Source organism: Natrix helvetica, assembly GCF_964273705.1.
Source record: "Natrix helvetica genome assembly, chromosome: 1".
NCBI lineage: Eukaryota > Metazoa > Chordata > Lepidosauria > Squamata > Natricidae > Natrix > Natrix helvetica.
In genome coordinates this window covers 297,965,282-298,109,460 of record NC_138548.1, presented here as the reverse complement: position 1 = coordinate 298,109,460, position 144,179 = coordinate 297,965,282, and the positions used below count along the sequence as shown (strand labels likewise).

Here is a 144,179-nt window from a genome sequence, read left to right as displayed (position 1 = left end):
ACTTCACCATGTTGATTGTTACTATTAGGGATAATTTTGCTTTGTTCTTTTATGTTTTTTTAAAATTTATCAATGACCAAAATAAAGTTTGGTCTGTCTATGGAGAGCTATTTATTGTTATACATGAAAAAAGCTGTCCGTATGTTTAGTATTCAACTTCACCAGTTTGCATTTGAATCGCTTGGTGACATTACTTCAGACTCTGCATTTGTTCCACTTGGCTCTAAGAGGCACAAATAAAATTGTGGTAGGACCATGGTAGCTTTGTTTTGCTATGATTACAACTTTAAAAAAAAATCATTGCACTTTTAATGGTTGGGATTGTGCAGGAACAAGGATTTCTGTTACATGGCATGTAATTAGCCTCATGCAACACATTTCTGCTATCTGATAGATTTATTTATTATTTATTTATTTATTTATTTATTTATTATTTATTTATTTATTTATTTATTTATTTATTTATTTATTTATTTATTTATTTATTTATTTATTTATTTATTTATTTATTTATTTATTTATTTATTTATTTATTTATTTATTTATTTATTTATTTATTTATTTATTTATTTATTTATTTATTTATTTATTTATTTATTTATTTTGATTTATCAGTCGCCCCCTCTCCGCTAAGGGACTTGGGGCGATGTACAGTTAAATCAAAATACAGGTGTGGCATGGAGGAGGTGACATCAATATTTAACAGTCAAATACAAATGGAAGTCACTAGGTTCAAATAAATAACAATAAATTAAAACAGTTAAAACCCCCAAAATTTACGTATAAAATATTAAAATATTAAAATTGCCAGGGAGGTTAGAAAGTTCTAGTTAAGCCAGGCCGGCTAGCTGGAACAGGTGGGTACCTGTAACTATCCTGCAATTATAAAACCATGTAATTATAAAGTCAAAACATAAATTATATAGAATTATAGAACTGGAAGGGGTCATTTAGGCCATTGAATCCAACATCCCTCCTCAATGAAGCATCCCAAAAGCACAGCTCTACAATGAACACATCCACTAAAAGGCAACTCCCCTAGTAATAAATTCCACTATATGATGCTCTTACTCTGAGGACATTTTCCTTAACATTAAACTTTTTAAAACCTTTACATAACTTGAGACCACTTTTTGTATCCTTAATTTTGGGAATAATCTCTGTAGTATTACTCCAGGTACTAGTGAAAAGTGCCATCATATCCCTCTTCATTTGTCTTTCCACAAGGTAAATATATCTAAGGGAGTCCATGGTAAACTGAGACGTCATTAAAATGATGAAAAGTGTATTGTCCTGCAAGATTGTAGGCAATCTTGCAGTCTAAATATAAGAGGAAGATCTTGTGTCATGACACCACAGTGTATGTTTTGAATGTCCCTTGCGTGAGCACCCATGATCCATGTAGAAATAGTTCATAATTTGCTACATTTCTTGTGGTTTTCTCAGAAACTGAAACACCCACGTATAATTAGGTATTTATATAGTACCCAGAATCTCTAGAACAGGAACAGCACATAAACAGATGAAAATGCATATATACATGAATGACACATTCTTCCGTAACGTAGTACATTTACATGAATGTTAGGAAAGGAAGGAGCCTGATTATGGCATGCAATTACATAAGTGGGGGCATTTGTATCATGACATCCGTCCATGTACATCTGTCATCATTCTGCTACTGTTGTTTCTGTAAGTCTCACAGCTTGGGTGAATTCACCATGAGGTTCCAGTTTATAGGAAGATATGTGAATAAATATGGCATTTTTATAATTTTATACAGTTTCTTGAACACAGCTCTTCCTAGCAATATCCTTGACCTTCTTTTACAATTCAGCATTTTTTATTTTCACAACTTCATTGAGAATATGAGCCGATTTATAAAGGTCAAAGTAGCAAAAAAAAATGAAATTTAATAAAAGATGGAAACACCATTTTGATGAATACAAGATAATTTTTCACTGAGAGCCTAATTTAGGCTACAAATGCATCATGGGTAATATTGTAATTATAATTTTTTTTCCATGGGTTTACCAATAATATGACATTTACCGGTATAGAGGACTGTGCTGTTAGTAGAAACTACATTTTTATGGAAAAGTTTTCAATTTCAACCGTTAGCATGTATAGGCTGTGGGAAACTGTCTACTGCCACTTTATATTTTTTTTAAAAATCCAACTTAGTGCCTTACAATTGTGTTAAGTCTGTGTCTCCAAGAATGCTTATCTATTAACCATGTTAATTCGGAATTTTAATTGCATCTATACTTCCCTAACTAACTGGAGGAGGCTAGCATAGAACATACCAAGCATAGGTAGGATACCTTAGTTAGTACATGTAATCCTCATTTTGTAACCACAACTGGGACCACCAGTGCACTAATATTACCTAGAGTAGGTGGATAATGAAATGTCTGCAAGCAAACAACCAAATTCAGAGAGCACCAAGGACTCCCTGTTTTTCCTCTAGCATCTCAAGGCAGCCCACATACTCCTTCCTCCTTCCTTTTTCTTCAGAAAACAAACAGCCCTGTAAGGAAGCTTTGGATGCAAAGATGACTTCAAAATATCCAGGGTGTTTTTATAGATGAAGGTGGATTTGAACCCGAGTTAGGATCTTAAGCCAAGCAACAATATTATACCTCAGGTTAAGAACTGCTTTAGACTTGGATGAGGTACGCACGTGAATGGGAGTTGGTTCTTACCTGATACGCTCATTTTCTGGTAGAGTAGAGACAGCAGCCAGACTGGGTATGCTCTGTCCATTAACCAATCGGACTGAGTCTACACTTATGATGTCATTGGGCCCTTGTTGCTCCTCCCCAGTTTCAGATAAAGGAAAACTGTAGACTCAAGTGAGAATTGTGAGCAAAAAGTGAAAGTCCATAGTCATTGTATCTCTCTCCTCCGCACAAGGAATTCCCTCGTGTGACCCATATCAGGGCGGGGATGGCTGCTGTCTCTACTCTATCAGAAAATGAGTGTATCAGGTAAGAACCAGCACCCATTTTCCTGTTATCATAGAGACAGCAGCCAGACTGGGACATACCAAAGAGTGGGCTGTCCACTAAGCTGGGAAATTGTAAAAAAGGTCCGTTAGAGCACAAGCACTTGTTGTAGCACCCTGTGCCCAAAAGCCGCCCAAAAGCCGCATCAGCCGACGCATACTTGTCCAACTTGTAATGATGTATGAATACTGTGGGAGATGCCCAGGTGGCCGCCCAGCAGACTTCTTCCAAGGTGGCTTGAGTGGACCAAGCCGCAGATGTCGCAGCGCTCCATGTAGAGTGCGCTGTAATGTTTGCAGGGACCTGCATGGATTGAAGTTCATAAGACAGTTTAATACAGGCTCTTATCCAGCGCCCCAGACTGGACATGAAGCCTTGGTACCCAAGGAGGCCTGGCGAAAGGAGAGCACCTTCCTGACATGTTCCGTCAGACTGAGAATGCGGTCGTTGGATAGGAACACCCTCTCCGCCATGGTGTCTGTCAAGACCCCGAGGTGGAGAAGACGAGTGCTGGGAATGAGGTGACTCTTTTTGAGACTCACCCTGAACCTGGGATTCCGCAAGGTGTGAATGGTGGGGGCGAGATCTCTTTCTGCCTGAACTGGAGACCTGGACAACAAGAGGATGTCATCCAGGTAACAGAGAATCCGAACTAGGGATGACCTGATGTGGGCGGCTAGTGCTGCCAGTACCTTTGTGGATACCCTGGGGGCAGAGGATAGACCGAACGGAAGAGCTCAGTACTGGAAGTGCCACCCCCATAGGAGAAGCGGAGATATTTTCGGTGGTCTATGAAGATGGGGATATGAAGGTAAGCTTCGGTCAAGTCTACCGACGTGAGGAAGTTGCCTTTCCTGACTGCCTGGAGGATGGTGTGCAGACAATGCATTTTGAACTGCCGACAGACAATGTAGCGGTACAATGTTTTTAGATCTAAAATTGCTCTCCATCCCCCGGAATTCTTTGGTACCACAAACAGGCGGGAATAAAAATCCTGCCCTTCCTGAGGGGAAGGAACCAGTTGGATGGCCCGGATCTCCAACAGGTGCTGAATGGCCTGTTCCATCAGTGCCCTCTTGCGAGGACACCGAGAGACCGGGCATGGCACGAAGTGTTCCTGGGGGATGGAGAGGAATTCTAGCATGAGACCAAATTTGACAGTTTTGAGTACCCAATTGTCTGTTGTGGTCTCCTCCCAGCAGTGGGCAAAGAACACCAGGCGGCCTCCGATAGGAAGAGAGTCCAGATAGTCATTTCCTACGTGAAAAATGGTGTTTGCCTCCTCCACGGTAAGATTTATTGGAGGGGAAACGCTGTGTGTTTCTACTGGACCTGTCCTGGTGAGATCCCTGTCTGGGAGTGTAGGATTGGTGTTGTGGACAGGGGAAGGAAGGTCCCCCGTCTGCCAGTCGAAAGGGCAACCTCCTATAGAAGGGAGCGGGCCGACTGTCCTGTTTCTTGTAGATGGATGAAAGGACCTGGCGCTTGTCTTTAGATTCCGTGAGGTATGGATCTAAGGGATTACGAAATAATTGGGTGCTACTGAATGTGGAGGCTGCTAGGCGCCACTTGGTATGGACATCAGCCTGCCATGGCTTGAGCCAAGGCAGACGCCTGGCCGTGACCGAAGAGGCCATGGCTTTATAAGCGAATCTAGCAGCATTAAGGGAAGAATCAGCCACAAATTCAACCGCTGCCCTGATTTTGTTGAGATCCCTATGTGATCTAGTGTCAGTAGGAGCGATGCGCTCCTGAAGCTGTTCAATCCAAACCAAGGCCGCCCTGGAGAAAAAGGAAGTGGCCGTATTTATTCTTCGCATTTCTAATTCTTCGCATTTAGAGGCCCTAACAGCCCAAGCCCCAGCCTGATAGTTTTTGACTAAGGTTTGATCTGACCTTTTCTCCTCAGGCTTGAGAACCTCCTCAGGGGCTCCAGAGACCACAGAAGGTGAAGACAGGGCTGCAACCGGTGCATCCACTGGGGGAGTCTCGAAGAACTTGGTGAGGTCTGGTGCAATGTTGTAGATACGTTTGTCAAGGTTGGTCGGCTGTGGAGACTCCCACTGCTTTTGGATGACGTTCAGGAATATCTTGGGAACAGGGATCACTTCTTTTTCTACCGTGGGTTCGGTGAATGGGGTACTGGGACCCTCAGTTGAAGCCGGCTCTGCCGGTTTATCCTGTGAAGTAGAAGCTGAAGCAGAAGATGGTAAGTTAGCAGCTTTAATGGCCTTAATTTATTTATTTATTTATTTATTTATTATTTATTTGGACTTGTTAGTCGCCCCCTCTCCCCACAGGGACTCGGGGCGACGTACAAAAGCAACAATCAAAACAGTATCATATAGAGGAGGTAAAAATAAATAAATAAATTACAGTGCTTAGAAAAAGTTAAAACCCCAATAACAGTAAAAATTTAAAAAACTAAAATTAACAGTTAAAAATGCCCAAGAGGTGGAGAAGCTGTAGATTTATGCCAGGCCGGCTAGTCGGAACAGGTGGGTCTTCAGTTTCATACGGAAGGAGCGGAGGTCAGTTGTTATCCTAATGTCTGGGGGGAGGTCATTCCAAAGGGTAGGGCCCACCACAGAGAAGGCCCTACTCCTGGGCACTGCCCTCTGACACTCTCTGGAGGACGGCACCCGGAGGAGTCCCTCTCTGTGTGAGCGAATGGGTCGCAGGGATGTATGGGGCAGGACACGATCCCGCAGATAACTAGGCCCTGTGCCATGGAGCGCTTTGAAGATGGTAACTAACACCTTGAAGCGCACCCGGTAGGCCACAGGAAGCCAGTGCAGCTCGCGCAGGAGAGGTGTTATATGGGAGAACCTCGATCTCCCCATAATTACCCGCGCGGCTGCATTCTGGACCAACTGCAGTCTCCGGGTGCACCTCAAGGGGAGCCCCATGTAGAGAGCATTACAGTAGTCCAGGCGAGACGTCACCAGCGCGTGAGTGACTGTGCGCAAGGCCTCCCGGTCCAAAAGGGGTCGCAATTGGCGCACCAGGCGAACCTGGTGGAACGCCCCCCTCGCCACGGCTGCCACATGATCTTCCATAGCCAGCCGGGCATCTAGGAGGACGCCCAAATTGCGCGCCCGTTCCACCGGGGCTAATTGCTCATCCCCGATGGCCAGCGATGGAATATACTGGTTGAACCGGGCAGCCGGAAGCCACAGCCACTCTGTCTTGGAGGGGTTGAGCTTGAGCCTGTTGTCCCCCATCCAGACCCGTACGGCTTCCAGACACCGGGACATCACTTCGACGGCCTCGTTGGGGTGGTTTGGGGTGGAAATATACAGCTGAGTGTCATCAGCGTACAGATGGTATCCCACCCCGAAACCACGGATGATCTCGCCCAGCGGCTTCATATATGTGTTGAACAGGAGAGGCGAGAGGATCGACCCGTGGGACCCCACAAGTAAGGGGCCTCGGGGTCGACCTCTGCTCTCCTGCCCACACACATTGCGTCCAGCCAGAGAGGTAGGAGCGGAACCACCGTAATACGGTGCCTCCGACCCCCAACCCCTCCAGACGGCGCAATAGGATACCATGGTCGATGGTATCGAAAGCCGCCGAGAGGTCTAATAGGACAAGGATGGAGGAGCAACCCCCATCCTTTGCCCTCCAGAGATCATCCACCAACGCGACCAAGGCCGTCTCCGTGCTGTGACCGGGTCGGAAGCCGGACTGGCGTGGGTCTAGATAATCAGCTTCCTCCAGGTGACGTGGGAACTGCTGAGCCACCACACTCTCAACAACCTTCGCTAAAAAAGGAAGGTTGGAGACAGGACGATAATTTGCTATCTCCTTTGGGTCCAGAGAAGGCTTCTTGAGCAGGGGTCTCACCACCGCCTCTTTCAAGGCGGCTGGTAAAAGGCCCTCACTCAGCGAAGCGTTCACCAGTCCCAGGAGCCAGCCTCGTGAACCCTCCCAGGAAACCAGTACCAACCAGGAGGGACACGGGTCCAATAAACATGTGGTGGCTCGCAGTCTCCCACGCAACCTGTCCAAATCTTCGGTGACAACAGGGTCAAACTCCTCCCAGCGTGGTCTCTCAAGACTAGCCTCGGACGCCCCCCCTGGAGCACTGGAGTGGGTCCATCCCCTCCGGATCTGATCAATTTTATCCTGCAGGTATTCCCCAAATTCCTCTGCCCTGCCCTGCAATGGGGGATCCTGCTGCCCCTGTGACAGAAGGGAGCGGGTCACCCGAAACAGGGCGGCAGGGCGGTTCTCTGCGGACGCTATAAGGGTGGCACAATACCGACGTTTGGCCACCCTTATTGCCACAAGGTAGGTCCTTAAGTAGGCTCTTACCTGTGTTCGGTCGGATTCGGAGCGGGAGGATCTCCACTTGCTCTCTAGGCATCTCCTATGGCGTTTCATCGCCCTTAGCTCCCCGTTAAACCAGGGGGCCCGGGTCGATCGTTGCCATCGGAGAGGCCGCAAAGGCGCAACCCGGTCCAGGGCACCGGCGGCCGCATTGTTCCACGCGGCTACCAGGTCCTCTGCCCGGGAGCAGGACAGGTCTGCAGGAGGTGGCCCAAGCTCCGCCTGGAACCTATCTGGTTCCATCAGACACCTGGGGCAGAACCATCTGGGACAATCTGGTTCCGCCTCCCCGCGGCGGGGAGTAGCGCCAGGGAAGTCCAGCTGGAGAAGTGAGTGATCTGACCATGACAGGGGCGTGATGACTAAATCCCCTCTTCCCAGATCACTCGTCCACTGGTCGGAGACAAGCACAAGATCCAGTGTGTGGCCTCTCTCGTGTGTGGGGTCCCGAACTACTTGAGTCAGATCCATGGCTGTCATGGAAGCCATGAATTCCCGGGCTACCTCGGATGCTTCTCCCGTCGACGGCAGATTGAAATCCCCCATCACTAATAGCTTGGGGGTTTCAACCGCCATCTCCGCGATCCGCTCGAGGAGTCCGGGCAGGGCCGTTGATGTATGGCGGGGAGCCAGGTATACTATCAACAGGCCCAACTGTCTCCCTGGGCCCCATTTCACGCCTAGAGACTCACACCCAGATATCTGCGACACAGTGAATTCTCTTGGTGCCAGATCTTCCCGGATAATTATCGCTACCCCACCGCCCCTACCCTGGGCCCGTGGCTGGTGGAATACACGGTAACCTGGAGGGCACATTTCCCCAAGGGGCAACCCCCCCTCCGGGCCCAACCAGGTTTCCGTTATTCCTGCGAGGTCTGGCTCCCCCTCTGTGATCAAGTCACTGATGAGGGGGGCCTTGTTAACCATGGACCTTGCATTATACAACATCAGCCTAAGGCCCAGGCTCTGCCGATCCTGTCCACCTAGACTGCGGGGGTTGGTACAAGCGACCGGGCGTGTCCAGCGGCCCCGGTCTCCCAACTGACTATACGTTCTTCTAGTGTCCTCGCGCCCGCCCCTCCCTACGACCGTCGCTATTGGAGTTCCCCTTGTAGGAATGCTGTTTTCTCCCACCTCCCCCACTCCGCTCCCCTCCATCCTGACCCCACCTGTTGACCTGGCTGTATCCACACCCCAAGGATGAATAACCCTCCCCCCCACCCTGGAACCCCTTAAAACCTTTAAAAAACATTTTGCTAAAAAAAACCCTAATCCCCCGCTTCCTCCACCTCTCTGGGTTAATAAACCCTTCATCAAGGTGGGCCCTCACCAGGGCGGGGGGGCATGCCTGCGAGAGAGGGGACCCTCGCAGTCGTAGAATGTCAGACCTTGAATAAATTAAGATGTTGATCAGTCCATGACTATGGCTATGGCAGGGTTTTCTTTGTAGCAGGTCCAAGATGTAAATAGATGTAAATAGAAAGTAGAGTACTTAAAAGGCAAGTGAGAGGAGAGAGGAAGCAAACATCGCCAATCCACAATAGTCTACAATCCACCATTGAGGCCCAGGGCAGTTCTTAAGGTATACAGAAATCGCAACTTAGCGGGGGTGGGGGGGGCGGGGGGGGTAGACAAAGTGCCAAGGCCAGTTTCCCGGCCTGTTGATCTTCTGGAGGTCACCCCTAGCCTCCGGCGACCCCCCCGGCTTCCTTCTTCGGTCCCACGGCTCCTCTCCGACCCCACCGGCCTCCTAACCAGGCAGCTCACCACGGCCAGAGAAATAGAAGAAAAATATGGCGCCCGATGATCCAGCGCCATCTCCGCCGCCGCCACCACCACCGCCGGTCGGGCCCGAACGCTGCCCCCGAACATCAAGATGTAGATCCTACCGTTCTCCTCCCACATCGTTCTTCTCACTGACTCTCCTCACGGAATCGCTCCTCCACTCCTCCGCTGTCCCGCCGCCCTGGCAGCCACTCAGACCTCCTCCACCCTTCTTACTGTTATTCCGCTGCCGCGGCCCAGCCTCTGGGTGCGTTCTCGCCTCTTAGCCACCGTCCTCCATCTCCCGTCCTCCTGGCTGCCTGGTCCCCCCAGGACCAAGCTGGTCTCAACGAAAGCCAGGGTTGCCACTTAACAATTCTAGACCCCCAGAGTGACAGGCGGGGGCCGAAAACGCCCGCTATCTCTGCCAGGGAGCCCCATCGTTCATGGAGCTCTGGGAAGGTCCGCCATTGCCCCCGGAAGCTCCTCCTCCTCCTTAAGAAGAAGGGACTTGAAACGATCAGTTTTGATTAATCCGGTAAAGGCAGGGGTATCTGGGGTGACTACCTCGTCATCAGACAGGTCTGAGTTATCTTGCTCCCCGCCAATTGAGGCCTGAGAAGTAGAGGCAGAGGGAACTTCCTGCTGCTCTTTGCCCCTGATGGCCCTGCCTCCTCTAATCCTGCATTTGTATCCATAGCTGGATGAGCCATTTTCCCAAACATAAATCAACACCCCAATAAGATAGGCAACGGTCTCACCTGTTTGCTGGCCAGGCGCTCCTGATCCAGTCTACCTGGTGTGATGCTGCGTTGCTGGGCACTCCAAACGGCTGCTGTAGAGTTTGCGCCTTTTTTAAAGCATCCAAGATGGCCGACTTTTTTTCTCTGAGGCTTTTCTAAGCCTCAAAATGGCCGCTGCTATCTTCGCGGGCTTTTCCGACGTGCAAAATGGCCACCAATACTAAGTGTGGCCAGGCGATCTGCAGAATGGCCACCGGACTCGCCTGGAACCGCTGCGCGCAAAACGGCTGGTCGCACGTCCCTCCAAGTGCCCAGAATTAAGGAGCGCCGCCGGGAAACAGCCGTGGAGCCGTAGCTTGTGAGCTGGCCGATCTGATTGCAAGGCAGGCTTCCTGAGCGAACTTGTGGCTGCAGGCAATCAGACGGCTGAAGAGAGGCAGCCAGAGATCAGTTTTGAATTTCCCTCCAATTTGTAGAATAAAGGATTATTTAAGGAACCAATTTACAGGAAAAACAATTTTTTTTTGGAAAAATTCACCAATTAAAGATATAATTAAATAATTTGGAGGAGAGATCAATTCTCACAGCCAGTCCAGGTTGGACTGAGTCTGAAACTGGGGAGGAGCCACAAGGGCCCGATGACATCATAAGTGTAGACTCAGTCTGATTGGTTAATGGACGGAGCATACCCAGTCTGGCTGCTGTCTCTACGATAAGAGGAAAATGGCTGCTTTCTCCTTCTGCCATTTAAAAATCCTTTGTTTTGTTCCCACATTCCCACTTTTACTACAGGTAGTCCTCAACTTATGACCACAATGGAGCCCAAAATTTCTGTTGCTAAATGAAATATTTGTTAAGTGAGTTTTGTTCCATTTTACAACCTTCTTTGCCGCAGTGGTTCAGTGAATCACTGCAGTTGTTAAGTTAGTGATGCAGTTGTTAAGTGAATCTGGCTTCCCCATTGCTTGTCACAAAAGGGACACTGCAGCCGTCATAAACATGAACCAGCGGCCAAGCGTCTGAACTTTGATCTTGAGACCACTGGGATGCTGCAACGGTCATAAGTGTGATAAAATGATCATAAGCTGCTTTTTTCAGTGCCGTTGTAACTTTGAACGGTCACTAAATGAATGGCTTTAAGATGTGGACTATCTGTAAATGAGTTTTTAAAAGTGAAATAAATGAGAACCGGTGAAATAGGGTGGAGGAAGTCAATGCATTTTCTTGAAATATACAGTGTTAATATTTGTTGTAAGTCGAGGACTATCTGTATTTAGTCTACTTTAAATTGTGTGAAAGGGCGAGGGCGGGGGGAGCTAAAGATACAACGCACACACAACATACACAACATAAATTGGCGCGGCCTTTTCGTTGAGCTCTTAGGGGCAGCGTCCTGCATTTGCGCGAGGGCTCGAAAAGATGAATGCCGCTCTTGGCCGAACAGAGCCCGCCATCCGAGTTCACCTCTACTGGCGCTTGACAGCCGAGCGGCGTCATCCATTAACCTGACAGATATCTCCTTTCCAAGTCCCGTGGCAGTTAACTCCTCCTCCTCCTCCTCCCCGCAAGTTTCCCACACTTTCCCAGCGGAATGAATCATCTGTACGCCGGGCCCGACAACCAAATACGACTTCCTCGCCTCTCCCCCCTCCCTCTCCTCCCCCCCCCCAGCGGGAGAGGCGGCCCCTCCTCACGCTACCGGCGTCCTCGTCTTCAGACGCTCTAAGTAAGGTCACGGCGCGAGAGCGCTTGCCTGTTGCATTCCACAGAAGGAGCCAGAGGATTCCCAGAAGTGCCGCTCCAAGCCCAAGCAGCCACGCTTCCAAGAACTGGACTCGACAGCTGCTGACTCCACAGCCCTTTTCCTAGAAAAGCAGGGCCTGTAATTGCCTCGGGGAGGGCGGGCAGGGAGAAAGAGGGAGAAGAGAAAAATCCCCGTCCTGAGCAAACGAGAGTTCACGGGCAGGGCTTCTTAATTAGAGAAAGAGGAGGAAGGACTTAAAAAGAAAAACAGTCAGAATTGCCTCTACGGTATACACTGTATGTGTTTCTTCCTTTTGCACTTAATTCAGGTCCAAGTAAAACATAATTTCTTCCCTTTTCCTATTCAGGTCTGGATTCCTTAGAAGCCTGAGCAAGTACAATTAGTCAGTGACTCAGTCCCATCGCGGATTTTGCAAGCTATTCTGCTAATAGTTTTTTTTATAATTCTTTTTACTGGAGAGGAGTTTTCAGAAAGGGGAACCAACGACAATACAGTAGACAGTGATGCAACTAAGTATTTTTAGAGCCTGAATTTAACAGTATTATGGTTCTACACTCCCTCCAATTGTGAAGAAGAGTATCATTGTACTTTTAAAATCTCTTTCCAATGAAGCTGCTGTTTTCCGCTTCTGAACATGAATAGTTTCTCAAACTTACTTGAACTGCAGGTTCTAGGTCAAGAAATCAGAATTTGTCCCAGCACTGAAGAAAAAATAATAATAGCCATCCTTTATGCATTAAGAGAATCCTTTTCTCTTTTCCACTTCTAAACTTTGTTTCTGGGAAAAGTAAAACAGGTTTCAGTGAAACATATTAATGTAATTGGCTTTAAATCAAAAGGATTTTAGACATAATGCCAACATGGATGCTTAATGTTTGTCAGTAATGCAAATTTGACACAAGCTGTGACAATGTTGAACAATATCTGGGTATTTCTCCTTGGTGCTTGGTAGACCTCCCCAATTTGGCTTTAGTTTTTTTTTTTAAAGCCCTGGGTTCATTCAAGTTGCATGCGCCTATAAACCATGGATCAGCATGTTAGGTGAGCCCAGCCTACTTATTAAGAATTTAGGTGTCTTAAGCGGTTTTAGGGTGAGCAGATAATGAAAAAAGGTTTGGGGATTATTTCATCTGGGGAAGGAAAACATTAAAAATAATTCACCACCTTTTCCTTCATTTTGTTTATCTGAAAATATCAGTGAGTTGAAATGTAATTGGTGAAATGAACGATCTGGGACTGTACTGTAACTCCATCTTGTTCCCTATGTTGTAGTACTGTACTAGGTGATTGATGATGCATGACATCATCAATCGCTTAGTACAGCAAGAAGCAATATTGTAGGCTGCTTCGCTCAGATGAAATTATTAATTAGGAGGTAGTGTGGGTGAAAATGAGATGATGCATCATTTGTATTAGTTACGGTTCTCTTGTAAAACGCTCACCTGAAATAAACATGCTGCGTAAAAGTCCTCCAGTTCAGCTTATGTCCTTGTACTGATGCTATTGCTGATGCTTGCCCTGGAAACCTAAAATTTATTTGCTTACTTTTCTTCTAGCTTCCCTTTCTTTTTTTCTTATAGGGTATTAAAGGTAGCCCTTTAATTATCACAGGATAATTTTTTTATTGATAACAGATGAAATATTCTTATGTTTTGAAGAGAAATTATGGTAGTCTGCATTATCTCTCAAGATTCAAGTTAGATGTCCCCAAGGTGCTTTTACAGGAGGTAACTGGACTTTGTTTTTTCTTTTGAAGATGTTTTGCTTCTCATCCAAGAAGCTTCTAACAGGATAGTGGCGAATGGAAAGATTTATATTCCTTGCACATAGCTGGCCTTTTAGAGGGTCATTGAAGCACTTGGAGGTTTATCTGTGTCCTCGGGGTCACCTAAGAAGTGCTCCTGGTTCCTGTAGTCTGCAATTTCCCCTCTGCAAATCGATTCCTACTCCCACACCATTCAAAGGGTGTTCATCCCAAATTGTAAAGCTAAAAGTCTGTAGAGATTCGTAGTCATCCACTTCATGGTTGTCCCAAAGGTGCTTTTTCAGCTTCTTGGATGAGAAGTGAAACGTCTTCAAAAGAAAAAACAAGAAAGCCCAGTTGCCTCCTGAAAAAGCACCTTTAGGGCACCCATGACCTGGATGACAGAGAATCTCTACAGACATTCAAGCTAGATGCAAATCCTATGCCTTAAATACAGTATTAGATACTGCTGGCAGTTCACTTTTAAGTTCACTCTTGATTATGCATATTTGCTTTGCCAACACAGAAGTAGCACTTACTGACCCATCAAATAACTGGAAATATTTTTTCTGAAGGTTGAACTTATTTTTCAGCAAAGTAACCAATTTCCCAATTCAGAGTTTTCCCCCTTTTGCCCCAGTATGCCTTTGAACCAGTTATTGATGAAGTGAATCTAATAGGCCACAAATAGCCTGAGTTATGACGGGTTTCTAAAAATTATGTAATAATGTTAGCAAAAGGGTCTCTTAGAAGAAACAAATCTTGGAACAGTATTTCACCATGCTGCCAAATTCAACTGAAAGCCTGTGAGAACATTTGGGCAAATTTTAAGGTCAAAATGCCATAGAACATATTACATAGTGGTCATAATGGTCTTTTGACCACATACACACACATACACACACACACACACACACACAATACATGTGATACAGCAAATTGGGTGAAAATAGTGACTTTTGTGGATCCTATGAAGATGGTTGAAAATGTAGATAACTGAATTCATTGATTGTTGTAACAGTTTCAAAACCCAAGGTATACTTTTTAATTTTTCTCTGAACTTTGTAGGATTTTTAAAAGGGTATTTGTAGTTTTCTATCATTCAATAAAATCACTTCTCTGAATTTGATTTTTAGAATGCATTACTATGCATGTTAGACTATACGAATATAAAACATAAATCTATATAAATAAAAATGTAATGTTTGTTTGTTCAAAATCTCAAATCTCCAAACGTTCTTCACCGATTGCTTTGAAATTTTGACACAACGTTGCATTCGACTACGTGCATGTTTTTATATACATATATTATATAGATGTCACACCTGTGACAGGTAAAAGCATGTGTTTTTTGTAAACACATACTTTTTTGAAAACCAGCTTCATCTGCTAGACGTAAAAGCAACACACGCTATATCATAGTGTTCATTTCTTGAGTATAGTATATTCGGCCTCTCTCCAGCTTTGTCCCGACGGTCCCTTTATATGTGTGGCTGGGCTGCTGCTGCACCCTTTCCCCTTTCCGCCCCTCCCCGATGAGCTTTGCCATTTTCACCAAGGGGAGCCGAAGTCTTTTGGCTTGCCCCTCCCCTCCTGCCAGGCCTTTGCTGTCTGCAGTGGGGCGGCGCCTGCCCCATCCCTCGGCCGCCGCCTCCCACCCTTAAGCCGGCCTCCCCCCACCCAGCCCAGTGGAGCTCCAGAGGAGGTGGAAGCGGAGCGTCTCCTCAGCCTGGCCAGCTGTGTGCACTCTCCACCCCCCTCACAGGGAGCCAGCTACGGCCTCGCCAAGGTGGCTCTGTCGGGGCGGCGACAGTGTCAGCCTGAGGCGCAGCGGGGCTGGGGCAGCCACTGGGTGTCCCGTGAGGCAGCGACTGCAGCAGCGACGGTGTCTCTGGATGGGGTCACGGCCAGCAGGGGCTGCCTTGCATCCGCGTCGCCAGGGGCTGCTCCTTCCTCCTCCTCCCACCACTGTGGGAAGCTGGGTTGCGGGTGGCAGCCTCCTCCTCCTCTCCTCCTCAGCTCGACCAGGCCGGGGCCTGTGGGAGTGTCCTCTGTGGCAGCACTTGCAGGGACCACCGTGCCTCACTGCCATGCAGGGGCCGCCTCTACCGGAGGACTTGCGTTTCTCTTTTCTTTCTTTTCCATTTAACCAGACTGGGCCACAGCAACGCGTGGCTGGGTACAACTAGTATTTGAATTTTAAAAAATCTTGATGCACTGCTGTTCACAATTGTTCTGGAACCTTGAAAAGAGCTGAAAAAACACAGTCGCCTTATTTATTTATTTATGTAGAGGGGAAGATGACCTTCATGGGAGTATTCAGAAAGTATTACTTAGACAAAAGGCAGTGGAATATTTTTTTAAGCCAAGAACAATGCAATAACATTTGGAAGTGGCTTAGGCAGATCCCTCCCTAAATCCCTGGAGTTTAAGGAGGAAGAAATACAGATCAATCAGACTTACCAGATTTTGTTACTATAGCTCATTGCAGTTAGAGTAGTTTTAACCTTTGTATGGATTTGATTTTATGATCTGATCTATCTGTTGGGGCTAATAGCTGCAACAAACACACAGAATCCACCGCTCTCTCCTAGCCTTGAGGAAGGGGCCAGGTTTTCAAGGTCATTTAAAATATTGCTAGGGATGTGACCAAATATATCTTGAGGGGATGCTGTTCCAGGCGGCTTCCTTGGTCCCACCAAGTGGCACTGTTTAATGGATGGTGCATGGAGTATGCTTACTCTGCCCAATTGTACAGGCTGAACAGAAGCCCTAAAAGGCATGGCTGTAGATAACTAGACCTATGCCATAGCCAGCGGTAGAGAATCAGGGAGTTGATCTTGAGGGAAATAGGGAAGAGCTGTTATACGTATAACCCAAGAAGACTGAAACATTCCTTGAATCCTGGGAAACAAGATAGTAATTACTGTAGAAGAGATTCAGGCAGGCTCCTCCCTGATTCACTGGAGTATGGGGCTGGGGCCCAATCAGATTGCAAGATTCCATTCTTATAGCCCACTCAATAAAGTATAATTCTAGTCTTCCTTAGAATCTGTTTCACGATCTGATCTATCCCAAATGGCTGTCACTGACATCTTGAATTGTATCAAAAGCCTAATGGCAACCAATGCAGCTCTCATAGATCAAAGGTGTTAAGTGAACTGTTGAGATATGTCTGCAAATTGTTGTGCTGCTGAATTCTGTACTAGCAACTTCAAAGTGGTTTTCGTGGATAACCAAGCTGCAGTTACAGTATCATTTGTGAAAAGACCCAAGTGTGAGTCTAAAGACCTCCTGATTCACGTCAGAATGCAATTAGTGCACAATAAGGATTTGTACAATGGCCTTCTTAGCCAAAGCTTTCCAAATTTCTTGCAATATTCACAACTTTTTATGACCTGTTAGGAAAATTATCTCCATGTTTTTTTTTACAATACCTTCTTGATCAGATCATTTCATCAGATGTAGAGTATGGGTCTGAGAAAGCTGTGCTGTATTATTTATTCCACAGTAGCTGGTGTGGATAACAAAAAGGAAGAGAAAGATGATAGGAAGTCATGCCTACTTGCATTAACATATGCAAAATGTTTAGTTCATTAGAACCAGTGTTCCTGACTTCGAACATTGAAAATGTAATGAAAAACAATATTAGTTAATTAAACCATATATTAAGACATACTGCCAAGAATAACATAGAATTCACAATAGATGTACAGAATAAAATCAACTTGACACACTTTTAAGCAGTAACAATACTGTAAAAGCAGCAATAAAAATCATAGCAGCATGAATACAATGTTAAAAGATTGGAAGAAAAAATACCTTTGCTTAACATAAAAAAAGACAATAAAGACAAGTTCTGGGGCAGGCCTACACTTCTGGGGCAGGCCTAAAAAATAGGAAGTTGTCAGAGCATGGATTGCTGTGGTAATGCTTATTCCATCTCCGGACCACGACTTTCACAAGCCTGATCTAGTGAAAGATACTTAATGCCACAGAGATGGCTTATACTTTTGTGTCAAAAATGGATCCAGAATCATCCCCAAGCTACAAAATCTGATCCTTTAGTGGGACTGCAACCCATCTAGAACAGGTTGAACTCCACTCACATATAAATTATCTGCCTATTTGGATTGAACTTTAATTTACATGGCCCTTGTTCAATGCATAGTACAACCAAGCTATTTCAGCAATTCTATTGCTTCACCTGGATGAAAAGGAGAGATACAATACAATACAATACAATACAATACAATACAATAGTAGAGTTGGAAGGGACCTTGGAGGCCTTCTAGTCCAACCCCCTGCCTAGGCAGGAAACCCTATACCGTTTCAGACAGATGGCTATCCAACATCTTCTTAAAGACTTCCAGTGTTGGGGCATGGAGCTGTTATTATCAATATACTGATGATACTTGACTAGATCTCTGAATGATTTCCCTCCATAGATTCATGTAGATGTAAGCATGATGGAAAAGGTGGAAACTTCTAGAACCCCACAGGATAAATGCCATAAGGCACGCCACTATGTAATGAAGATAGCCTTCCAGATATGTAAAGCATTTTAAGTTTCTTCCACCCACAGCTAATTTGAAATCTTTACAGAAAGCTACCATCATCAGAATAGAATGGCTCCAACCCTGTTAGCACTTAAAGTTTAAAGCTCTAAAACCTGGGGTGCTGAATATGTCAAGGTCCCCAATTTCCTGGCTGTATTCCTAACTGGCCAAGTATCTCAGCTGCTATACATATTTATTTTAGTTTTTTATTGTTTTAAAATGTTTTAATTGTAGTATATATGCTTTGAATTGTAAGAAACTCAGAGTCATTGATTGAGATAGAAAGCTATAGAAATTGAATAAATTCTCCTGATAGATCCAAGGGGATCAACAGGGTTGCACTCCTTCCTATCCCTTCCCAACAAATATCAACAGGGTGATCTAAGTAGTTTCAATGTCAAAAGTAAGTCTAAACTCCTGTGAAATGGGTTAAGAAAGTCAGTTTCATCCACACAGTAGGATCTTTTCTCCAGAAAGATAATTTTAGTTAACAGCCTATAATTTAGATTATCTAGATCCAATTAGGGTTTCTTCCAATGACAAATCTTTCCTCAGACTCCTTTAAGAGTGAGGAATTTATAAACTTCTGGATCCAACTGTATACTCCCTTCCTACCAGATGTAAATAAACCCTGAGGGACCAGGGTCAAGTAAACATGTGGTTGGCTTCAGCCAAGAACCTTCTTTGCCTCATTAAGACTTAAAACTGAAACCTATTTTAAAAAATCTGACTGGTTCATACTCTGGACATTTGCTGAAACACTAAGTGGTTATGAATGAATCAATTCTATCCTTAAATCGTCTAGCCAATATGTGACAGTGAGCTATCAAGGATTGTATATAATCTTGTCAACCTTCCCAGATAAATCAATCAAGAAACACAACCAGATGAGCTAATTCTACTTTATTGAAGGATATTGTAGGTCTGTAAATACAAATGTCCCGTCATCATTTTTAAAAACCTGATCCATTAGTATAGATCTTTCCTAAGTTTCTTTCCTTGACTATTCAACAACTGAAGACTCTCCCCTCTTTTTATTTCCTAGGCAGCATCTTTTCCCTTTATCTCTCAAGGTCATCTCTGAAGGACATTCCACTACAAATCGTTATACGTCTGCTCAGTTTTCTCAGAAGTAGATGCCAATAATTAAACAGTTGGAGGATCCTATTAATCCTTGCAGTGCAGGTTCTTTTCCATGTTTTTAGAGGTGGAGGTGGCAGGTGAGCTAGCCCACTTAAATAAAACAATGGGTCCCCATGATATTCATCACAGTGTTTTGAGGAAACTTCTGGATCTACCCATCCACAAGAAGGGGGGATAAGGAAGAAGCTCACTATACGTCAGTGAGAGTAACATCTATAGTAGTGAACTCACTCCTGGGAAAAAAAAGGATGAATAGCACAGCAATAGCACTTAGACTTTATACTGCTTCACAGTGCTTTACAGCCCTCTCTAAGAGGTTTACAGAGTCAGCACATTGCCCCCAACAATCTGGGTCCTCATTTTACTGACCTCGGAAGGATGGAAGGTTGAATCAAACTTGAGCCGGTGATAATCGAACTGCCAAATTGCAGGCAGCCGACAGTCAGCAGAAGTAGCCTGCAGTACTGCGGTCCCGCAGCTCATTTAAATGGTACCACCATTTAAAAACGCACAACTTGATGGACCTAATGCAGCATGGCTTTACTGAGGACAGATCATGTCAAACTAATCTGGTTTGTCACAAATATATTGGACAAAGTAGTGCTGTGGACATAGTCTATGTTGATTTTAGCAAAGCATTTGATATTGTTCCACATAATGAGCTTATTAAAAAGTTGTACAGGCTAGTTGTACACATTAAAAAGTTGTACTGGGTGAGCCAATGGATAGGAAGTTGATTCAGAGATAGATCCTAGTGTATGTGTGTTAATGGGACACCGTCCAAACAGAGACCAGTCACAAGTGGTGTGCCACAAGATGCAACAGGGTTGGTGTTCCTGAAGGTATTCATAATATGGAAAATGATTTGGCATTGCTGGAAAATTGGTCAAAAACGTGGAAACTGCAGTTCAGTATTTCTAAATTTAAGGTCATACACTTGGGGAAAAAGAATCCCCTGCCAGAGTGCAGTACTGGAGCTAGAGTGTTAAAATAGCAGAAGAAAACTATTTAGGTCTGCTCATAGCAGATGACTGCAAAATGATTGAACAATGTGGCCAGGCACATTGTAAAGGCAAACAAAATTCTAGGATGCATCACCAGAGGGATTACCGGCCGAAAAATGAGGTCGTAATATAGGGCTTTAATCAGAGCCCATTTAGAACACAGTTCAGTGTCCAGTTCTGGAGACTCACTTAAAAAAAAGATTTTGATAACATTGTGTGAGACCAGAGATGGGCAACAAAAATAGTGCAAGGTCTGAGGGACAAAATATATTAGGAGATTTGAGAAATGGAATATAGCATAGAATGACAGAGTTAGAAGGGACTTTGGAGGTCTTTTAGTCCAGCCCTGTGCTCAGACAGGAAACCGTATACCATTTCAAACAAATGGTTGTCTAATCTCTTCTTAAAAACTTCCAGTGTTGGAGCATTCACAACTTCTGGTGGCAAGTTGTTCCACTGATAAATTGCTCTGTAACTTCTCTCCTTGATTACTTTCCATTCTTTTTCATTCATTGCTTCTTGTCTTGCCGTCATGTGCTTTGGAGAATAGCTTGACTCCCTCTTCTTTGAAGGGAAAGGGGTAGATGATTGAAACCTTTACATATATTAAAGGTATGAATAAGTTCTAGAAGATAGTATTTTCAATATGAAACAAAAATAAAGAACACAGGGGCATAACCTCAAATACACAAATATAAAATAAATAATATAAATTATATTCTTTGTTTTCAATCACTGTATATTTGCAACGGGTAAACATCTTTTCTTCTAGTAGTTCTGCAGCTCCTGGCACTGGTTGCTCAGCCAACAGTCTTGAATCCTGTGCCCCATTTTTCACCAGATATACAGGAACCCCAACATCTAATGCAGACCTTGTTAACCCAGGCGACATCTGAGTTGGTGTGGCTTTCTGAAATTTATGTCTCACTGTATTTTTTTTTTAAATGGGAGATAAATTCTTTGTCTGACTCCTCTGGTAAGATCTATTCAGTATGGCTGAACTCCTGGCATAACTCTAATCTTCCTCAGAGTACGGAAGCCCCACAACCACATCAAGGGATTCAAATAGACAGGAAACTGCCACATAACACCCCATACTTAACAATTATTGAAGAAAGACAAAAAAAAGTCTGAATAGTGGATATGGCACTACCTGGAGACAGCAGAATAGAAGAGAAAGAACTGGAGAAGATAACAAAATACAAAGAGAAATAGAACGGCTGTGGCAAATACAAGCAAGAGTAGTACCAATAGTAATAGGTGCCTTGGGTGCCAAAACGACTGGAGCACCACTTGAACACCATTGGCATTGACAAATTCGCCATCAGTCAATTGCAAAAGGAGGTTTTACTCGGAACAGTTTCCATCCTCTGACAATATCAGTAACACCATCAAACATTCAGATCTGCCTATCCCAGATTCTTGGTAAGGACTTGATAGGTAGACAAAAATGCCAAACCCAGTCTGAACAACTGGCTACTGTATGATGAACAACAACAACAACAAAGTAATAATTTAAAAAAGACCTTCGAGAGCAAGACACTACAACCAGAGTATAAGCTGTCAAAATGTTAAGGCAGAGCCATGGTTATCATAGCAGCAGTGAAATGCCAAGCAATTTCAGTATAAATATTCAAAATAACTTTTAGGACTTCTTAATCCCATATTCAAGACCACCTCTACTAGGCGAGGAATGGAAACTGTTGGGTAGGCAATGTATCACCAGAATCTTTAATTTGTCTTGAGTGCCTGATCAAAATTTCAATCTGTTGTGTTGAATGGACAGGAATCCTGAGGAGAGAAATAAAAAAACCTGAATTTATTAGTCTTAAAATCACCACCTTGCAAATGGGGGAGGATTGATAAGAAAGAGGTAGCGACGAATGCCTTAGTGGAACTGGATTACTAGTTCTTTTTTGTACTGGGATTCCAATCCAAGCATAAGATGGATGGTCCAGCTCACTCCAATGGATGACCTTTGTCATGACCCAGTTGAGGGAAGGGGATGTGTTGCTTCTAATTTTAGTTTTCTCAGCAGCATTCACTACTGACTATGGTATCCTTCAGAATTTCTGTGGAATGAGCCTGGAGTTGCCATGGAAACGTTGATCCAGTGCCTAGAGGCTGTTAAATTCGAAATGAGAAAAAGCAATCTTAGTCTGAATCCTCTCAAATTGCTGTTTATTTAGAAGGGCTCTGGCAATAATTATAGAAGGGGTGGGGCTACACAGAAAAAAATTCTTAGGTGCTTGGGCTCTTCTTAGATTCATAGCTACTGTTTCACAGGTAAGTGGAGGCCATGCCCAGGAAGGCCTTTGCTTAATCTCAGCTGGTTGTGCCAGTTTCAGCTCTACTAGGAGCAGGAGGCCCTGGCAATAATGTTCCATGCTTGTATCAGAACACACGTGGACTATTCTCTGGCACTTTACAGTGGACTGCTTTTGAAGACCATTTTGAAGCAGAAACTGGCTTGCTGGCAAACAAGAATAGCCATATAGCTCCTGGTTGCTAATAGGTTTTCAAGTGCAATTCAAAGTGTTATTGAATTATAAAGCCTAATATGCATTGACTCTTAGGCTTCAGAAGTACTTCAGGATGGACTTCTTTAGTTCTTGGTGTGCAATCCCCAGCAAAAATTGTTAATAGTCTCCCAGAGAATAAGGGGGGATTGGAGTAACAGGCAATGTTTTTCTATAGCACTCCATCAATTATGAAGCAGCTTATCTCTCTCTAGAAGACCACTGTAATGGATTCTAAATACTAGTAAAAATGAAGCTTTCCCAGAGAGCATTTGGAGAATGATGAATGTGCACGATTTGTATTGCTATAATATATTATTATGATTATGATTATACTTTGGTCTTCATTTTAATATGTTTTTGTTGTTGTAAACCGATGGAAGTGTGCACAAATTACAACAAGGTCCATAAATGGCACAAATAAATAAAACATACATAATGTACAAGGAACACATATAAAACAAGATCATGTTAACTTGGTAAAGCAAAACAAAAGGAAACAAAATTGGACAAATATTCAGCAGCAGGAAAGGCAAAGAAAAGTGGAGCAGTAATTTATCTGAAATCTTCTTGGGAGGTACTGGAACAATGAAAAGACAAGAAAGAATCTTAATTCTGAAATTAAGAAAAGAAGATAGAACTTTAACACGGCCTTCAATCTATGTCCCACATAAAGTCCAGAAATAATTTTAGGAAAGTTTTTGCAATAACACAAATCATGAAAGTAGAAATAGCCATTGTTGGAGATATTAACAGAGTGATAGATTTGAATGCAGACAAATCATTTCGAGGGGAAAAAGGAGGAAAACATCTGAGAAATGTTTTCAGTATATGAATACAATCTTTGATAAATGCTTGGACATAAAAAAAAAATCCAGAAGAGACAACCCATTCTCAGCAAGACATCAAATGTATGCAAGAAGTGTTTATTGAGTCTCCAAGGCACATTCCACAGGAAAATGGAGAGACTTTCAGTGATGTATGTAATTTTATTATCATGGTTCCAAGGGGAATAAATGGCATGTAATGACACATAAAATGGCACATATAAAGGAACAAATGGCACATAGTTACTCCAATGAAGTATATTAGAAAAGTGTTAAGAAAGCAGCCATCTTCATTAGGAGCTCAGCCTTCTCTGTGGAAAATGATTAGCTGTCCTGCTGTTTTCTTCCTTCCGATCTTAAAAAATAAATATCCATGCTAGGCCAGCCTAAGCAAGGACAGAGCCACCCCATGGATTAGTGGTAATGACTTAGCCCTTTTCACCCCAGATCTGCAGGGGAACTAAATAAAACTAAACAAATCAGAGAAGGACTGCCTCAATGGCTACTCTTTTCACCAAACTGTTCTGTGTGGTACTCCTGTTTCTGAAAGAAGTATCACATTCAGAACAGTATTCTGGAAGAAGGGTTAACACTATGTTAATTAGCTTTCCATGTCTCTGAAAATTGATCCGCAGAAGGTCTGTGTAATCTAATATTAAACAGAGCCTGGCATGGGTTAAAACTGAGTCCTAACCCATGGATGATTGGGTTTGCTCTATGCAGGGCATATCACCCCTCCACCCACCCCCACATTCAGCATTTCTTATCACTGTTTCTTTTTTATTAGTTTATAGTATAAAGTACAAAACTACAAAAATGAATAGTAGGGAAAATAGGGGAGGGAAAAGGGAAGGGAAAAGTGCAGAAAAGAAGGGAAAAAGAAAGAAAAGGTAATGACATCTGACTCCCTTTGGTGCAGTAAAATAAGATAGTAACATCAATCAAGCCTCAACGTTTTACATTTACATAGTACTATAAACTAGCCATTTCTATATCAATAAATCTATCTATTCATTCAGCATTTCTTATGAATGAGTTCATCATGTTTGATCCCCCCTCCCCCATGCTGAACTTTACTTACTATGCTCTTTGCCTGTTGAATTCCTACCCTTGTTTTCTCTATCAAAGCAGCTTACAGTAATAAAAGCATCACAAAGTCCAAAGTAAACATTGATACAGAACTAAAATTAAATGCTGGAATAATTTAAAGACAACATTGGAATAAGATTGGCATGTTGATTTTGATATGGCATTTGGGAGTGTTAAATTACAGGAGCAATGATTTTAAAAGACTATGGAGAATCAGCCTCTCAAATGTTTTGGGATGAATGTCCTGACAGCAGCTGTCTGCAAAGGCTGTACAAGAATATAAGCTCCGAGAAGTTCCTCTTCTCAGCCAAAGTTTCTGCCATCAGCTTGCTGCAAAACAGGGCATCCATCCCCCCTCCCTTTCACTTGTGCTTCAAAGCTTCCAAGAAACTAGACAAGGTGAGAGCCAAGCCACTCCTTGAGCAGCTGTCCAATAAAGCCAAAAAGAGCATGATTCTAAGTAGCATCAGATTCTCTGCAAAGAAACAGTTGCATGATGATACTTAAGGCTCTAACTTCTTGTGTGGTGGGAACAAATACGCAAGGTAAGAGTTTTTTAAAATCCAGAAGGGTACAAGGAAGGCACGTTCTGAGAGAAGTTTCCAGCACAGTTAATTGTGAAGTGGGCATTCATAAAATGCTTTCCTCAGAATGTCTAAATATATGCAGAGATAGTCCTTCCTACTTCTGGACTCACCTAACCCTCGACACCTAAATCTGACTTGTTTTGAAGCTCGTAGGCAAATTAATGTTTAATGCAAACACACACAATAAAAGTCTGTCAGATAACTTTTTTTTAAATTAAAGAAAAAGGAAAACTGTTTCAATAAATAAACCTTTGTGTGGAAGTGGCAACAGGAGAACTTACATAACTCTTTAACTGGTGAATGTTTTGCCATACCCAGTCCTTATAGATTTTTTTCCCTATTTCTACATGAGATTGTAAATAATTACTTTACAAAAACAAATGTATAGTTGAAACCACACAGGCATATTTGAAACAGAGGGGTGCAATTTGGCCATTAGAAAAGGCTTTACTTCTTTCTTCCACTCAAAACAGTCCTTAAGCATTTATCTTTCTCTTTTTTTTAAAAAAAGGCATTATTTTAAAGAAATAGTTTTTTTACTGAATTATTTCCTCCAATTTTTTTATAAGTAATTTTTATTCAACTTTTTTACAATACAAAACATAAAAAACCAAATTCAACATTCATTCTTCCCATTCCTAAGACATCAGTACATCCCATTTTGTTTATCATCTTACATACTTTCCATTTTACATTTACGATTTCCTCTTTACATTTATAATTCCTATAACCTAATATTTACATATATAAATATTCTACTTCCATTCATTATTCCTATTATCTAACCACTGATACCATTTATTCCATACTATATAATATTCCTTGTCTTCTTTATCTTGCAGTTTAAAAATTAATTTGACCATTTCTGCGCAATCCATTATTTTTTAAATTATTATGTTTTTGGAGGGTATGCTGTCTAATTTCCAATTTGTTATTCTTGCTGTCAGTATGTGAATTATGATATAATTGATTTCCTTTGCAAACGTTTCCCTAATTTTTCCTAGCAAAAATATATCCGGTTTAAATTGGATTTGAAGGCCTGTTATTTCTTGTAACCAAATTATGCTGGAACACATACACACACACACACACACACACACACACACACACAGCCAGATAGATATATAGATAGATAGAAAGAAGAAAGAAAGAAAGAAAAAGAAAGAAAGAAAGAAAGAAAGAAAGAAAGAAAGAAAGAAAGAAAGAAAGAAAGAAAGAAAATGATTAAATGTATGACTGGTTTCACTCAACATCCTAAGCAAAACACAAGCAAACATTGACCATAAAGTGTGAATCCAAATGCACTATCAAAGCTACTCATCAAGAGAAAAGTGTGGGATAGCATTTCACATCCTTCCTCCTTGTGGTTTCTGAAAGCATATACGCAGAGCCACACTATCTATATAAACATCCTAAAGAACATTCAGTTTTCATCATTAAAGAAACATTAAGTTGGAGAAATCTTTCGTTGGGAGTGTTGAAGTTTGGATGCCAAGTAAACAGTGCTACTTGCTAATTGAATTTCAAAGAATTTGTGGCCTTTTAATGTGGCCTTGCCAGTTCTGAGTATTAATTAATGAGATGGCAGGAAAGGAGATAACTGCATATTGGATGGCAACGTATTTGTCAAGATTGCTACTTAGCTACTTTCTTATCTGTTGATTGCTTAACCATACTGGTGGGAGGATTCGTGGGATTGAAAGATTGTGGTACAGTGACAAAATTGCTTGGGTACATTTCCTAGATTGAATATGACTGCCTCAACATCTTTGCACTTCATCAAATTTTAATTGAAGGATAACCACTAGGCTATCAAAATATCTCCAAACAAGTATTTCTCCATCACAGTCAGAACTTAAAATTGGAGGAGTACATTCAGAAATGGTTTAGAAAACAAACAAGGAGGTGGCTATTTTAATATTAAGCTTTATTGCAGGCCTGTCGAGCTGGTGGCCTGTGGGCTGGAGGCGTCAAATGCAGGCCATGCCTACCCTGGCTCCGCAAAGGCCAAAAATGTCACGATACATCACGTGACACAATCGAGCTTGACACCCATGATTTATTGGAATAACAACATATAACAGTGATGGCGAACCTTTTTTGGCTCACGTGCCACAAGTGGGGGGAGCGCAGGGGGGTCGAGTGCGGGCGTGCCGCACCCATAATGCAACGCATGACCCCCCCTATTTTTACATGTTTTTTTCGCCCTCCCCAGGCTCCAGAGGCTTTATAGGAGCCTGGGGAGGGCGAAAAGAGCCTCCCCCGACCCCCCGGAGGCTTCAGGGACTGTCCGGAGGCTTCCCTGAAGCCTTCCAAGCACTTAAAACCACCCTCCGAGCAAACCGGAAGTGACTTCTGGGTTGCTTGGAGGGTCGTTTTAAGCGCTCCGAAGGCATCAGGGACGGTCCCTGAAGCCTCCGGGGGCGGGGCAGGGGAGGCTCTTTTCTCCCTCCCCAGGCTCCTATAAAGCCTCTGGAGCCTGGGGAAGGCGAAAAATAGCTTTTAAAAAGGTGAATTCAGCTGGCCAGTGCGCGCATGCGCGCTGGCCAGCTGACAGGGCAGCACCTTGCGTGCCCTGACAAATGGCTCCGCGTGCCACAAGTGGCACGCGTGCCATAGGTTCACCATCATGGACATATAAGAACACTCCAGATAAATATGTTTAAGATATTTACATTGTATATTTCAAGAAAATGCTTTCACTTCCTCCACCTTATTTCACTGGTTCTCATCTTAAAACCATTAATTTAATGACCGTTCAAAGTTACAACGGCCCTGAAAAAAGTGGCTTATGATAATTTTTCACACTTAACAACAGTTGCAGCATCCCCATGGTCATGGGATCAAAATTCAGATGCTTGGCAACTGGTTCATATTTATGACGGTTTCAGTCCTGTGATCGATCGCGTCTAGCAACCTTCTGACAAGCAAAGTCAATGGGGAAGCCAGAGTCATGTAACATCTATGCTATTAACCTAACAACTGTAATGATTCACTTAACAACGGTGGCTAGGAAAGTCACAAAATGGGGCAAAACTCACTTAACGAATGCCAACAGAAATTTTGGGCTCAATTGTGGTTGTAAGTCGAGAACTACCATAGTTAGTTGAAAGGTCCTTGATTCAGTAAAAGCCCCCAGAGATGAGACGCCTCTAAAGTCTGGCACTGACTGACAACCCCCCAAATTGAAAATACCCAAATTTGGATTTTGGCCTGCAGCTTTTTCTGCCAGCTACAGAGTGCAGAGGAGTGCTCTCATCTCAGGAGCTGGCAGAAAAAGCTCCATGCTGAAATCCAAGCAATGCAAAACCAGCTCCATATTACCCAGAAATGTGGTGCACAGAGGAGTTTTGGTGTGTTGGTGGCCCCTATAAGCTACTTTTGCATTTCCTTTTTCTTTTTCACTGGGCACATCCAGCCCCATAAGTCCAGCAGCCAGGTCTGCGCAAATCTTGTCAGCAGTGGGGGCAAGAAGGCAGTGGCAAAGGTCACCCTGGGTGGCGGAGTGTAGAGTGGCACAGGGGAGGGTTAAAAGGAAACAAATAGGAGGAGCTAAGTGGGCAGGGGAAGTTGCATCGTCCCTGCAATTGTACGTGAGGGTGGATTGCCAGCTGCCTAGAGTTTGACCATGTGACCACGGGGGCAGAGGTGGGTTGCTCCCAGTTCGGCCCGGATCAGCGGAACCGGTAGTGGCAGCAGCGGGAGACTCTGCCCACCTGCCTGGATTCTCCTGCTCATGTGCAGAAGCATCGCACGAGCACGAGCGAACCAGTAGCGCTGGGATTTGAAACCCACCTCTGCATGGGGGCACTGCAACATCTGTAACTTTGGGCACAGGCCACAAGTCCCTTTGTGTAAGTGTAATTTCGTGTAACTTTGAACCATTGCTGAACAAATAAGTTGAGGACTACCTGTATAAATGTAGGCTGAAGTAATTGTATTAGTTTAGAGTCACGATTGATGGTTCATTCCTGGGTCAAGTAACAATTGCTGCCTATATCTGTTGTGCTGGTTCAAATTTTAAACTCTATGAATCTGCTCACCTTTTAGAATAAGCAGATTTGATGTCATTAACACTTTCTGTTTCACCCGAGGAAGATCTCCAAATTCACATGGAAGAGAGCTTTAGTGTCCTCCTGTAGCAAAGCCACTGACTTAAACCATACAGTTATCTGCTTTCCTTGCTCATTTTAATATTGGAGCAGCAGCTGGCCTGCCACAAAGTGGGCCGATCTATCATTTTAAATTGAGAGATGCGTGGCATGATTTGGGAACCAGAACTAACTTGCAAACTTCGAGAGTCCAACCTGCCTTTTCTGTTCTTGCTAACCTATAATGAAACAACTCTAGGAGGAAGTGAGTCAGATAACTCCACACTGCTTTAAGGGGGAGTATGAGTCACTGTAGCATTGGCCTACTTACTCCAAGAGCTTTGCAGGAGATGATAAAAAATTGTGTAATTCACCAAGACAGCTCACTGTACATCCTAAACGTGGTGCTCTTCCCATGGTAGGAGACTCCTACTCAGTACTGTATGTGAGCAGATTTCTTGGAAGAACACATTTAATCTGAGTGAGCTCATTCAGTTGAAGGTTTTGGTGCTGGCTGCCTGCCCGTACTGATATCTGAACTAGAAACCACAGAAGTATCAGATGAATGACAAGCTCAGCAATGATTTGGCAGAGGCCTTGTGGCTAATCTCCCCTTGTGTCCTGCATACAGATTGGAAAAGCTAAAGAGATTCATTTGTATTGACTGAAAAGATGAAATAACAACAAAGTTATGTTACCTTGGAGACATGTAAAGAATAAAGGAGAAAGAAACAAAGGAGCAAAGTCAATAGATCCTTTAAAGATTTCGCTGGTTAATGGGGTTGTGTTTTAATTTGGAAGAAAATAAAAATAAGGAAAGAGCGCCATTCCCCAAACAGTGAGAACTGTGACAACATCCTATGGTGGTTTAATGTAAATGCGACTGACAAGATGGATCCTAGTGGGATCCTAGTCAGAACCTAGATGTTGAAAAGCAATCACCCAGCATGCTGGTCAGTCTATATGTAACAGAATAAGCTACCATTACTTAGATTTAATCGAATCAGTGTATTCAAGATAAACAAACAGAGGTAAATAAAGGCATGAAATAACTAGAATTGGTACCAGCTATCATGACATTAAATAATTCTCCATATACCTGCTGGCTGAAAGATAGAAATACATCATCTCAGTAAAGGATTGAATTACTTCAAGATCTTAAAGGAGTCTACTAGGTATTAAGAAGAAATATTGAATATGGCAGCCACTAACTAGGTCTCACCCTGTTGGCCATAAAACAATAAAATGACAACAACAACAAAAACGATACCCATTGTCATTGGTGCACTTGGTACCATGTCCAAGAATTTTATAAAACACATCCAGAAATTGAAGCTTCCTTCAATAACACCAGCGGAACTGCAAAAAACTGCGCTACTCAGAGCATCGTACATCTTAAGAAGGTACTTGGTTGATACCTAGGACGCTGGCAGCAACCTGTATCAACCATCAGTACCAGTCAATGCTATTTGTGATGCATTTTTGAATGTTCAGTTGACTGAGTTTCATGTTTAATGAACAAAGTATATAATAACCACCACCACCACCACCACCACCACCGATTGACCGATTATATCTACCAAGAGCAAAGGGTGGTCAAGGACTCCTACAAGTAAAGCAGATTGTGGAAGAAGAAAGACACAGCTTGAATGACTATATCCAGAAAAGTGAAGAACCAATGATTAAGGAAGTCAATAAAGGAGGTCTTTTGAAGACAATCAAGTCGAAAGCTGAATACAAGAAAGAAGTAATTGAGAAGCGAGCTGAAAATTGGAAAAGCAAAGCTATGCATGGCCAATACTTGAAATGTATTGAAGGCAAAGCTGACTAAAAGCTCTTAGAACTGGTTAAGATCAGGAGTATTAAAAAAAGAAATAGAAGGTTTTATTTTGGCAGCTCAAGAATAAGCCTTAGCCACAAATTGCATGAAGGCAAAAATTCAGCATGTTACCACAACAGCAAATGCCACCTTTGTAATGAGAAAGATGATATCGTTGACCATTTGATCAGTGGGTGCAGCAAAATTTCACAAACTGACTACTTACAACGCCATGAGCAAGTTGCTAAAATCATTCACTGAAAACTGTGCCAGAAGTTTGGATTTGAGTACAGCAAAAACCACTGGGAATATCAGGTTGAGAAGGTTCTAGAGAATGAAAAGTCAAGATCTTGTGGGATTTCAGAATTCAGACTGACAGACACTTGTCCCACAACACACCTGATATAACAATAGTTGAAAAGAAAAAAAGTTTGGTTCATTGACATTGCAATACCTGGTGATGCACGAATTGAAGATAAGCAGGAAGAAAAAAATCACAAAGTACCGGGACTTGCAAATTGAAGTTGAGCAACTGTGGAAAAAGAAATCATGTGTCGTCCCAATTGTAATTGGAGCCCTTGGAACAACACCTAAAGGGCTACCTCGCTATTTGGAAATTCTAAATTTACAGGAGTTGAACATTCTGATTCTACAAAAAACAACCCTACTTGGAACAGCTTATATCCTCAAATCCAAACTTCTGGCACAGTTTTCAGTGAATGATTTTAGCAACTTGCTCATGGCGTTGTAGATAGTCAGTTTGTGAAATTTTGCTGCACCCACTGATCAAATGGTCAACGATGTTACCTTAACAGTTCCTAGGTCCTTGGTTAGGACTCGAGCAATAATAATAATAATAATAATAATAATAATAATAATAATAATAATAATAATAATAATAATAATAATAATAATAATAATAACAACAACAACAACAACAACAACAACTCTGCCATTGCCGGTCCCAAGCCCGGATGAGAAAGGAGGAGGGTTGGGGTCAGGTTGGCAACCTGACCCCATAAAAAAACTCGCCAACCCATACAACATGGTGAAAGAAACGAATAAAAATTCTATACCGCATCGGTCGTCGCGCTGGTTAACAAGGGCCGCGGCGGATGTTGAGGTCCCTGGGCATCCGTCGACAAGTGGGCTACAAGTGGACCAGCCAACAAAACGACAGAAATATAGTGCAGATGAAAATCGTGCCATAATGGCCTGTTATTACAACTCAGAGCCAAAAAAAAGAGGCTATTTAAAGCGAATGTATGATTTATGGAAACAACAATATCCAGATTCAAATGTTAGTGGACAACGACTAGCAGATCAAAGGCGATTTATTATACGGAATAAAGTGTTTAGCGAAGTTGAACTTGAGGAAATTCAGGCAAATTGCAAAACAACAACAACAACATCACAAGAGGAAATAACTGATACTCATGACACAATTAAAGAAATCATAGGAGAACTCCCAGAGGAAGCTGCCGGAGAGGAAATAACAACACTACCACCAGAACTAGTTACCATTGAACCAACTGATGAACCAACTCAAAAACAAAATGAACTGAAGGACAAGATCATGGAGCATTTTCTGGCTAGGGAGGAAAGGCAACGTTTACCTTCATTAAAAACTGTCCCTAAGAAAATTTTGGGTCCTATCATGAAAATGGTTAATGCAGTGCTTTCAACAATAGAATCGGGATCCATCTTGGAAACGAATCAGTTAATGTACAGTGCAGCTGTAATAGTCACTAAAGAACTAGGCATTAAAATCAAAGTACCTAATCACACAATGGAAAAAGCATCAAAGCCAAAGTGGAAAATTCGATTAGAACAAAAAGTAAAAAAATTAAGGGCAGATGCTAGCAACTTGAAGAACATGCGTGAGCAACGGCTTAAAAACAACAAAATTATAGATCAGCTAATCAGAAGGTATAGATTGGATACAAGAAACATCAATGAAGCTGTAGAGATTGTAAAACAGCAGATAACAGCAACAGCTAGGAAAATTGAAAGATATGAGGCACGAATCATCCAATATAAACAAAATCAGCAATTTCGATCAGACCAACGGCGTTTTTATCAAAGTCTTAATGTGAATGGTGGCACCAAAAGTCAAAAACCAGAAAAGCAGGCCACAGTTGAATTCTGGAAAGAATTGTGGGAAAATGCAAAAGACTACAATAAGGAAGCAAAGTGGATACATGACTTTGAGGAAAGCATTGGTAATAAACAAATGCAAGTATTAGAAATAACAACTGAGATGGTCAAAAATCGAGTAAAAAAAGTAAAGAATTGGACATCACCTGGAAAGGACCAATTACATGGTTTCTGGCTCAAATATCTGACCAGTTTACATGCAATGTTGGCCAGGCAACTGAATGAAATTTTACAAAATGGTCAAATTGATGAATGGTTGACAACTGGAAAAACATACTTGATTCAGAAAGATGCAACTAAAGGAACAATACCTGAAAACTACAGACCAATAACATGCTTGCCAACAACCTTTAAATTACTCACAGGCATTATTGCAGATAACATTATGGATTATTTGGAAACAAACAACATCTTGCCAGTAGAGCAAAAAGGCAACAAAAGAAGGAGTAGGGGTACAAAAGATCAGCTCCTAATTGATAAAATGATATTAGAAAATTGTAAGAAAAGAAAAACGAACTTGAATATGGTCTGGATTGATTATAAAAAAGCATTCGACTCATTGCCACATAGTTGGATCATAAAATGCTTAGAAACAACTGGCATTAGTAAAAATATTACATCCTTCACTGAAAAGGCGATGAAACAATGGAGAACTGAGTTGGCAGTAGGGAATGAGAACTACAGAATGGTCAATATCAAGTGAGGAATTTTCCAGGGTGATTCACTTTCACCTCTTCTCTTCATCATCGCAATGATCCCACTATCAGTAATCTTAAAAAAAATGAAATTAGGCTACCAAACAGCCAAAGAAGCTGAAAAAATTTCACATTTATTATATATGGATGATTTGAAACTCTATGGAAAGTCAGAAATAGAAATCCAATCACTGACAAACACAGTCCGAGTATTCAGCACCGATATTTCAATGCAGTTTGGCATGGAAAAATGCGCCACTGTATCCATAAAAAGGGGCAAAATCACTACATGTGAGGGAATTGAAATGCCCAATGGCCAACTAATTAAATGCAATGAAAATGAAGCCTACAAATACTTAGGCATTTTGCAGTTGGATAACATCAAACATGGAGAAGTAAAAACTATTGTCAGGAGAGAGTACACCAACAGAGTTAGGAAAATTTTGAAATCCAAATTAAATGGTGGAAATACAATCAAGGCCATAAATACCTGGGCAATACCAGTTATAAGATACACAGCTGGTATAGTTAACTGGACACAAACTGATTTGGACATTTTGGACCGAAAAACCAGAAAACTAATGACAATGCACTACAGTTTACATCCACGTGGTGACACTGATAGACTATACCTGCCCCGAAAATCAGGTGGCAGAGGATTATTACAAGTGAAGCAAATAGTTGAAGAAGAAAAACATGCACTGGCTGATTATTTAAAAGAAAGTCAAGAACATCTATTAATCGAAGTAAAGAACAAAAATCTATTGAAGGCCCAACAGACGAAACAAGAATACAGAAAAGATGTGATAAAATCAAGAATGGAGAGTTGGCAGAACAAAGCATTACATGGTCAATTTCTGGAAAAAATAAAAGATAAAGTGGACAGTAAAAAAATTTGGTTATGGTTAACAACAGGTACATTAAAGAAAGAAACAGAGTCACTAATCCTGGCTGCGCAAGAACAAGCTATCCGAACAAATGCCATTAAGGCCAAAATCGAAAAATCCTCTGATGATGCCAAATGCAGACTCTGCAAAGAAGTTGATGAAACTGTTGACCACATACTCAGCTGCTGTAAAAAAATCACGCAGACTGACTATAAAATGCGGCACAATTCAGTGGCACAAATGATCCACTGGAATTTGTGCAAAAATTATAATATTAAAACAGCAACAAACTGGTGGGAACATAAGCCTGAAAAAGTCATCGAGAGTCAGATGGTCAAGATCTTGTGGGATTTTCGCATACAAACGGATAAAATACTGGAGCATAATACACCAGACATCACACTGGTTGAGAAAAATAAGGTTACAATCATAGACATCGCAATACCAGGTGATAGCAGGGTCGCCGAGAAGGAATATGAAAAAATCACAAAATACCAGAACTTAAAAATCGAAATCCAACGATTATGGCACAAACCAGCAGTGGTAATTCCAGTGGTAATCGGCACACTGGGTGCTATTCCAAAAGCACTGGAATTACATTTAAAACAGTTAAAAATTGACAAAATCACCATCAGTCAAATGCAAAAGGCTGCACTGCTTGGATCTGCACGTATATTACGAAAATACGTTACGACGTCCTAGGCCCCTGGGTGGGGCCCGCCTAGTAATTAAATTAATGCCAAATCCGGTGAAACAACTGGCCGCTGTGATACACTTCTGATAATAATAATAATAATAATAATAATAATAATAATAATAATAATAATAATAATAATAATAATAATAATAATAATAATAATAATAATAATAATACATGGATGACTTAAAAATGTATGCGAAAAGCCCCACTGAACTTAAATCAATACTCAACACAATTCAACTGTTCAGCAGTGACATCAAAATGAACTTTGGCTTGAAAAATGTGCTATATTATCCATGCGGTGAGGAAAAATGGAAAAAACAGAAGGAATAGAACTGGGAAATGGAAATATAGTGAAAGCATTAGCAAAGGATGATGGTTACAAGTACCTAGGCATATTGGAAGCAGATAACATCTTGAATGGAAAAGTCAAAGAGTCAACGCAAAAGGAATACATCCGGAGGGTCCGCAAAATATTAAAATCAAAGCTGAATGCTGGGAACATAATTAAAGCCATTAATACATGGGCAGTTCCAGTGATACGCTACTCAGCTGGAATCATCAACTGGACTCTGGCTGAACTGGAAAACTTGGACTGGAAAACACGCAAACTTTTGAATATGTACCATGCTTTACATCCACAAAGTGACATCGACAGGTTGTACCTGCCAAGAAAAATAGGGGGCAGGGGGCAAATCCATCAAACTATACAAGAAGAAAAACAAAGTTTAAATGATTATGTGAACCAAAGTACAGAAAAATTGCTGCAGGCTGTGAAAACGGGGAACAGCATAAAAACAACAGAAACAAATGCAGAATATAAGGAAAAACAGCTGGATGACAGATTAAATAGATGGAAAACCAAAGCTTTGCACAGACCGCACTTGAAAAACATTGAAGGAAAATGTGATGACAACTTGACATGGACATGGCTTAAGATGGGAACTATCAAGAAAGAAACGGAAGGTTTAATACTCGCTGCTCAAGAACAAGCACTACAAACTAATGCCATGAAAGCGAAGATACAAAAATCCACTGACAACCCAAACTGCCGACTTTGCAATAACAAAGTTGAAACTGTTTCACATTTAATATGTGAATGCAGCAAAATCACACAAGCTGATTACAAAGCTAGACATGACCGAATTGCTAAATTAATCCACTGGTCATTATGTAAAAAATATGATTTACATAAAGCGGAAAAAGTTATCGAAAATGAGAAGGTGAAGATCTTGTGGGACTTTCGAATACAAATGGATCGTCATTTGGAGCACAACATGCCAGATATTTCGGTTGTAGAGGGCCGAAGTGTACAGTTTATTGATATCGCTGTTCCTGGAGATGCCAGAGTCGAAGAAAAAGGACTAGAAAAAATCATGAAATATCGCAACCTGGCCATACACGGCTATGGATGCAGCATGTAACAGTATTCTCGCTGAACACTGAACTGTATTAGGTCACATGTGTCTAGAATATAGTATAGCCCAGGGGATCATTCAGATATCTGAACGTATCATAAACCGCACCAGTCTAGGGGAGTTCTTTATACTCTCCCCAGCTATTCTTCTAAACAGAGAAATATCCATAGCTTATATTTGGATTCATGGATGATTCCCATGTTGTTTTTCCTACCCCAGAACCATACTGGAGCATTAAGCTGCATTAGATGTAAGAATTATCTACCCTGTAAGAATTATTCAACCCCATTTGTATATATTCCAATTATATAAAGAGAAGCCAAGCACGACAAATTCCCAGCCATTGCTGTGGCTGTCATTTCCCCTGTTTCACCTTCCTCTTACCCCACTCTAGCTAGTCATAAGGGATGAAAAGTAAAATGAGCAGTAAAGCATTATTCCTAGATATCCTGCTTTTGTGTGTATCCTAGGACTTAACCTTTCTGCTAGCAGCATTTTAATTCTTGTTTCAACAACATGGCTAATCAGGTGACATTAAGGCTCAAGTATTGCAACACATTGTACATGGGGCTATCTTGAAAAACAATTGGAAGCTTCAGCTGGTTTAGAATATAGTGGCATGGGCAGTAACGCTTTGTGTTTTGTGAACTGCATTGGTTGCCATTCTGCCTATGGGTGCAATTCAAGATTACTTATCTGCCATAGTTTCTGCTTGATTGGTATGTGTCAATAGAGCTGGAGCACTTCGGTTCCCTTCAGTTAAACAATGCCAAAAAAAGTGTGCTTTCTTTGTCAAGGCACTGACCTTTGAAATAAGATCTCTCCTGAAACCCATGTTCCGCCCACTCTATTGGCATTTTAGTCTTCAAGACCTGATTGAAGTGGGGAGGGCCTCCATAGGTGTGTTTCTTATATTCGGTTTCTGTCTGTATATTTCATCTAGATCCTATATTGTTTTGATTTTTTGTGGGTTTTAGTTATTATTCCAAATTAGAGTCCAGCAATATGCAGATAAAATATATAAGCGAAAAGAATCCTAAAGCTGTTTGGCTGTAACTGACTCTCTCTGTAATAACTTTACACAGTTATAAATAACTGTATAAAGCAAGTATTGAAATAAAGAGGCTTTCATGGTAGAAAGAAGAAATAGAGAACAAGGCAAGGGAAACATGTAATAGCAAAATATATGCTAAAAGCTGAAATTCCAGGGCCAACTAAAAGATATGAGAGTTGTGGGCAGCTTAAGATATGAGGCCATAAGCAGCTCCTATGTTCCATTTTAAAACAAGACCCAAAGTGTGTTTCCTGCCATTTTGAAGTGAGAAGCACCCAAAAGCAGTCCAAAATTTCTTCAAAATCTAAAATAATAACCCAATGTTCACCACACGCCTTGCTATGCCATTTTCTATTGAACTGTGGATCTCAAACAACCTCAAAAAAGCAGGAATAGCTTCAGCAATAAAACGTAATGATAAAAGAAAAGTCCCAAGAAAGAATCAATCAATTCAACTAGCAGGCTTGCAAGTTAACAACTAGAATATAATTCTGACTATAGAATATCCTATGCAGGTTGTTGGATCTGGGCCACGAGAGAACAGACTGCGGACACGAAGTGACTTAACAGCTCTTTATTAATAGTAGTAGTGATCCAGCTTGCTCTGTGGCCGGAGGGTTCCCCTTTTATAGTACTCGGGTACGCCTCTCGACCAATCAGAGCGATACCTGTTTCCCGCTGTAGCAGCGGACCAGAGAGGAGACTTCCTCCGATATATGTTAATATCTAACACCCCTCCCCTCCTAGATGGAACGTTGCGGTTAGTGACATAGTCTTTTAGGTATGTTGGAGTTTGCCTTACTCGGGAGGAGCGTCGCAGTTCGGGTTGGTTAGAAGTGGTTGCAGGATCGGATGCTTTTTCTGTTTCTCGTTCGGGTGGTTTCGTGCCTTCGTTGCTAGGGCGTTCCGGAGTCTGCTCGGTTACGTTGCTTGGGGGTTGCTCTGCTTCGTGCTCGATCTCTTGTTCAGACCTGGGCTCGCAGGTGTCGTAGTTCTCTGTATTGGGGCTCTCGAGTGGCTGACTTTGCGTTGGTAGGTAGCTCTCGTCCTCGGTTCGAAGGTCTGAGTGTGCTAGGCGACCTCGAAGTTGATCGATGTGCCTTTTCCAGTTCCGCCCATCTTCCAGTTCCAACAGATACGATCGTGGACCCGTGATGCCAATGACCTTTGCCGGCATCCACAATGTTCCCCCTGCATAGTTGTGGGCGTATACTGAATCCCCTATGCTAAAGGTCCGAATTTTGCTTGTGGAGTCTGGGGGTGCTGTGGCAGAGTAATTTGGGTGAAGACGGTCCAGGTGAGACCGTAGACGGCGGCCCATGAGTAGTTCAGCGGGGCTCCTACCCGTCGTTGCGCTTGGGGTAATATGCTGAATTAGGAGGTAATGGTCAATGCGTGTTTGCCAATCACCTGGACCCATCCTAGCGAGGGCCTCTTTTGCGAATCGCACCATTCTCTCCGCCTGTCCATTTGACGCCGGATGGAATGGCGCGACGAGGGCGTGCCAAATTCCCTGACCTGCTAGATATGTCTCAAATTGCATGGCCGTGAACTGGGGCCCGTTATCGGAGACCAGGAGGTCGGGCAGGCCATGAGTGGCGAAAAGTCGCCGTAGAACCTTAATGACTGCCTCTGCCGTGGTTGAAGTCATTAGGACTACTTCTAGCCATTTCGAGTATGCATCCACAACTATAAGGAAAGTCTGACCTTGGAATGGCCCTGCGAAGTCGATGTGTATTCGCGACCAGGGTGCTTTAGGCTTCTCCCATTCTGTGGCGGGCGCTTCCGGGGGTGCTGGTCTCGATTCCTGGCATGGGTCGCAAGTGGCCACCCATTCCTCTATTTCTTTATCCATGTTTGGCCACCAAATGTAACTTCTTGCTAACGCCTTCATCCTAACAATCCCCGGATGACCCACATGTAAAGCATCTAATACATTCCTACGTAAAGCATACGGAATAACAACTCGATCCCCCCACAATAAGCAACCTTGTAACACTGAGAGTTCGTCCCGTTTTGACCAAAACACTTTGAATTCCGGGCCCACGTTTCCCTTCGGTCACCCCCTCCAAACCCAAGTTTGAACTTGCTTTATTAACATGTCTTTAGAAGAAAACCTTGCAACATCGTAGGAAGAAACCGGTCCTAAGTCCAAACAATCAATGAGCAGCACCGGTACTTCGGGAGTGGGGTCTGGCAAAAGGTCCGGTAGTGGGCAACGGCTGAGTGCGTCTGCGTGTCCTAGAGTGGAACCCGGTCGATGAATTAATTTGTATGAGTACGCAGCCAGGAAAACAGTCCACCTGGTCATGCGTGGAGAAAGGGAGACTGGAGTGGGGCGGTTTCCCGCCAAAAGTCCCAACAGCGGTTTGTGATCTGTAATCAGTTCAAAATCGCGGCCTTAGAGGTATTCATGGAAACGTTTTACTCCAGCTACAGCAGCCAGCGCTTCCCTGTCCATCTGGCTATAATTCCTCTCGGCCGATGAAAGAGTCCTGGAGTAGAAGGCGATGGGTGCTTCTTTTCCGTCGGGCATCCGGTGGCTGAGGACTGCGCCGACTCCAAAAGGTGATGCGTCGCAGGTCAATACCAGCGGTAGTGTCTGGCTGTATTGGACTAACAGTGAGTCAGTGGTGAGCAGGCGCTTTACTCCGGCAAAAGCTGCTGCTTCGGATCGTCCCCATTTCCATGGTGTGTTCCTCTGGAGTAGACGGTGTAGTGGCTCAGCAATGGTCGCCTTCTGTCTCAGAAAAACGCTGTAGAAGTTAAGTAGTCCAAGGAAGGCCTGCAACTCGGTCTGATTTCGTGGTGTGGGGGCGTCCTGGATCGCCTTAATTTTCTTTGAAGTGGGGTGTATTCCCTGACCATCGATTCTATAACCCAGGAATTCTACGCTAGGCACGTTAATTTGGCATTTTTCCTTTTTGAGGCGGAGACCCTTTTCTCTGATTCTGGCCAAAACAGTTCTGATTCTTTTATTTAATTGCTCCTCGTTTGCAGCGGACACCAAGATGTTGTCAAAATAGGGGACGACTCCCGGTATCCCTTGCAAAAGTCGTTCCATGACGCTCTGGAACAATCCTGGAGCAATACTCACGCCGAATTGTAGCCGGTTGCATTTGAATGCTCCTCTATGCGTCACTATAGTTTGGGCCTCCGCTGTGGCGCTATCAACGGGCAGCTGCTGGTAAGCTTGTGCCATGTCTAATTTTGCAAATACCTTTCCTGGCCCCAACGAGTGCAATAAGTGCTGTACTACAGGCACAGGATATGCGCTTTGTTGTAGCGTGACATTAATTGTGCATTTATAGTCCGCGCAGATGCGGACTGATCCATCTGGTTTGACTGGGGTCACGATGGGCGTTTCCCAGCGCGCGTGATCCACCGGCTCAAGGATTCCTTGCTCCACTAACTTATCTATTTCCTTATCTATTTTTGGGCGGAGTGCAAAAGGCACTCGTCTCGGTTTAAGTCGGATTGGCGCCACTTTGGGGTCTAAATTGAATGAAATCGGTTTACCCACATACTTACCAAGACCGGGGCTGAACACATCCTTGAACTCCTTAAAAATCTGCTCAGCGCTGCTGTTTTCCACGGCGTTGATTCCGGTGACTTCTAGCCCCAAGGATTCAAACCAATCCAGTCCTAGGAGGTTTTGTAATGGTGTGCTGGCGATGGTCACGGGCAGCTGGGCTACGATGTCCTTGAAACGGATCTGGAACGTGCCTTGGCCTACGATGGGGACTCGGTTCCCTTGGTAGTCTCGTAGCAGGATGTCTGGAACGCGTAGTTGGCTCTTTTTGAGGCTAGGGATAGCCTGTTTCATGGATGCCCATGAAATGATCGTCAGGGACGATCCTGTGTCAACTTCCAGCTCGCAAGGTGAGCCCTCCAAGAGGACTGTGACTTTCAGCTTTTTAGGCCGCTTGGTGCGGACCTGGCTTATTGTTGTGAGATACGTTCGCAATTCCTCTCTCTGGGTCAACTCTATCTCATCATCTGTATCCTGAAAATACTCTCATTGAGCGTCTTGATAGAACGCTCTCTCAGCTCTTTGTGTGTAGTCTCTCTGGGAATACGCTCGCTCAGCTCCTTGTGTGTAATCTCTCTGGGGATACGCTCGCTCAGCTCTTTGGGAATTTTCTCTCTGGGTAAACACTTGTGGATTTCTCTCTGGGCGCCCTTTTTGATTTCGCCAAGCCCCTGGGTTGGGCTTCTGTTGGCAGTAAATGGGTGGCTGCCGTGAGGCAGGGACTTCGCTCCGGCACACTCGTGCGATGTGCCCAAGTTTGTTGCAGTGCGAACAAACAACGTTCCTGAACCTACAGGTAGACCTGGGGTGATTCCCTCCGCAACTTGCGCAGGGCGGCAAATGGAATCCGGGTCTCCCTCCAGGCCTCATGTGACTGCTCCGCATCAGGTGACTGTCCTCGAACTCAGGATCCTCGTAGTCGGGGCTTGTGTCCTCGTAGTGAACTCTGGTTTGCCTTGGTACTGGCTGGTTTACGCTGAAACCTCGTTGTATGGTTACCGATGATTTGTCTGCTGACTCTGACGCTCTTGCTTCGTTTAGAGCTATCTGTAGGGTTAAATTCGGGTTTGCCAACAGCTTCTTTTGTAGTGAAATGTCTCTTAACCCACAGATAAGCTGTGCTAAGATATGCTCGTCCAGATCCCTGAACTCGCAGTGAGTTGCTGCTTTACGCAGGGCTGCAACATATTGATTGATTGATTCTCCCGCTTTCTGGTTCCGCGTGTTGAATTCCTTGCGGCAAACATGGCGGGAAGGTTTTGGCGCGTAATGGGTCTGTAGAGCCTGTTGCAACGCCGTCCATGATACTGCCTGTATTCTATCTTGACTCAAAGGACAGACAAACCATTATGTTGAAGGAAAAGGCAACTGATTCATTTTCTTGAGGCTGGTGAGCTAAAGCTATTCACTCAAAGCATTTCTTTAAAAAAAACAGCAGCTGAAGGGGGTATGTATGTATGTATGTATGTATGCATGCATGCATGTATGTATGTAAGGTTCTGTTAATTTAAACTCTAGGGGGAAGCTCATGCATTTGAATGCTTTCTGTACCAAAAATCCACTTCCTTGCCTATAGAAACCAGAAGAAAAAGGACTCTGTAATAAAGCTTTCTCCCTGATATTGCGATTGTAGCATCCTGTAGATCTCAATTCTTAACAATATAAAAATGGCATTATGTATGCCCATCATTTAAGAATGGCCAAAAGAACTGAGCGCTTCATTGAAAAATATGAAGGACATGTTTTTTTTTTAAAAAACCAATAGAACCTCCATAAGGTTCTATTTGCTGTATGAGCTTTAGGAGGGAGCTTTGAGGGATTTTAAAAAAACCAAACCACTGCTTCATGATAAATATGTCAAAGAGACTCTTGTTCCATCAACAACATAGCAGTTAACAAACAATTTCCATGCTTTTTAGATCCAGGGCAGACAGATAAACATCAGAAAAACTGGGGAAAGGACAGTAGAGGAGAGAAGACTGAAAGACTAATCTTTTCCATTCAGCAGCTTCTAGCTACTGAGAATGTCTGTTTCCTGATATAATAAGCCTCACTGACTTCCAGGAACAGAGAGTTAAACTCCTCTGTTTTTCCCAGCAGCATCTGAGGGAGTGGCTAGAGACTGCACAATTATGTTCTTGGAAAATTCAGAAAAATAAATCCTTGCCAAGGCTACAACATTTCCCCTTCCCACTCTCTCTCTCTCTGTCTGTGAGCTTGGCAACTCCCTAGGCAACAACAAGCTTTGCTTAATTTTATCAAATAAACACACAAAATGTGAACAGTTAATTGCTTAAACGAACAAAGACTAAAATATGAAGCGTATTATAGCAATTCTCCTAAAATCAACAATTACATCTTAAGTAGTTCCTCCTTTGGAAATGTACGGTCATGCTAGCTTTCATTCTTATTATAAGATCAGAGTTTTTAATAACATCAAAAACAAAAGCAAAAACAGAATTGTTTATGTAAACTGAAACAGGCACAAAAGATCAAATGCAAGCAACTTGCTAGGAACATTAAACAGTGGATGGCTGGGCCTGAATGGAAATCTAGGTGTTTTTATTAGAAAATAGCTTCAAACGCAGTGGCCCTTGCTTTTGAGTAGAACAGGGCTTTCAATTGGCTATAAATTGTAAATATTATTATTGCCGTGACATTTTAAAACCTTTTTTTTTTAAAAAAAATTGGGAATTCAAAGACTGGCAGTCGAGAACCACAGCATTTTATATAACCTCAAATAGCTTATATAAAAGTCCCTGAGTCCCTTAGGAATCCTACATAAAGTAGTTTTATGCAAATCTGTTCAGATATAAGTAAGCATATACGGAATTCAATCTAAATATAAAAGTTTGTTTCAAAAGTCTCACTGAAAACTATCTTTGAAATATAATCATGCTTATGAAATCACTATGTAAATTAAACATTTTTTCAGTAATGAGATCTCTGCTAGTCCATGTTGAAGCTGCTTTATGACCAATATACCATTCCAGTTCCCGTTTTCAGAGTAGATCCCTTCTGCAGAATTATATCAATTACTTATTAATCTCCCATGGAAAAGAGAGAAAGCATTGGCCTCGTCTTATTAGAAAGTAAAACTGAACTGTTTAATTAGAAAAAAACAAGAGGCTTCTATGTTATTCTTGCTTAAGAACTTGAGTGGGAGATAAAATGAGTGTGTATGCTTCATCTTGAATTTGAAGTTTTCTGAAAACTAAGGTGAAAAAAAGAGCCTAATTGTGGAATATTAGTAGACCAAGCAATCCTCTCCATTATTTCTAAGTAGCTGCAAATCTAAGGCTAGAATTTAAATATGCATTTGCTATACTTGGTGGAGTTCTGAATGAAAGGCACAATATGTACCCACAAGTAAACATGGACTGCTCCCTTGAGGTGATGATCAGCAAGAGCAAATTTCATATATTTGGGCAGGACAGTCTAGACAAAATGACTGCTTGGCAAGTTGAGAAACATCAAAGAGAAAGAAAATGGAAAAGGTGGATTGGTAGAATAAATTACACTGTCCTTGGAAAAATTACAGGTTATTAGAGACACTCAGATGGTATGCATTTGTCTATAAAGTCACCATTACCCAGCATGGACACAGCATAAGCACATTGATTTTTATTAGCCTTACCAAGAAATGGGTATTGCATAACATTACAAACTTGCATAATCTGTCAGTTTCTGTATCTGTAATCTGTACTGTAATCATATCTTGAAAATAAATACCATGAATGCTTTGAAAATGGTTCCAACATCCAAGGAACAGAAATTGAAAAAGGCTTTTCAGAACGTTGTGAAATGATAGCTCTAGATGCAATGTTTGTTCTCTTTTTTTGCAGACTGCAAGAGGTTGTTAAACCATTCTTTCTTTAAAATGTTCCAATGCTTCTCTGTTGGTAAATGCTAATAATAAATGGGGGGGGGGAGTTCAGAATGGCCAGAAGTGCTTTTCTTTCGTAGCACCTTGCCCTGTGGAACATGGTACACACACACACACCCCGGGCAAAACCCTGTTGGCCCTTCATAAAGCATAGAAGACCAGGGTCTTTGTCAATTGTTTCATTTTAGATTTTTCTATGGTAACCATTGTAGGTTTTTTATTGTTTGTTAATAGCAGTTATTCTATCGAGCCGCATAGAGTCACATTCACAAGATGGGCAGCCATATAAATAGATTAAACAAATAAATGGAAAAGCATCTCCTATACGTTTATAGGATTTCAGAACATTGAGAGGCCAAACCAGTAATTTGGAAGAATATGATTATATCTCTTACCTTTTAAGATGATAACAATTTTTTCTTAGATCTGAAATACTAATAGTGAAATTACTAGTTTTTATAGTCATGTAGCAGAATATTGTTTTCCTCAAATAAATATGATCCAAATATTAAATATTGCTAGGTCTTTGCATTGGTTCTATAATAGTACTGTGTTTCCCTGAAAATAAGACAGGGTATTATTTTCTTTTGACCACTGAAATAAGCACTTGGCTTTATTTTTGGGGAGGTCTTATTATTTTTGAGGTGCAGGAGGTGGCGAGCATAGTCACCTCATGGTTGCTGCTGTGTTGCAATATTTTTGGGGAGAGCTTATTTTTGGGGAGGGGTTATTTTAGCGCATGCGCTCAAAAGCCCGATTGGGCTTATTATCCGGGGAGGTCTTATTTTGGGGAAAACAGGGTAATACTTTATTGATTAGCCATATTTGGCTATATCAGTACAAAATGTATATTAGAGAAGAGCAGTAGAGTCATGTTAAAAACAGACTAAAAATAATTAAAAGAAAATGCAGATCATATTTCTGTGTCACTCCTAAAATTTACCCCAATCATATATACACACACAGTTTTCAACTCTACTGTTTGGTTCAGAAAAATGCTGCTTATGTGTAATTCTGACTGCACAAATATGTGTTTTGATATAATGATCCTAGTATGCTGTTCATCTAATGTATAATGCAAAGATAGAATTGTATCTTTCTTGTACAATTGACATTCGAATATATATGTGTTGTGTCTTCTGTCTCTGGGGCTCCACAAATATAACTACATTCATTATAAGGGACTTGGTTAAAATTTCCTTATTTACTCATTGTTTCCAGATGTTAAAATCTTGCTCAATACTTAACTCTTTGTTAGGGCACTTTTGTGTTTAAATTTGAAGGTATATTTATAGGACTTCATCCATTTCAATGTGCCAGCCTTACTAAGGATGGCTGTACAGTATATGCAGCATTTTTGTGGTCTGGAGGTAAGAAACAGAGAGACCACAGCTCCTGCACCATCCAAGAAGTCTATAGCTGAGATTTTTTTCTGTTCCAACAGCCACACTTTTTGGAATCTGCTGGTTTTCATTATATTGATTTTTCACCAATTATTGCATGCCCTGACTTTACATAAATAACAAATTGTATAAATTCTCAATCTGGCTTTAACTGCTGCAGCTGAGAACTTTTTATACATACCTAGATTACTCCTCAGATGCTACACAACCCAACTTGCAAATACAATAGTAAAATCATATTGTTAGCATGCAACAACATGTTGCAATCTCTGTTAAATGCCTTAGGCATGTGTAATTCAGGATCCTTCATTAGTATTTGTAGGTTGTTAATGTGTAGACTGAATAGTAGTTGTGCAAGTATGTACTCTTGACTTGTCCCTTTGTATCGCTCACACTTTTCATAACTCCATTAATCCCAAACTGTACTCTCAAGCAAGTATGTGTGTAAAGGGCTTTGATCACTGCTAACAGTCTGGGTTCCATATTGAGGGCAATCAATTTCCTCCATAATGTTTCTTTATTTACTATGCCAAATGTTGCATTAAGATTTATAAAGATATCAAAAAGAACCCATTTAATGATAAATTATATAATAAGATGTTTCAAGGCAAAGCAATTGTTGATAGTGGATCAACTCTGTCCAAAGCCAGCTTGTTATTTGGCACGAATGTACTTTCCAGCTACCCAACTCATAATTCTAGTCAAAAGGAATCTGGTCTACATTTTAGACACTATAATTACTAGAGTCCTTTTTATCTTCCCACCCTTTTGTATATAGAAACTAGTATTGCTACCGTGTTTCCCCCAAAATAAGACAGGATCTTATTTTCTTTTGACACCCGAAATAAGCACTTGGCCTTATTTTTGGGGAGGTCTTATTATTTTTGAGATGCAGGAGGCGGTGAGCATGGTCACCTCATGGCTGCTGTGTTGCAATATTTTCAGGGAGGGCTTATTTTCAGGGGGAGGGCTTATTTTAGCACATGCGCTTAAAAGCCCGATTGGGCTTATTATCCGGGGAGGTCTTATTTTCAGGGAAACAGGGTATTTTGCAGTCAACTGGGATATATCAAGTATTAGTTATATGTTTGAATAAATCCATCGAACGAAGGGCCCACCAGTTGGGGTATTTTTTGAATACCTTGGCTGGTAGAAAACACCAGGGATTTTATTGCTCTTCAAATCCTTTATGAAAAAGATTTGATCTTGATTTCTAATACTGATGGCCAGAGGGGTGAGTCTTCAGTAGATAGTAAATCACTACTTAAGAACTGTTCCCAAGCTGGTTCTGAAAAAGCAAATAAGGTATGAGAATTATCACCCAAATCCTCAGCAGAGACAGGTGTGCTGAATGCAAATCACTTTTCTTTCAGGAATCAGTGCCAAAAATACCACCTTTTTATCACCTTTTTCTGACAGCTCAAATTGCTGATAGCTGACCAAATTGAAGCAGCCCAGCATTTTCTTTGATTTAATGAGTTTCCTATATTCCTTTCTTAGAGATAGTATTTTAACTTGAAAATATACGGAGGAATGCCTCTGAGCAAGTCTCATAGCTGCCTTTAATTTATTTTTCATCAAACTTTCATTGTCAAACCATGGAAGCCTACCCTTAGGCAAACTTTTGAAGTTATTAGTTTAGTTATTAGGTAAAATTTTATTAATGCATTTGAGAATGACTGCCAGTCAGCTGTGGGTGGATTGTTAGGGCTAAATTTTGATTTGGGGCTATTCAGTATTCTCATGATCTACTTTGGAGTATAATAATCTTCTATTTTGATCCACCTCTGAATTTATTCAGAATTTTATTCTAACCCACCTATTAGCAAAGTTATATGCTCTTTAGTGTGAATAGTCTAGGAATTTCACACTCACTAGCTAATCATCATTTTCTCCTGTTGGCTAGACAATGACCTCTAAGAAGAGAGTGGTATTACTTTTCAATACACAAATAAGATCTAACACACTGCTCACACAGCCTCAGTGGAAGCTGTCTGGGTACATACACTTATTATCCTTGCCTTCCAGAATATGAAGCTTACATTTAAAAATCAGTGACACCAAGTATACACCAGCAATATTATTTTTTTGTTATCGCTTGAAACATTATTAAAGTATTCATTTAGGAGACTACTATATTGAGTGAAAACATGAAAAGATTGGCCAAGTGTATCATTTAAAATTACCAATAATTATTGCTTGTATATGCCAAATAATTATTTCTTCCAGTATTATTTCTAAATGTATCCAGTAGTCAGAACTGTAATAAGCAAATGTATTTATGAGAATATAAACATTTACTACTATAAGCTCAAAAATCTTATAGCCGGATTTCACTTCCAGTATTATGCAGATTATCCTTATTGCATTATTTCTCACCTGCCATTGCAATTCTTCCATAATAAGAATTGAGAAATGAGGCTCATCCTTTTTTCTTTAATTTTTGCATAGGAGTATACAAACATTGAAGAACAGGGAGTTGCCTCCTGTTAGTCGAGTTTCTTGTAAAGCAATTATCTCAGTTTCAGAAAGGAATCTCACCAAATCAGCAAATTCTTCCCAGCCACCTTACATTCTAAGCTACAATTTATATGGGTCTCTGCAAAACAAAATATTCTGGATTGGGATGGTGAGTAGAAGATGAAAGTTCAGACAGTTGATTTCTTTCTGAGCAAGGGTAGGATCCTACCAGTTTAACAACTGGTTTGCTGAGTGCTCTCTCTCTCTCATTTCTCTCCCACTTTTCCTCTCCCTCTCTTCCCCTCTACCTCTCTCATTTGTTTCTCTCTTTTTCCTCTCTCTCATTCTCTCCCTTCATCATTTTCTCATTTCTCTCTGTCTTTGTCTCTTTTTTCTCTCCTCTTTTCTCTCCCCCTCTCCTCTCCCTCTGTGTCTCTTTTCTCTCTCTTGGAAAGCTGAGGCAGGGCCAACCTGGCGAGCTGTCCTTGGGGCTCTTCGCTACTCCTTTTCTTTCTCTTGGCAACTTAGGAAACTTTTTGGAAATCCAAGCGAGCACAAGCCACCGCGGCTCCTCAGCTACTGACCTGTTCCCCTTTCCGTCATACCCTCCTCCCAGATCCCATTCCCACCCCACCAGCCCTCATATTAGTGAGGTTGGTGTCGGTAATGGCTAGGTTGGGCCAGTGTCTTGGGGCAAAGAGCAGGCCATGTGACCGGGTTGGCAGGGATCCGCAGGAGAGGGGTCAAAGAGCTGCATGCAGCTCGGGAGCCATGGGTTGCCTGCACCCAGTTTAGACTGAAGGTTGGAAGCCAGTTGTAATGGGTCATCAACTAAAGACTTATCTTCCAAATAATTATGTGACTCATTGACCTACTGGATGTTCTTTTCTTTTATATAGTTTTATTTTGGAACGAAATGCCTTTATTTATTAGGAATTGTCTACTTTTAGAGACTGGACTTAGCAGCATTTCCACAGCAAAGCAACTAGAAAAAAATAAGGTAGAAAGAGACTCAAGTTGAAGCATTGGCTGATTACAACATAAGTCAAACCTTTTCAAGCTTGCTTAAGAGCCACTGTCATTCCTAAGGGGAAAGATGGCAAATCGTTGAGTTAAATCTCTCTCATCTTCCAAAAAGTCATTTGAAACAGCTATCTTTCCTTTAATTAAATCTGAGGCATTTCTTTCTCTTTATCTTCTTCTAATCCTGATGTTAAAGCAATTCTCCATTTTACAGATTGTGGATAGTTGTGATTAGAAGCTCTAGAACTTATGTTGCTCTCCCTGACTTGGCTCTCTTCCCGGAATTTAGCAAGGGCTGCATACAGCTGCTATAACAAGACATATATAGGCAGAATGCAAACCTCCTTAAAAAAGTTATTGTTTGAAAAACACCCATGGGAAAAGAAAACGTCTAAAAGTGAGCATTATCTTTTTAGATCTACACTTGCTAAGAAGCCAGAATATTTTGTAAGCTCATTAGAGTATATTTTACAACAAAAAAGTTGTGAAATGGAACATACATTGCCTGTCTGTTGTGTTATCTACCTTCATGCAAAGGCATATCAGCAACTTAAAGCAACATCCTGTGTCTCTGCAAAGTTAGTTCCTCCTCAGTGGCTCCTTTAACTGGAAACTTTTGCACATTGAGGTCACTTTTGAAAGAGTTTCTGAGCCAACATTTTGGTTGCTAAGCAAGAGCGTTGTTAAGTGAGTTTCTCCACATTTTACAAGTTGGCCACGCCCACCCAGTCACATGCCTGCCAAGCCACTCCCACCATGTCACATGGTTGACAAGCCTCTCCCACTCGGTCACATGGCCAGCAAGCCACTCCCACAAAGCAGGCCACAGTTACAGAAGAAGTTCCAAAATTTTTTGAAACCCACCACTGGCAACAATCCACTTCCTAGTGCAGGGGTTAGAAACCTTAAACACTCTAAGAGCCACAAAGGTCCTAACTGGAAATCCCCTGATCAATTCTGGAGCGGACCGGAAGTCCAGTTCCCCCACCATAGAGTCTCCTCCTAGTATGGCATCCTTTTTCCTCTACCTGTCCTAACTGAAAGCCCTACCAATTGTGGAGTCGACCAGCTACAGGGAGCCGCAGCAGAGGGATGAAAGAACCACATGCAGCTCCAGAGCCATAAGTTGCCGACCCCCTGTCCTAGTGTAATGAGGAATAAGAATGAGGAATAAGAATGATTCATGAAGATTACAAGAGGGGAGAGACACTTTAATGCAGTATTCTTAAGCAGGAATAAGCCCTCTGTTTTTGGTTGCTAGAAATCATCAGAGTCTCATCTTGTTTGGGATTTCCCCTTTGCTGAATTTCATGCTTCGGCTTCCCTTTGATCTTTCTTTTCAGGTTCTTGTTTGTCCCTGGTATATAATTTTGCATCCTCAGTTAGCATTTAAAATTATGTAGAACCATCTAGGATACCAGGAAATCTTATTTTTAATTACAAAGAATTAAAAATAAAAACGAAAGGGTATGATGAGGAACTGAAAACCCCCCAGGAAAAATACTAAAAATACTTTATTAAAACTACATAAATGAATAGAAAACCAGGAGCTCTTTAAAGAGCTGTCACTCTGTTGTCTTCTTGAGTGGGAATCTGTCTCCACTGCATCAGCTGTATAACAATTACAAGTTACCCTACTTAAGATAAAATATATGTTATTGACTGGAGCTAAATATTTCTTGAATATAAACTATTTTTGAAGGCTTGCGATTTAGGTTTTTTGTTTTAAAAAAATCAATATCTTCATCTCAAATTTTTAAATTATGTTCATACTTTTGTCACAAAACCTGGAAATTCAGGATTATAATGTTTGGTTTGGGGCTTAATACCCAAATAAACACTGGGATTCTCTGTAGACCACCTTATTATTTTTCAAAAAGTAAACCATTTCCATTTTTTCCCAATATTATTTTTTCTTTTCCCTCCTACTTCTTCATGCTGGAAATAGCTTGTTATTTTAACCAGAACATTTAGATCCCTCAAAAAAATGGGCTGTTTTCTGTTATTCCCGGATTCAGCACATACCAGTTTGGCTGCTACTCACAAAATGTTATGAATATTAACACAATGTTATTTGGAATTATTTTATGGCTTACGTCATCAAATCGAACTAATTAAATATTCATGTGGGCATAAATAGAGTGATAAAAATGATGGTCGTATAGAGCCCTTGTTTTGGGTTATGCAGAAGTGGCTTCTAGTAAACTATGGCTCTCAGCACACAATATTTTGAAATCATTCTAGACCAGGTAAAGGAAAATGTTATATTTCTGTTTTCTTTATAAAAAAATTTTCAAGATTATATAGATAGTGATAATATTGCTATTGATGGTAAGTCCACATCAATCCTCTGTAACTGTAGGTTATGGACCAAAAATCACCATGCTAGTCTACTTCAACTGCTGCATTATATTAGCTCTTATCTACAGTATTTAGGTTGACATGCACAAATGCAAGCTACTGAAAACTAACAGCTATTTTTGAAGCCAGTAGAAAATATGAAAGTGAAAGGGGTCTAGGACAACTCGTCACAGCCAACTCACTGCAGCCAACTTGCCATGGCCAATTTGCCATGGGACAAAAGTTATATAACATCGAAGAAATGGTGAAATAGAATCATTAAGGAAATGTTGCAAAAGGAGAGACAAAATGAAGTGTGAATGATGAAAATTAAAATAATTGATTAATTATTTTTAAAAAATTAAAATTGTTGAATTTTTCCATGGCGAGTTGGCTATGGTGAGCTGGCCAGGGTGAGTTGGTCATGGTGAATTGGCAGCAGTGAGTTGGCCATGAAAAGTAGGCTGAGGTGTATTGTCCCATTCCAAAGTGAAAGGAAGTTAAACTTTTTAAATAAGTTAGAGATCCAGCTTCACTAATAAGGAATACTTTTTCTCTATATGTATGTAGGTGTGAGAAGAGCAGAAAGGAGTATCTGGAAAGTAATGGATAGTGTAAGAATAAAAATGACAAAAATACCCCAAAGCATCGTGGATGGTGAAATATATGGGGGTTTGTGTATGTGGAGGGAGAATAATATATCTGTAACTTTTAAGTTAATAATAATAATAATAATAATAATAATAATAATAATAATAATAATAATAATAATAATTTTATTTGATTAGCCGCAACCCTCTCCCGAAGGACTCGGGGCGGCGTACAATCAAGCAGATAAAAAAATACACATAAGACAAACATATATACAAAAAACAGAGACATATACATATGTGCATGGAGGAGGATGGACTTAAGTGAAAGACAGAAGATTGCTCAAGACCAAAGAACATCCTGATTTCTAGGAAACCAAAGAGACAAATGGGCTCAGATGGTGCAAGAATGTTTAAATTTTCATTTTACTTCTGTATAGAATTTGATGGCTACTATTAGTTAATCTCTATATTTATTTTACTGTATTCTATGCGAAGCAATCAAAATAGATAATCTGGTAAGCATTTAACACAAATAAAGGTATTGTTTTATTGGAATCAAAGACAAGCAGGAAAGAAAAGAAGGTGAACAGTTGATAGGAATACACTTTAACGACAGTCACGTAAACATACTTTCTTCAAATCATATACAATTTAATTGTGGGCAAAAAGATTTGTGGTTACAGGAGACCTACTAAAACCTTAATAAATCCAAGATATTTTAAGATTACAGTTTATGCTAGGATGAATTAATGCTAAGACGGAGTGGCTGTGGCTTCCGGCCTCCCGGTTCAACCAGGTGCTTCCATCTCTGGCCATCGGGGGCGTGCAACTAGCCCCCATGGAACAGGTGCGCAATTTGGGCGTCCTCCTAGATGCCCGGCTGTCCATGGATGACCATGTAACAGCCGTGGCAAGGGGGGCGTTCCATCAGGTCCGCCTGATGCGCCAATTGCGCCCCTTATTGGACCGGGATGCCCTACGCACAGTCACCCATGCGCTAGTGACGTCTCGCCTGGACTACTGCAATGCTCTCTACATGGGGCTTCCCTTGAGATGCACTCGGAGACTGCAGTTGGTCCAGAACGCGGCCGCGCGGGTGATTATGGGGAGGACTAGATACTCCCCTGTAACACCTCTCCTGCGCGAGCTGCACTGGCTTCCTGTGGTCTACCGAGTGCGTTTCAAGGTTTTGATTATGATCTTTAAAGCGCTTCATGGCACAGGGCCTAGTTACATGCAGGATCGCATCCTGCCCCACACATCCCTGCGACCAATTCGCTCACACAGAGAGGGACTTCTCCGGGTGCCGTCCGCCAAACAGTGTCGGGGGGCGACACCCAGGAGCAGAGCCTTCTCTGTGATGGGCCCAGCCCTGTGGAATGACCTCCCCCGTGACATCAGGATTACTTCCGACCTCCGCTCCTTCCGTGTACAGCTGAAGACCCACCTCTTTCAATTATCTGGCCTGGCTCAACCGTAATTTTTCTCACTCCTCCTGACTGTCTTTTTAAATTTTAAATTTTAATTGTACATTGGGTCTTTTACAATTGGGGTATTTTAGTGGGGATTTTAACTGTCTAAATGTTGTAATTGGTTACCTCCTCCGTGCATGTGTGTCTCTGTATTTTTGTATGTTTATGTGTTTATGTGTTTGTACACATGTTTCTATGTCCTATATACCCATTGTACGCCGCCCCGAGTCCTGCCTGGAAAGGGAGCGGCTAATAAATTCAAATTTATTATTATTATTATTATTATTATTATTATTATTATTATTATTATTATTATTATTATTATTATTATTATTATTATTATTATTATTATTATTATTATTATTATTTAGACACAGTTGTGAATTGAGATTTTTGACTCATTTTGGGCATTTGAAGGGTTGTTTCATAGCTCCCACAATAGATTTCATGGAAAGTGCAAAAGTTACTAGTTTTATGAATTGCCACAAAGAACTACACCAGACAGTGAATTTTTTATAATTTCTTAGGTTTCCTGGAAAGCTGTCTGCTGGGTCACATGAAATTTCAACTCATTAAGCCAGTTATTGAATCATGGAGTTGGTAACAATCTTCGAGATTGAATTCAACCTCCTGCTTAAGCAGGCTCTGTTAATGCATTTCAGAAAGATGACTATCTTGCTTTTGTTTGAAGTCCTCTAATAAAGGGGAATCATTGAGAGACAGTTCTTGTCATCAGAAAAGTAGTTATACTAGTTAATCTGAAATTATTTCTCTACACTTTGGTTCTGGTTCTGTCCTCTTGGGAAATACACAAACATTTTCCGTCCCTAATATATATGAGAACTTTTAGAAATCTGAAGAATCTTATATTTGCTCAGTGCTGTCTTCTATTGGCTAAACATAATTGTTTTTCTTACAACTTGGCTTCCATATCCTGCACCATCTGAATTTGCTCCAGTTTGTCAATGCCTTTTTTTAGACTGAAGTTCCGAGAAATGGACATTATTTTGAGTGGGGCTTGGCCAAGGTAGAGTGGAATATTTCTTCCCAGGAACTCCGATTGTATCAATGCATTCCAAACTAGTATTTTTCTTTTTAGTAACTGGCTCTTTTTACCCAATTTTCCACAAGTATTCCCAGATTTCTTTCACATAGAATCAACTACCATCAAGCCAGTTTACCCCGATCATAAAGTGTTGATTTTATTTTTCCTCCCTAAAACAGGACATTCCATTTTTTTTGTTAAATTTCAGCCTGTTTTTTGACCAACTGCTCAAGCATATTTAAATAATTTGAATCTTCTCTTTCTCTTCTAAACTGTTAGCTACTCCTCCTAATTTTGTGTTGTTTGAAAATTTGATATCCATCTTCTCAACCTTCATGTAATTAATCCAAATACTGAACATCACAGGAACCAGAATAGCTCTGTGGCACTGTACTAAATACAGTGAAGCCATGTTATTTTACTTATCTTTAACATATACATTAAACCAAGCCATTATCCCTTGGGAAAGAACTAATTCTAACAAAAGAAAATGAATCAATCTGTAATCAGATCATCTTGCAGTAGCTAACTAGGTGCTCTATTGTTTCTTCAGCTTCTTTGTAGAGGTGGCATTTTCTATCTGTTGCTGTCTTCTCATGCTTTTATTGAGTCTTCCTTGTCGATAGTTTTCTTTTTCTTTCAAACCTATATACATGCAATTTTGCGAAGACAGATTATTGTGAAGAATTATATCTTAAATATAATTCTTTTAATTACTTTTTGGGTATGTTACTTTTAATTCATTTTATTTACAATAATATACTTAGTTTCTTTCCCACTGTACCAATACCTAATGTGGACTCTTTTCTTATATATTTTAGAATTTTAGGGAAAAAATAACTTTCTCTGATTCGAATTAAATGAGAATTGACCCGGTAATTAGAAGTTAAAATATGGAGAGTAACCCTTCTCTGTTTGTAATGCTGCAATTCTTAATTGTTTACATGCATGTCACAGGTTTATAACCTGAACCTATAAAACTAGATTACAGTGTGATCTGAACAGATTCCAAATGCTAGTTCTGATGACTTGGTGATTTTCTAGTAAAGAAACATGCAATGTGTGAAGAGCTATGTAAAAGTTGTTACATGCACAAATTCATTATCACGGTCCATTGCCTTAGAATCTCTTGTAGGCAGAGGTGGAGAATGTAGCTCAGTTTCTAGGTTTCTGTTTGAGGATCATCTATATATATAAAAAACAAATACCACTCACTCATCACAAAATCTCAAGAACTGTAAAGCCTACAAACATGAAATTCGGCACGTATGTTCCACTTGGTTTCTAGGTGCTTGCTAAGAAAGGATTTTTCAAAATGACCATCAGATCACCAGTATTTTTTATACAGTATTATATTAACACACGTCAATGCTAAGGAGTTAGAAGTACTACTCCCCCTCCCCACCTCAAAGGAACTGTTCCAAGTGCCAGTTGCCTTATATGGGCATGGCCAGCACACGACTCATCCAGCCTGTGGGCTGGGAGATTAGACATTTTCCTCCCCCTCCCCACCTGAAAAGAACTCTGTCCCAAATGCCAGTTGCCTTATATTAAAATGCTCTGATGCTAAGGAGTTACACATTCGACATGAATTTTCAAGCTTTAAGTGTCAATGTATCAAGCCCGATTGTAACTACTCATTAAATTTTCAAGCTTTAAGTGTCAATTTATCAAGCCCAATCACATAGTTTTGTAGCGAAGCATGGGTATCCAACTAGTTCTTTAATAAACTGAAAGGTTACGACATGCCAGCAATGATCTTAATATGAATTCAAACTTACTTTATGAAAGTTTCTATTATCCAGTGGATAATGGAAGATATTACAGTAGTAAAACCAAAGACAAAGTTTTCCACTGTAGCCAGTGCTAATTGATAAAAGGAAGAGGACACACTGACTCTCTGAAACCTAGTTAGTTGTTGTACTTGTCTATATTTGTCTGAAGGAGAGAAGCGGTCGAATCACTCTGAGAGACACCAGATACAAAGTTCCCAGATGAATATCCATTTTATATGTACAAAACTATAAATTGAATGATTTAGATGACATTTTATATAGCAGCTTTTTCCTACCCTGAGATAATTAGAGAGTGATAGTAGTAATTGTAGTAGTAGCAGTTTTATTTGGACATATTATCAGTATGTAGGTTATCACTTTTAGTTAGAGTTCTGTAAACTCCTGACTTGTTTCACACACCCATGTTTCATATTTCAAACATCATAAAGCCTTCCTCATCATTCAGACTGATGCAACAGATCAGTTAAACAAATGGGTTAATGCAGTCTTTCCCAACCAAATATTATTTAGACATGAGGATTACAATTCCCAGAATTTCTTGCCAGCATTACTGAAAATGCACCATATTATTAAAGCTGAAGTATGCAAAGGTTGATTAAGAATTCAATTAGTTGTCACTGAAAACATGGTTTAAAGTTGGTAGATACAATTAAAAATATTCAGATGGTAAATTGGAACCTGACAGCTCACTTAATGGTAGTTATAAAAGAAAAATGTATATGTTTATTTAATTTTTAAAAAATTGTTTCGCCACCCACTCACTCAGTGATACTGGGCAGCTTATAAAAATGTGTATGTTATGTTTACTAATAGCACTGTATTTTTATTACTTTAAACATGATTTAAATGATGCTGGCGAGATTACTGGAGTAAACAATACATGGTATTTACATCGCATACTTGTATAAATGTGGTTTGAAGTGAAGGAACTGATGTTTAAAGAACATTTCAAGTTTTTATTTCAGTGTTATGAAAGGAGTGATTGTGATGAATGTCCTAATTGACCTACTCTGATCCACCAACAGCAAAACTTTGGATTTTAAAGGTCATGCTTAAATTATATTCTGATTAGAGTGCTGCACTCCCTTTGGGGTGGAGTATTCCAACTCCACTGATGCTTGTGGAGAATATAAGAGATCTCTTCCATTCCACTATCTAGGCATGGAGAGCATCTCACTGCAGGCTAATGCCAGCTATACTAGTTGTCTATTCATTTTTGTATGCAGTACTGCTTTTTAAAAATCCCTTTAGTATATATTAGGACTTAGTGGATGCTTGAACATAGATGAGCCTGTCTGGGCTAAAAACTGGGTGTTTTTTTTAATGTTCAGTATTTTTGCATAAATATGACCTAAAATATGATTTGTTCTCCATAGAAATCTTAAAACTGGGTAAAGACAATCCAATTAAATGAATGAAAAATATATTGTTCATAAATAAATAGAGGAAAATTATCCAAAACTGCTTATTTGTATGTGGCAAAAAAGGTGAACCTTTGCTTTCCATAACAAATGTTCTCCCCTCCCCTGAACAGTAACAATAGGAACTAAATGTTTCCAATAACTGTTGATCAGTCCTGTGCAAATATTGGTTTAGAGGAATTTCAGTCCATTCTTTCTTTCAGAACAGCTTTGAGAGTCAAGAATGCTGGTAAATTCCTTCAAGTCATTACATTTCTTCTGTTTTAATAATTCTTTGCTTGTCCTCCATTGATGTTTGGGCAACAAAATAGGATCATATATTAAACTCATTAGACATAGTCCTCAATCTATGACCACAATTGGGTTCAGAACTTTAATCGCTAAGTGACTAGTTGTTAAATGCATCTGATTTTTTTCCTCCATGAACATTAAGCAAATCTGGCTTCCCACTTTGTACTTTATTTGTCAGAAACCCCCTGGGAATGGCAATCTCATGATCCTGGGATGCTGCAACTGTTGTAGATACAGGCTGGTTGCTAAGTGCTTGACTGCGATAATGCAGTGTGGACCAATAATAAGTCGCTTTTCTGGGCAGTGTCATAACTTTAAAAGGTCACTGAACAAATGGTCATAAAGTTGAAGACTACCTGTATATTACCTGAGGACAGTAATTATCTAAAGCCAAGGAGACCATTTCAAATGTTTTCTTTTTTTAAGGTTTGTAGATATTTACTGAGTTGGAGATTACATAACGTAACTGATAAGACTTGAATTCATGTTGTTGCCTGTTGTATGATACTGGACCAGTCTTCTCTTAATTTACTTTGATGTGAAAGGATATTAATCTACTAAGGAAAAGAAGAGAGGATATAATTAATATTGCATCATCTCTACCATAAAGCATGATGGCCTCTGGAACTTTTGATTCATATCCGTAAGAAAAGAACAGAATTACTTATGATCTCTAAGCCTAAAGGATGGGATAGTAACTCTATCGGCACAGAGGTCTATTGTAGCATAGATATATTCATATCATGAAAGGTAGGCTATCTCAAATGTCCCCCTCCTGGGTCTACGCTCAATCTTGCTCTGCCTTGTTGTGGTTGTGGTTTAGTGGCTTAATGATTACTCTTGGCACCCTTCTTCCAAGGAGGCATTTCTCCTGCTGTTTTCCCTGAATCACTGGCATGTGAAAAAGACTGGCCTCCCACGAACTGTACTGCTTTCCTGGTAACTACAAAGTAAAATAAGCTAATTGCAGTAGTACCACTCCTAGCTATACATTGTGGGATATTAATCTTCTTCCTCTCCAACAACTTGGAAGATAGATCAAACTTACAAGGCATAAATAAAACCAAATTTGATTAAGAAAGCAAACAAGCAAATGTGAAAGCCTTATTCAATTTTAAACATCAACATGCAAATAATCAAAGTTAAACTATATATGCTGAATGGCTTCACAACTATTTCTTTTCAGCAAAAGAGCATACAACCATGTGCTGCAGCTGCCAAAAAAGCCAATGCAGTCCTAGGCTGCATCAACAGGGGAATAGTATCAAGATCATGTGGAGTATTAGCACCGCTATATACCCCCTTGGTGAGAGTGAGACCACACTTGGAATACTGCGTCCAGTTCTGGTCAACATAATATAAAAAAGATGTTGAGACTCTAGAAAAAGAAGAGCAACAAAAATGATTAGGCTAAAACATATGATGAATTGTTGCAGGAACTAGATATGTCTAACAAAAAGGACTGGAATGACATGATGAGGGGGACAACCTATTCTTTAAAGCACCTTGATGGCAAGACAAGAAGTAACAGATGGAAACTTATCAAAGAGAGATCCAACCTAGAACTAAGGAGAAAAGTTCTGACACCAAGAACAATTAATTGGTGGAATAGCTGCATTCAGAAGATATGTATGCTCCAACACTGGAGGTTTTTAAGAAGAGATTGGAGAGTCATTTGTCCAGAATGGTACATGGTCTCTGCTTGATCACGGAGTTGGACTAAAAGACCTCCAAAGTACCTTCCAACTATGTTATTCTACAGTCTAAGCCAGCTCCAGTAGGAAAGGTGATAAACTGAAATGTTGAGCAACAATGTGTTGTTACATGGATAGCTTAAATCCTTGTATCCTGCATTCTGGATAACAGAAAACAGATCTGTTGCAGTTTGTCTGATCCTTCTTAAAATGTAATACCTGGAATTGGACATAGTGGGGTGGGGTCTGACCAATACAAAATATAGTAATAGTGCAACTTAAAATTGCATTTGGCTATTTTAGCCATATTGCTGCTGATCCATATTTAATTTGTGATCAACTACTACTCTAAGCAATTTTTCACACATTTTATTACCAGGCCGACTCCTGCTCTTCCTATAAATATGCAATTGATTTCCCCCCATTACATTTCACTCTGTTAAATTTAATTATGTTATATTTAGCCAATTATTATTTTGAATCTTACTTCTGTTTTAGAATATTAGCTGTTTCATCCAGTTTTGCATCATCTGATAAGCCTTTAATTCATCTCTTTCTCTGAATTCTTACAGAAAGTGTTGAAAAGTACTCGGCTCGGAACCAAAATCTATGTCATCTCACTCCAGATTTAGGGGGAAACCATTTTTCAACACTTTAAGGATGATTTTTTAAGCAACTTGTGGATCCATCCAATTATATGCTATCCAGGTAATATTTAACTATTGTGTTAATCAAAATGCTGCTATTTGGTACAATGTTTTGCTGAATTGCAGCATGTTGTGTCCACACTAGTCCCAGATCCTACTAAGGAAATTATCTGATGAAAAATGTAATAAGATTAGTCTGACTAGACTTATTCTTGACAAATCCACCACAGATGCCAGCTATTATTGGATTATTTTCAAGTTGTTTACAAACCAACCACTTTCTAATTTATTCTGTAGTTCCCTAGATCCTTCTTACCTTTCATTTCTCATCCTCTAGGTATCTGCTATGTCATCAATTTATGAGTTTTTCTTTGGTGGATTGGATCAGCAAGAATGAAGCTCTTGGAGATGTGAATTCCTTCAATAGATACTCCCTGACTATATTTCTATCAAACACAGGCTAGAACCTCTCTCCCCCATCAACACTTCATAATGTTTCATGGACACATATCCTCTTTTGGGGTCTTTTCATAGAAGAGCGAGGATCTCATTGTTGGAATGAAAAGTCTGCCTGCAAATTAAACCTGGGGATTATGAGGCTTCATCTTACTGGAAACAAACAGGAAGTTCATTTGAAAATAAATGAAGCAAACCCCCCCCCCCACCAACCCAGCTAATTCTAAAGGATAGATCAAAGCCTGGTATCAAGTAGCTTTTCTCTTCTTAATCAGTTTGTACACCATATACACATTCAACTCTGAAAAATGCATTATGACATGACAGAATTAGACAACTGGTGCACCTGGCTTTTATATTCTCGAAAGTGATAAATATACTACTAAACCGTTCTCTAAAAGGGAAGTAGTTATAATATTATTACTGTGAGTAAAGTGATTTATTTTGTCAGTTGTGTTCCTTTGTACGTATCACTGAAACCGCTAGCTGTTTATTTCTGAAAAAGCCAAAAGCCAAGCAAGTATGGGTTGGCCAATCAAGATCTGTTTTCTGTTTGTAGCTTTATTTATTTATTTATTTACTTACATACATACATACATACATACATACATACATACATACATACATACGTACATACATACAAGCCAGGGGTGGGTTCCAGCAAGCACTACTGCCGGTTTGCTCATATGCGCACTTGATGTGCTCTGCATGCGCATGCACAGTGCAATTAAAATTTTTCTGTGCATGCAGAGAACTGAAAAACAAGATGGCACCACCGATGGTGCTGCCTGGGGAACCAATTCGGGGGTGTGGCAGGCCTGGGTGGCTGCCGGTTCCAGCGACCCAGGCCGCCAAATCACTACTGGTTCGGCCAAAATGGTCCAAACCAGTAGGAACCCATCACTGATGTAAACTGCTTTAATTTGGATGGCTCTGGGAAAACCAATACAAAATGAATATTTTCACACCTTAAAAACAACCATCAAGATTATAAAAAGATTTTTAGAGGGTCGGAAACACACAAAACAGACTAGAAATAATAGTAAACTACAAACCAATGATCTTTTGTTATTTGTTAAGTCACAGTTGCAATCAGAAAGACAACAACGTCATGTTTTCAGATTGTATGCTACTTCCCTAAAAAATCCCTCAAGGTTTATTCATTGAACAATACACCAAATGCAACACCGAAACAATACCACTTAGCTAAATTCAGTCATTTTACAATTTAGTTGAACTCTGTCACTGTCCAAAAATGCTGTGACAAAAGGCCTGTCCACAGTCTCTCTTCTTTGATTTTATCTTTACTGGGAGAATCCTACCTATGCAACCAATATTTTGCTTCCAGGTGTGTTTAATATTGGCAATAAGTGGCACAATGAATTAGCAGCGGTTCCATCTACCTGTGGTGAGGCAGAGGATTTCAGTACAACATTGAATTAAGATCACTGTGGAAAATAGTGCTACAAAGAAATGGTGAAGTCAGCCTGTATTTCCTTTAAAACAGCCAAAATCAATTACAGGTAGTCCTCGACTGACAACAGTTCATTTACTGACTGTTTGAAGTTACAACATAATTGAAAAAGTGACTTATGACCATTTTTCACATTTATGACCACTACAGCATCCCCATGGTCATGTGATCAAAATTTGGATGCTTGGCAACTGTTCATATTTATGGCAGTGTCCCAGGATCATGTTATCACCTTTTGGGAACTTCTGACAAGTCAAGTCAATGGGGAAGCCAGATTCACTTAACAACCATGTGACTAACTTAAGCACTGCAATGATTCAACTTAACAACTATGGCAAGTTGTGAATTCGTAAAATGGGGCCAAATTCACTCAATGACTGTTTCACTTAGCAATGGAAATTTTGGGCTCAATTGTGCTCGTACGTCGAGGACTATCTGTAGTGTGATATTTTTTATCCTTTAGCTATTTTTTTTTTTAGATCCAGTCAATTAGCGCTTGTGGGCCTGTAACAAAGTAGGATTGAATTATCATAAGTGCATGTTCTCCGGCTTTGAGTCAAGCATTTCAGGAAGCAGAATTAGCAAAAAATACAAAACTATTTTATATAAGGCCACTTCAAGAGTAGCTGGAATCCCAAAAAAGTTAATTCAGTAACCATATATTAACCCTACAAAGTCTTGGAGTTAGTCTAAAAATGCAACTGCCCTTTCAATTCTATGGTTTAGATCGATGTTTCTCAACTCTGGCAACTTTAAGACAAGTGGCCTTTAATTCCCAGAATTCCCCAGTCAGCTCCATGATCTGCCTCAATATCCATTCTTGGCTTCTAATTTTTTAAGCTTCCCGGGATTACTTTCTTCATATTTTGCATATTTTTGTAGCTGGCTGACATGTTCAACCGCTTTGCCTCCATCCCCCCGCTTCCAATGACTGGGGAATTCTGGGAGCTGAAATCCACCTGTCTTTAAATTGCCAAGGTTGAGAAACACTGGTTAGATGAAATGAACTGAGGATATCCAGTCTCAAACTTTGCCCTCTTTGCGGCTAGGTCAACCAATCTTTGACTTTCATGCAAGGAAGACAGTCAGGCTGAAACTGAACAGACGCAGTTAACAGGGGAATATTTTGTTGCAGTATTCCAATCCTAACTCCGGGGGAAAAGCAAGTATAATCCTTACATGGTCTCTTATTAGAGATTAGGCCTCTGATTAGGCTGGAATTTTATTTGCACCCTTGGAGCAAAGTGTCTCTCCAAGTCAGAAACCACAGCAACTTTCCAGCTCTACTTAAGCTCCTCTTGATAATTACAGCCATGTACCTACCACTGGAAGCACTGTGCCACTACCTGGCACCAAGCCCATGTTATTTCTAAGAACACTGACACTGTTGAACAGCTACTGAAACCCATTACTATCAGCTGCAGGGCAAACAACCTCTGTACTTTTATTGTTGAAAATCTCTATTTACTTTCTTATCCTCAATTCTACAAGGAAGTGAAATCTGTGCCAACTTGTACTAACAGCATAACATGCCACGTAAAATGACAAAACATTATTATTACCTGCCTGCACATTTATGCCACAATTAGTAAGTCTTGGGGAGCTCGTAGTTAAATTATAAAGGCTTTTCTTGTTAGAACTTCCCCTCAAGGGACATCCCGGTTTGGGAATGTTACACCACTTATAGGCTGCCATGTTAATATATCTTATGAAAGGCATCTGCAGTCTTTTGCCAAAAGTGCATTAGATGTTATGGTACACATTGTAATGAAAAAAAGACAGGTTGTTCTTTAACAATGCACTTTGGCAACGAAGCCTATCTCGTGCAAAAAGGAATGGCAATTCCATTTGTGTCCTTAAGGCAGGGTCAGCATTTGTGGTATCATTTTACAGATTATTAGCACAAGGTTGGAGAAATGAATGTTACCAGAAGGAAGAAAGCAGAAGAATGCAGTACAGCGATACAGGCGGTATGTTCCAATGGAAAGTTATATTTGGATCCAGCTCCAAATAAGCAATGAACATATTAGGCAGATTTTTTAAAAATGCAAATAACTGAATACAAAAGAGTGTTTTTTTTCGTTCCAAAAATAATGCACTGGAAAAAAGCAAAAAAAAAAAAACAACTGTTATTTTGTCAGCAAATTCAATTCCTGTTCTCAGTACCTGGTTTACAGATCAAAATACTGAAATAGCCATTAGAGGACAATGGAAAGAAAAGGAAAAATAACCTCTTAAGTTTCTCCTTATGATTTTAAAAAAAAGTTTCAGTATCTCATATTTCTGTAAAAATATTTTATTCTGTATTTGTAGTATTTTATTCTTAACTCCATTCTATACTCTTAAATTGAGGAATGAAAAACGATTATAAGATACAGAACAATAGCTATTATACATTGGATATAAATGCTATGTCTCTCACGTAGTAACTGGAATAATCACAAAATAACTTGAAAATTTGAAGTAAATCATCCTCAGCAAAATGCAAGTTAGCAGATGTTATCAAGAGACATCTGGCTTTCTGAGAACATACCCTTAGAAAGCACTGTAAACACTCCCAGGGTTGGGAGATAGAACCAGTCATGATCTTTGGTGATCTTCTTTCCTACGTTTTTGAATATGCAGAAACCTTGGCCTGGATAGAAATAGGACAAATCACAACATTAAATCTTACTAAAAAGAGTCTAGAAGTTAAAAAGGGAGCACTTTAAAGACTAGCACATTTTACAGTATTAGCTTTCTTAGAAATTATTAGATGTTGACAGTTTTATAATCTTAATAATATGTAAGAATGGTTTTAACAAAGAATTCATTTTAAATACCCTAGTACAGGGGTGTCAAACTCGATTTCATTGAGGGTTGTATTTGACCTCTGGGCCAGGGTGGATGTGGCCAGCTTGACGTCACTCATGCCGGGGGCACCTGTGGTGGCCCGAGCGCTCTGCCAGAGAAAACGGGCTCCTGAGCTCTGTTTTTGGCTGGGATGGCCTCCTGCAACCCTCTGTCAGTGAAAATGGAGCACATGGCCCTCCTAAGCTCCATTGTTGCTGGCACAGATACCAATGGCAGACCTTTGCTGTTTCCAGAGCGGCCCTGTGGATTAGATCTGGCCCATGGGCCTTGAGTTTGACACCCTAGTATGCCCTAGTATGCCCTAGTATGCCCTAGTATGAGACTGATTGTATCTGGAGACAAAGATGTTAATTAATTTTTTCATGATGTAACTAAATTTCCAAGTTATTCTTAAGTTTCACAAGACTCGTTTTACAACTCCAGGTGTTCAATGAAAAGAATAAAGTACAATGTTTGGCCCAACTTCTGCATAATATACAAATAAACTGAAACTTGTTCAACAACATTTCACTGTATTTTATGCAGAAAGCAACATCTCTTTTCAATGTTTCTTATTCTTCCATGGATCTGTTTGATGCACAACATTTATATACTTGACTCAACTTTGGTTTCATAACATACAGATAGTCCTCAACTTCCGTAAGAAACTCAAGACCCACCTGTTCCGGCTAGCCGGCCTAGCCTAATCGTAATCATAAGTACAATCTATTACTGACCTTCCTGGATGGCTTTTTAATATTGTAAATTTTGGGGTTTTAATTTGGTTTTAGACTGTTTTTAACTTGAAATGAGTTCGGGTATTTTACAGACCGTATGTTTATGTTGGTTGTCTAATGTTTTGTTGTTCTTGCTTTGTTGTTTTATATGTACTGTCTGTACACCGCCCCGAGTCCCTGCGGGGAGAGGGGGGCGGTATATAAATTTAATAAAACTCAAACTCAAAACTCAAACGACCACAATTGAGTCCAAAATTTCTGGGACATTTTGTTAAGTGAGTTTTGCTCCATTTTTACGATCTTTCTTGCCACAATTGCTAAGTGAATCACTGCAGTTGTTAAATTAGTGACATGGTTGTTAAATGGATCTGGCTTTCCCATTGACTTTGCTTCTCAGAAGGTCACAAAAGGTGATCACAAGATTTTGGTACACAAATATGAGTCAGTTGCCAAGTAAGTGAATTTTGATCATGTGACTATGGGGATACTGCAGTGTGAAAAATGGTTATAAATACTTTTTTCAGTGTCATTGTAACTTTCAACAGCCACTAAATGAACTGTTGTAAGTTGAAGACTACCTGTATTGTGGGTTGCCTATAAAACTTTTACAAGGGTTCTATAAGAAGCTTGCTGTATAAAGAAACAAGAGAAATGAAAATCTAGGAATCCTCAACATCTTACTTTCCATAGACGTCCTTGTGTGTAGCAGACACAAAGAGGAACAAATCCGGATGACTGGACAGCCAATTTGTTACCATTTTGGGGTGCCGGGGGTCAACTTCTAAATATACACTCCTAAAAGAATAAAAAGCAACCAACTTGTTTAAAACTTAAACAAAATTTAAAAATACACAAATTAGGATGCTGTGAATGTGGTCCCAGTGGACTTTTGCAAATGTAAAAACATATTGGGGTCGTTTTGCAACAATAAACTTCCAATTTAACCATATGTATGGCTTGCTTTTGGCAGCTTTTTGGTTTTATTACGAGCACAAGTTAAATGAAAAATTGGATAAATGCTGGTGCAATCATATGCTCCTTAAGTAGAAGAGACATCACAGATCCGACCCTCTTGTCTTTTTGTTCAGCGTTTTGTTCTGCTGAATAAATTTCACTTGCACGAATGCTTTACTGACATCCCATACTATTTTATTATCAGTACACTTATTGAAATTATTCTCAAAATTTTTCGACTACCAATTTACATTGTAATAATATTTCGGGAATGACTAGCACATATGTGTGAGGAACCTTTACCTTTTACCTTAATATTTCCTTTGATCTCCATCTATAAATTTACATCTCCATCTATAAATCTTCTTGTATATTAAAGTCACTAAATTGTGGATAGAGAACATTTTTGGCAATATTTCAACTTTGTTAACACAAGTGGCCAAATTATGATTCTATTCTGGAGAAAGATCTATATATTGTGTGCTTTTTTTGAAAATACTTTAGCAAGGACAAAGGAGCCACAAAATGCACAGTGATGATGACTTAATCATTTTGTATCCAAACTCATGCCTAAGCTTACTCACAGCATTTTACAGTCCGCAAAATAAACAGACAACAAAAAAACTAAAACGAAGTAAAAATTCTCCTGTTTCTCAGCCCAACATTGACTCAATCAGGCTCAGGGTAAAGTTACATATGGAAGAGGTTTACATTAGCGAGAGAAGGACATTTTCCCTCTCTGTGTTGCTGACTTCTCTATCTTGGGAAAAGAACTATGAAAAACAATTCCTTTTTTTTTTTGAAAAAATTAAGACCTTGGAAAATGGTACTTAATGAATGACTCAGGTTACAAATGAAAGTTGTCTCAAAGTTCTTTCCTTTAAACTGGTCTTCTAAGAGAGCAGGAAAGATCTTCTAATCAGTTTTTGCTCTATGCTTTAGAACGGAGCTCCCCATTCCCTGATCTGTAGCATGCCAACAAGTGAGCCGTGCAAACAAGCAAAGCCCCATTCTCAGGATGTGGGGAACACACAAAACCACGCCCTCTCTGGCCCATGTAAAAACTTTTCTCCATGGAACCGGTCCCTGAGGGTCACTGCTTTAGAAGAAGCACTGTATTTTCTCATCAGTGGAAATTATATGAAATTTTCAGTCTTATTCAAAGCTTCACAATAATTGTCTGTGTTGTTTGCTTTTTTTTTTTTTTTTGCAAATTCCCTTCTGTTCTTCTTTATATAGCATATACTAGAATACTATAATAAAGATATTGGACTGAAATATAGCAAGCATTTTGCCTACTGATTTGAACAGAGTTTTTACTTGTAAACAATGAAACCACCTAGAATTTCTTATCTCTCAACCTGTTTTCATGCAGATCACTAGCAGCAGAGCAAGGTTTTCTGGTAAACAGGTGTGTCCCTAATGACAGAAAGATACACCAAAGCCAAAGCATAGGATGATACTGGGAGAAGCAGCCTTTATCTTCCCCAAAGGAGCACTCCCAAATTGCTATAATTGTTTATGAACATAGTCCAAGAACACAGAACACTTCCATCCAATGGTTTATCCTCTTTCAATGATTCATTTATAATTCCATCTTTTCCACTATAATTTTCTTCAATTATGTAATTCTTAAATCTCAAAGATCTACAAGCATTCTTGGAAACAGCGGTTTCAGTGACTATTACCAGTAGTTAAGGGCTACGTGAGAAAAAAAGTGTTTTATTCTTATAATTTCACATTTTTAAAATTGCCCAAATTCTCAATGACTCTGGGCAACGTACAAATTGAAAAGCAAATAGAACAACAATAAAAAAGATGCTAGAATGCATGGATATGGATAAATTAACAATGGAACTAAGGGATAGAGACATGGAATAGGTGGTATAATTGGCTAGAAAAGAGAAAATTAATGCATAATGAATAGAAAGTATAACAAAAGGAAATGGTATCTATTTAGAGAGCAACAGAGGTGTAAATGTTGTATATATTATATAAATGTAGTAACTATGAAATAAGGAGGTATATGTATAAAACAGTAGGCCTTGGAATGGAAAATTCAAAATTAGAGGAAAAAATACTGATAACTGAAAGCTGTAAAAGTGTAACTGTAATTTTAATGTTTAAAAATGTTGAATAAAAATTATTTTTTTTAAAAAAAGTCAACAGAAAAGCAAGATGGTCACTCTGCTGGAACAGACATCTCACAAAAAGAACCTACATCTTGTCCTAGCCTAAGTGTGAGAAAAAAGCCGGTTTCCTGGGTCTCATCAGATGACATTGTTTAATGAACAAGACACAGAGCATGCTGACTCCATTTAATCTTGTCGGATGGGCAGAAACAAAAACAGTGAGGGAAGGATGGTGCCTCAAATAACTAACCCGATACCATACAGAGCTTTGTAGGTGATAACTAGACTTTAAATTACACTCATATGCGTATCAGCAATCGGTGTAGGTTGCACATTGTGTTGGCAATAATTTTCACACTATGTAACTTGCACAGTATAATACTTCTGAGAACAAAGACAATGAATGTAACTTAATAGTTAGTTCGTCCAAGATATATGGTAATGCATGATTGTAAATAAGAATGGAAGGCAGAGGACTAACAACCTGTGTGTTTGTATTTATAATACACCTTTCTCCTCCCATTTTCTGCACAACAACCCTGGCAAAGGTGGGACTTGAACTCACAGTCTCTTGCTTTCTAGTCTGTTGCCTTAACTACTAGATGAAACTGGCTCTCATATATGACTCTATATATGACCTGCCAGTCAGCATGTTTTTTTCCTCTCCTATTCAAAAGGTGATGGGGAGGAGACAGAATTCTACTCAGAATTATAAAAAGAGTTTCATTCTCTATCTCTCTTCTTTCTGATTTGCAAATCACTAAATAGAAAAACAAAACCAAGACAAGTCAAACTTCTTGGATATGGGGGGACATTTTCAATTTTGGAAATGGGATAGAAAACCTTCCCATCCCAATACTCCACAGAAGCATGTCAGAGGCATCCCCATAAGTGGATGTCACATCTCACCCATTCAAAAAACGATTGTCATGGTGATCAAGAACAATCACAGAATCATTTATGAAAAAACAATTATATACCTCAATATTGAAATTTGAAGGTTCTTAGCTGTTCCCAGCACTGCGCTCTTCTGCAGTGAGAGATCTGATGTTGTTCCTGAGATCTATTGGGAGTCACCCTCCCAATGTAACAGTTACAGCCCCAACTGCTCCACCACTGGAGCCTTTTCTCATCCTCTCTAGCTCCTGGTACATTTCCAGCTTCTCATACTCTTTACAGGTGTTGCTGTTTCTGGGCACTGCTATATCTACCACCACCATTGTCGTCTGGCCCTTGTCTATTATCACGATATTTGGTTGAGTGGTTAGTCCTTTCTTATTTTACACCCTGCCACTAATGTGTTGGAGTCAGTGGTTGGTTTCAAAATTTTTTAGAACCTCTTCTGTAGGTGTGGCCTGCTTTGTGGGAGTGGCTTGACAGCCATGTGACTGGGTGGGAGTGGTTTGCCAGCCATGTGACTGGGTAAGCGTGGTCAACTTGTAAAATGTGGTGAAACTCACTTAACAACGCTCTTGCTTAGCAACCAAAATGTTGCCTGAGAAACTTGAAGTACGCAAGTCTTAAAGCTGTCAAGTTACAAGACCCTTGCACCCCTAACCCTTTAGGAAAAAAACCCCAGGGGTATTCAAACTTGACAGCTTTAAGACTTGTGGACTTCAACTCCCAGAATTCCTCCTCTCGGTCTTCATCTTGATGATGCACAGATGGGTGGGGGGAGGGAGCTGGAACCGGTTCTAAACGGCACTGTAGATTTGTGGAACCTCTTCTATAGAAGAGGTTAGAACTGGCAGGAACCCACCCCTGATTGGAGTGTCTCCGAGACCTTTCTGCATAGTTTGCCCCTTGGGTCCTGTCTAGTATGGTAGACCCCTGCTTCTATGGCTCTGGTGTTTAATGTCAGATGTAGGAAACCAAAAGGTCCGGTAGTAAAAAAATTAGCAACCCAGCTCTGGATCAGTACCTAAGTGCTGTCTTTTAGTCCAGCCCTTTCCAGCTACTATTAGGATTTCCCACCTCAGCCATCTGTCAATGGTATATCTCATTCAGGATCTTATCTTGCAACAACACTTACTTTGTTTGATCTTCCTTCCCTGTCTGCTGCTAGCTCAGTCATTCTCTTAGCAGCTCATCTCTGGGTGTCATTTTATTGATTCATACCTGATTGCTCAGTGTTTCATCCAGGACAATGGATTTAACACTAACAGGCCCTGTCTGCTCTATTTCCGGTTGGTGTACAGTTCTGGTTCGTGTACAGTCTCTAAGTTTGGACATAAGGTGAAATCTCTGTACATTGTGAAGAGCTCCCAGGCCTTCATATCACAACTTTCATGTTGTTCTTTGACCAGCTCACTATACTGGCAGGGAATCTGATGACTGGAAGGACATATATGATGATGTGGATTTTGTTCTTATCATTGAGCCAGCTTTTCAGCTCCTGTCTTATCCTTTGGTGGTACTTGGATGTTGTTGTTTTATTTGCCTCATCATTGTGTTTCCCATATGACTCTGGGATACCAAGGTACCTGTAGTTGGTCTCTATGTCTACCAGTGGCCTGTTGGTAGTTTCATCCCATCAGTCTTAACTACTTTTGGTCTCTTGATTAGCATCCGGTCATACTTTTACAATCCAAATGACATCCTGATGTTCTCACTGTATATTGTATGTTGGGTAAATCAGCAAACAATATCTTGTTCACTCTTAGCACACAATTTGATATCATTCATATAGAGGCGGTGGCTGATGGTAGTTAAATTCTTTAACTTTTATCCATACAGATGAAACTCGAAAAATTAGAATATTGTGCAAAAGTTCATTTCAGTAATGCAACTTAAAAGGTGAAACTAATATATGAGATAAGACTCATTACATGCAAAGCAAGATAGTTCAAGCCGTGATTTGTCATAATTGTGATGATTATGGCGTACAGCTCATGAAAACCCAAATCCACCATCTCAGAAAATGACCGTTGTCTTACCTGAACGGTCGTTCTCATGGCGCTGCGGAGAGTACAAGGATTGGGTTAACACAGCCTGTTTGCCCATGGACTGAGTAGATTTTTTCCCCTCTGGCCACGCCTCCTTTGCCTCTTCTGGCTCAGTTTTAAAAACGAGGTCTTGTCCGACGAAGACGTTCTCAGCTCACACCTGTGCAAAGATACAATCTCGGTGCTAAACAATCACCCTGGGTGGGTCTTGTACTCTCCGCAGCGCCATGAGAACGACCGTTCAGGTAAGACAACGGTCATTCTCCATAGCGCTGCTTGGAGAGTACAAGGATTGGGACATGCCCAAGCTATTGTGTCCCAGGGCGGGAAGAAGTGACCTTGTCCGGAGCCTCAATAACCTTCTGTAAAACTCTACGGCCAAAGGAGGCTTCGGCAGAGGCAAAGGAATCGATCTTGTAGTTTCTAATGAAAGCCGTGGGAGACGCCCACGTGGCTGCTCTGCAAATGTCCAGAATAGATGCTTGAGTCGCCCAGGCCGCGGTCGTGGCTGCACTTCTGGTGGAATGTGCCGTTACACGAGGTGGAACCGGCTTGCCCTGAAGGTCATATGTCATCTTAATGCAAGCTCGCAGCCACCGACCTATGGTTGAAGACGACACCTTGCGACCCAGGGAACCTGGTTGAAAAGACACAAAGAAGGCCTCGGAGTGCCTGATATCCTTAGTTCGTTTCAGGTAAATACTGACTGCCCTTCGCACGTCTAATTTGTGCCACCTGCGCTCCTTGGCGTGTTGAGGGCTGGGACAGAAGTTCGGGAGGATGACCTCCTGAGACCTGTGAAAATGAGAATTCACCTTCGGCATGAAGGCGGGGTCTAACCGTAGGATGACCCTGTCTGGGTGGATGATGCACAGCTCTTCCTTGGCCGAGAAGGCCGCAATCTCAGATACCCTTCTGGCTGAAGTAATGGCTATGAGGAAGGCAGTCTTAAGAGTCAGATGTCGAAGAGATACCTTCCTCAAAGGTTCGAAGGGAGCCGCTGTCAATGCCTGCAGGACAAAGGGTAGGTTCCAGGTCGGGTACCTGTGCACCACCTGGGGTCGGATGTTGTAGGCCCCCTTCAAGAAGCTCTTGACCTGAGGATGGAGACTCAGGGATTGAGGTTGGTGTCTGGCTAAGATGGTGGATAATGCGGCAACCTGGCGCCTGAGAGTGGCTGGTGCCAGTCCTTTGTCCAAGCCCTCTTGTAGGAAGTCCAATAACTGAGGGATGGACGCTTCCACACTGTCAATGTCCCGTTTGCTGCACCAGGAAGAAAAGGCAGCCCAAGTCGCGTCATAAATGCGAGTAGTGGCCGGACGTCTGGAAGCTTGGATGGTTTTAATGACGTTGTCTGAGAGGCTCTGGTCCTTCAGGAGCTGCCTCTCAAGTGCCAGACGGCTAACTGCAACCATTGGGGCTCTGGATGGTTGATGGCCCCTTGACGCAAGGATACCTGGTCTGGAGGAATTCTCCACGGTTGCTCCACAGACAGATCGACCAGGTCCGCGAACCAGGATCTCCTGGGCCAATGTGGAGCCACCAGAATGAGCTCCGCCCCCTCCTTCAGCAGCTTGTAGATCACCTGCGGGATCAGAGGGAGGGGCGGAAACGCGTATAGAAGCCCTGGAGGCCAGTTGGACCTCAGGGCATCCGTCCCCTCCGCTTGTGCTGACTTGTAGCGGGAGAAGAACCGCTGGAGCTGTGTGTTTGCCGCCGAGGCAAACAGGTCGACCTGTGGGAGACCAAACCTCCTTACCACCTGTGCGAACAGGTCCGGATGAAGTTGCCACTCCGAGTTGTCGATGGTCTGACGGCTCAACCAATCCGCACTCACATTGCTGGTTCCGGAAATGTGATCCGCCCTCAGCGACGCTAAGTGGATCTCTGCCCATCGTCCTATGGCCTCCGCCTCTGACATGAGTCTTTTGGAGCGGGTCCCTCCTTGTCGGTTCACGTGAGCCTTTGTGGCCACATTGTCGGTCAGCAGCAGAACGTGGTGCCCCCTCAGCTGTTCTGCAAATCTCCTCAGCGCAAGCCGGGCTGCCCTGAGTTCTAGCCAATTGATGCTCCGGGCTGCCTCCGCGCTGGACCACCTGCCTTGCGCCAGCTGGCCTTGGCAATGCGCCCCCCAACCGTAGAGACTGGCGTCGGTCGTTACCACGATCCTGTCGGGTTCTCTGAATAGGCAACCCTTCTCCACTGCTCGAGACTGCCACCAACTCAGAGACCGAGTCACTCTTGGTGGGATGCGAACTTGCTTGGTGGAGTTGCTGATCTTTGCTCTTTGCATTGGAAGTAAGAACCATTGCAGTTCCCTTGCATGAAGACGTGCCCAGGGAACTATGTTGAGACAAGAAATCATGATCCCTAACAGTTGGGATAGCTGCACTACCTGCCAGGACCTGTTCCTGCGACACAACCGGATTCTGTTCCTGATGTTGCGGATTCTTTCCGGAGACAGGGACACCTGGCAAGACACCGAGTCTATTATGGCGCCCAGATGTTGTATGCGTGTGGCAGGAGTCAGGTTGCTCTTTTCCATGTTTACGGAAAACCCGTGGTCCTGTAAGGTGTGAACTGTGACGTTTACATCTCTCACCGCTTGCTGCTGAGTTCTTGAATGGATGATGATGTCGTCCAGATAGCACTCCAGGCGGACTGGAAGCTTGCGCAGGTGGGCCGCCACAGCTGCAAGAAGCTTTGTGAACGTTCTGGGTGCAGAAGAAAGTCCGAACGGAAGCGCCCTGTATTGGAAGTGCTTTCCGTTGTAACACAAGCGCAGGAACTTCCTGTGTGCAGGATGGATGGGCACATGTAGGTACGCCTCCTTGAGATCGATGGAGGTGAGCAGATCCCCTTGTCGCATGCAGCTTAGGATCGACTGGAGAGACTGCATTTTGAAGCGCTTGTAGGCCAGATGCCTGTTCAGGCGCTTCAGATCTAAAATGGCCCTCCACCCCCCTGAATTCTTGGGGACCAGGAAGAGAATGGAATAGAACCCCCTCCCTTCCTGTTCTGGAGGAACTGCCTCTATTGCGTTGATCTGCAGAAGATGATCTATCTCTGCCTGCATGAGAGCCCTCTTTACCGGGTTCTTGGATAGTGGGCAGCGAACAAAGGTCCGCGGAGGAGAGGATAGAAACTCCAGGGTTAGACCCCTCCTGATGGTATTTAATACCCACTTGTCCGAGGTTGTTTCCTCCCAACGGTCTGCATAGAATTGCAGGCGGCCCCCGATGGGAGGAGACCCCAGACGGTCACTTCCCACGTCTAAACTGACGGTTGTGGGCTCCCCCACGAAAGGGCTTCCGAAAGGACCCCTGATTGGATTGTCTGCCCCTGGAAGAAAAGTTGTTTCGTTCCTGGGACCTGTCAGAGGACTGGTTAAACTGTCTTTGGGAGGAATAAGAAGAGGAAGAGGCCTGGCCACCTTCCTGTGCCCGAAAGGCCTGTTTCCTGAACGAGCCCTGACCTTTCCTGTCATGCTTCCTGAAGGTGGAAGGAAGAACCTTCCTCTTATCCTTTGTCTCAATTAGGAATTTCTCTAGGGAATCCCCAAAGAGGTTCTCTCCCTTGAAAGGAGCTGAAGCCAGCTTCCACTTAGCCTTCATGTCCGCCTGCCAGTGCCGAAGCCAAAGCAGGCGGCGAGAAGTGATGTTGGACGCTAGTGCCCTGGAGGCGAATTTCGCTGCGTGCAGGGACGCATCAGAGGCGTATTCCACAGCCGTAATGATCTTGTTAAGATCATGTCGCCAACGAGATGCTTCAGATGGGGGCTGAGATCTGAGTTGGCGCAGCCATAATAAGGATGCCCTCGTAAAGAACGAGGCCGAAGTGGAGGTCTTGATCGCCCAGGCAGCCGCCTGGTGCGTTTTGAGACAAGCCTTTTCTGCCCTCTTATCCTCTGCCTTTAACCCTTCTAATAACTCGGCCGGGAGATTAGAATTAGAGGTCAGAGAGACCACAGGGGCATCCACTTCTGGAGGCTTCAAAACATCCTCCAGTCTAGGTTCTAAAGGGTACAGAGATTTGTCTGCGCCACTGGGATTGGCCAGGGTACCAGGCTGAGCCCATTGGCGCTGAATAACCTCCATGAACATGTCAGGGACTGGTATCAGTTCTGGGTCAGGGGTTGTTTCGCTGAACAACCCTGCCATGAGGTCCTGGGAAGTAGAGGGGACTTCCTTGTCCTTAGGTTTGGCACCAAGCTCAGTAGAGGCTCTGGCCTTGTGTAAGATGGACTTGAATAGGGCTGGCTTAAAGAGACCAGTGAAAGAGGGCTTGTCTGGAGGCATGTCCTCATCCTCCGAGAGGGCAAAGTCCTCAGCAGCCTCCTCCTCCCACGTAGACACCTCTGTGGTGATAGAAGTGCCCGGGGAATCGAGTACTCTGGTCCTCTTTTCCCCCAGGGGGCGAGTAGGCCTAGAGGCCTTGCCACCCCTGCCTTCCTGTAGCCTCATGGCTTCTACCACACCCTGGGAAATAGCCTGCGTGATGAGATCCCTCATCTCTGCTGACATAGCTGGGCCCTTGTCCTCTACAGGTCTGGCTTGGGCATAGGCCTGTCCCCTGGCACCCCTAGGAGGATCTCTCTGATCCTCTGCATGAAAACAATATTGAAAGGAGGGGAGATCCTCCCTGACTGAAGAGCTAGGAGAACCTGGGTAACCCAGAGAGGCTGCAGGGGATCCTGACATGGAATCCCTATCACAGAAGGATGGGGATCTATCCCCCATCTCCTCCCCCTGCTCTATCTCCCTCTGGATGGGTGGGGAAGGAACTGGCCCAGCCTCACTTGGTAAGGGTGCAGAGGGAACCTGGGGCCTAACAGACTTATCCTTCAGGGAGTCCTGCCCCTTGTCCCCTTGAATTTTGGGGGCCTTACTCCCAGCTGCAGAGTGGGAAGCTTTCCCCCCAGCGCCCTTGTTTCCCTTTCTCCCCTGGCCTGAGGGATCTGGCCTACTGCGCTTTGCAGATGGCCCTGCCAGCTCCTCCCTTCGCTCCAAACCTTCATCAGCCATCCTTGGTTGATCTTGAGTCGAAGAGGTCGCTGCTGAGGGAAGGGCAGTGGACGCTGGCCCGACGGCTCCAGAAGCGTCTGCAGACTCAGATGGGAGGCTGGATCAGGCACCAGGACACTCCTTGCCGCTTCCCCTTGGGTGGCTGGGGAACTTCAGGCTTGCTGGAGACCCAGACAAGCCCTCGCAATCCTCTGCGGCTGTCTGTAGAGGCGGAGAGGCTCTGCTGCTTGCTGCTGCTTTCCGGAGGCAAAAAGGACTCAAAAAAATGGCCGCCGGTTCTTCTGCGCGCCAAAAGCCTCACTTAAGGGCCAGGCGCTTCTCATTGGCTGCAGCCGAAAAGCGCGCCAAAGCAGCGCTTTTCAAAATGGCCGCCGCTCTCCCGATCGGCAAAAGACGCCGTTTGGAGAAGCAAGGGCTTTTTTTAAAAGCCTCTCCTCCAAAGCGACCAGGGAAGCACGGGGATTGCCGTCCTTCCCTGCGCTTGCCAGCAGACGCCGGACAAGCGGCCTCGCTTGTTCCCCCAGCTGCGACTAAGCAGCTGTGGAACCGATCGCTGCCTCAGCCTTAGTTAGGTAAATCCTCCTGATAAAAAATAGAAAAAAGGGAAAATAAAAAATCAAAATAATAAAACCTGGGGAAAAATCCTAATAACAGCTAAATATCACATAAAATTACTATTGGAGAACCCAGCCTATTTGCTCAATGCTGAGTGTTCCCCAAACTCGTCCTATCGGGCGGACTGAGTTTTTAAAACTGAGCCAGAAGAGGCAAAGGAGGCGTGGCCAGAGGGGAAAAAATCTACTCAGTCCATGGGCAAACAGGCTGTGTTAACCCAATCCTTGTACTCTCCAAGCAGCGCTATGGAGAATTAGAATATTACATGCAATCAACAAAACAAGGATTGTACGTAGAACGATATCGGACCTCTGAAAAGTACAAGCATGCATATGTACTCAGTACTTGGTTTGGGCACCTTTTGCAGCAATTACTGCCTCTCATCTTTTTCTTGGCAATGCTCCATAGATTCTTTTCTGATGAGAACAACTTTTGCCAAAAGCACCAAAACTGGATCAATGACCGTGGGATTACTGTGCTTGATTGGCCTCTCCATTCTTCCTCCATACTCTGGGTCCTTGGTTTCCAAATGAGATGCAAAAGTTGCTCTCATCAGAAAAGAGGACTTTGGACCACTGAGCTACAGGACTTTGGACCACTGTGCTTCATTAAGTCCAGGGTCAACGCAGGCGTCTACCAGGAGATTTTGGAGCACTTCATGCTTCCTTCCGCAGACGAGATTTATGGGGATGCTGACTTCATTTTCCAGCTGCCCACACTGGCAAAAGCACCAAAACCTGGTTCAATGACTGTGGGATTACTGTGCTTGATTGGCCAGCAAACTCGCCTGACCTGAACCCCATAGAGAATCTATGGGGCATTGCCAAGAGAAAGATGAGAGACATGAGACCGAACAATGCAGAAGAGCTGAAGGCTGCTATTGAAGCATCCTGGTCTTCCATAACACCTCAGCAGTGCCACAGGCTGATAGCTTCCATGCCACGCCGCATTGAAGCAGTAATTGCTGCAAAAGGGGCCCAAGCCAAGTACTGAGTACATAAGCATGCTTATACTTTTCAGAAGTCCGATATTGTTCTATGTACAATCCTTGTTTTATAGATTGCATGTAATATTCTAATTTTCTGAGATGGTGGATTTGGGATTTTCATGAGCTGTACGCCATAATCATCACAATTATGACAAATCACGGCTTGAACTATCTTGCTTTGCATGTAATGAGTCTTATCTCATATATTAGTTTCACCTTTTAAGTTGCATTACTGAAATAAATGAACTTTTGCACGATATTCTAATTTTTCGAGTTTCACCTGTATCTAGTCCTTAAATATTTAAAACTACAAATCATCTTTAAAAAAAAGGTGAGACAGGAAACTCAACTTGCTAAATGCCACTAAACATGCTGGTATCTATAAGCACTTTATATTTTGGGATTTGAGTGCACTAGCAAGAATAGGATCTATTCTACCAGTTATGTACATTTTCTCTATTTCTTCTCTCAATTGGGAAATGACTGGCAGAAAAAAGCAGAAGTTGCTCTCTGATGCTTCTATGCAACTTTGCATAGATGGGTTTGGCTGCAAAGTACAAAGCAGAAAATGTCACCTCCATTTCCTTGATGATGCTATCTGTTCAACTTGTCTGATTTTTGGCAATTCTATGGATGAGCTCTATTTTTTCTGACCTTGAAAGGCTTCTTTCAGTTGTTTTATGTTCTGGCTTGTGTCGGCTTTTATAACGTCTAGCCACTGTCTTTGCTTGGCAGCCTTTTTTTTTCTTTTTTCACAGAATAATTTGAGCATAATGCTTTTTCCAGTGAGTTTGAGCACATATGGCCAAAATAAGCAAGGTGGGATGTTGTGATTTTGCCTTCCAGTGATATGTCAGATTTTATATGCTTCAGTACTTGCTTATTCGTCACCTATATTGTCCAGTGAATTTGTACAAACCCTCTCTAACACCACTGCTTGAAAGTTGGTTTTCTTCTGTCCAGTGGACCACTTCATGGTCCAAAATTCATAACTCTAGACAGATATAAAAGTCTGTAGATATTATCAGTCATCCATAGTTGTCCCAAAGGTGCTTTTTCAACTGGACTTTCTTGTTTTCTTTTTCTTTGAAGACATTGCTTCTTATCCAAGAAGCTTCTTCAGTTCTGACAGGATAGTGGGGAATGGAAGGATTTATATTTATATTCCTTACAGACAGCTGGTCATTTGCACCCCTTTAGAGGGTCGTTGAAGCACTTGGGGGTTTATCTGTGTCCTCAGGGTCATAAGAACAGGAATCAGGAGCACGGCTCAGGTGACCCTAAGGACACGGATAAACCTCCAAGTGCTTCAATGACCCTCTAAACCAGTGCTTCTCAATTATTTTCTGTCATGCCCCCCCTAGGAAGAAGAAAACATTTCGCGCCCCCCCCCCCGCGTGACTGTAAATAGTATCATTTGTCTATAAAATTGTTATAAGTACACCTCTGCATAACACTGTATCCTTATTAACGTATAAGAGAATAAAAAAAGAAAAATGTGGATCAATTTACAACAAAGAATAGCTTTATTAACTGTAGCAGAAAAGATTTAAAGGAGCACAGCTAGAACATATATATACATATATTTATATAGAGAGTATCACAGAAGTGAGTACACCCCTTAACATTTTGTAAATATTTAAGTATACTTAAATATTTACAAAATGTTAAGGGGTGTACTCACTTCTGTGATAACACTGAAGAAATGACACTTGTATGTGCATGTATACATGTTACATGGTGAAAGTCCGAAATCTGGTGAATGTCGACATTCACCAATCTCGCTTGGTGAATGTCCGAAATATTTGCTAAATGCCCTTATTTCTGACTTACACAATGTCGACATTCACCAAGTACGTTTTCCCCTCTCTTTGGGGAGGAGGAGAGCCAGAGGATCGCCTCTCTTTGGGGAGGAGGAGAGCCAGAGGATCGCCTCTCTTTGGGGAGGAAAGTACGTTTCCCCCTCTCTTTGGGGAGGAGGAGAGCCAGAGGATCGCCTCTCTTTGGGGAGGAAAGTACGTTTTGCCTCTCTTTGGGGCATCCTTTGAGGCGATCCTCTGGCTCTCCTCCTCCCCAAAGAGAGGGGGAAACGTACTTTCCTCCCCAAAGAGAGACGATCCTCTGGCTCTCCTCCTCCCCAAAGAGAGGCGATCCTCTGGCTCTCCTCCTCCCCAAAGAGAGGGGGAAACGTACTTTCCTCCCCAAAGAGAGGCGATCCTCTGGCTCTCCTCCTCCCCAAAGAGAGGGGGAAACGTACTTTCCTCCCCAAAGAGAGGCGATCCTCTGGCTCTCCTCCTCCCCAAAGAGAGGGGGAAACGTACTTTCCTCCCCAAAGAGAGGCGATCCTCTGGCTCTCCTCCTCCCCAAAGAGAGGCGATCCTCTGGCTCTCCTCCTCCCCAAAGAGAGGGGGAAATGTACTTTCCTCCCCAAAGAGAGGCGATCCTCTGGCTCTCCTCCTCCCCAAAGAGAGGCGATCCTCTGGCTCTCCTCCTCCCCAAAGAGAGGGGGAAACGTACTTTCCTCCCCAAAGAGAGGCGACCCTCTGGCTCTCCTCCTCCCCAAAGAGAGGGGGAAACGTACTTGGTGAATGTCGACATTCACCGGTGTAAGTCAGAAATAAGGGCATTTAGCAAATATTTCGGACATTCACCAAGCGAGATTGGTGAATGTCGACATTCACCGGTGAATGTCGACATTCACCAATTTCGGTCTTTCACCGTAACATACACACACAAACACACACATATATTTCCTGCATGCAGTGATTTCTAGAAACAACACCTGCTCGTCTCAATGGGATAGACCCATGCATCCCAGATGCGAAGACAGTCCAAGTGGTCTCTCCCTCTGTCTCTCTCTCTCCCTCGTCTCTCTCCCTCTCTCTCTCTCTGCCTTTCTCTTTCTGTCTCTCCTTCTATTTCTGTCTGTCTTTCTGTCTCCCTCTCTCTTTCTCTCTCTCTGTCTTTCTCTGTCTCTCTCTCACTCTCTCTGTCTCTTTCTGTCTCTCTTTGTCTCACTCTCTCTTTCTGTCTCTCTCTTCTCTCTCTCTGTCTTTCTCTGTCTCTCTCTGTCTTTCTCGGTCTCTCTCTCCTCTCTCTCTCTTTCTGTCCCTCTTTCTCCTTCTGTCTCTCTCTGTCTCTGTGTGTGTGTGTGTCTCTCTCTCTCTGTCTATCTCTTTCTGTCTCACTTCTCCCTCCCTCCCTCTCACTAGCTCTCTCTTTCTCTATCATCTTCTGAAGGTGGGGGGGGGTTGAAAAGGGGCCCATTTTTTGTGCCTCCTGGGGCATCTGTGCACCCCATTTTTCACCTCCCCCACCTCCAGAAGCATTCTACTGGCAACAAATGGGCAAAAATGGCCCGTTTTTTGGCCAAAACCTTCCCCTCACGGCCAGTTGCAGGGCGTGGATCCCGCTCGGAGAAGGCGGAGCGGCAGCTCCTCCCTCAGCCAGGAGCCAGCGGGGGCTGGTCGGACAGGCAACCTTGGCGGGAAACTCCAGTCCGCCGCCGCCGCCGCGCTGTTGCCGCCGCCGTTGCACCCAGATGGAAAGGGAGCCTTCGCGCCCCCCTTTACGGAGCCTCGCGCCCCCCCTGGGGGGCGCGCCCCACTATTTGAGAACCACTGCTCTAAACCAAGTGATGTAAATGACCAGCTGTCTGCAAGGAATATACTAGCCTGTCAGAGCTGAAGAAGCTTCTTGGATGAGAAGTGAAACGTCTTCAAAGAAAAAAACACCCCAAGAAAGTCCAGTTGCCTCCTGAAAAAGCACCTTTGGAATGTCTAGGTAGATATGGGAAACACAATCATTTAGACTAATCAGCATTTAGTTGTTTTTCTAACAACTAAAGTGAGTGAGTGATGTTGAGTTGTTGGTTTACTTTTGGACTGCATTCACTGTTTTTAATCAATCGGCATTCCTAGAAAAAGAGATTTCTTACAGGCATTCAATCTCTTCATCATCAATTGTTATTTTGACATTTACATTCCTCACAGTGATTATAAGGTTTTTTATGTTGAGGAAGAGGCCAGATTTCTCACTTTTTTCCTTAATCCTTTTGATCTGATGTTTTAGAACTTTTTTGGTTTCCAAGAGGAGAGTTGTGTCATCATCCTACTGAAGATTGTTGGTGGTCCTTTCCCCAATCTTTACTCTAATTTTTGATTCTTCAAGTTCCAGCTTCCTCATGATGACTTCAACATATAGATTGATTAAAAAGGGTGGAAGAATCAAACTTACTGCACTCCTTTCTCTATCTTGAACCAATCAGTGCCTTCATATGCACAGTAGCTTCTGATTTGTGTGCAGTAACTGTACCAACTTAACCAGATGTGTTGATATTCCCAGGACTTCTAGAGCTCTCCATGGCTTTTTATGATACACATTTAAAAGTTTTCTTTTAAAAGCAGATGTAGATGTTCTTTTGATATTTTGATATTTGATATTTTTTTATGCTCCAGCACAGATTTACTACATGGTCACCAGTACCATGATCCCTTCTGAAGACAGCATGAATACCTGGTAATTTCCTTTCAATGGTGTGCACCAAATGTTGTTGTATGATCTTAAGAAGAATCTTGATAGTGTGAAGAATGAGGGCAATTGTGCAGTAATTGAAGCAATTCTTAGAGTCACCCTTTTTCACCAAGGAATGAACTATGACTATTTCCAAACCTGCGGCTATTTATTTATTTCTCAAATTTTCTGGCACAAGTCTGTGATGATCGTTGGTGGTAAAGGCCTTGGCAATTTTGTGGGAATGGCATCAAAAGCTGACACCATTTTGTTTGGCAATTGACTCATTGCCTATGTCTTCCGGAAGGATGGCTAGTTCTATTTCTGTTTCCCTTTCCTCATAATCTTGAGGAGGCTGGGCCTCTTTGTTGCTTGCTGTCTGTTCTTGACACCTTGTTGATCAGATAGTTCTGTCACTTGCTTGTTTTTGATGATGCTTTTATTAGCAGTAAATGGTGTTTGTATCTTTTTTGAGTTACACAAATGCATTCCTGGGGTGGCCCTTCATGCAGCCCTCTTTTATTTGCTTGCAATGCCGGTCCCAGTAAACTTCGTTGTCTTTCTTTGCTGCTCTTTGAAAATGTGTTTTCAATCTCCTTGCTTCCTCCTTTTTGCCTGCTGTTTTGCCTGCTTTTCTTCACCAGTTCCTTAGACCCTTAAAACAGAACTTATTTCAAAAGAAGCAGTCAGTACTTACCCACAATCCTTGAGAATGTAAGAGGCCATTTTCAGAATTTCTTTGATGATGCTCATCCCATCAATTCCTCCATCCAGGGCACCAAGGTCCTCAAAGCTAGAAACCAAAGACACGTCTAAAAACCAAGTCATATCCTGGCTTTACAGACAACAGAAAATTCAAAAGATATTGGAAAGGCAAACATGTGATTCAATTTGGTCACTAGGAATGAAAACGGAAATTCCTGGTCCTGGATTTTTACTGGAAAACCTGGGGGCTTTCCAGTAGATCATTCTGGAGATGATAATCATTTACTGTGTTACTGAGACTAATGTCAACAAAAGCATTCATAGAAAAATATTGCAGCAATACCAGCTTTCAATTTTAACCAAACTAATGTGTCTAATTTATCCCTATTCTTTTATATGGAAGTGCTATAGGGCAGGGTTACCCAACCCCTGGGCTGTGGCCCATTCAGAACTGGGCTGCGAACGTGATGGGTGAGTACATGCGCGAAGCTCCATTTGTGCGGGTGGCAGGCACATATGCCTGTCATTCATGCAAATGGAGTTGCACATGCTCAACTGCCGCCCATGTGGAACCATCCTCCACCCACCCACCCCAGTCCGCAAAGCCGGAAAGGATGGGAAACGCTGCTGCAGGTGACTTTCTATTAGGCAAAATAGGCATGATAAAAAAGTCCATTAATTTAAATACCCAGTACTTATTTCTGAGACAGATTGAAGATAGTTGGGACTGATTTTTCCAGTAAAAGAGATGAGCAAGTCATAAATGGAGGATGTGATCATGATGCTTTTCTCCAAACTTAGTACTTTGCTCTGGGTGTGGGACTAAATAAGAACAGGACTTATGGGGACTGACTAAAGAGAGATAAGCTGAAATCTATTATTTGTATAATATTACAAAAAAAGTGTTATAAAATCCTTTGATGAATTATTTAAAGTGGCAATAACAGCAGATCCATTAGTCACCCAACATCCTGGAATGCTTTGTTTAACCTAATGGTTAACTGAATGGTTAACTGGAACATTCCTAGTCTCCTAGAGTGTAAAAAAATACTTTTTTTTAGTCCTAAATCTCCATGTTAATAGATTTTGGAAAGATCCAAAAGGACAGCATCTTTGTTCCATCTTTGATGATAGGGGGAGAAATTTTAGCCCCCTCAGAGAGGGCCCGCAATCTGGGAGTCCTCCTGGACACACGGCTTAGTTTAGAAGAACACCTGACGGCTGTGACCAGGGGGGGCTTTTACCAGGTTCGACTGGTACGTCAGTTGCGCCCTTTCCTGGATTGGGATGCTCTGTGCACAGTCACTCATGCCCTCGTCCTTTCTCACCTGGACTACTGCAACACTCTCTACATGGGGCTGCCCTTGAAGAGCACCCGGAGGCTTCAGCTGGTCCAGAATGCGGCCGTGCGGGTTATCATGGGGGTACCTAGGTGCTCCCATGTTACACCCCTTTTAGGCGGCCTGCACTGGTTGCCAGTTGTTTTCCAGGTGCGATTCAAGGTACTAATTATGACCTTTAAAGCGCTCCATGTCTTAGGCCCAGGGTACCTGCAAGACCACCTACTGCCACCAGTAGCCTCCCATCGTCCAGTGCGATCCCACAGGGTGCCGTCGGCCAGACAGTATCGGCTAGCGACCCCCAGGGGGAGAGCCTTCTCTGTGGGAGCGCCTTCCCTCTGAAATGAGCTGCCCCCGGAGCTTCGCATAATCCCCGACCTCCGGTCCTTTTGACGCACCCTAAAAAGTTGGCTTTTCCAGCAAGCCGGCCTGGCCTGTTAATTTTATCTAATTTTTAAAATGTTAGTGTTATATTAATTCGGTTTGTTTCTTGGATTGTTTCTAATTTTCTTTTAAGTTTTGTAATATGTTTTTTTTAATGCTGTACGCCGCCCTGAGTCCTTTGGGAGAAGGGCGGCATATAAATCCAATAAAACAAACAAACAAACAAACAGACAGCAAAGGACATTCAAAAGGAAACCTCGCTTCATTTTTCAACAGCTAACAGCAGACATAAACTGCCTGGATTATGATTGTGATATCAAAGGAAGGGTTTTTTTAAAGGAAAAATAAAATCTTTCTATGCAATTTTCTCCTTACAGATTCTCTTTGCCATGGTATAGAAAATCCAATTATCTATATGTAATTTAAAATCAGGAGGAGTCTGGTAGCACTTTTTTCAGATTAACCAATTTTATTAAAAAGCATAAGCTTTTATTGAGACTTTCTGACAGCTAGCCTGAAAAAATGCTTCAGATTCTTTCCGATTTTTTGCTAAAATTGACTACTACAACTTTCCTTCTACAATGTCTATATGTAACCTATTCTTCCTCCCATGCAGAAAATAACATTGTCAGAGGAAAGGAAAACATATCTGAATTCAGATTTGGGAGAGATTGCTGTTGCTATTATTTCATTAATAATTGTAAGAGATTGTATTAAGGCCAGGGCTTTCAACATCACAGTCTTTGGCTTTAAAACTGCAGCAAAGAAAAAACAATACACAACGTGGAAAATGAAGAAAAGATGGGTATACCAGAGAATTTCTTCTGCCAAGTCTCTCATATCTTCATGAAAAATGTAAGGTGGATTACTGATGATAGTATCTACCAAACCCCAAGGCTGAAGGCATTCCCAAGGACCTACAATGAAGAAAGCATTAAAACGCTTTTTAGACATTCAAAGTAACAGGCAAGCATTTATTCCTTTATTTTAAAAACTTCACAGATGGCCATGAGAAAGAACTTTTAATATTCTTTTGAATTTCAGACAATCTGATTCTAAGCATAATCCTAGTGAGAGTCTATTTCAAGAACTGGAATCCAGTAAGAAAAAAAAACTGTGACAGGATTATTTTCATGTATCATATAATAGATCATATTGAAAAGAAATACCTATTCAAAAGAAAATTGCAAAATATAATGGAACAGCTCTAGTTGGTTGAATTGAAAAGATATTATACGGAAAGTATATTAATTTTACAAATACCCAGGTTACGAGCGTTCCCTTAACGAACATTCAAAGTTACGTGATAAACATAGATTACCCCTAGCATTTATGAACAAGTCCCAACACTACAAAAATTGCAGCACCATGGCAATTGTTTGCCCTTATGAACAACCACAGAGGCTCTGCAACATTCGTCTTGCATGTTGCCGACTGAAATGGAGCTTCTGAGGGGTGGATCCCCTGAGGAGAGAGGAAAGGGAGAGAGGAGAGAGAGAGAGAGAAGGGTAAAAGTAGGAGAGAGAGGAGAGAAAGAGAGAGAAGGGAAAAAAGAGAGAGAGGAGAGAGAGGAGACAGAGACAGAAGGAGAGGAGAGAGAGACAGAGAGGAGAGAGAGATGAGACAGAAAGGAAAAATGAGCGAAGAGAAAGAGAGGAGAGAGAGAGAGAGAGAGAAGGGAAAAAGGAGAGAGAGGCGGAGAGAGAGAGACAGAGAAGGAGAGAGAGAGGTGGAGGTGAACAATACACCCGAGGCCAGGCGTGGCAAGAGGTGGCTGGGAGGGATGAGGCGGGCCGGGGCCAGGCCAGGCCAACAATTTAACAACCAGTTCTCTGCCCTAATGACTGGCCGGGTAGGCGTGGCAGGGGCTGTCATGTGATTGGGTGGGAGTGAGTGACGTTGTCGAGTCACACCAGTTGTTAAATTATTGGTTCCTGGTGTTTTCTTTTCTGTGGGAAACAGGTCCAAATGGCTCTTTGAGTGTTTAAAGTTGCAGTTTAAAATTGTACGTAAGAACTTCCCACACACTATTTCCTTTCTTTAACAATGTACAGAAAAATTGTGCAGTCTGACCTTATAGTAGAAGTTATCATTTAAAACCAAGTTATGAGCATATACTGGGGAATAAAAGATGTTGGGAGATTCAGAAGCCGTCACTTCATTTTGCAGTTGTTGTGTGATTAAGTAGATTAAAGGCCTTTCCAGTTTTCTTGTACATTCTTGCAAGAGAATGTTCTTCCCTCAAACCATTTACAATGGACAATTAAAAATATGAAGAGAACTTACATGAAGATATATCATGGTGAAAGATATGGATTCTTTCCTGAAGATGCAACCTATAGAGAGATTTGACATAATACCTTTGATTTACATGCATGTCACTTATCACCTTATGATTAGTTTTAACAGTGGTCTCAATCATAGTAAATTAACATTTTTGATTGCATAATAATTCATACTGATCTCTACAGTACTGAATCAAAACACAACAACCTGCGGTTGCTGCAACCAATTATGTACATTTATTATGCAACAAATGTTGCACACATTACTGCAATCCCTGTTTTGAAACATGAACCACTTTTGCTCAATTCCTTTCTTATATGCAATACCTCGGATGTTAGTCTTAATATCAGTTACTCATTTCTCTCCTCACTATATTATGATGGCAGACAACAATTAAGAAACACTAGAAATCAAAAGTCTAGAGAGGTGTCTTTATGTGTGTATCTACACATATCGAGGGAATTAGATTTATTGTTAATCACCTGCAAACAATTCAAACATTCTATTGTAGCTTTAGAATCATGCAGGCCTCAGTTTACCTGCCCTGAAAATTTGCATAGCTACACTGTGCAGGGACACAAAGGACTTTCTATAATTCCAAAGCGTCAAACAACTTTTCCTGAGATTCTTTTTTTCTATTTGTAACCTGCCTATTATCATTTTGGAGTCCAGAGGATGGTAGAGGATAGGAAGGCCTGGAGGAACGTTGTCCATGGGGTCGCGATGGGTCAGACACGACTTTGCAACTAACAACAACATTTTTTTTACAAATAACACAACCATCTAATCCTGATAAAAGACACATCTGCTTTAAGAAATTGCATATAGAAGCTATGTGAACACCAAAATGTGTCTCAAAGCACCTTTCTGCCTTCCAAGCTGACATTACTCCAGTGTAACTCTAAGCTTAAGATCGATATTACTGATGCTGTTGCAGGGCTATGCCAGACTTGCAGAATATATTTGATTTGGATTGTTGGGGGAAAAGAAATCATGTGAGGCCTTCTCCCAGGGTTATTGTGACCCTATTCAGCTCACCGAGGGAGCAACCAGTTTGGCAGATGATTTTTATTGATTTTACTCTTCTTCAGAAAAACAGGGAGTGAACTGCTCTTGGGACCCGTAAAGCACATACTATTTTTATTTTCTTCTATGAAGTCAACAAGGTCTTTATATGGCTAAAAGTACAGCAAATTGCACTACGGGAAAAAAGAAGGGGAAAGGTCTAGAGGCAAAACGATCCATTTTCCAGCGTATCTGTAGATTCTTGAATAGGACATAGGGAACATTGACAGAGAAGCATCAAGAAACCTTCCAAAAGACTGAAGGTCTTGGAGCTGAGGTCATGGATAGAGAGATAGAGGAACATGACCCAATGACTCAAACCTGACAAGAAGAGTCTTTATACTCGGGAGCTCAAAAATAAATTGCAAATAAATAACAACTTACTATTGTTAATGAAGAGCAGCTGCAGACTAAGGAAGATGATTCTGCAAAGGGAAGATTCCTACCTGTTTTCTCAATTGGAAGCAATGACAGTTGGTCAACCTAATCACAAGCTCCCTTCTGAGAAAGACTGAAACAACCATCTGTTTGTCAGAAGCTATTGAAAGAAGTATGCTGCCTTTGTGTGGCATACTTTCAGAAGGTTGCAAAAAGGCTCCCAAGATGTTTAAAACATCTTTAAGACAAATATTCCTTTCTAAAAATCCATATGGGAATGAATGACATAACCAGACACACTCTTGAAGATTCTGTAAGGGATTATAATGCACTGAAGGAAATGGAATACAAATGAGGTTTTCTTCCCTTTTTTCGAATGAGGAACATGGCCCAGGAAAAGAGACAATACTGGAAATGAACATATGGGTATACAGATGGTGCCAATGGGAATTGTTTCAACTTGGTTGTGAAGACACTTTTCTAAAATGAGGATCTTCTAGCAAACGTGGGTTATGCTTGAAAAGAACTGGGAAGAATGTGTTCGAAAGGCACCTGGCAAATCTGAATTAAATTGGATCCAATGGGGGCCCGAAAATAGAATCCAGACACTAAGTGGGTACATAGGATGGTTGATTAAGTGCTATCAAGTTGGTGATGGCTGTTATAAAATCTTAGATAGGTTTTCTTCATGAAGATCTGTCTCTAACCTGGTCTTCCAACAGCGTACTCATTGTCACTGTAAATCAGTCCACCCACATTCTTTCTGGTCAGTCATTTTCTTCTCCTACCTTCTAAACGTGACCCAATATAACCTTCAATTTTACCTCACTTCAAGATTAGTTAGTAGCCTCTCCACGAGGCATGGGTAATCTAGTATCAGATATGCCTTGGAATTAACTGTGGTTAGTTGATGATCATTAGTCTCCCTCACGTGGGCTTCGATATCTGTAAACAGCTTACTCTTGTTTTGTATAACACATATATAATCTTAAAAAATTGAACAGATACGAGTTTCCTGAACGGTATGTAAAAGGATACATAAAACTAGTTTCTTAGCCTCTGAAAATATGGAGGTTACATTTATAGATCAGTGAGACCAGTTGTGAGCCTCCCTTATTTCTTTTGAGATCTCTAGAGCAGTGTTTCTCAAACTTGGTGACTTTAAGTCCTGTGGACTTCAACTCCCAGAATCCCCCAGCCAGCACAGCTGGCTGGGGGATTCTGGGAGTTGAAGTCCACAGGACTTAAAGTCACCAAGTTTGAGAAACACTGCTCTAGAGGGTCAGGCTGAGTCCAGAGGTGGTATTCAGCCAGTTTTTACAGGTTCTGGAGAACTGGTAGCGGAAATTTTGAGTAGTTTGGAGAACTGGCAATAGGCTGGCCCCATCCTTGCTGCCTCCCAGCTGATCTTCTTTTGTTGCCCTGAACAGGAGAAGGAAGCTGGAAAGTAGGGTGGGGAGGGAATGGGGATTTTGCAGTAACCTTCCTCTGCCATGCCCACCAAGCCATACCCACAGAATTGGTAGTAAAAAAATTTGAATCCCACCACTGGCTGAGTCATTTATATGATAAAACCCCCAAAATAAAATTCAGGTTATAGTAGCTTTAGGATGATTTTCATTTTCTAGATTCACGGGGTAAATGGTTGTCTAAGAGGATACCTACTCATAATGATGGTAGAAGGGTTTTGTTCTAGTCCCAATGCTTCTAACTTCTATGTCCAGGATTATTCAGACACTCATATGCCAAACATCAATAATACATTTATTAATATCCTTTTACATGCTGTCATTCTTGTTCCAATGGCATAGTCTCAAACCGGCTGAGGAGACTGTTGTGAAAACTAAATGCCTACTGTGTTCTAATCTAACATTTACTTTAAAAAAGCTTGGCATATAAGTGGCAGTTAAATGGGGAGCCTATTGAACAAGTTAATTTGTTTACTCATTTAGGAGTGTTTTTTCTAACCAACCCATGGTTGTGAGTAAATCGTTTAAAAAGAAATTCGGAAAGGGCCAGAGGCAAGCACTAAAGTATTATATAAACTATTTATTTATAATTAATTAGGTATCTTGAGTCCCTGAAAGTATTCATGCCAAAAATAGTTCTGACGTCGACTTATGATGCAGACTTGTGGGGCCTTACAAAAGCTATCTAAATTGATCATGTTTTTAAAGAAGCAAACTGGGAACTGATAAGAACATGTCAACCCCTGCAGTCAGAGTAGAAACAGGTACCCATTCCATACATAGTCAATAATTAAAAGGTTTCACACACTGGCAGAATACTCATTCAATGGATCTAAGTATGTTTCATGGAATAGTTAAGGATGGTCTAGCTCAATTCATGGATAAGCTGACTTACCAAAGTTTATTCACAGCATTGGTTTCCCACCTAGCATTTACTCTCAACTGCCTCTCAGGCAAGAGAAAAAATTTGAACAGAGTCCTAGATGTCAATGTCAAACTGACATGGAGTTATTAGCAAAAAAAAAGTAGATTTTTTTTTCAATGTTTGGCTAATGTCAAAACTATTTTCCAAGATACCTGGCAGCAAGCTTGACACAACTATTAACAAGGACCTGTCCTAGAGCAAGATTGACACAATCTTGGATTCTATGGCCAGATATGGGTGCTGCCATCACCTGCCATATCAGGAGAGGGCGTACCATGTTTTAAGTGTCAACTAACTGTACTTCCTTTTAGGCTTAGATAATTAACCTCACCAAAGGGGGTGCGATTAAAGCAATTAAAGATGCTGAGCTTGTCAGCTGGAAAGCTGGCAAGCGTGTGAGACCCGAATGCCACATGACAGGGTGTGCTCCTGTTACTTGCCCCAGCTCCTGCCCACCTAGCAATTTAAAAGCATGCAAATACAAGTAGATAAATAGGTACTACTTTGGTGGGAAGGTAACAGCGTTCCTTGAGCCTCATGCTGGTCACATGAACACCAAAGTGTCTTTGGACAATGTTGGCTCCCTCACCTAGGAAAAGGAGATGAGCATCGCCCCCAAAGTCAGAAATGATTGGACACCTTTACCTTTTACCTTTATTTAACCTCACTACTGGGATCTGCCCACTGGGATCTGAACTGCAGATTATCCTATTTCCTCCTAGGCTCTAATGCTAAGTTTACAGTTAAGGCACTTCAGTTCAAAACCCGAACAGATCAGGGCATCATATAAAGGTGGTGTGAATTCTTTGTATTCATCACATATGTATTTTATTACTGTCTTTTATTTTATCTATTTTACTTTGGGATTAGATTCTATATTTTGTTTTTATTTTATTTTATATGGTGACAAGATGAATCAATGAATAAAATACTACTATTTTTTTCCCTTTCATCTTTCTCAGCATTACAGCCTTCTCCAGAGAGTTAGGTCTTTGCACAGTATTTACATACTAGGTCATTTGTGCCTTGAGTGAGAACTCTGATTTCTTTAATGATCTGTTTGTTTGTTTTCCTGGCTGCCCATGATATCCCCAGAGGTCTTCTCCAACATCAAAGTTCAAGAGTTAATACACTTCCTATTTTGCTCCTTCAAGTTCAACTTTCACTTCTATTGAATGTCACAGGAAACACCGCAGCTTGTACAATTCTGATATTTTTAGGTATAGATGCATCATGGCATTTTAATATATATGTAATTGCCGAAGATATCTATTAGCAAGTAGGTAACCTCTGAAGAAAATTTATCCCACAAAAGGAACTTAACCTGGCAAAGGACAACAAAAGGGTCATTTTTTGCTATGTAAATCAAAAGAAAAAAAGGAAGAGGTGGACTCAAAGCTGGAAGAAGATAGCGATGAGGAGAAGGCTGTGCTCTTCAATGCCTACTTTGCTCTGGTCTTCTCCAAAGGGGAACTACAAGTAGTCTTTGATCTATAGCCATAATTGAACCTGGAATTAGAGTATATAAGCTATTGCAGCTGTTAAGTGGATCATGGCTGACTGCACCTGACATTATGACCTTTTTGTGGTGGTTGTTACGTGAACCCCACAGTTGTTAAGCAAATCCATTATATCCAATGGACATTTTTGGCTGGAAATGGGAAGTAAAATGCCAGTTTTTTTGCAAAAAAAGTTTTGCCAATCATGTTTATGTTATTGTGGAATGCTATAAAAGGCCATAAATGCAGGCCAGTTGCCAAGTGCCCAAAGTGTGATCACCTGACTGCAAGTGTAGAAGTAGCCTTTGGAATTCCAGAGGGGGATTGTAAGTAGCTCTGGGGAGGTCTGTTGTAACTTTGAACAGTTGTTAAACGACTGGTCATAAGTCAAAGACTAGCTATGTCCTCAAATGTACATAAACAGAATGAACGATGAAAGCAGGAAATGGAAATCCAAGGTTAGCACAAAATAGTTAAGGAGCATGTGGCTAGTACAAATGAGTGGAAATCTCCAGGGCATCACCAATTATACCTCAGAATCTTTAAAGAATTGGCAGATGACATTTCAAAGTCCTTTCTGTGAACTTTTAAAAAACAGGAAGAATGGCCACAGTGTCAAAGGATTAAAGTAGGGCAAATACTGGTCTTTTTCCCCCAGAAATAACAACAACAACAAAAAAACCTGAGTAACTACAGATCGATGTTGATATGCAAAATTCTAGAGAAGATTATCATGTAACTGTTTTATAAGCATTTAGAAAAAGAAATGCATTGCTAGCAATAAATAGTGTGGGTTTAGTAAGGTTATATCATTCGTAAACAACCTAATCTTTTTTGAACGTGACTAGTTTAGATGGCCAAAAGAATGTGATGGACATAAGGTGGTTTGTCATGAGCAAAGCATTCAGCAAAATATGTCTTCTGTGAGATTTCCAGTAAAGAAGATAATACAATGTAGGTTGCATTGTGCTTCCATCAGATGGAAACAGAAATGGTTTGAACAATTGTAGCTAAAGAATGCATGCATTCTGGACTCCACACTGTTTAACACATTTATAAGTGATTTGGAAGTAGAGTTCCTGAACTTTTTAGAGAAAGAGATGTCAAATTCCACAGCTGTGCCCAGATATGACTATTGAAGATTCTTAAGCCTAAGGCAGATCATAGTTAGGAAAATAGGACCAAACAGAAAATACAGTCTGTAACCACAAGCCTTTGAGACATTCAGGTGGGGCATCCCATTAGCAGAGACTGACTCTTATTTGCTTTGCCCACAGGCAGTCATTGACATTTTCACATGCAGCTTAAGAGGCAGGACAAACCTATAATTGTCTTAGATTGGAAGATAACATGGCTTAACATGCTGGTCTCAGGGAAACAGCTGTAGGGAAAAGAGTTTGGCAAAGTTATAGCTGGAAATTAAAAAAAGGTGAATGTGTTAAGTTCTATGTTAATTTTTCACCAGCAATTCTTTATCAGAGTCTGCTGTTTGCAGCCCTGAAGACAATTTGCCAAACTGTAACTTTCAAAATTTAGATTTTTTTACCTACAGCACCAGTTAGAAGCGTAAGTAAGAAAAATATGGCATCTCCTTTTCTAAAACTACCTGGTGTATTAACATAGTCCAGTTTTTATCCATTGATATCATTAATGACTTAGTAATCAACTTTTTCTAGTCAGGGCAAAAACATGATATAAAATAACTTTAAAACAGTAACAAAACAAGCACAGTGCATAATTCACCAAGGAAATTCAGACTAATTATGCTGAAATGAAAACTGCTAAATAAGAAATATGTCATTTGGCATGCTCCCTTCCAGCCTACACTTCAAAGTAAAGAGGACCTAGATTGAGAGCAAGGGTGGGGACACTTAGTGCAAACTGATTGTATCATCCTGGAAGAGTTCTGTTGTGCTGTTAGTGCAAACTGATTGTATCATCCTGGAAGAGACAGGCATTGGCTGAAGTTTACAGGTGAGTTATTTTCCAATGGCATGAGAAAGCCCCTTTTAATAAGCGCAGCAGCAAGCAGGGTCCTCCAATATTTACAACAAAGACTCTAACTTTGTTGCTTGTATCCTTACGATTTATACTGATTTGATTGTTTCCTGATTCTTATTGGTACCCTATGACTATCATTACGTGTTGTACCTTTTGATTCTTGATGAATGTATCTTGTCTTTTTATGTAAACTGAGAGCATATGCACCAAAGACAAATTCCTTGTGTGTCCAATCACACTTAGCCAATATAGAATAGAATTGAATTCTATTCTATTCTAGCCTAGCCTAGCCTATTCTAACATTGGGGCTTTCATGATATATTCATCTGATATACAGATATCAGCAGATGAGGAAAACACTCATAAACATTACAGAATTTACATCCATTAACAATTAAAACACCCCGTTAACAAATGCTAATGCATTGGTTTCTGGCTACTGATGTTAAGAGTTAAGAATGGTACAAGAGAAGCAATTATAGCACTTTCCATACAGTACATAGCATGAAAATAATTTCTAGCTTAATTTTTACTAGAAAGGGCTTCAGGTTATTGGTGGAAAGAACCCCACTGAAATTGAGGTGCTTCTGGAATTAGAACTAAAATGAAGGGAACAAAAATATATGTGGAAAAATCCTTATTTGTTCTTGTTCTTTTCAGTTACCTTTTTTATGGCAAGGGAGGCAAGGCATTTGCAAGTCAAGGCAGGAGATATTCACTTATTCTGCAGAGTTTGTACCACTCTGAAGGACAGTATTGGGTATAAATACATTTGCCCAACATTATTGTCAGTGGGCTCATGTAAGATCAATTCTGAATATGCTTAAAGTTTTTAACTGGAAAAAAGAAGAAATATGAATATCTGCCTTATGTCAAGTCATATTATTAGATTATCCTGATCACTATTGTTGAATTCAGATTCCAGGCAGATATTTCCTCAGCTACAGCCTCAAATACATATAAAATGTACACTCTATTGTGCTGCTTTGGCATGTTACTGCTCCAAATCAGCTGAGCATTAAATGACAGCAGACAGAGCTGTGCTAAGGGGATTGGTGATTAAACTCAGGTTATATGAGACACACATGTTCCAATGCAAATTCTAATGTCCCAAAGGTGGACTTTCTTGTTTTTTCTTTGAAGACGCTTTGCTTCTCATCCAAGAAGCTTCTTCAGCTTTGACTGGATGGTGGGGAAGGGAAACAATTATATTCCTTGCAGACAGCTGGTCATTTGCACCCCTGAGGACACAGATAAACCTCCAAGTGCCTCAATGACTCTCCAAAAGATGCAAATGTCCAGCTGTCTGCAAGGAATATAAAGCCTTCCCTTCCCCACCAACCAGTCAGAGCTAAAGAAGCTTCTTGGATGAGAGGCAAAACGTCTTCAAAGAAAAAAACAAGAAAGTCCAGTTGCCTCCTGAAAAAGCACCTTTGGGACAATGTCTGGCTGACTGAGAATCTCCATAGACTTTTTGCAAATTCTATTCTTCTGTGTAACAGTCCTTTGCTAAATTATTATGACTTTTAATAAACAGAGTTTTGTTTCTGTGGCAGTCTTAAATTATTTTGCTTGCCTAAAACAGAAAAGCTAATTATATTTGTAAATCAGAACTGATGTCCTCCCACACAGAGATGTGAGCCTACAATTCTGTGATTTCCATAGTTATGCCCTGGTATTACAAAACAGACTTTCAATTATTATGGCATTACTTCAAATATGGATTGAATGCACTGACAGAAGTATAGGTGAGGAGTTATCATTCATCTTTATTCTGTGTTGGTCATACTGTATCTAGAATATTGCAACATGCATTATGCAATAGGACAAATCTAAAACCTATTTCCAGAACAGCAACCCCAAAAAACAGCATGGAAGGAAACATGTATGAGGAGATATTCAATTGGTTTAGTTAGTCCAAAAAACAGTAGATTATGGAAGATATCAGAACTCCATGGTCACTTTGAACATTTATAGCTTATGATGCTGAAAAACAACTACTTATTTCAAAAACTAATGCCAATTAATTTTAAAATGAAATTAAAACAAGTCAGATGAATATTGTTCCTTTCCTTCATTCTGTCATATACAGTATTTGTCGCAGTATAAGACATACCTTTTTTTCTTAAAAAAGAGGCTGAAAATCTGGGTGCATCTTATACACCGAATGCAGCATTTTTTGCCTCCCGAAGCCCCACCCCCTTCACCAAAATGGCCATGCATACCTTATAGAGGCTTTCAGAGAGCTCCTGGGGGCTGGAGGAAGCAAAAATGAGTTAAAAACCGGCTGTTTTTTGCCCCCCCCAGCCCCCAGCAGCACTCTATAAGCCTCTATAAGGCTATGCATGCATTTTTTAAAGAAAAAACAGGCCCGTTTTCACAAAAAAATGGGCCGTTTTTTGTTCGTTTTTGCTCCCCTCCCCAGGAGCACTCTGCAAAAACCCCCAAAGGCTTTTCAGGCCTTAAAAAAAAGGGCCCGTTTTCACAAAAAAAGGGCTGTTTTGGGGAGGTTTGCAGAGTGCAAAAACTTTTTTTTCCTTTTGGAAAGCTCTTTAACCGATTGATGAGAATTACATTGATCAAGTGCTGTGCCAGCAGAAACAAAGTCTTAGGTGCTACAGATTGTCAGCAATTTCCTTCTCCAGCACATGGATAAATACACCTGGAAACATCTACCTACCTACCTACCTACCTACTCTCTCTCTCTCCCTCCCTACCTACTATATTTCTCTCTCTCCCCCTCTATCTACCTACCTACCCACCCACTCTCTCTACCTATCTACTGTATTTATCTCTCTTTCTATTTCTCTCTATCCCTCTCCCTCCCTCCCTCCCTACTCTCTCTCTCTCCCTACCTACCTATCTACTGTATTCTCTCTCTCTCTCTCTCTCTCTCTCTCTCTCCCTCCCTTTATCTACCTCCCTACCTACTTTCCTAACTACTCTCTCCCTCTCCCTACCTACCTACTGTATTTCTCTCTCTTTCTCTCCCTCTCTATCCCTCTATCTACCTACCTACTCTTTTTTTTAATTTGCCTCTTCAAAACCTTGTTGCGTCTTATACTCCGGTGCGTCTTATACTCCGAAAAATATGGTACATGTATCATCTGTAATCAATATAGGTAGTTCTAACTTACTGACTGCAATAAGGATTGGCAATTGCATTGTTAAGCAGTCATAAAGAGAAACATCATGTGACTGCACTCAATTTACCAGTCAGTTCCAGCTGCAATTGTTAAGTGTGGTGTCATGTGACTACAATTTGTGTCTTCGTGCTGATTTCCCCATTGACTTTGTTTATTGGAAGCCGGCTATGAAGGTTGCAAATGGTGATCATGTAACTGTGAGATGCTACGACTGTTGAAAATGTGTGCCGGTTGCAATCATGTCACGGTCACTGCAATGGCTGCAAGTTGAAGGACCGGTGATAAATCTCCTTTTTCAGCACCATTTGAACGGTCACTGAATGAAGAGTCAGCAAGTGAGGACTACTTTAATTTAATTTGGCCAAAATGACTTAGGTGGACAGGCTTGTTCAAAAAACTTGATAAATTAAATTTAGCACAGTTCTCTTATTTCATTTTTAAAAAAAACAGGCAATAATTATGGGCTGGTTTTATGACTGCTCATTTTAGATGCCTCGGTCACTGACGTACATATAAAACCAAGCCTCTAGATCTTACTGTATGAAATTTGGAAGGGAATCCATCTGTTGTGGTCTGTAAGTTCAGTAACTTTTAACTGTTGATACCACAGATGCAATATTTCCCCCTCTGCATTTCTTTGAAATGTGTCCAAAAGATTGCAACAATTTCTAACCTCTTGCTTTCAATGTTTATTCAAAATCCTTTTTTTAAAAGTGTAAGTTTATACTCTTAAACTTTAAATGGAACCAAATTGTTTGATAGTTTCATTGCAACATTCATTAGAATGTTCAATTAACTCTTTCAAGGAAGAACTTCTTCCATTATGAAAGATTACTGCTGCCAGGTCAGGAGTACCAAATGCATCAAATGTTTGAAAATACATCTAATTGTAATAATAAAATGAAATGAATAAAAATAGCAAATCTTATGCTTGTTCTCTGGACTGTTTCATGAGTTCCACAGTGTGTTATTGGATACTTGATCAACAGACAAATTGCACAAAACAGAGCACCACAGCATGGAGTGTTTGTCTGAAGCTCCAATTATTTTTGCAAAACCTGGGTTTTCTCAAATATTCTGGCAACAATTTTCTCATCCCCAGAGAATGCTGTTTTGGCTGCTTAAGGATCCAGTTCAAATATACAAGATAAACGTTTTTTTGTTTTGTTTTTACCGTTCTGCATTTTCCTTGGTCAGATTAACAGCAGCTTCTAATTTATCGATGGCAATGAGTTGACTCTAGGAACAGAAGAGACAAAGCATAATAAAAGAAAACATGAAAACATTTCTCAGACACTGTAGAATATCCTTGCTTTGGGGAAAAGCCGTTTGAAGTCAGCAGTGTTAGATGCAATGTTTTGGAAATGAGCTTTTGGTAATCTATATCAGGAAAGGATATACTTTTAAAAGGCAAAGTAGCAAATTTTACCTGGTTATAGTTTCCCATGTGTTTTCTACAGCGGTGGCTTTCACATTTTGTTACCACCGGTTCACCTTGCGTGCACGCAATTTACAAGAACAGGTGCCCCTTTCACGCATGCATCCAGCCTTCCGTGCATGCGCTTTGCTTATGCACGCACCTTCCGCACATGCGCCCAGCCTCCAAAATGTTCCTAAATAGGACAGCATAGAGCCGGGGCAGGTGGGCAGGCCCACACATGATTTCCGTTACCAATTCGGGCGAATCAGTTTGAACCAGTTGAATACCACCTCTGGCTTTCTAGTAAAGTTGTGCAATGGTATAAACCATGCTTAAAAGAATAAACCTTGATTGTTGGGAACGTGCATGTGCTAGGCCATAATCCATGGTTTCCAAATTACCCTAGGTTCATGCACCATGCTAACCTGTTAAATAAGCAAATCACAGTAAAGATTATCAGACGATAACAAACCTCTTTCTGGTATGAACACAAATCTGTTTCTAAGAAGATAAGAGGAGCCATACTGGATTAGATTAAGATAAAACTGATCCAGGATTCTGTTTACACAATCAGCAATCAAGACCACAAGTTTTATATAAGCCAAGAGGCCTTCTCTACAGCAACCGTTGTTTAGGCCAAATAGCTCCTGATTTTGGAGGTAACACAAAGACAGCTTAATCAGTAAAAAAAAGAGGACTTTGTCCTTCTTGTTCATTTTTGCTCCAAGGAAAAAGGGACAAGGCTAGCATTAATTATAGATTGGTGTATGGGTTAAGGCACCGGGCTGGAATCTGGGAGACTTGTGAATTCTACTTTGTGCCTTGGGCACAAAATCAGTTGGGTGACCTTGGGGCAGTCACTTTCTCTTACCCATAGGAAGGAGACAATGGTAAAACACTTCTGAAAAACCTTGCCAAGAAAACTGCAGGGACTTGTCCGGAGAGCCTATGAGAATCGGACACAATTGAATAGATGGGGGAAAAATATCTGTTTAATGAAATATCACTTACTTGAGGAAGCTTTTTCAGAAGACTTAAACCAATTGCCCCTGAGCCACAGCCAACTTCCAAAACAATAGGACCATGGGTCCCTGGGAAACCCTGAATGACCCTGCTGCATGCGGAAGTCAATCTCTTCCTCCGTTCTTCATCCAGAATGAGAGAAACCAGTTCCTAGAAGATACAAATATGTATGTATTTATTTATTAAAATTTACTAAATGCTGCCACAATCGTAGATTCTGATGACTCGCAATTATATAAAATCCACAGTCCATAACCAAGACCAAAACCTTAACTATTACATCAATTTCACATAGGTTTCAAAGCTGAGAAAGATGGATAGTCTTTGGCACTTCAGTGCCAAATGGATGCACAAGGCAGAAAGAAGACAGCCGTTGAAAGTTGTTGGGAAGTGGTGGAGAAACTAGAATTTAAAAAGAATAATCTCTGTGTTAAAAGGTAAGGGCACTGGTAGAAAAGTGGAAGATCGCTACAATCAAAATTTCATTTTAAAAGATTCTAGGTAATACTGTAGTGCAGCATTTAGGTTTACTCAGAAGCAAGTTCTACACTTCTCTGATAAACACTTGTAGGATTGCTGCCTTTGTTAATAAAATCACTTTTAGTTCATACAAATTTCTTCCTCCCTCCAACAGAACTTGAACTCATGGCTGATGCTGGAAGAATAGACAGTAACCATGGTAAGAGGACCCTTTGCATACCTTTGAGTTGTGTGCCTGTTGAGCATTCTTGGACCAATAGGCTCTGCTCACTGTCACTCGTGCCCCTTGTGACCTCCTGTTTGGACTATTGCAATGTATTGCAAATGGGCCCCCTTAAGAGCATTCAGAAGTTTCAGCTGATGTTTAGGTCCTGTTGCTCCTGATTCTGGAAGTAACACAGAATCAGCTTCGCTACTAGCTGTTTAGTACCTGATCGTTAATTAACTTATCTAATACATTTTTAATCCCTTTCAAACTGACGATCATTGCTAATTTTCTGGAAGCAAACTCTATAATCATTTTAGGGTTGTAAATGCTATCAGCTGTTTGGCTAATGAAGCACCACTGCTTTGGGGGTTACACTGGCCACCAGTGTGCTTCCGGGTGCAATTTAAAGAGCTGACTGTCACCTGTAAAGTCCTTCAAGAATTACCCCAGAGTCTGCCTTCCCTCAGATGTTTCTATCTGCCAGATCTGGTCCAGCAGGTTGGGTATGTTCTGGATCCCATTAACCATTGAATGTCATCTGGCGGGACTAGATGTGCCTTCTCTGCCATAGCGCCTACCCTCCGGAACATTCTCCCTCCAGAGATTAGGATGGCTCTTACCCCATTGGCCTTTTGGAAGACCTTGGAGACCTGATGATAAACCTGGGATCCTGAGTGTGTGAAGGGCCTTGTTTCCTGGTTATGGCGACACCGACAGATTATAATATTTCTTGGCTTCTATTTATATTTAACTTATTCATTGTTTATATGATTGTTCACTAGTTTGAAATGGTTGGCCATACAAATTGAATAAATAAACAAATAAAAAATGCTTAGGTCTAGTAAAAGAAACAATTTCTCAATGTTTCTGTATATTTCTAAAACCTGAATCTAACCTTTGTGCACCAACTCTGAATCTAACTCTTTGTCCACAAAGAGCACAAATGTTTGTAGGTATGAAAACAATAAAATTGAAAAGACTTTTCTTTAACTTTGACAACCACCTGTAGTTTGTAAACAATGAAGTGGCATGAATATTTATAATGACATATTTTTTTAATTCTTATTTTCGCATTCGGTGCTGAATGACTTGAAAAGCAAACTGCATACTCATATACCTCGCATTCACAACCCCCCCTCCTCTTCCAGCTAGCAAGCAATGCAAAGTAGGTCATAGTGCAGCAGAGGCCACAGAAACTAGAAGGAAAACTTTCCCATCTCTCCCGGTTACTCAAAGGGAGTAAATGCAATTGTGTGACATAATAAGTCATCACTGTGGAAATATTTCACACTTTGTAAAAGGTAATAAAATAAAGTGGCTGGCACCAATGAGTTCTTCAGAGTGCAATTGCACCCTATTGTGCTTAGTTAAGGGAGTGCCTATCACCACCCACCACCCCCATCTCTGCCCTTTTGGACACCCTGCTCCCTCCCCATTGCCCTTGCTCTGTTGTCTATTGACCTTCGTCATCTTCTTCCTCCCACTGCCAAAGTGCATCTGGCTTGGCTCTTTGTGAGGCCATGCCAGGCCTCAGAAAGGTTGTACATGGCCTCAAAGTCTTGTGCAACCAGCAGCTGCCTTAAAAAGAGTCAGGCGGAATCAGCAATGGGAGGAAGAAGTCTGCGAAGGGCAGTTGTGGTGGGCTAGGCAGTGGAGCCCAAGGTAGCCAGAGTGATGGTGGTGAAGTGCAGGGACAACGGAGTCCAAAGTGGCCAAAAGGGCAGAGAAGGGGGTGGAGATAGGTGTGTGGGGAGGGGGAAAAGTTGAGACCGATGTGACTTGGCAGGGAAGGAAAAGCGTGAGGTCTTGGCTGAACATTGGCTGCAGCTGGGACTACTGAAACTGCCATTGCTAAGTGGTGTCTCCCCCCAATGTTGTGGTTAGCAGTGGAAATTCGAATCCCAATTAGGGTCATTAAGCAGACTTCCTGTAATTTCAAACTCAGTATAAACTGTCTCTTATGTGTAAATTCTAGAGTTCCAATAAGGAGACAGATGTTAATACATGCATACAACTCAGATTTCAAGACAAAAATCTTGCTATGTGGAGAATATAAAGTAGAGCTATGTGATTTATTCTTTTACATGATAATTAAATTGAGTTGCTAATTGAATGAATAAGATAATGGAAAGATAATTAAATATAGGTTAAAATATATGAAATATGGACACATATAGAACTTTTAAGAAGATGAACAAAAGTTAGGTGTGTATTGCTTGTTATTTTATATAGCAGATCAATGGAATTGTAAGAAGCATTGAACAGCAAGGATTGTAATTTTAAAGACAATTAAATGTAAGCTAAGTAAAGATATGGAAAAATGGAGGGGGAACTTGAAATATACTTATAATGGAAAATTATTGAGATTATAAAGACAGAACTAAAAATTTGGAGTGTGTAATGATGTATAACTATACAATATTATGAGAATAGATGGAAATTGTAACCAATTCCACATTTCGGTCAAAAATAAGTTTGGCGGTGTGTGTTTAAAAATATAATTGCTATATATGTATACTTTTTTTCTTTCCAAAAAAATAGAAGGAGGATATATGTTAAAATTAAAGATGTTTATTGAAATGAAATTATAAATACCATCAACATAAAAGGTAGCTGGCTCAGAGGCTACCTTCATCTCATTTACCAAGTAAATGAGATGAAGAGTGTGGAAGAGAGGAGAGAGGTAAAGGAAGAAGAAAGTTAGGAGAGAGGGAAGGGGGGGAAGAGGAGGAAAGAAGGAGTGGAAAGAGGAGAGAGGAGAAGGAGAGAGGAAGGGGAGGTAGAGAAGAGAAGGAGGACAGGGGGAAGAAGAAGAAGTGATGGATAAGGTACAAATATGGTGTATAGAAAGCAGAAGAGCCAATAATATTTCTTGAGGGTTGATGGTAAGACAAATTGACATAAATATTTAATAATACAAAATAGTATTGGTTATGTAACAGTATACATGTGGTTATTTGTATGAAAATGAAAAAAATAAAACACTTTATTATAAAAAAAAGATTTCAAGACTAAAGTCAAGATAAAACACAAAAGTGTGGCAGGGCTAAGAGATGCTTCTGGAACAATCTAGCAAACCATTGTGAACTTTTTTCTAATCAACTCTAGGCAGTTTGAAAGCAGTGAAATACTATTTTTTTAAATTAAATGATCGACGAACCTGAATCCTGTATCCACGTCATTGTATTTATGTTTTCCACTATTCTCCAATTACTATTGTGAAAAATAAAGTACTAAAAGTAAAAAGACCAGTTTCTTGTATAATTAATAATATATCAGCACCTTCCATTTTCTATTGCTTTGAGGGACAATATAAAGCAAACTTTGATCTGTATTGGTTTCATTGATTTTGGTTAAGTTACTAAAGGACCAACCACACTCAACGTGTAGTCCTCAATAGAACTGCATCTACATGAAGGGAAGTATGCAGTGGAGTACCCCAAGGCTCTGTTTTAGGCCCAGTATTCTTCAACATCTTCATCAATGATTTGGATGAGGGGATAAATGGGGAATTCATCAAATTTGCAGATGACACCAAGCTGGCAGGAATAGCCAACACTCCAGAAGATAGGCTTAAGATACAGAAGGATCTTGACAAACTTGAACATTGGACACTATCTAATAAAATGAAATTCAATGGTGAAAAGAATAAGGTTCTACATTTAGGCAAGAAAAACAGGTACAGTATAGATGAACAACTTAGAACTGAGGAGAAATTTCCTGACAGTTAGAACAATTAATCAGTGGAACAGCTTGCCTCCAGAAGTTGTGAAAGCCCCAGCACTGGAAGATGATGTTGGATAGCCATTTGTCTGAAATGGTATAGGGTTTCCTGCCTAGGCAGGGGGCTGGACTAGAAGACCTCCAAGGTCCCTTCCAACTCTGCTATTGTACTGTACTGTACTGTACTGTACTGCATTGTATAATACTTTTCCCATTGAAAAATGCCCAAGATAGTCAATGTTTTTTCTTAGGAATAGCAAAATATGTTATTTTTTTCTTTATGTGGAGAATTTAGAATTTAAAAAATTAAAAGCTGGATATTTTGGAGAAAAAGATCACTTATTTCTGGGAAAAAAAGCCATTTTTAAAAGGTCTTCAGTTCTGTTAGTTTTGCTAAGATTCAATGCCATGTTTTGTACGAAAACAGTACAATAGCTATCCAATGTTCCTCAGAAAACCTGTAATATCAGAAGTGCATTGCAGTAAACAGAAACTGCAATGCAGATAGGACACAGCCTGAAGAAGCCAATGTATTTGAAAGTGTGGCTGTTTGTTTCCCTCCTCTCCTTATCAAGTAAAATGGTCTGGCCGTGAACCAAGGAACCAAACAGTTCCATGACGTTTTATACTGTAGAACCCAAGTACACAGATAGAACAGCTACCTGGATGAGAAGAAGAAAGAATTCAAATATTTTAATGATTTTCACCATCAAATTATAAGGAATCAACAAAACCCAAATATGCAGAGAGAAGGGCAATTACAATGTCACAGGAAACAGCCAAGTAAGGCATATACAGATCACTGCTTGGGATCTTCTACATGAAGAAGGCCACAGGTTTTAATTCTAGGCATGTCCACCTATTCTGTCCTCTCCATTTTTCTGCCTGTACTGTTTCTTTCATGCAGACTGGAATTGTAACCATATTTAAGAAAGAGTCTAAGACTAGCTCTGTTTTGTGTCTTCTGAAACTCCGAAGATCTGAATAACTCCTGACTTCAAGCTGTTTCAGGGAAACCTGTTTCGTGTCGGCCAGAGCCTCACTCCTGTCAAAAAAGTTACCACTGTAATTCATGCAAACTTCACCTAACATATTCAGCAAGCCACTTATTTTGGTCAGTTGTTGTGGAAAATCTCTAGTCCTTTTCGTAAAAAGACAAAAATACCCAGAATGGTTCAGAAAAGTTTTTGAGGTGTATTGCTGCATTTCTCTGAATCAAAGGAACAAAGAACAGGAACAAATGATTCCTAGAAGAAAAAGTAGGTTGTAAAATAAATATGAACTTTGACCAAACTTACTTTCCTTTTCTCTAAACAGAGAAACATCAATAGGGAAGAAGAAACATACACCAGGAAACCTATTAAAACAGCAGAACAATAATTCCTAGAAGTCAACCCAATAAAATAGCTGTTCTCTGAATTTTAAACCAATCTGCCCCCTGGTGGCCGGGCCTATTTTTTTTTTTTTTTAAAAAAAAACAGAAATAAGCACTAACAGGAAAAAGCACACAAAAATTCCTTTTTCTACAAAGCCCATCGCTTTATTCTTTTTCAGGAAAAGCAAGATTATAAGTAGTAAAAAACAGTAAGTTATATCAATTAAGGGCATTACATCTACAAAAAAAAGAAAAGAAAAGAAAAAGAAAACATAGTTTATACTAAAATGGTTCACTATTTGGAACCAAAGCAGGCCGGATGCCCTTCCTGTCGCGAATGAAAAGTTTGTAGCAGATATTTACTCATCGTACCCAGAGAGAGAAATATCAGCCGCTATTTAGGATTGAACTCACAGCTTCCTGATTGTGAGGCGAGAGCTCCATCTCTAGGCCACTGCACCACTCTATACCTTCACTACACGGGCTCGTAAAAATACACTAACACTGTCAGGAAATTTCTTCTTATTTCAAGGTTGGTTCTCTCCTTGATTAGTTTCCATTCATTGCTTCTTGTCCTCCCCTCAGGTGTTTTGGAGAATAGCCTGACTCCCTCTTCTTTGTAAAGATGAATTCCTAGGAAACGGCTAATCTTATAATAAATACTGACAGTAGTGGACTACAATACCATGTTTATTCCTTTAGAAAGCCCAAAGGATGCTCTATTGGGTTACTGTTCTTTCCTTATTTGAGGAAAAATCTTCCTTTCCTTCTCAATCTGCACTGGGATACACATTAGCTAAGGAAACGAGGAAAATCCTCCAAGCACATAAACAGCACACTGTTAAACATTTTTATTTGGAAGACTCACTGCAAATTTCATCAAGCAAATTGGTAGATTTATTGTAAATTTCATCAAGTTTTATAAATATTCCCAAGTGTAAAAAAAAAAAAAGCTACAGTCAGCCGATTAGAGAGTAGAAAAAGGGTGTTATGTTCTTCTGATAAATGGAAAAAGAGAAGTATTTTGTAGTTGCAGTTTCTTTCATCATCTACCATTTAAATGACATTCCTGGAAAAAGACCCACAAGAAAAATCCTGTTGTTTTGAAATAAGCAAAGTGACCTTGCACAGCCTATGAACTTTGAGTGATTAAAAGGCTGGTCAGCCACTCAGCTTGTGCAACAAGATTTATATAAATATTGTGCTGGTGATTCTTGGAAGACACACGGTCATGTATTTCTATCTTGCTAAGTGCTGCTTGAGCACTCAGTTTCTCTCTATTCTTTTTGATCATGATGATGATGATTACCAACATACCCAAACCTAGTTAAATACACTAAACCCAAGATAGAAATATCCAGAATCAAAGATCTCGTCAGCCACTGCCTCACTACCTACTTTCAGTTTGATGGATAAATATTACCAACAAATCAGAGGCCTCACAGCAAAAGGCGTTATACAGCCTCTAGAAAGCCTCTACTAAAAGTATGGATCTGGTATGTAGATATGCCATAATAAAAAAGGGAGAACTAGTAAAGAAACATGAAACAATTCAAAGGAATAAAGTTCACAATGGGAGAAGAACATTATTCAGACAAATGTGCTGTAGCAACACAGAACACCAGAAAAAGTAAACAGACTGCCTATACAACAGTGGTTCCCAACCTTTCTGGCTTGGTGGCCCAGCTGGGGCGGGGGGGGGGGAACAGGACCTAAACCAGGATGTGTGAGTGGTGGGCTGGTGTGCATGCATGCACATGTGGGGACGCAGCTTGATTAACATGTGTGGCGGTCCGGCAAGCATGCATACATACATGCCTGCAAGTTGAGCTATGCGCACTTGTGCATGCACACCAACCCGCTGCTTGTGTGAGTTGACCCGCACGAGAATGTGCACTGGCCTGCTGCTCATATGGGATTGCAAATAGGCTGCGGTCTGATAGTGATCCTCAGCCTGGTGGTTAGGGACTCCTGCTATACAATATCTCCCAACAAAATAGATACCCATACAACTTTAACAAAAAGTACCTGACCCCTCAATCCACTATAGCACAAGCAAAACAAGCTGTGAAAAATAGAACAGAACCATACATTTTATAAATAACTAACAGACTATTACAACCTCACAGCATCACCGTGGTAAATAAACTAACTAAAGCCCTCCAAAACAACTTAAACCAGAAGCTCCAGTAGCCCTCCCCCCAAACCCCATATAATACCCCAAAAGACATTACAACATACAGTGTGACAGACATGATGTAGGACAACTGGGCCGAAGACTACAGAGTGCATCCATGAACACCACCTAGCAATTAGAAGTCACAATGAAAACTTCTTATTTTCACAATGCACAGACTCACCCATAATTTGAACTGGGAAACTGTGAGCATCCTAGACCAAACTAGATCTAAAGGTGCTAGAGAGTTTCTGGCATTGAGACAAATCGGCTTTCAATAGATACACAGAGGTAAAACTACATTTAAAGTCTATGCAAAAGAGGCAATTAAAAAAAATGAAACAAAAAGAGCAGAACAAGCCTGCCCAGAGCCCACACCCCAGGGGTGGGTTGCTGCCAGCATTACTGCCAGTTCGAAGCATGCGCAAAAACTGTGCCCGCTCCACCCGTGTGCGCAGTTGCCCATAAATAGGTTTGCGCATGCTCAAAACATTAAAAAATGGGGAAAAAACATGCCGCGCCAGCCAGGAAACCAGTTTCGAGGTGTGGCAGGCCTGAGTTGCTGCTGGTTCTGGCGACCCAGGCCGGCAAACCACCACCAGTTTGGCTGAGCTGGTCCGAACCGGTAGGAACCCTGCTGCACCCAGATATAGGAAGGGATTAACATCAAACAAACGATCAAGAGAAAACAACACCGTAATCTAGGGACTCTCAGGGAGAAAACCCCACTCACTGGCAGGGCAAGTATATAAACAGGGAGAAAACTCACACTCACCAGGACTGATGGTTTTATTTAATCATTAGGCAATGAAATGTCTGCAATCAAGCTCAGAGAAAACCAAGGATTCCACAGATAATTGTTTTTCTCTACACAAACAATAAACTGAGTCAGTAACATGGAAGCATTTTTAAAAGGAATATTAAAATAGGACCTATTTAGAGAATTTCAAGTGTTAAAGTAGCTGTAGTATTCCAGGAAGATATATGAAGAAATATCTGGTTCTAACATTATGCTCTTCCGACTGCCAGTCTCTGTTAATCATTACATTAAATGTGCATTTTATTGGTAAGAAGATCATTCAAAAACTAGTACAGTGTAACTTAACTGATAACTAACTGATAACAAACTGACAACTCCCACTCATCCAGTTCAGGTCCATTCAGAAATTTGAGCAAAGAGAGGGAGAAAGATAGAGGATCTGCTAAAATTAAGGCCTGAAAAAAGAAGCTCATTGCTGTGTTTTGCTTCAAAATTAGCCCCACATAATATTTGATCTGTTGGCAAATACTAAGGTAGAACCCAACAGTGTACTTAACTACAAACCAGACTGGCCTAGGTAGATTTCAAAATAGCGTGACGACTCTTTTGTTTTCCCTGTGACTGCTTGCATCACATACTTGTTTAAAAATTGGGTGGGACAGGCTGCAGTTCGGCGACAATGAGAGCCTGGCATAGAAAGTAGCATTACGATTGTCAGTTTTGGGTTGGGCTATTCCTTTCAAGCTCCTTTTGCAAAGGAAGATTTGGCATCCAGATTATCAAGGGTTGTACTGAGGTTCAGATCTTTTGTTAGAATCTGGGATCGGTAAGGGATCACAAAATAACTCATCATCATGTTCCATAGCAAGGCAGAAACTGTCCTTGCCCAATGGATAAACTGTAATTTCCAACCTAGAAAAACCACAGGAACTGGAAACTTTTAGTTGTTGCTTTTTGGCAAACATAGATACTCTAGACATCAGGTTTGTGAAAAAAGTGAGACATTCAAGAGAAAAATTGCATCAGATAAGAAAATGGCAATTAAACTAATTCTGAAGTTTCTTTCAAGTCTTCAGACAATGGAACCAACATATAAATGTAAAATCTCTATGGTTATGAGAAGGCAGAATCAAGAAGAATCTCCTGTCTCGGGGAAGGGGCCAACGTCGCAACGATACAGACGTGCGGTCTCGATGCTCCCAGACCGCAGCTGATACTTTTGCCGCTGGGTGGTCCAATCGGACCTAAACCATCCTGTAAAGACGGTGAACAGGAAGAATATGTCTTGCTGATCTCAGGGACATTGCAAAGTCCCTGATCGATCCAAGAGAAGTTCTTCAAGCCGGCAACAAAAAATCCAGCCATTAAGACTGATGAAGTCGGAGCGGCTCCAAAACGGAAGGATACGGAAAGAGAAAGTGTTTCCAGCTGGTGAGGAATTTTTACCGTTTTAAAAGAGACTGCCTATAAAAAACTTAAAATTAATTTAAATTGGAGAACAGAAGAAATAAGCGGCGGATTTAAGTTTGGAATGGTTTTGGACAGTGGGTTATCTTACTTTCAAATGCTATTTTCATGGATGGAATTTATGCAAGCCTTTTAAAATGAATGGATTAAGTTTTCTTCTATTTTTTTTTCTTTTATTATTCTTTGTAACCTATGGACTAAAATTCTCCTCTTTCATTACTGTGGGTGTTCTTCTAACTCATTCAAGAATCGGACTTTTTAAAAACTTGAAATACAAAAAAGATACAAAAAGATACAACAAAGAAAATTGCAACAATAACACTGCTACTCGGAGGATGGAGGTTTGTGTATTGGAAATGAAACACTCTTACTTTTCTCACTGATTATCCTGGCTTGGCACTCCAAGGTCTCACTGCTTGTTTATAGAGAGTGATAAGAAGAAAAGCATACAGATGTCCCTTTGAAGTATATCTTTAACCAGAGAAAAGTGAAAATAAAATGTTATTGTGAATCTATGCTTAATCTTGTTAAAACCTTCCAAGCCAGAGTAGCAGTGTTTGTTAGCTGGAGATAATGGCACAATTTCAACAACAGAAAGAAACTTTAAGCCTGCAAAAGATATTCTTACAAATACAGAAATTATCAAACACTTATGAGAAGATAGAGAAGAAGTTGGAAGACTTAGAGCATCTAACAGTAAAATATGATGAAGAAGTTGGAGATGTTTATCAAGTGGAAAAAGTGGTGGTTTAAATCCTAAAAATCAAAGTGGAAAATGAATATAAAGAAATTAAATTTGCTGATATTTATGGTGATTGGTTTGTCTCTGAAAATGGAAAGAGTGGAATACTGAAAGAGGAATTAAATGGAGAGGAAATCTACTCCAGATGGCAAGATACAGAAGAAGAAAAAACAAAAGAATTTATGGATTTAAAGAGAGAAATTTTATTAGCAATATCATTGATAACACTACCCACAATCAAAGATAAGCTGATTAAGGAAACAGAAGAAGGGCATCGAAATTACATGAGAGATTTTATAAGCAAGGAGTTGCTAAAAGGAGTCCATACAAAGTTGATTAAGGAGATGATTAGAGGACTGACACCACAAATGGCAGAAGATATGAGACTGTTTTGCTACTGGAAAGATACAGGTTGATAGATGGAAGAGTATAATTTAAAATTAGTTAAACTTAGTGAAATTTAGTGACAATAGATATAGTTAAATAAATAACTGATAATGATAATAATGTATACAATGCGTAGTGTTATGATAAGTAATAATTGGATATGAATATTGAATGGTATCCATGAAAGGAAGATTAGAAATCCTTTTGGATTATATATAAAGGTTAATAAAAAAGAACTAAGTTAGATACAGTTAAGTCTTGATTATTAGGGGGGAAATGTTATGATACAGGATATAGTTAATTAAAGGAGGGATAATGATAACAACATATATATAGGTATGGGTACAACATAAGGAAACTGGATGTAAATTGTAAACAGTGATTTGGAAAGGAGGATTAGAAAATTTTGTTATTAAATATTATGGATGTTTAGTTAGAATAGGACATAAGGATTCAGTGTTATTGGAGGGTTTTAGAAATAGTAAATGAAATGCCAGTATGTGGTTATGTATTAAATCTTGGTATATTTTATGATGAAGCACGTTTAAACAATTATAGTCAAATGAAAATGGAGGTATGATGATGGTAACATGTATAAATATTTGAGCTAAAATACTTGAGTTAATATGAATTATGTTTGTTGACTGTGGAAGAGATGCACGAAAGCCTTTTATAACCAACTGATACACTTTCTACAGTATGTAAAGAAGGATGTGTTGTGTTTGTTTTGAAAATTAAAAATACATTTTTTTATTTTTTAAAAAAGGAAGAACCTCCTGTCCTTATTTAGGTTCCCTGAAGCTGGCTGATCACCATTGTGCTTCCTTCAAAACAAGAGGTTGCAGGCACTTATATGCATGTAGAAAACAGCTGCAGTTTTTCCTTTCTAATAACTTGCCTCTGTCTCTGGTCGAGGAATGAAAACTGGAGGCTTCATCTTGAGGGTCAGATCTTGGAAATCCCATTCACCAAGAACATACTGTACTGGCATCCTGGAATAGAAGGTGAATTGTGTGATACTTTTGGTACAAGATGTTATTATCTCATTTATTTTCGCATCGTTTGCTTAAACACAAACTGCACTGGCAGTCCTTCTCTTTGTGAAATGAAATGGAAGGCAAGAACATCCAGTACCACCAGAGGCATTTTATCATAAATAATTTCTAAATGTACCTTGATGTCATTAAGAAGCTCTTCTGAAGGCAAAACTTTTCTGTCTATAAATTCTACTTTTTTAAAAGTATAGATGCTGCCCATTATGTCGTAAGCTGTGACAGTAAAAAAACAGACAACCCAATTTAATGACCTTTTGTGCGATGGTTGTTAAGCAAACTACCATTAAGCTATGGGCCAGTTTTGCTGAAAACGGAAAGTGAATGCTGGGTTTCAGCAAAAAGGCTGTAAATCCCTATTCCTTTCTAGCTCCAAATTACCCACCATTTAGTTTAGTAATGAAACACCTGCAAGAAAACAACTAAGCTCAGAGTATACCAAGGAACCCACAAACTGATACTATAGAGAACTCTTGAAATGTCACTAATAAACGTACAGGCTGTTCTCAGTTACCGTATTTTTTGGAGTATAAGACGCGCCAAGGTTTTGAAGAGGCAATTTTTAAAAGAAAGTAGGTAGGTAGATAGAGGGATAGAGAGGGAGAGAAAGAAGGAGAGAGAAATATAGTAGGTATCGTGTTTCCCCAAAAATAAGACAGGGTCTTATTTTCTTTTTACCCCTGCAATAAGCGCTTGGCCTTATTTTCGGGGAGGTCTTATTATTTTTGAGGTGCAGGAGGCGGCAAGCATGGTCACCTCATGGCTGCTGCTGCGTTGCAATATTTTCGGGGGAGGGCTTATTTTCAGGGGAGGGCTTATTTTAGGGCATGCGCTCAAAAACCCGATTGGGCTTATTTTCCGGGGCGGACTTATTCTCGGGGAAACAGGATAGGTAGGGAGAGAGAGAGAGAGAGAGAGTAGTTAGGTAGATAGGTAGGTAGATAAAGGGATAGAGAGAGAGAGAAAGAGAGAGAGAGAGAAATACAATAGGTAGGTAGGGAGAGAGTGCGTAGGTAGGTAGGTAGAGGGATAGAGAGAGAAATAGAAAGAGATAGAGAGAAATACAGTAGATAGGTAGGGAGAGAGAGAGAGTAGGTAGGTAGGTAGGTAGATGTTTCCAGGTGTATCTATCCATGTGCTGGAGAAGGAAACTGCTGATAATCTGCAGCACCTTAAGACATTGTTTCTGCTGGAACAGCATTTGATCCATGTAATTCTCATCAATCAGTTAAAGAGCTTTCCAAAAGAGGGAAAAAAAGTTTTTGCACTCAGCAAACCTCCCCAAAATGGCCCGTTTTTCACGAAAACGTGCCCTTTCTTTGTAAAAAAATTTGCATGCATAGCCTTATGGTGGCTTAGAGAGTGCTGCTGGGGGCTGGGGGGGGGGACGGCCCATTTTTTGTTTATTTCTGCTTTCCCCAGCTCCCAGGAGTTCTCTGAAAGCCTCCTTAAGGGTATGCAAAGCCATTTTGGTGAAGGGGTGGGATTTTGGGAGGCAAAAAATGCTGTATTTGATGTATAAGACACATCCAGATTTTCAGCCTCTTTTTTGAGGAAAAAAGATCCGTCTTATACTCCAAAAAATACAGTAATAACCCAACAGTTCTGCTTTGGACCTATAGAAGTTAGTCACATATAAAACACTAATCAAAGAGAGGGAGGGAGGGAGGAGGGAGAGAGAGAGAGAGAGAGAGATTTCCAAAAGAACATTACTGTCCAAATAAATTTGTAGCTGATAAATGAATCTAAGCTGAGTAAATTGAATCATGTCACAGAGGCCACGTCTGACTCCAGTGACCCAAATGGATCAGGAACACCCAAAAAATGTTCATCTGATTCTTCAAGGGGAATACCAAGTGTGCACCACCAACATACACAGAACAAGTTAACCCTCACTTGTTGCAACCCATGTGTAACTTATTTGTTCCAAAAAGAAAATGAACTATAAACTATTGTTAATTTAGAATTAGACAGAAAGCAAGCAAGTAAATTCAAACTACTGAAACAATCAATTCCAATCAAGTTAAACTTTTCTTAGAAGTAGTCTATTTCAATGAATAATTGCTAAAATTAATTGTAACTCATATGTAGAAAGTGCAACTGTTTGATATTTTCAAATAGTGCTAATTTCAACTTGCAAGAAACCAAAAGTAATAAATGAATCAATTACCCTCCCAATAAATATTTTCGTTTAGAATGGGTGAAGTACCTTATCTGACACCTGCTTTGCTCAAAATAACTCCTTTATTTAATACTTGCATGATAATTTAGGAGGGTTGTGATGGCTCAGCAGTTAAAGACACTGAGTTTGTCAGTTGGAAAGCTGACAGTCTGGATTTAAGACCCGAGCACCGTCCAACTGAGTGACTCCTGTTACTTGCCCATTTCTGCCCATCTAGCCATTCAAAAGAATTCAAATGTGAGTAGATAAATAGGTACCACGTCGGTGAAAAGGTAACAGCGTTCTCTGCACCTCAGGGTATAGTCATGCTGACTAGAGGATCATGGAGATGACTGTGGCCAACACTGACTCCCTTGGCTAAGAAACAAAGATGAGCACCATCCCCTACGACTGGATGAGGGAAACCTTTATTTTTACCTATTATAATTTAAGCTAGTAAATATTACTAGGTCTGCTAGCTCTAACATCTCTTTGCTGATGCAATTCTTAGTACAGCTTCATAGATTTCAAACAGATTTACTCATAATTTAATTACACAGTAAATGCAAATCTACAATTTTGCCATAAAGGGGATAGTTAATATTATTGAACTCTCTTTTATTGCTTATTCCTAACTCAACTGTGTGTGGTGGTGGTGGTGGTGGTGGTGGTGGTGGTGGTAGTGGTGGTATATCTCCTTTCTGGGTTATCTTGATATTGTCTCTCTTAAAAAGAATTATATACATATCTCATATCTCTTTTCCCCCAATATTTCGGGACACAGAGAAGGCTTCAAATTAGGTGATGTTGCAATTTGGCTGCTTTAGTTTCTACTTGCTCCATGTTTATAAAGAACTCATGGATGAAAATAGAAAGACCAGAGTGCCTACCGTTGTAGTCGTTTAGCACAGAGCTGTTGGATCTGTTTTTGTTGCTTTGCTGAAAGGGGAGCAGATATGCTGCTGGCATTCAGACTCTGGAACTGAATAACAAATATTTTATTTTAAACAAAGTCTACATGTTCTTTCTAAAACAGTCACCTACTCACCATAAATATATGTCCATTATTTTTTTAAAAATTACGGAAAAACTAAATCCATTTAATCCAGTATGTTGGATGACATTCTGATATGCCACCACAATTTGATGTCATCCGGAAACACTGGACTTTCTCTCCTTTGGGGAGATGGTGGTGAAGGCTTAACTAACATCAGCAAAGGAGAATAGCAACAATTTCAGCATTGTAAATTCCTTTCAAGGCCATACTGCTTCTAAATGCGAGAGGCTCATAATAATTTGTATGACAGATAAATAGTAAACAAGTGTAATTCCCATTTCAGGTAACCACTGGCAAAAAAAGAGGTTCAAAGCTGGCAACGTGAAGGCTGACAGTCGATAAATTTCTTATCTACTATACTAGCCTGTCAATTAAAAGCATATTTGACAGATGCCTCTCCAGCATCCAATTAAAGGAAATTCAATATCTGCATAAATGGCTCCACTAACAAATCGCCTTATCTCTTCCTTTAACCAGAATAGCTCATAAAGGCTAATTTTCATTGAATTAATTATATACACTGATCAGTGATGGGTTTTGGATCCCGTCGCAACCGGTACGCTGCAACGGGACCGGGCGTCCTCATCATACATGCATGCTGCACATGCTACTGTCCAGCGACACTCAGCTGCTTGGAGGAGGTCGTGCATGAGCCACATGCTGTGCGCACGTGCGCAATTGGCCGATTTGCATCAAAAAGTGGTAAGGAACGTGGGCAGGCGGGTGGGCCAAACGAGCCACCATTCTGGTATGGTGGCTGCTGCTCCCAGCTACCACTGGTATGCCCGTACCGTGCCGTACCGCCGAGAACCCACCACTGACACTGATGGTATCTGACCATCTACAGTAAGAAAAATAGGTGAGTACTTTAATTTCTTTACTCTTCTATATTTCCTAATTCAACACTCTTAATTTCTGTCTTTCATCAATCCTCTTCCAAATGAAATATTTTTGGTCATATTTTACAAATTCCAACATTTCCCCCCAAAACCCTAAATCAGTAGCTATCTTCCTGCAATTTAAATTTATTACTTAGTATACGTACTCTGAGACAAAGCAATATAATTAATGCTAAATATCAATATTAACAAATATATACAGTGGGAAATGATAAAATCACAGAGTTGGAAATTTAAGCCACCACATCCAAATTCCTGCTCAGTGCAGGAATCCAATTTAAAAGCATTGCTAAGAGATGGTTGTTCTGCCTCTGCTTGAACACATTCAGTGATACGAGCATCAGTGAAATGAAATGTATTAGCTATATAAAACTGTATGCAGGTTATCTATTTTTATTTGTTAATTATTTATGTTGCCCATCTTCCCCTATATGGTGACTATTTATTTTTGCGGGTTTCTTAAAATATAAAGGCAGTTTTTAATCTGAACACCTTTTAAGAAGAATTGCACTTTAGATATGCTAAGCTACTTGTGACACAGGTAGGATTAAGGCTGTTTACACTTTTTCTAATTACTAAAAAATCCATGGTTTACCAAGCAGTTATAGCTGGTGATCATGATAAAAATGTTAGTACCCAAGAAAAAAAATGTTAGTGCCTAACGTGGAAGAAAAGGAAGTAATAAACACTTACTTGCCAAAACTGATAAAGCTGCAGGTAAAGAATATATAACTCAATTGGCTGAGAAAGCTATAAATGTAGGGGAAAAATGTGGAACATGGTTCATCAACATGATGGAGATGATGATATGAATAGGCAGAAAGGTAGGGAAGATTGGAGTGAATGATGTTGGTGTGAACTAGCTTCAGATGTTTTCTTTTTTTACCTCATGCCTTCACTGTAATTTCATTATCTATTTATTTTTCTTCTAACTTCTTATTAAACCTAATTTCTAATTATGAAGCAGGAGTAGGAGCTTATACCATTATATTCTATGGCAAATGAAGACACATACAATATACATCTGCTGTACTTAATAATCAAGAAAAAGATATATTAAAAGCCAATGCCATTGCAAACAGCGAACAATTCCAAGTACTTTGACCAGCACAATTCTTTGGAAGCACGCCCAAGCTACAATTTGCCTGCAAGAAGTGTTACTTATCTCTTAGGGAGATTTGTTATGTGCCAAAGCACAGGTAAGATTGATCCTGAAAAAACCATTTTGGTGCTCAGTACACACATACGCATACACATATTACATTAAATCATACAGTTTTGGACTGAAAATATTTGGACAATCACCACAGTATAGCAGAGATACAGAAAAATTATATATATATGATATGAAACTGATAAGGAGGCGAGCCTGTGGCTTAGTGGCTAAGACTCCTGCCTAAGATATAATACAGCCCAGGTTCAAATCCCAGTAAGGGTATGGCTAGCTGATGAGAGCTAATTAGCTCGAAATAGATCTCTACTAGTCTCCCTTTATTTATTTATCAGTACAAATACAACACACACACACACACACACACACACACACACACACCAGTCACTACTATAGCTCTAATTTCACCCATTCCACTTAACTGTTTTTGCTCCTAGGACATGAGACACAATGTATTCAGAGGATGTCAGTGCTTCTGGAATATTGTTTTCCTCAAACACTCTTTGCCAATACTTGACCACATCAACAGCCGAGACCAAATTGGCTTTATAATAGGAGTAACTTCTCAGAAGTCTGTGCCAGAGATTTAGAAGAGTATCTTCAATTCTAAAATATCCATGGTAAGAGGACAGACACAAAATCTTCCTGTAAAAAACACTACTGAAAGGTGTCATTGCTTCAGAAAAATATCAGTTTTAGGTATAAGCACTGATTCTTCTTTGCAGGACTATTGCAGGGCCTCTGTCAGTAGTGTTGTGTAACAGTATACATCACCATGGCACAATATTCTGAACTCATCATTTTTGTAGAGAAGAACATCAGTGTCAGATTCAAATGCCATCTTGTCCTAGTAGAACACTAAGAGATGGAGAGATAAATAAATGATTTTTTTCCAATTCAAAACAGGTTTACTTTGCACAGAAAAAATAGAACATTACAGTATCATATATTATGTTAACATGGGATTTTTTTTTTACAACTGTATCTTTAGCAACGTTCTTCTGAGCGTGCACCACTCAGGTGGCCACGTTGCTTTCACTGAATACAGCACATTAAAGTCCCCTTCACTTTTCAAATAATTGCATACATAGACACAACTTCTCACACATAGACACATTATATATTATATGAAATAACTGTCAATTGTTGCTTCTCGATACACCAACCTTTTTGGTGTTACGTTATAACCTGTACATTACATAACTTCTAAATGGTTCACCCCCATCCCATTTTAACATCATAACATTTTAATTCTATCAGATCAATTATAGTGAAATAAAATCAAGCACGATCAGCTCTAGCAAATGCTTTTGAAACTTGGCAATCTATCTCTTTTGAATCTAATGAGATTTGCTATACTGTGGGGCCTTCTCAATACTTTATGCTGCATATACTGTAGTACACTGCTGAACTGAGCATGTGAGGAATCTTCACCGTCATCACACAAGGCTGTTATTTGTTTAATCATAGATGGCTGCATAAACAAAAACCAGAGCTTTTGTGCCACACACTAAGCATTATTTCTGAATTATAACAGCTAGATTCACACATTATACTTTAACAAAATTGAGTCTCCTAGTTGAACAGGGTTTGACCAGACAAAAAAGGAAGCTTCTCCCTTGTATTTTTCTCATTCTTAAAGGGCAGTTCATTTATTCCATTAAAAAAAATTACTTATCCTTTGTCCTCACTGATGTGCATGGAACTTATAAAATCTGTTAAATAAGTTGTTAATTACAACGGGAGGTCAAGAGGCAACTGGGCTTTCTGATTTTTCTTTGAAGATGTTTCACTTCTCATCCAAGAAGCTTCTTCAGTTCTTGACTGAGAAGTGAAATGTCTTCAAAGAAAAACCAAGAAGTTGCCAACCAGTTGCCTCTTGAAAAAGTGTGACAACCAACCAGTTGCCTCTTGAAAAAGCGTGACAACCATGAGCTGGATGACTGAGAATCTCCATAGACATTACAACCGGACCTACAATTATAGAACCTTAATCTGAATCCACTTAATCTTTCGTCATAAACTTTTAAAATCTTTTCTAAGAATCCATCCACATTTTGAAAACTTGCTGGCCTTCGCCCAGCATTTGCAAGTACCAAAGTGTACGTTATATGAAATCAAACACAGACACCTTCATACTGAATGAAAGGGGGGGGGGGAGACGCCACATGCGTCTTCTTTGGGCACGACAGAGACTTTCAGCTTTTACCTGTGAGAAGGAAAAACTGCAAATCTTCGTCGGATGGTGGAGATCAGATGCTCGAGAGGGAACGACTCTTCCGGTGCGAGCGGCAAACGCTTCTGCTCGGCTGCCAACAGCGCCATTGAAACGAGGTTCCGAGGGAGCCAAAGCTCCACCTTCCGAAATGCCCTTATCCTTTTTTTTTCGGAGCGCGTTGAACGGGACAAGGGAGACGCCGCGTGGAAACCGGAGGTAATTTTGCTAAAGAAGTTCAGGATTAATGAAAAACTGACGCCACTTTTGAATCGAGTTTTAGTCTTGCGTGCTTCATTTGGATTTTCTTGGCAGATGGCCCTCTCATACATGTATGCAACGAAACTTCATTTTAAATGTATACCGATTAGTATACATTTAATAAGTGTACAATAAAGTTAACTCTAAATCTAAATCATATATTTATTCCCACCTTAAATTATTCTGTGATTTGTTTGGCTGGGTTCAGAGCAAATGAAAACCAACCAACACCCTCCCTCAGTAAATCGTTGTTAATAAGCACGCTAAACCTAACTGTGATCTAGCGTTATTTAGCTAAACATAAATAAGCAAATCATGGCTTGGCAATAGACATAGTAGACTCAATCCATGGCTTGACCAGATATCATGTTTTGAACCCTGTTTAGCCTTATCCGTGGATTAGGATTACCTTGTTTTAAACCATTTTTAACGACTTTCATTATAGTGCCGAACAGAAACTTCACCGAAGTAGTGATTTCTTATGAAGTATTTGCGGTTTCAAAATTGGAGGGAGGGAGGGGAGGGAAGGGAGCAGAAATGCTTTCCCCACGTCCATTACACGAGCGATTTTATTGAATAGAATAGAATAGAATTCTTTATTGGCCAAGTGTCATTGGGCACACAAGGAATTTGTCTTTGGTGCCTATGCTCTTCAGTGTACATAAGGAAAATAAAATACATTCATCAAGAATAAAAAGATACAACACTTAGTGATAGTCAAGGTTACTAATTACATATCCCACACCTTGAACATAATTTAGATGCCCGATTTCCAAAAGGTAGTAAAAAATCATCGTCTCTCCGTGCAGGACGGTGAGTTCATTCCAACAAAAGGAGGCACAGGAAGGGAATCCTCGGGGAGTCACCCACAATCATCCCTAATAAGGCCGTGCACCTCCCAAGGTATTATTTTCCCACTAGCCCAACGCTGAGAGCCAGCCTGGACCACGTAAATCTCACTTTGCATTCCCGGACTTGGGAGCTTGCAAGCCTCCTCCTCTTTTCTGAGTGACATGCCAACCGGCCCAATCCTTAACCAAAGCGCCGTCCCGTGTTAGCCAATCTCGGGGAAAGGAGAGATCAAAGCAGGAGATTAAGAGGGACAGCGGCAGAAACGGGGTGAGGCTGCTTGTAGCATCCTGGAAAGCACAATGGCACGTCAGACCGTGCCAGCACCCCGGCAGCTATTCATTCCTCTCCGATGCAGGTAATCCGAATTGCAGCAAAGCGGGAGACGCCCCCAGGCAGCCCAGCCTCCAGCAAAACAATCCGATTACTGCTGTCCCTTCGGACGGCCATTGAAAGCCTGCTTTAGCGAAAGAGGGCCGGGCCAGAGTCTTCCACTCCCTGGGACACGCATCCGCACAACCCATCCTCCTCGCTTGACCTAGGAGTCGGCGTCACTCCTTAAATTATAGGCGGTCTCAGGCAGGCGCTCTCTTTCCGAAGCCTCCAAAAATAACGAAGGGATTAATCTGAGGGCTGTGGGTAGAAGGGGGGCAGCGATCTTGGCCTGGGAGTATTTTCTCGATCTGAGATGTACCTCTGGGATAAGACCAGGGCTTAATTCCTTTCCACCTAGGCATTATCTCAGTAGGTGCTGATGTCCCTGGCAGAGCTGGGGATATGCAAGGTACACCCAGCAAAGAATTGAGGGCATGGATGGGAACAGAACAGGCCATGGGGAGTAGGAGCACCTGTCATCTTGAGCAATAAAGGGAGAGCAATCACCTGCATTCTGCTCTGGAGCTGTCCCCCCCACCCCAGCTGCCAATCTACCATATTTTTTGTATAAGGTGCACCGGAGTATAAGACGCACCAAGTTTTTGAAGAGGCAAATTTTTAAAAAAGTAGGTAGGTAGATAGAGGGTTCGAGAGGGAGAGTAGTTGGGTAGATAGGTAGATAAAGGGATAGAGAGAGAGAGAAATACAGTAGCTAGGTAGAGAGAGAGTGGGTAAGTAGGTAGATAGAGGGGGAGAGAGAGAGAGAGAAATACAGTAGGTAGGTAGGGAGAGAGAGTAGTTAGGTAGGTAGGTAGATAAAGGGATATATATATATATATATATATATATATATATATATATATATATATATATATATATATATATATATATATATATATATATATATATATATTTCTCTCTCTCTCTCTCTCTCTCATATATATATATATATATATATATATATATATATATATATATATATATAGAGAGAGAGAGAGAGAGAGAAATACAGTAGGTAGGTAGGGGGAGAGAGAGTAGGTAGGTAGGTAGAGAGAGGGATAGAGAGAGAGAGAAATACAGTAGGTAGGTAGGTAGGGAGAGAGAGAGAGAGAGTAGGTAGGTAGGTAGGTAGATGTTTCTAGGTGTATTTATCCATGTGCTGGAGAAGGAAATCACTGACAACCTGTAGCACCTAAAACTTTGTTTCTGCTGGTACAGCACTTGAGCAATATAATTCTTATCAATCACTCTAACTAAAGAGCTTTCTGAAAGGAAAAAAAAGTTTTTGCACTCTGCAAACTTCCAAAAATGGCCGTTTTTTTGCGAAAACGGGCCTGTTTTCCCCCCCAAATAAAACACATGAATAGCTTTGGGGGAGCTTGCAGAGTACTCCGGGGGGGGGGGGGAAATGAGCCCAAACACCCCATTTTTCACGAAAATGGGCCCGTTTGTGGTCTAAGAAATTGCATGCATAGCCTTATGGAGGCTTATAGAGTGCTGTGGGGACAAAAACCAGCACATTTTTTTGCTCATTTCTGCTCTCCCCAGCCCCCAGGAGCTCTCTGAAAGCCTCCATAAGGATATGCACGGCCATTTTTGTAAAGGGGGCGGGGCTTCAGGAGGCAAAAAAATGCTGTATTCGATGTATAAGATGCACCCAGATTTTCAGCCTCTTTTTGGAGGAAAAAGGTGCATCTTATACTCCAAAAATACAGTAAATTTCTTTCTTTTCCTCCTGCCCTGTCAAATATAAGCCCTGGGAAAGAAGAGAGATGCTAGATTTACTTCAGACTACTTCTCTCTGCAGGCATTACAATAACGAAAATTCCTTTTCCTTGAGTGGAAAGTCTGAGTGAGGCCTGACTAATAATTACTCTTACCCAGCCTGCCTGCAGCAAAACTGATCTGACTAGCAAGAGAAAGTAAGATATAAATTGGATATAATCAGTGGAACAGCTTGCCTCCAGAAGTTATGAATGCCCCAACACTGGAAGTCTTTAAGAAGATGTTGGATAGCCATTTGTCTGAAATGGTATAGGGTTTCCTGCCTAGGCAGGGGGTTGGACTAGAAGACCTCCAAGGTCCCTTCCAACTCTGCTATTGTATTGTATTGTAAAAACTTGGTCATGATCAGTTTTTGGCATGTTTGTTTGAGCCACAGAGGGATTGCATGTTGGGAAAGACTAGTTAAGACAAGTTGTCCAAATTGCCTTTTGTTTTACACGTTACCACTTTTTTAGGACTAAAGTGCCTAAGTTGTGTTAGTTTTGTGTCTTATCCATATCTGTTGAAGGGTTTGAACTACCACTGACTTTTGTGAGAAGAGATGTTGCGATCATGGTTGAAAGTTCTGTGAATATGTCAACATGGTTGACAGCTGCAGTGACAACATGGGAATGAAAATAATTAGATAATAAATATGAAGAAATAAATATAAAATGTAACCAAGGCTACGATATCGTCCACAATATCATCACATGCTGGCAAAAGAATGCTTAGATCATTCAGTAAACATTAGCATCTTATACGAAAAGGAAAATGCTAGATTCTCAAGCTGGTTTTGGGAAAGGTTGAAGAACAAGAAACTTATTCTCGATACACAAAAAATACAAAAGAGAAGGTAGCATGTGCTTCCTAGAAAGTGCCTCAGTTGTGTCAATCATGCCAAACTGTAGACTGTCTTTTGGAAAATGGGAATTCCAGAACATTTCATTGTCCGCATGAGAAATTAATACACAGGATAAGAAACCATAGTCCAGAAAAAAAAGTGAAACAGATTGGTTATAGAGTCTCTGATTAAATAAAGAAGACCAAACTAATGACAATCAAGCAGTCAAGAAATCATCACAGCCAGCACTTAGAATGGCAGCCTTGGAAAAGATATTCAGATGCTATGATGTGTTTATCCCAACAAAGATTAGAATTAAACAGGCAGTGATTTCCCCTGTGAGTCTCTGGAAGTTAGGCTTTGAAGAATAAAGATAGGGTTTATGTTTTTGAACTTTGGTGTTTGGAGAGGACTCTTGAGAATACCATAGACAACCAAGAAAAAAACCAAATGGATAATTGGATAAATCAACCTAGAATTCTTCCTTAAGGCTCAAATGACCAAAGTCATACTGTATATATCTTCTTTTGGACACAATATGTGAAAACCTAGTTTTCTTGAGCAGTCTACAAAGCTGGAAAAAATGAAAGGTAAAAGAAAAAGTGTATGCCAGTATCAAGATGGATAGACTCAATTATGGCACTGAGGGGTACACAATTGGTCAGGGACAAATCATCCCAGACAATGACTTGCTGGCACATAATTATAAGCTGCCTAGAGTCATTGACTGGAATGGGCAGCTATAAAAATTGAATAAATAAATAATCAGTCAAGCAAGTTTGTAAGGATTGTCCTTTAAGATAGCCATGCATCAAATTACAAAGTGCATCACTAATACTTACTTTCTCCTTACTGCATCTTCCTCTTCATCCTGTGTTTTAAAACTGCTTTTCAGGTTATTTTCGTAGAGCAAATCAAAGAATGTAGCTTTGCATTGGGTAGATAAGAAACACACTCAGCATGTTATGTTGTTCAACTTGCCTTTTCTGTCTTGATCCTTAAAACCCTTCCTTTGCATGAGTACCATTTTCTTATTTAAAAAATATATTTACATGAAAAATACATTGAGCATTTTATACACACACTCTCTCTATCTATCTATCTATCTATCTATCTATCTATCTATCTATATCTATCTATCTATCTATCTATCTATCTATCTATCTATCTATCTATCTATCTATCTATCTATCTATCTATCATCTGCAATGGATGGTGTCTAAGTGGTCATTTGGACTCTCTGGACTATTATCCTTCTCTATATTAATAGCATTAATAATTAAAAATAAAATTGAAATCTATTAAAAATCCAACAAATAGGAAACAGAATCTCTAATAGAACAATAGAATAATGTAATAAATAAATAAATCCAGTTACATGCGCTTTGTTTTGCTTTCCCTGACTCTAATTTCATTCCGAACTTCCCAGATGATACTTTTGCAGTAACCCGGTCATATCCTGTAAACTCTAGCAACCTTATAAATACAGATAATCCTAACAGGTTAAATATCTTCCTTGGTGAGTGATTGCCTTGGTTTGAGTAATTGTAAATGCACTGATAGGACATAATGGAAATATTAAAAATATTCAGAGCTTCTTTTGACACCAACCCAAAGAAATACACAACATATATCAGCCCTTAGACCAGACAAGAAGCACCAACCATGACTATTAACACTCTTATTATAATTTACAGTAGCAGAATCTTGCAAGTTTGAAAATACATCTCTCTGCCCCACCCCTCGCCCCCCTGCTTTTCCCATCCAAGAAACTAGGATGAATCCCTCTGAGACGTTTACCAGGTTCCCATTCCTTCTATGGGCTCATCTGCCTCTTATGTGTTGCCTTTCTATTGTCTAGTTCTCATTCTGCCTCCTTTGCTGTCTCTTCTCTGATTCTGAAACTTGGAATTCCCACTTGTCAAGGCAGGACAAGAAGCAATGGATGGAAACTAATCAAGGAGAGAAGCAACCTAGAACTAAGGAGAAATTTCCCAACAGTTAGAACAATTAATCAGTGGAACAACTTGCCTCCTGAAGTTGTGAATGCTCCAACACTGGACGTTTTTAAGAAGAGATTGGACAACCATCTGTCTGAAATTGTATAGGGTTTCCTGCCTGAGCAAGGGTTTGGACAAGAAGACCTTCAAGATCATTTAAAGCACTGTTATTCTGTATTCTATTCTGTATTTATTGGTTAAGCACAACACAATGATTTCGTAATCTTAGTACAAATGCTGGCATAAAATGGACCCTCAAATATAATTTGTTTAGAAAGAGGAGAAAATCCATTAGTCCAGCAAAAGAGGATGGAAAAGATCAATGCAGCTGGACTTTTGAACAGAATAATGGAATGACACTGTCAGTGTTGAGGTTATGAACTAGGAAGTCCCCAGCTGACTTTTCATCTTGGTCATGAGTAAATATGCTTGACTTTAGGCAAAGAGTATTTTCCTGAGGTTTGCATCTGTGATGTAGATACAGAAATGTTTACAGTTCAGTGCAAGATAATTATCCCCTTTCTCTCTCTCTTTCTATGCTTAGGTGTTAGTCAACAAGAACTTCATTTCAGAAGAGCCATTAAAGATAATAAGCAGAAAAAAATTCCCATCTTTACAGAAGAAGAGAAATGATGAGTTCATAACCGAAAAAGAAGAACATTGTGGTTGAAACCATCATTCAAACAAATGGAAAAGAAATAAAGCATTCTGGTTAAAGATGAATTACAGAACACCCACTGTAAGCAATCTGTACCTCAGTGGCACTACCAGGCCTGAGACAGATCATGGGATAACTATTGATGAGACTGGATCAGAAACTGTTGCAATGACACCTGAACCCAGCAGCTTTATCAGCACCAACATTCCAGATGTGGTCAGCAATGGCCCAGTCATGGAGACCATGCTGTTGTCCTTTGGCATCATTACTGTTATCGGTTTGGCAGTAGCAGTGGTAAGACTTGAGACTATGTTTGGGAATGTAACTACCAAATTGTATGCCAATTGAGATTAACCTCTTGAGTTTAGGGTTGCAAAAAAATTCCTGTAGAAGGAATCCGGTCCTTGATTTAACAAAGAATTGTAGTCCCTTTGCAACAATTGTTAAACTAATACATGATTTAGATCAGTTCCCCAAGCATTTTGGTTTTGTAGACTGGCAGGGGGAGGAGAGGGGATGTTTCCACATAAGCGGCTAGCAAGCGAGTGCGTGGGGAACGCTTCTCACACAAATGGAGCATATGTGCATGCACTTGTTCACCTCTTAATAATAATAATAATAATAATAAAATTTTATTTGTTAGCCGCACCCTCTCCCGAAGGACTCGGGGCGGCGTACAATAAAAAACACATAAAATACAAATATGGACAATACATACACAAGAATAAAGATGTATACGTGTACGTGGAGGAGGTAGACAGATGAATGGAAACAATTAAAATCACAATTTAAAATCCCCTAAATAAAATTACAAAATTAAAAACCCGTCAGGAGCGATATGATCAAATTATGGTTGAGCCAGGCCAGCTACTTGGAATAGGTGGGTCTTGAGCTTTACACGGAAGGAGCGGAGGTCAGAGGTAGCCCTAATATCCGGAGGGAGGTCATTCCACAGGGCTGGGCCCGCCACAGAGAAGGCTCTGTTCCTAGGCGCCGCCCCTCGGCACTGTCTGGTGGACGGCACCTGGAGAAGTCCCTCTCTGTGCGAGCGAATGGGTCGCAGGGATGTATGGGGCAGGATACGATCCCGCAAGTAACTAGGTCCTGAGCCATGGAGCGCTTTAAAGATCGTTATCAGGACCTTGAAACGCACCCGATAGACCACAGGAAGCCAGTGCAGCTCGCGCAGGAGAGGTGTCACATGGGAGTACCTTGTACTCCCCATAATTACCCGCGCGGCCGCATTCTGGACCAACTGTAGTCTCCGAGTGCATTTCAAGGGAAGCCCCATGTAGAGAGCGTTACAGTAGTCCAGGCGAGACGTCACCAGCGCATGAGTGACTGTGCGTAAGGCGTCCCGGTCCAATAGGGGGCGCAATTGGCGCACCAGGCGAACCTGGTGGAACGCCCCCCTTGCCACGGCTGTCACATGGTCATCCATGCTAGTGGGAATACACGTGGTCCTGCACATATTCATCTGCCACTTCTGTGGCCTGATTCCGAATGGCCTAAGACCCAGTGGGTCGGGGCCCATGGGTAGGAGAGCCCTGATTTAGATAAACAGATATAGTCATAAACAGATGTACAGATCATTTAAAGACTTGCTTTCATTTGTATTCTCCTACTCTGGATTGACTAAGTGGTCTCTGCTTATATCCTTGTCAATAAAACCTGTGAAAAGAGGCAGAGACTTTCTTGCAGCGGCTCCATTTTAAGAAAGGTTATGCTAGATTGTGTCCCTCTGGTTTGATTTATTTTACAGTCTTAATTTGAAGGTGCCAATGATCCAGTACAGATGTTTTCCTCGGTTGTTTTAGATTGCTATCATTATATCTTGTAACTGTTGTGAGAAAGCCTATTTGGAAAGGCAGTAAAATTTTGTTAAATGATTTTAGCTGTTCAGTAGAATACACTTATGTTAAGATTCCAAATAATTCCCTCACTCTCATTAAGAATAAGAACTGGGTGACAGCAACATTCTTCCCAGTATGCAGGTCCACCATACATGATTACACCCCAAATTAATTGCATTAAAAGAAGCCAGATGTATTAAGTGTGAGTAAGACCCAAGTTCTAGTCCCTTGTCCACCACAGAAACCCACTGGGCGACTTTGGCCAATCATTCTTTCTCAGCCCATCCTACTTTACAAAGTTGCTGTAGTACAGGAAGGCTGATATAAATCTAATAAATCAATTCATGTGTTTTCTCAAATCTTATTGCGTGTTTCACAAATTTGTGCACATGCGTTTGTTACTTTTATATTCTTTCTTTCTGTTCAAGAGCAAAAAGCAACATACATAATCCTTCCCCCCACAACAACATTTTTGAGGTGCATTGTGCTGAGAGACAGTGATTGACTCAAATCATCCCGTGACCTGCCATGGCTAAGGGCATGTGAGATCCAAAGCTGGTCCAACCCCTTAACAACTACACAACTTCTCCCGTTTCAAGTACACATTACAATTATTCAATGCAAAGGATCCCCCCTGAAAAATTGCTTATGACACTAACGTTTTTCTAATTTCCCCCCCTCCCCCTAGGTTTTGTATATTCGGAAGAAGAAACGGTAAGTGTTCTGTACATATTTGTTAAACAGTTTCTTTATCTCTTGCTAGTGTTTGTTTGGCAGAAATCTCCCTCCAAAATCTTCACATTTGAAACAGCAGAGACTGTTTTTCTCTTCCCAAGTTTAAAAGTAACAATGCATTGATATATGCATATGATATAGGTTTTCTGCTCAGGAGATTTGGTTCCTAAATAGTTACCAAGTAAAACCTGGAAACTTTAGATTTTCTCTTGGTTTGATGCTTCATGTAATGGAACTCTCTCTCTCTCTTTCTCCCCGCTCTATTTCCTGAGTAGACTGGAAAAGTTACGACACCAGCTCATGCCCATGTACAATTTTGATCCTGCAGAAGAACAAGATGAGCTAGAGCAAGAACTACTGGAGCATGGCAGAGACGCTGCTTCTGTTCAGGCTGCCCAAAGCAAGGTAATACATTTTTCCCCCATCAATAAAACCTCTAAGGCAGTGATGGCGAACCTATGGCACACGTGCCCAAAGTGGCATGCGAAGCCATGTCTCCTGGCACATGCAGCCTTGTCTGTTTGTCTTCCGTGTTTCTGGCGTGCATGTGCATGCAGCGATCAACTATCCTTTGCACGCATGGCAGTGCCAAAAACTAGTATGTGCATGCGCGCCAGCCAGCTGATTGTCAGGTTTGCATGTGAGCCAGAACCCGGAAGTTCGGCTTTTCCAGAGCACGATCCTTTCATGTGTGCAGCAGTGCTGAAAACCAGCCTGTGCATGCAAGCTGGCCAGCTAATCGTTAGGCGCGCATGTGCGCTAGAATCCAGAAGCTTGGCTTTTCTGGAGCGCAGACCCCTATGAGCACGAGCAGGTGATGTTTTTGTGTGACTTTTTCAGCACTCGGTGCTGAAAGGTTTGCCATCAAGGCTCTACTCTCAAATCTGGAGATTTGTGTGTGGCCCCAAAGATTGCCCAAATCAAAACCTATACACCTGGAAGACTAGTTTGAGAGGATACTTGTAGGCTAGATGATAGTGAGAGTCTCTCTGCTGGACTTGAAGCTATAGCTATTCTCATATTGCCCGTTTTAGAATTAGATTCTTTTTCTAAATTAAAATATGAGATATAGTAAGAGAATCTGAATAATTGATCTCCCACCTACAAACCTTGAAATGTTTGTGTTTCAAGGTACTTCTTTCATTCAGTAGATCTATTTTCCTGAGGGCAGAAGAAATGTGGAGAGGTCCTACTCATCACACACAACAATTATACTTTGAAGGGTGGATATCCTGGGAAGTTTTGAGTATATTAGGACTGTTCAGGGCCAGAATGTTAGATGGTTCACTGCCTAATTCTGAAATGGAAAGTCAGTAACCGAAAAACAGAAACTCAGTTAATTTCCATTAGAACATGTATGATGAACATCCAGATGTTGCTGAACTCCAACTTCCAGGAGATCTCTCTGGTGTGACCAAGCTCTGAGATGCTAAGAGTTGAAGATCTGCAACATATGGAGGGCCATAGATTCCTCAATGGTCCCAAAGAGCAAATATTGGAGGACTACACTTTGGAACAAAAGGTTGCCTTGAGTAGCCTTGGAGTCTACCAAGGCTGCTTCCTATTATTTAATGTAAAGGGATTGAGTCCTGTTCCTATTGGTATCCTAAAAAAAGAATGAAGATAAGAGAACAGAGTTGCACCTCATTAGGAAATAGATAATAGTTTATTATGATATATAAATATATAATAAATAATACAGATCTCAGTGTTGCCAGATTCTGGGACCTCCTGTATAGAGAGTCATACTATAATGTAAATAGGTCTTCTTCTGGAAGTCTCTATGTAATATTCTTGCTCCCTCTTTATTTCCCTTCCTTATCCTTTGTTCTAAAGCTCTAAAACATTTAGAGCTTTATTTACAGAAAACACTCAGTTACTGATTCAAATAAAATATGAAATTAAATCAATAGCTTCTTAACATTTGTTAGAATGATTCCTTCTTGCTAAAAGATATTGAAGATGAGTTGCAAGTTGTTTTTTTACTACTACGGGGGGTCCTCGGGTTACAATGGCAATTGGGATACTATCTAAGTGATGTGGTTGTAAAGTGTGACATCGCATGATCTCATTGTTTGCCGATGATAATTCTGGAAATCCCAGTTGCCATCATAAAACTAGGACTATGAGGATCATTAAGCAAGGACCTCACGTGACCACAATATGGGAAGAAGAAGCAATCCCAGAGAAGCAGGCCAGCAGGTGAGAGTTAACAAATAGGAGGTGAGTAGGACAGGTGGATGTTGCCCGGAGGAATTAGAACGTGGGTAGCCGGGTGGGTGGTTGCTGTGGGCAGGTGCTACGGAATGCAGGTGGGTGGATGGGTGAGCGCTGTGGGCAGGTACTACAGAGCAGACCTGTGTAAGCGGCTTCTCATTTAGCGTTGTTGTAATTGAACGGTTGCTGAACAAGTGATCATAACTTGAGAAATATCTGTAGTTACATAATGCTAAAATGCATCTTTATAAAAATATAGCATACACTTTTGTCAACAGGATTTTTATTCCCATGTTTTATTTCTTTTAATCCAGTAGTGGCATGTTTATTAATGTGTAATATTTTGCAATTTTGGGAGAATGGTATGAAAATGAAATAATAATGCATTTCTTGCAAATCTGTTTCTCTCTCCCTCCCCATTTTTTTTTGCTCTTGTTGTAGGCAAATCAAGGTGTTCTCCAGAGACCCAGTCGTCTTGTGTTCACAGATGTTGCGAATGCCATCAGTGCATGAAGAATACAGGAAGATGACACCAGCCAGTTAGCAAGCTACTGTGGGTAGTGATTATCAATCCTCGCTGGGGGAAAGAGGCCAAGAACCAAGACTGCCAGTGCTCCTTTGCCAAGAAACTGCCCCATGCTGCAGAGTTTGATTGGCAATGTTGCAGGTACCAAGTAATGTATGATAGAAGATGAGAGGTTATTTATAGATACAATGATTGGAACGAGTATAGTAACAGGCTTTGGAAATAATAGCATCAATTCCTAAGGCCTTCCTTCCCTGAGATATTGACAAAGATATCTAGAGTTTGAGACTGCAGATTCAGCTAGGGCTATACTATGCAGTAGACCCAAAATATGATCCTGTTGGTTTAACTCCTAGGAACCTGGAACGTATAAAGTTGTCAACATATATTGGTGTCATCCCATCTCATTTTCTCTGGTGCAGTAAAAGCTGCCCTTCAGTGTAATCATAAGAGTTAGCTGTTGTCTTTCCACTAGATTTCTACAATGTAAGGTGTTCTACTAGCTGGTTTTTGAGGAGGGATAACCTGGAATGAAGGCACTGCTAATAGTAACCTCTGTGTCTTACAGAGGAGGTAAACCTCACAGGGCATAAGGATCACCTCTTTTAACACTAATTCTTATTATAGGGGAAGAATCTTAGAAATAAGAACAATGAAGCTAACTTGTAAATCCTGAGATGATTCACTCCAGTCAGCATTGGCTGAAATGAAATGAAAAAAGAAAGAAAGAAAAATGAAATTGTATTTGGAAAAATAGTGTTATATATGCATGTTCTTGCATATATTAAATAATCAGAAATCCCCACATCTCCATTTTGAATGGACTAATAACTCATTTGAAATCCATGGGAAAGTCTCAACACTTTTTAACCTTGATAATAAGAGCAGTTCTAAATGGAGATAACACACTTATTTTACAATTTAAGGGAAAAATGCATCTGCCTACCTAGATTATTTGTTTATTAGATAACTGGGATACCATCACTATGGCTAAGACCATTTTGCTTATCCCATTGGCAGCTGGGTAGAGTGTTGAGTTACTTATTTATTAAGCTAATTTATTTTCTTCCAGTCACTAAAAATGAATATTTATTTATTTACTTTATTTATTTGGGTTCAGTAGCTGCCCAGCTCAACAAGGGACTCTGGGCAGCGTACCATTTACAAGAGATTCGGGCACAGAATTTGGATTTTGTTTTGTTTCCAGTTTGGAAATGAGAGGCAGGGGTATTTGGGAATTGGGTGCAAGGAAGGAAGGACAGCAAACAATAATTGCACAGATGCCAAGAGGCCTGTGCTAAGCAAAGGCTCTTGTTAAAAAAAAAGCTTTGCATTTTTTAAATGGATTAGTGAAAACAGTTGGGAGCAAGTTTTATTTACATTTATCTAACACACACACACACACACACACACACACACACACACGATGGCACAGATCCTCAGGAATCTGCAAGAGCAGCCAGTATCTGTGTTATATTTTGTCTTGTGGCATGGTGGCGACTCTGCCTGTTTCTGGAGCTGCCTCTTATATTTACGTTTACATTGGATTTCTATCCTGTCTTTCTATTGCTTTGTCCAGGAAGGCAAACAAAAGAGCCATTACAATAAAGGGCTACAACAAATCAATAAAAAGAAAGGGAGCAAAAAAATAGCTGGGACACAAAAGAAATCACTGTAGAGAAAATAATTCCTGATGAAAAATTGGAAGGCTGGGTGAACAGTTACAGCCTAATTATGTGTTCCGTGTGCAAAAAAATACCCAAACAAAATTTCAGATCTAGCAAGTCAACTTCCCCTCCTGTTAACCATCCCTGCTGTGAAAACTAATGTTAAATATCTATGCATGTTTATTGTAGTTTCAGTGAAACGGAGATGGGGGAAGGAGAGCTCATTCCCCCTCTCCCCCTTGCAAAGAATCGGATCACGGATGCTGCTTCGGAGTGGCTTGTCTTTCAGAGCCCGGGCAGGGGTTATACGCGTGACATAAAGCCATTTGCTTTGGCAGTCGCTAAAGGAAACCACCTGGTGAAGAATCAGTAAGGATAACAGGCCACAGTAATGGGTTCCAGCTGCAAGAGGTAAATGAGAAACAGTACGAAGGAGAGTGTTTGTGGGCAAGCACACCTTTTCCAACAGATTTTGGAACCCAATCACCAGCCCCTGGCAGAATGCTTACATTTATCCGCTGCTAATCAAGGCAGAAAAAAGTGCAGATTAAGTACAAATGAGATTTCATGCAGTGATGCAATATGTCTGTGTGTCCCTTGTGTGTTTTGCTGGCAGTTCTTTTTTTGTGTGTGTGTTCTCAAGATTGTAAATTATCTGCCATCTCTTTTCAAAAGGAACATTTTAAAAATGTTTCTCAATCCAGTTCTTCCTTGAATTGTGTGGAAATCATACAAGGCAAAATCTGTATGATACATGCATAACTTTTGGCTGTCACACCAATGAGTTAATGGCATGATATATGTGGTGCGGGTATCTCTATATATCAATGCTATCGCTGTCCTGTCACCTCATTTTTTTTTCTGTGCATGCATTTTGACAGAAGTGATTTTCTCTGCAACCACAGAGCAATTCTGTAGAAGTTTATTATACCGTACATGTGTTAATACAGTGATTAACTCCGAAAAACATACCTCTTAACCAAGTTAGCTCCTCCTCCTCCTCCCCCAGGCCTCCACCACTTGAAAGATAGGGATCACACACGTAAGAAGGAAGTTGTGATAAAACCTTCCTTAGTCAAAATGAATACTTTAAGAACAATTGCACAGATATGAGTAACAATTTCTTCTGTCTTATTACTATTCATTCTTAAAAAAAAAAATTCAAATGACTCCTAAGGACCCAGATGAATCTACGATCCTCAGTTAAACATGAATTCAGTTTCCCCAACTCAGATCAATAAGCTAGAACCCAGACTTTGTGCAATTCTGCAGAAAATGCCTGGGGAAATTGTGAGCTTCTAGGCATTGGTGGATTCCAGTTCCCCTTGTCCCTGGAAAATGTCTAGGGAGATTGTGGTTCCTCAACACTGTTATAGAGAAGCTGCTGGTAAAAAAAAAGGATATTAAAGGAGCAATTCTTATTTTGGGCAGCCGTAATTTTGCTCCACTGACCACAGTGCAGTTGCTGGTCCACCACGCATACCTGTACTAGATCCTGCCGTTTTGAGACCTTTTGGTTTGCCTTCCAATTAGTTGATTGCTGATATTGCACCCGAAACTTTTGGCCAGTTTCTTTACAGGCAATAGCTATGCCAATTCTTTAGAAGCTCTCTGCCAGCCATCTCTAAACCTACGGCTGACAGATATGGTGAAAATACAACTCCCTAGAAATGGTGGGAGTTTCTGCCCCAAAATAATTGATGTGCTCCAGTTTGCCAAAGGCTGCTCTGTGCTTTGCAATGCTGCCACTGCTAAATAATAATCAGGTTTATTTCCTTCTGGTTTCTGTTTCTCAGTGGCAGGATTGTCTCTCTCTTTCAATCACTATCATTAGAAATGCAAAAGATGCAAAAAACAAAAAAAACAAAACTGGAAAATATGTTTTTGTAAATGCAGCGAGATGTTCAGTGAAGTGCCATTAATGGAAATCCTTCAGTTCTCAGACACTTTAAATCACGGAGGCTGAATGATTAATTTAGTGAGTATTTGGTACAACCCTGCACTTTTGGTCCACGGATTATTTCTGTATGATTCAGTAAGTCCGTATGAATGAATATGAGTAGAGAAAGGGCTGTTCCCTTGGATCAGCAAACTTCATTCTGTGGTGCAGCCTCTCTGTTGTATCCCTGTGTTGTATCCCTGATGATTTAAGAGAGGAATGCAGAGATTTTGTCAGGGTTCTTCTACCACAGTATTCTAATGCAATAGCCCTTTCTAACATGTACTCAGAAAACTGTAACAATACATTCTTGTATTTGAGATGCTATTAAAATATTTATGTGAAATCAAGAATTTTATGGGGGAAACCCCCTCCACCCCCTTCATTTTGCTTGATCCTACAAATGTTCCCTCAGTAAGAGGGTACAATTGTCTTGTCTGGGGCATAATTGTCTTTTCATAACATTGAAAACCGTAACATGCAGCAGAATGACACAAGCTAAGCAGAAAGGCACTTCCTTCCTTTCCCCCATGCCAGGGGTATCAAACTCCCATAGTCACATTGTTGTCATGTGACATATCATGATTTCCCCCCCTCTTTCCTAAACTCGGATTGGCATGGCCAGTGCATGACAGGTTGGCATGGCCAGTGAATGATGGAACTGGGTATAATGAAAAGAAGGGCTGGGGGGGCACATGATAGCAGTGTTCCAAGATCCCAGGGGCTGCCACAAAGAAGAGGGAGTCAAGCTTTTCTCCAAAGCACCTGAGGGAAGCAGTGGGTGGAAACTAATCAAAGAGAAGCAACTTAGAACTGAGGATAAATTTCCTGACAGTTACAACAATTAATCAGTGGGACAACTTCCCTCCAGAAGTTGTGAATGCTGGAGAGCACTCCTTTTTAAGAGGAGACTGGATAACCATTTTTCTGAAGCAGTGTAGGGTTTCCTGCCTAAGCAGGGGATTGGATTAGAAGACCTCCAAGGTCCCTTTGTCAGGTTTCCGAAAGATGCCCTAATTGATTCATGAGCCTCGAGCCAAGTTTCAAAGGAAAACCAGTCATTTATTAGGAGCACCATTTTGCAGTCAGATCTAAGCCTCATTTGAATTATAGCTGAACTTTACCCCTGTTTCTTCCCTCCCCTCAGTCTGTGTCATAAATCACATTATCCAATGAGGTACACCCCTCACAAGCCTGCTGCAGTAATCTGAGATCCGACTCTAGCCGAAGGTATGCGTGGAATGCGCTCCTTTCCTCACCATGGCAACTTTATGAGTTGACACCCTTCCAACTCTGTTATTCTATTCTGTTCTATCTGGCCCACGGTCTGCGACTTTGATACCCCTGCCTTATGCCTTAGTGGTACTACCAGAGGGCAACAGGTACCTCTCTAGAAGTTCTAATCCCCTCAATCCTAAACAGCACAGTCAATAGGGATTGTTGTGCAACAGCGTCTGGAAGTCCATACACTGCTTTATTTATTTTCACCCTAAAAGTGAGAAAGACATTCTGATCCCAGTAGGCCACAACAAGCAAAACGAGTTGGGATCTTCTCCTGGTTCCATTGCTTCTTGGGAGAGAAAAACACGGATGACTTGATGAGCCCACTTTAGTGCAAAAATATTAGCCCTGCCAGGTGGAATAATTCCAGAGGGCATTGCATTGGGGAAGGTTGCTACGGATATACAAAGAACATGTGATTCCACTTGCCAACTGCCCTTATCTTGGTGACACAATCGCACTTTTCAATTTTAAATGGTAAGAACTAATTGCAAACCTTCCTGTCAGTTTCAGAAAGCCTTGTCCTAATTTTGCTCCTCGTTCACATTTTATAAGCCTTCCTCATCTAATGCCTTACAGTATACGGTTGTTGAACTTTGGGTTCCATCCAGGGGTGCAATTCAGCCGGTTCTATCCGGTTTGGGCAAACCTGTAGCGGTGGTGGCAGGAGATGCCTCCCACCTGCCCGGATGTCATCACGTCCCGTTTTTGATGCTCTACGCATTTACGGAAGGTCCTGCACATGTGCAGAGGTGGGTGCGTGCTCACGCTCACATTTGTGAACCGGTAGCGAAGATAAGTTGATTTCAACCCTGGTTCCATTAAACATTTGGGGAGGTCTGATTGTTTAAGCCAAAGAAAGATGGAATATGCTATGACATGATGCCTTTAATAGTTCAATCAGTCAAAAACTGGCTGTTAAATGCAAAAAGTCCTCCTAACTTGTTTATCACCATTTGTGGGAAAGTACAAAGTTAGAGAGAACTGGGAACCAAAAGGTGCTATTGGAGATACAGGTTTATTAACAATAAAATCAAAGAATATTTCCCAAGGCATAATCTTTTTTTTTTTTTTTAATATATGAGGATCAGTGATCAAAAACCGTCTTCAATCCTCAGATGAAACAGGTTTCAGTCTCTCTTGCATTATTGTAGTCAGTTATCTTTTGAATATATGAAGCCACTTATCTTAACTGCTTTCTGCCACCTGTATTTCAAAGTGTTCAACTTCAGAAGACCGTCCAGGGTTCCTCAGATGTTAGGGCTTCAGTTCTGGCTGAGCTGAAATACTTGGATGTGAATGCTGATAAAGCATTCCCATTTTAAAAATAAAAAGCATCAATCTATTTAATTTCAGCTGCAAGATGCATAAAATGGTGCATGTAAATCATTCACAGGTGCAGACGTTTAAAGAAACAAATTCATATTTTTGGTTTTCTTTTGTTTTGTGCAATTTATAAACTAGTTACAGAGGCAAGTTCTATTTTGGGGCTAGATAAGATACCAAGAGATGCAAAGAAGGGAAATAGAAACTGAATCAAAGGTAATTTATCTTCTTTTCATTATACAAAAACTTGGGGTCAAGGGTCATCCAGTGCAATTTCTTAGTAGTAGACTCACAGGCCTCTTGTAAGAGCCCACATTGTTGTATATTGCATTACTCCTAATTTTTTTCCTCACAGGAACTGTTGGATATTGACCCCCACCCCCCTTACATAATTTCTTTCGATATCCTCTGCCATAAAATGGCCACTAAAGCAATACCTTTAAAGGAGAAAAGACAAATATTTGGAAAATAAGTATCTCAGTGATATATAGGCTGTAATTTCACATCTCTGGAAGAATGAAGCCTGGCGATCTTGAATTTATGATGCTCCTGCTGTTTTGCTATTGGTACTCAGTGCGCACAACAACAACAACAACAATAATAATTATAAAGGTATAAAGTTCTCTAGCACTATTCCTTTGCATAGCACACATTGGATAAGAACGATTGATTCATGATTAACTTCTATGGCTGCTGTCTTCAAGATGGAACTCAAGTTTAGAGGCCACTGACTTCTAGGGAGCAACAAATCCCGAAGACTATTACCCTCAGCCATGCTGACAGATTTTTTTTTTTTACAAAGATAGGAAATATTAGTACAATATTTGAGGGAGCACTGGCACTCCAATCTTACTAAAGATTCAAGAAAACTAGCTAGAGAAGAAGAAGAAGCTGCCTTGAAAGACTTAAAGATCCAGTCTTACAGTGATGGTTCTTTCTTTTTCAAGAACTGATGCACCACAATGTAGCAGATAACTGTACAGAAACTCCTTATTGTGGCACACACCTTTCCCAGAAACAGGATGTTGCTCTGGGCTAACTCCATCCTCCTTAGCCTTCCAGACTGATGTAATAACATCAATATATCTTTATTAAGGTAAAGGTTCCTCCGCATATGCGTGCTAATCATTTCCAGCTCTAGGGAGTGGTGCTCATCTCCGTTTCAAAGTGGAAGAGCCAGTGCTGTCCAAAGACATCTCTGTGGTCATGTGGCGGCATGAGTAAATGCTGAAGGCACACAAAACGCTGTTACCTTCTCACCAAAGGTAGTTCCTATTTTTCTACTTGCATTTTTACATGCTTTCGAGCTGCTAGGTTGGCAGAAGCTAGGACAAGTAACGGAAGCTCACTCCATTACGCAGCACTAGGGATTCAAATCGCTGAACTACTGACCTCAACAAGCTCAGTATCTTAGCCACTGAACCACCGCATCCCCTTTCTTTATTACCCTTTATTACTCAGCCCTTAAAAGAAACAGGTTCTACTTCAGTGTCATTGTTCCTCTTTTGGTTTCCATCAAGGTCTAAGTAAATCTCTAAGCCAAACTCCAGGCAGGAATCACACCACAGCGGGCTGTTTACTGTAGTTTGTAGTCCTGGCAGTTGACTGATTGTTGTTTTGCTTGTCTGTAATAGTCACTTCATACTTCCTTGTCTGTTTGTGGTATTCTTCTCTTTCTGTCATACACACTCATTTTTTTGTAGGCTAAGGACCTAGGTGGGGTGAAACTGCCTATGGACACCTGCATGTTCCTAAAAACACCAGGGTGTAGCTCACCAGATACCTGGAATGCAGATGTGGATGCTTGTGAGTAATGTAGACAGCACCTCCAGCTTCATCCCTTACACTAGCAACTTGCTGCATCTTGTGCTTAACAGCCAAGTGGCCAACTGTTGCACTAGCGAGATGTCATCAAAGCATATAAATGCAAGTAAGTACTCCACTATGTGTAAACAGGATTGCAGATGCACTGAAGCCGCATTTCTCAAATGATTGGTCTCAATTGTTTGTCATCTAGAATAAAATTGGACACCACTTTACATCCAAAAGGATATGTTTAGCAAAAAAAAAAGCTTTAGTTGAGTACTTTAGTTAAGAGGTGGGTTAATTACAGGTAGTTGTGAACTTATTACCACAATTGAGCCCAAAATTTATGTTGCTAAGTAAAAAAATCTGTTAAGTGAGTTTTGACCCATTTTATGACTTTTCTCACCGCATTTGTTAAGTGAATCAGTGCAGTTCTTAAATTAGTAACACGGTTGTTAAGTGACTCTGGTTTCCCCATTGACTTTGCTTGTCAGACGGTCACAAAAGTTGATCACATGACTGTGGGACACTCCAACCATCTTAAATGTGAGCCAGTTGTCAAGCATCCGAATATAAATCAGGTGACCATGGGGGTGATGCAATGGTCACAAGTAGGAAAAACGGTCATAAGTCACTTTTTTTCAGTGCTATTGAAACTTCGAACAGCCACTAAGCGAACTGTTGTAAGTTGAGGACTACCTGTGCACGAAAACTCGTCGGAACGAGTAAAGCCTCAGAACTGCATGCAGTCCAAGGCCTCAGAGCTTCCAGTTTGTGCAGACAGAATAGGCAGAATACAAGCATAGTTTAGCAGTGATCTAGTTATGTACAGTGTATACAAGCCAAATTTGAACATTTGAAGCTCAAGTTGCTTCTGGAACTAGGGATCTCTGACAGCCTTTAAACCAGGGGTCATCAAACTTTTGTACCTCAGGGACCACCAAATTCATAATTTTAAATCCCGCGAACCACTAATATGATTTTTTTTTAAAAAAGATAAATAGTATTTAGTGTGATATAAAAAATGCAAATAGTTTTTCTGCGGACCACCAAAGTTTCTCACGGACCCTCTATGGTCCACGGACCCCTGGTTGGTGACCGCTGCTTTAAACCACAAGAATGGTTCCTACCACAGCCTCAACCTGTTTGTAAATGATGCCCCAAGTGGCTGAAGTATGTTGACCCTTGGTTTCAGCTTCAGCTTTCATTTCAAGGTGTCATCCTTTTGCAAGAAGTGAATGGTGTACTATACAGGGCCATTTAGATTCTGAGACTTGAAACCAAATTTCACTTGAGTTCAACTCAACTCCTAATGACTACATGAACATGTGTAGATGCAATTTTGTTGGCAGCAGTACAGAATGATTTGTACTGTCTTCTTCCAGGATGATTAAAAAACAACAACATCCTGTCTAATCTAATCTATTGCTTGAGGTTTCCTGGCGGTCTCTTAGTATAAATGAGGTTTACTCTGTTTTGGTTTCCTAGCTCAATCCAAGTTTATAGTTACATGCTGCTACCTATTGTGGACCTTCCCAGAGTTCCTCTTAAAATAATGTGAAAATTTGTAACCGCTTTGACCAGAGGCCATAGTAGGAAAGATGCATTTATATACACACAGTCACTGTCTCATTTTGTTTCACACATATACACATCAGAGGTGGTATTCAGCAGGTTCTGACCCATTTTGAGTAGTTCGGAGAACCGGTAAATACCACCTCTGACTGGTCCCACCCCCATCTATTCTCTGCTTCCCAGTTCCAGCTGATTGGGAAGAAATGGGGATTTTGCAGTATCCTTCCCCTGGGGAGGGAATGGGGATTTTATAGTATACTTCCCCTGCCACGCCCACCAAGCCATGCAATGCCTACCAAGCCCACAGAACTGGTAGTAAAAAAATTTGAATCCCACCACTGATACACAAGTGTGTTTGTATAGCAGTCACATTCCCATTACAGCTTCAGGTCTTGTAAGTATAGGGATTCTATTAAATAACCAGTCTTTCTGTTTCCCTTCTCTTCTGAATCTACTTGAAAAAAGTATCCAAGATAATCAGAGCTCTTTTTTTTGGAGTCTGTTAACAATCCATTTACCCACGGTGGCAACTGTTTGTCGCTGTCTTAACTCCTCACTGCGTTTCTGCTGGGCTCATTTCATAATCATATCAATAGGCTGTTGCAATAGATTTCCAGGAATTGGAAGGCCAAGAAAGCCAAGAACCCTCCCAAAGTGTATATACGTAGACTGTTGCAAGGCAACAATCCATTGGCATGAATTGAAGGTCATAAAAGCTTTTTTTTTTTTTTAAGAACCCAACAACAAATAATTCACCACTAACAGGGTATTGTGCACAATTGCCCACACATAGTGATAACATAATGTGA

The 144,179-nt window shown here is 40.9% G+C and overlaps 2 protein-coding genes across 4 annotated transcripts; one reads left to right on the top strand and one right to left on the bottom strand.

The window, feature by feature from the left end:
* Positions 1 to 58,864: 58,864 nt before the first annotated feature.
* On the bottom strand, positions 58,865 to 121,838 carry HEMK1 (HemK methyltransferase 1, mitochondrial release factors N(5)-glutamine). Its single transcript, XM_081936778.1, has 12 exons — positions 121,689 to 121,838; positions 119,902 to 120,337; positions 117,243 to 117,334; positions 114,038 to 114,131; positions 101,810 to 101,971; positions 100,553 to 100,617; positions 88,896 to 88,945; positions 87,421 to 87,526; positions 84,878 to 84,973; positions 67,692 to 67,805; positions 65,975 to 66,076; positions 58,865 to 59,724 (listed from the first exon to the last, which is right to left on the bottom strand). The coding sequence occupies exons 2-11, from the start codon at positions 120,151 to 120,153 to the stop codon at positions 66,022 to 66,024; spliced, it is 1,086 nt and encodes a 361-aa protein (XP_081792904.1). The 5' UTR covers positions 120,154 to 120,337; positions 121,689 to 121,838; the 3' UTR covers positions 58,865 to 59,724; positions 65,975 to 66,021.
* On the top strand, positions 121,801 to 137,721 carry LOC309383846 (uncharacterized protein C3orf18 homolog). 3 transcript variants are annotated; one of them, XR_014173932.1, is made up of 6 exons: positions 123,049 to 123,162; positions 128,332 to 128,739; positions 130,987 to 131,012; positions 131,309 to 131,438; positions 133,692 to 133,917; positions 135,633 to 137,721. XR_014173932.1 is itself a non-coding variant. In XM_081936790.1 (5 exons), the coding sequence occupies exons 2-5, from the start codon at positions 128,506 to 128,508 to the stop codon at positions 133,761 to 133,763; spliced, it is 462 nt and encodes a 153-aa protein (XP_081792916.1). In that variant the 5' UTR covers positions 121,801 to 121,913; positions 128,332 to 128,505; the 3' UTR covers positions 133,764 to 137,721. The 3 variants fall into 3 exon arrangements, 2 of the variants coding, with proteins under 2 accessions (XP_081792916.1, XP_081792915.1); XM_081936790.1 differs by lacking the exon at positions 123,049 to 123,162 and adding an exon at positions 121,801 to 121,913 and having other exon boundaries at positions 133,692 to 137,721; XM_081936789.1 differs by having other exon boundaries at positions 133,692 to 137,721.
* The last annotated feature ends 6,458 nt before the right edge of the window (positions 137,722 to 144,179 follow it).

Bases quoted from the DNA above. Each gene is read 5' to 3' on its own strand.
- HEMK1 (XM_081936778.1), bottom strand. From the start codon at position 120,153: ATGACACCTTTCAGTAGTGTTTTTTACAGGAAGATTTTGTGTCTGTCC. The intron at 114,132-117,242 runs GTAGGCACTCTG...CTTCTATTCCAG, and splicing joins TGTGCTAAACGACTACAACG to GATGCCAGTACAGTATGTTC. The intron at 88,946-100,552 runs GTAAAAACAAAA...ATCTCTCTATAG, and splicing joins ACCAAGGAAAATGCAGAACG to GTTGCATCTTCAGGAAAGAA.
- LOC309383846 (XM_081936790.1), top strand. From the start codon at position 128,506: ATGAATTACAGAACACCCACTGTAAGCAATCTGTACCTCAGTGGCACT. The intron at 131,013-131,308 runs GTAAGTGTTCTG...TTTCCTGAGTAG, and splicing joins TATATTCGGAAGAAGAAACG to ACTGGAAAAGTTACGACACC. The intron at 131,439-133,691 runs GTAATACATTTT...CTCTTGTTGTAG, and splicing joins TTCAGGCTGCCCAAAGCAAG to GCAAATCAAGGTGTTCTCCA.